The following is a 122,352-nucleotide window of genomic DNA, read 5'->3' on the forward strand; positions in this document are numbered from 1 at the left end:
CTTCAAAACAAGACTCTCTATTGAGGGTCGATTAATTAAGATCTTCCAATCGAGAAGCCGATTTTTAAACAATTTAGAAAACAGTTATCATGTCGACACTTATTTAAAATCAGTCTTGCCAAAGAACAGCTCGATGCGCCGTTAGATCTGGAAAGATACTTTCAGGAATTATTTGTTCTAATGGGTTCAGCGTAAAATTATAATCTGTGGCGACGCGAGGAAAAAAAATAATTAGAATACGGAAACGTTTCAGGGAGTTGGCATTCATGCCTTCATGCCTTTCTTTTCAAAATTATTTGAAAATTGAATTTCTTATGTAATTTACAATAAAAACTTTTCCTTTTTGTAGGTATAACCCACGATTTGAAGCTGGAGTGGTGCAGTCATTTTGCCATAATATTTGCAATATCCAAAAGGAAGCTTCAGAGAAATTTTGAATTGCTGAAGTCATGTCTATCCGTCCGTGTGTCTATGTGCTTGAAGTGAAATGTAAACTGAACGCAATCCCGCTTTTCGAAACCAAAATTTTGTGAATTTTTGCTCTTTACTCATTAATTAATAAAAGATAGAGAAGGCTGGTGATTCTCACATTTACTTACTTTACGGAAAAAATATTTATGTTCAAAAATGAAAAAAGTCGGCCATACCCATGCAAGGTTACAAGTGATTAAATTTTCTCTTCTTTTTGCTGCCTACTAATCGTAAGACAAACAAGACAGAATATTTAAGACCTTTTAGTGAAGTAAAAGATGAAAGATAAAGATAAAATGCATAAAAGTATGGGGCACTAAAGCTTTTTATTGGTGATGGATATGGATCGAGATTCGGCTCTAGCCGAATATAGTTTTCTTACTTGTTGTTATCTAAATTTAGAAAAAGCATACTATCCTTAGTGAACAAAACGTGGTTTTACGTCTTAAGAATGTCGGTAAACACGTTATTGGTAAATTGCACATACATCAAAGTACGGTCGTGCTCATGTTCTAGCCTCATATGTATGTTAAAGGGATACGCAAGCAATGAATGGAGCAGATGTGACTTTTATTTTTTTATGTAACATTCCGCTCATTAATTTTACAAAGGATTGCATGAAATTTGATTTCGTTTCTCTGCTACCCGTAAAAACCAATTGTTAGAGAGAAGACTCATGTGTTTTATCAAAAAAAAAAAAAAAAGAAGAAAATACCGAACGTATTGCTTTAAAGTACAGCTCATGTCCAACTTATGGCCCAAGACTGTCGTGTTCGTTTAGAATTATAAAAAGTGGGAAATTTAATAATAAAGAAGAAGAATATCGACATATTTACTCGTCTTAGAACGCAAGTCAGATAATGTTCACTTTCATTATCTGGGCGCTTTACACACGATTGTTGTACTTTCACATACGATATTTGAAGTTATATCGAAGCACTTCTCTCGTTTATTTTGACTTTTTTTTTCAATCTTACTAAGATCTAATATCTGAGCAAAGAGTCGTGTCGTGTTTACAAAAAGTTCAATATTAACTAACTGTACGTAAGAAAATCTCATTTTGTTATTTTTTTTAAATTCTGTGTCGGTATGATTAGAACTATAAACAGCTTCCTTTTCTTTGTTTTGCTGTTCAGATAGATCTTTCATTATGCCAAAGAATATTTTGAAATTTTTTAATTTTCCAGCCATTGCTCGACCAAATTTTTTTCTTCTTATTTCGAATCTACGGCAATAAACCGACAATCGACAATATATATATATATATATATATATATAGTATTGCGACATTTGTTTGGGACGGCAAAAAGTAGAAAAGCATATATAAGCTTAGTATGACTACTGTGCTCATTGTTGGGTGCACGATCTATAATAATAATTGAATTGTTTCAACTTTTTTTTTTACATTTGGTTTGCTTCAGTTTATACATTTTGTATGGCTAATGGAGAGTTGGTTTCTTTTTGCTATGGTTTAGTGGACGCAATAAGTTGGACAATTCTGTTATATAAAACGAGGAAAGAGCGATAGACGCATTGAAATGTTTTGCCTTACTTGTTCTGAGGAGTGCTTAGAGTAGATTATGATCTAAAGCATCCTTTGTGCACTGAAATATTAAACACAGTCTTCATGTTATTGAAATTGATTTATTTTCTTCTCAGTCACCTGAGATTTACTCTGAGTTGAAGTAATGAAGTTTCATTCATTTGTAATAATAATTTTTTAAAAAGTTTAACTGTATTAGGTTAATATGATGGGTAAGAAAAGCTTCATTATTATCCTTTTTGTTCGCTTTTTCATTATTTCTTCATTTATTTATTGATTTATAAAACCTTTTTAAAGACAATAAGCGATGAAAAGAGTTTAGGTATATTGTGGTGTTTTTAAAAATCGAGGTAAATAACGAAACCGAATCTAAGTATGCACTTCCAATGAATATCAAGCCTGATTAGGATTTCAAATATTAGCAAATTTTTTCCATGACATTTCCTTTGTCGATTATCGGGGACTTAGTGTTGTCGTTGTCGGGTGCCTATCGCAGTCGATAATAGCCTTGAGATTCGATGAATCCGAGTAGCGACAGTCAGATCACAACACCACGTAGTATGGAAGATGGACATTAAAGTCCGTCAAAGTCAGCCAGTTACCCCGGGAGTACACTTTCGGTTATTGCACTCCCCCTCATATAGCGCGTTTTTTTTTTACGATTTTTTTTTATTTTTTTGGTTCGAAATAAAATAGCGAACGTTTTAATTAAACTACGCGATATATTGTGATAAACATTTTCGATACGTATATATATATCATCCTTTAAATGCAATTTGGTGCGTTCCTATAACTTTGCCAGTTTGTGGCAGTGAAAAGGCAATTCTGAACACAACTTGCCGCGATATTGTGTATAGACTCGGCGAAATTAAACATTAAAATTTATGAAAATTAAACATAAATCTGAAAATATTAAATATATATGTTAGTTTATGTTATGTTGCCTGAGATATTTTCCCACGTGTCTTTGCACATTTATAAATTTTTATAATTAATGTCAATAACTTTTTATTAATACAACAAAAGCTGTTGTGCTTTATAAAGTTTTAATTTATAATATAAACGACAAACATGTTAATGTTAAAATGTTATGATACGACAAAGTTATTCATGAGGGTGATCCTACATTAGTTTATTTGATAAAACTCTTCACTATATCCTTTCTAGTATATCAAAAGGCCTATCTTTTATGCGAACCATTGTATGAGGGCAAGTTAGTTCAATGTAATCCCAATTTAGCCTAACATTATTCTGGGCCAATCTGCATTACAGGATATTACAAATTAGATTTTGTTGTCTTTGTTATTGCAGAAGCATTTATATGGATGGGGCGTCCGAAAATGGTCGTACCCCATTCAAACTTTCTCCATTTATCCATTATCGTATAACAATATAATATAATTTTTATTAATTTTTGTGTAGAAATATTTATATGACATTTTTTTTTTTTTTTAGTTAGTTGAACACAAAGGTACATTAATCGACATTAGAAGGACGGACAGACATACTTCAGTCGATTTAGAAAGTGATTCCAATTCCAGTGTAGGGTATAAATAATTTACGCTGTAGCATCGGCAAGTCATAACTTGTTGATCGAAGTAGTAGCTCGAACTTCAATAGGCTCTTATCATCTATTGAGTTAATATTCTTGTATGCACTAAAATTATGTTTTATCTAATGCTTAATTTTTTGATTGTTGAGAAATGTTTATTTCTAATTTTCAGATTCTCTTAATATCTCTCTTAATCTTGCCAAGCCGAATCTTTTGAGCTTTGAACTTGAATTTTTCGATCATTTTATGTTACATTTTCAAAAAACTTTCTTTGCTTTACCTCAAATTCGGAATTAACACTGAAAAAAAAATATATGTCCAAGTTCAGAGTTAGTTATGACATTAAAATTAATCCGTTTTACAAAACATATTTTATTACACCACGATGTGACTTAAAAACACATAGTCGGGTAGAAATCCCATAATTTGGACAAGAAGTATCCAATAAAAGGCAAAATTTAGGACAGAGATAACCCCAATATCAAATTTGATGGGGCGAAACCTTTCTAAGGCGTACCAAGGCTGGCATCGCAATGCCCACAAAACGCAAAAAAAAAAAAAAAACGGCTCAGCATTGATAGAAAAGTGCAGCATAACGGCAAACGAAAAGATTTATAAAATCTTCCGGTACCGCACATATGGTAGTAGAAATGAGAAGGGGCAGCCCATGCAATTGCCCACCAGCTTTTAGACGGGTCATGTCCCCTCAAATATTAGCTGAGAAACATAAGTATCTTTGATACCGTTTCTGCCAAGAGACGCGTTCTTCATATCCTGTGTGCACGCGAGGCCATTTGCAGAATCAGATGCCAAGCTTTTGGCGAATACTACATATGTTGCTCCATTCTATGGTGCCCCGAACCAAAGAAGGTGGCAGAATTCGCAAGAATCCTAAAACTGAAAGGCTAGGGCAATAGACTTTTTACTTCGCCGTAGGGATCGCCCTTACATTACTAATAATGATAAACAAATCAAATTTGGTTGCATCTCTTTATGAGCCATGACCTAAATCAAAAATTATTGCAAAACTTTCATTAATAAATAAGTTTTTTTTAATCATTTGAAAGGGTTTTTTTTTTTTTTTTTTTTTTTATATATAAATAAAAGATACGAAACCAAAAAACCTACATTCTACGTATATTATCTTATGTTTTCATATACCCCACTTAGATAAATAGATGAATTTAAATTATAAACAAGAACAAGAACATTTACATTATTCCCAGCATTCTCATGAGTACTTGGGAGTTACATCGTGATACGATTTGTTCTAAAAAAAAGAAACATTTACTACGGGTATTGTTCCGGGTATATAGCTATACGGTTTCGACTTGGCACCTTTATTAATAGGAAATTGAAAATTCCACTAAATTCCAAGAGGAACTGTTATCCTTTATATAAAGATTTGAAATATATTTATAACTTACTCTGTCTGCTGCTTAAAGTTTGCAGAGAGAATAACAAATTAAATGTATTTCGACATTCTTTGGAGGATATGAAAACGGCATTTTTAATTACATTTTTCATACGAGGCGTATTGACAACTCTCTCTCTCTCTCTCTCTCTCTCTCTTTTGATACGCAGCCATTCTTTATGTGGCTTGTCGGAATTATGTCACTTGACCGGTTATCAAATTTTTAGTTGAAACACCATAACTGCGAGACGGTGTTTCCATATCAACGCACTTATCAACATTCATTTTATTTTAAATATTAAAAAGGAAAAACAAGCCATCGTTTTATATAATAAAATGCAAAACAAAACAACTGTACGTGAGTATCATCGGCGACTACACTAACGCGTATAAATTTTTTCCTAATTTATTAACTGCAGATCTAATGTCAATGAAATGTTTACGTTTCTAACCCTTCAACAACAACAAAAACAACAACAACCTTCATTATATCAAGTACATATATTAATGTCGGGACATGTACGAAATATTTAAAAATTTATTTTTTAAAACTTTTTTTAACGGTACTTTGACTTTTTTAAACATACTTCAACATCCAAACGTATGCGACATATGTGTACAAATCGACTTTGATCTGGATTTTTTCTGAATTTTTCTCATGAAACTTTTAGACAATAGATATTTAATTTTAAAATTTTAATGGAAAAAAAAATTTTAAAAGCCCTTCTCCGACGATGAAGATTTATTAGGTTTATGCCAAATACGTATCCGAGTAGTAAACAATCGCTACTATCAAGTCTATGTTGGTGGGCTCAAAACTCGGTGCGGTCGAGCATACTTGGTCGTAGCTATGACGAACGTTCAGTCGGTAACGACTTAACACTCGCCGATAAGGTACGCATCCACTCGTTCTGGTCCTGTTCGTTCGAATATTGCAATCCGATTCTCTTCTCTCGACACACTTTATCAATCGCAAATATTTTGCTTTATACCCTTTCGCTAGTAAGTTACCATTACCTAAATTCATTGCCACATTTTTAATCGGTTAAACCGTTGATCCGGTTTTTCCGCTAAATGTCCATCAATTGTTGTTAAACTCTTCGCCAGTTGCCAGCTGCATGGCACAGATAACGCGGTATGAACGTGCACTTCGTTTTCCTTTCACTTTACAATGTTTTTTCTCAGAAAATCGACTATGACTCATGGAAACTCAAATCATCAGATATGGCATTTGCGTAAAGAACGTTCTTGCTTAGCTTAAGATTTAAAAATCATAGTTGCGTGTATTTGGTTTGATGTGCCTACGTACGCAATAATTTTTCAGATTTTTCTTAAATGTCAAAGTAAAATTATTGTTGATTGGCCAGTTGATGCTTGTATTTCATTCATTTGAAACAGTGGAACGGTGGACTACGAGTGAATGAAGAAATCAAACTCACCTTAAATATAAAAACGATTCGAAATATTTATTCAGTGCACAAAGTCGAGTTAATTCATCCGTTCTTGAGTAATCGGTTGAAGTGATAGGGCATTTGTACGCGGTTAATGGTAGTAGTATTGCTGGCTGTAGTTATGTACAGTCAATTATGCTTACAATGATAAAATGTACATCGGAATTTTCTCCACAGTTTTACTCTTTCTATCGGCCATCAGCTTTACTGACATTGTTCGAACCGGTTTTCGTGGTCACAAAACGATTGAACCTTATAATTCTCGATAAGCACTCGAGCGGTATGATGGTAGTGCTTATTGGGGTCACTATAGGTGGACGGGCGTCACGTAAATGCCTATCGATTAATACCGTTCATTATTTTAGAGTTTTCTTATATGACATTTTCAGTTCAAGTTTACTTATGAGGATACAAGGATAGTTTCGCAATGATAGGAAAGAAAAACGGGGGAGGGAGAGGAGGAGGAGGACGGTTCCTATCAAATTAAGATTATCTTTATTATCTCTTTTTCTTTTAAAAATTAAAGCTTACTTATAACTAACTGCAGAGTTGTGTAATTTAAAGCACACATATACACATAAGCTATATATATACGTAAGCTTTACTGCTAATTTCTTTATTCAAAGTCATGCATGAATTGCCTTACAATGCTGGAATCCTGCAGGTCTGCAATATTACATCCTATTGTATTGGTTTGCAAATTTTTCGATTCCCTCCCGCCTCTTCTAATCACTTTGTTAAAATGCTTTGTATAATGCCCGTAGACGATATTATTATTTACGTTATTTTTACCCTTTCAATATTCCATTGTTGTTTTATTGGTATTATCAATGGTACGTATTTAATTATTGTTTCTCAGTATTTTTCGTTTATATTCTCATCTATTCAATAGTATAAGGTGTGCATTTGTCCCTTCTTTGTCAACCATCACTGTATCGGTTCTATTGCGGATTATCATTTCTTCAGTTAGGATGGTTTCATGCCAGTATATTGTGACCATTGGGTTTTCGGGTTATATTTGAACGTTGTACTTGTCTAGAAGAGCTAAATGAATTACAAGATCATGCCTGGGCTTGCATGTTCGGTTTGTGAAATATGTGCCTGATGCACTGATGTGACATGATGCACATATGTTGTGCCGTTCGGCCTTCAATTACAAGATGAAAGATATAATCAGTTTCGTGGTTTAAAGTAAGGAGAGTGCTATCAGCTGACACTGTTTTTACTTTCGTAATAAACAAGTTAAACGTTTCAACAAACCGTTGATTGAGATTACGTTGTGCAGGTACTTTCAAGATGTGCACAAGATTGGTCATAAAATGTTTGCTGAATTGTGAGAGTTTGTCCGCAAACTGTCCGCAGTTTAAAGGAATTGCATCAACCTGAGATTATGGAATTCTCCATTTCAGAAAATTGCCTCAGAGCAAGGTGGATTGTATTTCAGGGAAATATGCAGTTTTTTTCAACTACTACTATATGACATCAGAGTAATTTTGCTGAATCAAAAATTTCTTTATAAAGCATCCTCGGCAAATTTACTAACACAAACCGATTAGGTTTATTGTACGGCCGGTTTACTCTTCACTCTTATTTTTTGACAAAATTGCAATAAAATGTGGTTTAAATATGCTTGTTTTGCTTTACTTACGTGTGTATGAGTGTGTCGCATGATTTTTTTTTGCAATAGTGCAAAGAACTGCATTGCTGCAGCTGTCTACAATTTTGTCCATTCTCCTTCACACTTTTGTCGACAATTGTCGTTGATGTTCTTCTGATGTTCTTTAACGCTTTCGTAGTCACAGTTTCCTATTGTTATTCATATCGTGGCTGATGTTCTATTATATGAAATCAGTTCAGTCGTTGATTACAAACTCGTATTTACCTGTCCGTGCGAATCGAGAAAAATATGTGGTCCTTCATCAAACTCATGCAATGAATGCAAATCAATCCTTACAAGGTTTTCATGTTTTCTTATCAGCAAATTCTTTATCGGTCTGTTTCGTTGAACCGATGGCAAAATTAGTAAAGTTCTCATCAAATTTAATTTCACATTTTAATGATCCTCTTTTTTGTTCTGGACATACATATATATATATATATATATATATACGTTTTTTTCATTTTTACACCTTTTCGTCCTTATTCAGATTTTCTGTTAACTTGTTTCCTCTTTTTTTCGCATTAGCTAACTGCAGTTGCAGTTATTTCGATGTCGGACTTGTATCAAAAAAAAAAAAACAAAAAATTGTTAAGTAATTGTAAATTGTTTTCCGCTTTTTTATTATATGACGTTGCTGGTGTTGCAACAATTCAAATTGACTACTATGTTGCACTTGAATTGTTTCTACAACATCATTTTGCATGGGCTTTATGCACTCAGTGTCCTTAGCTTAAGCGGTGCAAAGATAAATGAATAACCATAATGTATTATTGCAGCAAGAGATATAATCAAAAAACTAATAGGTTGGAGGGAAAGTTCTGTCGTATTCTAAATAGGCAGATAATTTTTCTTGTAAATAAAAACAAAACATCTGGCTAATGAGTTATTCGGATTTTTGTTGTTGTTTTTTTAAATGCTATATAATATAAAAGGAGTTTTTTTTTACCCGGTTATCATTTACTTGTGTTATTTAGAGTGAAAACCATCAGTCAGTAGATAAAGTGCATTGATGACACTGCATTTGGATGAATGCCAAAAAGGAAGCAAGGTATCGGTTGCGATATTTGGAAAAGGTATTGCAAATGTTCGCACTTGTTAAAGATGGTTTAGCAAATTTCGTTCCCGGGGACCTCAGCCTCCAACAATCTGATCAATAATGATGTCTTGCGATCCATGTTGGAAAATAATCCACATTTAACAAATCGAGAAGAGTTAGGCATTTATCATACAACTCTGGGAGATTACATTAAATCTGTTGGGTTTGTGTTAAAGCATAGTACATGAATAATATACGACAGAACTTTCCCTCCAACCTATTAAAACCGTGTTTTCACATAAATCATGTTTCATATTGCGGCAACAATAAATAGCTCGAAGATATTTAATTTTAAGTATTTTTATAAAGGAAATCTCCATGAACTTAACGAAACCATCAAGTTACGAGTTCTTCGTTTTTATCAAAGGTGAAAACATAATGCATGATGCGTTTTCATGGCATATTGTGAGTGTCGGATCGGAGGATATGGAGACTTTCTAGTTACGCAGTTACATTAATAAAACTAAGAATAAGGGGAAGGGCTTATGGATAATTGCAGTTATGCTTCTCATTCGTTTGATGGTGGAGTGGAGCGATTCAAGTTTCGAACTTTTATGCGGTCATATTACGTCACAGCAATCTTATCTATTATTGGATGTGAAAGTCAAAAGGATAATTGCTTAGTTTATGCATGCGAGCGGTGAAAACGTGAAAAAGTAAAATTTTCAATTTTTCCCTTTTTATGCTCAAACACAAAACTAATAAAACAAATTATTATTATTAAACACAATTGGCAATGGGCTTTAACCGTAATGGGTACATGTGTGTTTATATAGCAAATCATAACACGATGTGCCCTGTCGCAGGCACAGGCAGAAAGTAATCTCTATCTCTAGTTATATATAGAAATAAAAAGAATCCTCAAAAATAGAAAAAGGTAATCAAATTATATTAGCCTGCGATCTTACTTCTCTTTTACATCCGCCACTTTTATTCGGAAAAAGCAATAGAAAAACTGACTTGTCTTATTCTACAACAATAAGTGGATGCGGCTGATCACTTTCATCTTAATGAAGATATTTGGAATTTTTCACTGTGTGTGTAACGACCAAAATGTCCAAAGAGCGAAAGTGTTTTTAGTTTATTATGTTAAATGCCTAGGGAGGCGTGTCTCTTGACCAGTTAATCCTTTTCCATTTCCGACGTGCAAGAATTTTGAATGTTTTTTGCCAAATGCTTGAAGGCTATAGCTTCAGTTTTGGGCCCAAGAGAATACCTACAACAGACATTACGGTTTTTGGATAAACTTGGGTTCAATTCAAGGCTCGTAAATGGGATGCTTCGTTAATGATTGATTGAATGACTCCTTGATACATTTGTCTTCCAAATTTTTGGCTGCTTGGATGCTTCCTGGCTAATGGATACCGGATTCCTTTCCAACTCTCTTAGCCTGTGAGACTTATTGTGCACCTTCTAGGGTTAAAACGTATTTTGTTACAATCTTAATGCGATATATATATATATACAGATATATTATAGGGGCAAAATCTACTTTTTTGATAAAACTAAAGAAATGAAAATGTTCGAGATGATAAAACGTAATCATAAAAAGAAAAATAAACAAAAATAAATGAAAATAATTTATGAAGAAAAAAATGCAATGATTAGTGTGGATGCAGGATAATGAGAATAAAAAGAAAAGTAAATAGTAGTAAGTAAGAAAACATTATTCGGGCCTGAGCGAATCTTTTTTATACCTACCTACCTACCTATATTCAAAAATAACAACGAAAAAGCCAAATTTTAAAACTCTATAATATTAAATGGGCGTGGTTCATTACTCTTATGCGTGTAAATTTTGATTATTTGATTATTATAGGTTATGAATAATATGAGCAAAAAACCCCGATAGCGATGCTCTCCATTTACATTTCACTGCAGCGATTCACTTAAGCGATTCGGGCAAGAACTTCCATTGTTTTTGCTAAATTTGAACCGCGCATCCTTATTTCTGTGAAGGGGAGAATATTTCTCACCGACTTTAGTACATTTGAGTAGACGGTCGAGTGGACTGAGGAACAGACGGGCTTTGGGTTCGTTGATTTGAATTCGATTTTAGAATTCAAGATCAAGAAGATCAAGAATATACATACCTTATAGGGTCGGTTTCTGAAGCTTTTTTCGGGATATCGCAAACGCCTTAACAAAACGAATTCATTGGTCAGCGTAAAAAAGCGTAAACGAGATAGGGAAGGCAACAAATAAGAGCTTTAAGTAAAGATTAAACGTTCAGATGATTAACAGGAGAGATGATTAATAGAGGATGACGTGCGGGGGGGGGGGGGGGGGGGGTCCTCGTATGGTTTAAAAAAAAAATTAAATAAGCAGTGAAGTATAACAATCCACCATAAACTCAACATTACGTTAAAACCTAGACTCACGAGGCAGAAGACAATTAAAGAAAAAAATTTTTGCAATAAAGAGAATATCGTACAACAACTACAATTGCTAGACCAGACAAACAACATGAAATAGAGAATTATTTATACATTGTTGTTGTGTTTAATTTGTTCTTTAATGCTTTAGTGCTTATGTTGTTCTGTCAGATTAACGCTATATTTACGCTTTCATTAAATGCTAGCACACACAAACGCAGGCAAATGTCTTCATCGAACGATAGATAGCCCAACACAAATACATGAAAGTGCGGTCCAACGAAGTGAAATTATGTTTGCCCCAAATTACACGACGGGGCTGCAATAAAATATTGCTTGTAAAAGTGAAAAGTACGAACGCGTTTACGAGTGTGTAAACAGTTATAAATGTACATTAACGCCAAAGGATACATATTAGCGTAGCGGAAGGTTAGTAGGAGAGAAATTGGATTTTATTTGTTTTTTTTTTTTTGTCTTCTTTCTTCCCATTTGGCAATGTAAAGTTTAAATTTGTAGAATTGATTAGAAGCGCTTAAGACCCGTATAGGGAAAAAGGTAAGGAAAATGCAATCACTATTAGGTAAATGTTGCATACCCGCTATCCTAAGGAACTATGTGCGTATCGCTAAGTCCTATCCTGTTTTCTGAGTCCTCTCTTTGCCGAGATTATATAGAGTATTGTATGTTGAAGAACATACAATGTCCTTGTGTGTGTGTGTGTGTGTGTTATCACCATTATAAGTTTAGCATAATAGCTTGAGCATAAGAATCATTCATTGTCACATACACATTTCAAACATAATAATAAAGTAATCACTAAAAAAAACTTGCGTTCAATCAAATACATACAAGATTTATTAAAAGTTTCTTTCGCTTATTACAGATGTTTTCGCTCTGTCACACTTAATTGGTTGGCTTGATTTCAAACTATGTCCATCAAAATTCAGTTTTTCTTTTTATTTTTATCTTAAATCGGCTAAAATTTACATACTGACTAAAAATTAATTCGACATTCTTGAAAATGTTGAGGCAGACAGTTATGCAATCCTTCTTTCTCCTCCGTATATGCAATGAAAGTCGAAAAAATCAAGGTCAAAACGTTTGGAAGAATTCGCCTTGAGCATACCATTGCAACGCACAAATGAAGCCTTCAGAAATCAATTTTTCCAATTTGCGGTTGTGAACAAAATCTTACGATAAACGATATACTTTTCGAATGCTCGAAATCGTCTCGATATTGGAAGAATCGTTTTCGAAAAGTGCAATTACCCTATGAACATTTTGAAAGCATCTATCTGGAGATTATGGAATATTTAAATATATATATGCACAAGTATAGTCGAGTAGGCAAACGATCGCGGCTAACAACTCAATGGTTCAAATCCCAAGGCAGTCTCGTAAATTGATTTACAAACTATACAAACAATATTCCATTTTGTTAAACCAACCACCTACTCTATCTTTTCAAAAAAAAAGAAGAGATAGGGAGAGAGAGAGAGAGAGAGAAGAGTTGGTGAGTAGATGCTCATCCCCATTTTTAATCCTAGAATTTATGTCTCTAGTCTAAATAAATTGTAATAAAAATACAAATTTCAAGTCTTAGTGAATGAGTAGAACTACCATAATTTCGAGATATTGGAAGATATGGAAGAACTTCTTTCTAACCATAAAAAAAAAAAAACAAATATAACAATGATCATAATAATAATAAAAATCGTTTTTTGTTAAACGTTTACTGATTGCCGGCAAAAACAGATAAACATTATTTACAGCAGACAGGCGAACGCAAATGATCAGTGGTGGTCCGATGTTTTCTATCATTTAAAATTTTCGATATGCTCGTCGTATGATATTAATAGCGATGAGATTCAAGTTTTTGTATCACTTCACCTCACTTTAGTGATCTTTATTCTTACAAAAAAAAAAAAGAAAGAAAACGAAACAAGTGAAAAATAATATATCTATGGAAAAATAGTGCCTATCTATGGTTTCAACCGATAGTATGCTAATGCATTGCATTACTTCGAAGTCAAATTATTTGAAAACTAGAAAAATGATGCAATACATGTGGAAAGTTGTTGCAATTTTTTATTGAAAATTATATTAAATAAGAAGAATGAGATTGTATTGCAAGCGAATTTTTCTCATAATTGTTTTCTTATTATTTACAAATTGTTTTTGCAATTTGTGTATTTGCTTACAATTTCTATCTACCACGTTATTTGTCGATTAGTTTAAAAGTCCTTTACAGCCGACTTACGAATCGTTTTGAATTCGTTCTCGATGCTATATATTTTGAAGTATAAAGTGCCTTCTACATTGAACGGGAGGGACTTTTCAAAACAATGCACTTTCATACCATCGTCTATCGGTGAAAGCTGCATCCCTCACTGCCATTTTGAAAAGCGTACCCGTTATTCGCATATATGGAAGTCGAGTTACGTGGCGAATGCAAGAGCATGAAAAAAAGGCATGTATTATATACATGGCTACTAACTTTATTAAGGATCGGAAAGAGACTTTCGAGTTGAACTTTTTCTACAAAGCATAGTGTTCTGTGTGCACAGTGCCTCTGTCGTTGAGATGCTGAATTTTAAAAGAAGAAGAAGAAGACGAAGAAGAAGAAGAAGAAGAGAAAAGAAGAAGAAGAGAAAAGAAAAGTGAAGATAAATAAGAGAAGAAAAAGAACTTCGAAATTCAAAGACTTCACGTTTCAAGCTTTGAAAAGCTCTTACTGAAACAAATTAAGCTCGTTGCGGAGACCGCGAGCTACATATATGCGCTTCAAGAAAAGCTTTGAATAGATGAACGCTGACCAATATGATGGGCAATCAAAATATGTCTCGGCTTAAATCGATGTCAAATATATGCATGAATTTATCAAGGGTCTGCTAAAATCTTTATCAAAGTTAAGTGAAATGTTTCTAAATGAAATATCTCTAAGGCATCAGTTAATCGGATGCTGATAAAATACTTCGCTCTTCAAAAGCTTGAAAAGTATGCTCACGTTTCATTTCGAAGAAGAAACTGATTGAAAGTCGCTGCACTTGTAACTGATTTTTTAATTAAAAAAATCATCAAATAATTATCAAAGAAAAGTGTTATGTCGATTTCAAGGCCATTCATAGCGTTCGCACCGATGCACGAAGCCCTTTGCCTTTTGCTAATATAGCTACAACTCATCTTCGCGCACCTTTCAATGCTATGACAGAACATCCATTAACGACGTGCTGCTTCTCCAACGCGTACAACTCATGTATAATTGATGGTGGCGCCATCAGAATCAGTTATTTGGAATAAGCCGCGGAGGCCTTAGAACGTCATGTGTGTGTTTGTATTTAAAATTAAGCTAAATAGAGCAGAGAATTCAAATGTATTATGTTAAAATGCGTTACGTTATGTATGTGACTTTAGCTTGAACTCTCCAAGTAATGATCATAATGCATTAATATTATTATATCGTGAACATGGGTATACGGAGTGTATTTCAATTCATAAAGTAATTTGATCTTAGAGAGATCTTATGCATAACTAATTTTGACGAGATTCATCTTTTTTGTTTCTTGACGACTTGGAGAAGTACTTGGAGAATTTCTTGCACAATGTCTTTTAAACAATCTATAACGTAATAAAAATCTAGATTAATTCTTTTTGATGACTTTTGGCGAGAAATATTGCACAATCTATTCTTCTTCTACTTGCTTTAATTAATTTCCATCGTTACGTTTCGCGATTTCAGTGCAAGCACAATTAAAAGCAAGCCGACAACCAACAACAAGTAAGATTTAATTATATGTAATTGTGTTACGAATAGCAACCAAATATATTGACAGGTATTATGAAGAATATCAAGGAAATATATGTGCAAACCATACATGAATTGTCAGTGTAATGGGTGTTCGAAGAAAAGTTAAGGGGGGATGGCAATTATTAAGAATATGTTTGCTTCTTAGGTGATTTTGTCATAGAAGCTTTCTTCATGCAAAAACCTTTACGGGATAATGTTCATCGAATTTTAATAATATATTGCGAAACCCTCAGTTAATATAGAGAATTCTCAAAAAGGTTGCTCTCCACGTATGTCTCACTATCAAAAAAATTTACCATGATTTTATGGTGAAACTAACATAGAAGTGACTCTTATATTTTGCATTAAGCATCAAAAGACCTGCCGGGAAAAAGGTTTGCTCCAAAGTTCTAAAGCAACATTTTTATGTTTCTTTGACAAAGTCATTCGACAATTTAACTACTTTGGTGGGTTTCTTTTCGTAGCATGTCTTCCATATTATTTATATAGTGTGAATACTTTTAGCAAAAATAATTGTGCACTAGCAAAAGTTGAAAGAAAAAACTTCTTTATGCACACGTGACTTACTTATAAATCAAACACGAAAAAAGCGAAAGCGAAATAAGTCAAGAGTTCTCATCTTTTGAAGAAATTTTCCATTCCATTCAAATATTTTCTTTAAAAAGTCTTGAAAATATTGCAATCCATACGTACAAGTATAATAACGATATAAAGGCTATATTTGCAAATTTCTTTTTCTTTTTTTGTTGTTGTTGTTGTTGTATATATTAAATGTGAAATGTTGTTTGTGTTAGTGAAAAATACAATTTGTTATACAGATGGCTTGCATGTATTTTGATCATATTTTTCATTTGCGACACGCATTAATTGAGAAAAGTTGGTACAACTTATGTTAACCCATATATTTTCGATCAGTTTCTCAAACCTTTGAAACCGCGTGCCTGCCAAACCGTGCAGAGTCGATCCGAACGTGGTGGTAATCAGAAGACGCTATGTCTGCTGAGTACGCTGGGTGTGATACAATTTCCCATTCGACCGACAACTGTGTAGCCTAGACAACTCTGGCAAGGTGTAATTGAGCGGTGTCATGACTTTGCGTCTGTTAACCGCTATTGATGGTCTTTTGTGCAACAATACATCCTTCAATTTGTTCCATTGATGTCCGGTAGACGTTTGCAGTAACAGTTTCATTCGTTTTTAGCAACTCCTAATACACTACACTTTTCGGATCCCACCATATGCACAGCGAAGCATTATGGTGATGAATATTTCGGTTCGGTTTCGGTCTGGATGGCTTTCTTGAACTAATCCTTGACTTTTTGACCTTGGGATTGTCGTAATAGATATACTTTTTTTGCCTGGCAAGCAATAAAACCGTGACGTCGAAACGGTTTGAAATGGCATTTTCAGTCAATTCGTACGTTAGCCATTTTTCCTCGTTTCGGATTTTTCCCATCGCATCTAAACGTCGAGAAACAGTTGATTCGTCAACCGCTAAGCTGCTCGAAAGTTCTTTAAAAGTTTAAGCTGGGCTTTCACTCGGTAATCCTCCTCCGCTCACTGATCCTCCTAAGGCAGTCTTTGTCATTGACATCAACATCACCACTTTAAGGCGGTTGCATCCAAAAACAACAATCGGGATATAAGGGAACATCATCACCATAAGCTTCTAAAAATGCTTGATGGACTTCAGCAGCGGGTTTCTGCGAATCAAATAACAACAAAGGCAATGAATGGAAATGTTGAGCATTCAATGATTAGCCTCTGTATGCGCTGAGTAAGTCAATCACACTAAGCGGAAAACTATTATTTTACGCATGGATACTTTTACTTTACATTGCTACAATAGATGTTTCTGATCAAAATATATGCAAGCACTTGTTAAAAATAAAATTTGGCATGATATTGATTGAACTCTCACTCGAGCATATTAATTTCTACTCACTAGCAATCTTAATAGCAGCTCATAAACTACTTAATAAAGGCAAGATAAATAATCACAGTTTGTTTTTTGTTTAGCTTTTTTTACTTACCTAAATGTTTTTGTTGATAACGTAAGGTATCATATATCTCTTAAATGGCTGCCAGTCCATTACATCACTATTGTGAGCTCTCTTATATGCTGACAATGTTAATTATAATTTTGTGTTTTTGATGAGGCATTTTACAATTAAACTTTAACTACTTCTACAAAGTTATTTTATGACGGTTTAATCCAGGCGCACATAATATCTGGCACTTTGAATTTTATATCCAATCTCTAGTGATGCCGGTACGTAAGCTCTAATATTCTGTTTGTGATACATGCCAGTAAATAACAAAAACTGCATAGACTGCATAGAATTAAGTAGAATTTCTTTCTGTCAGAAAGTTTTTGGAAATTTTTTTATTTAATAACATTGAAATGACCGGCTGTCCTTCGCATTTGTTATAATAAAATTTTATTTAATGATTGATAGAAATTTTCTTGCTTTAAAAGATCTCTCTCTCTCTCTCTCTCTCTCCCTCTCTGAATTAATCCTAGATTAGAAAAGCGTGAAATGTAAGTGGTTGGCCAAATGATTTTTCTTCTTTGCAAGCAGTTTAACAAGGAGGCCATGCTTATTATTACGGTTAAGGTCACATCAGAAGTCAGCCATAAAGCTAATCATGCTTTACAATTCGTATGAGTAGCGATAATAGGCAAAGGATTGCGACTCACTCAACTCAATGGTCGTGGATGCAAATCTCATGTGCCATAGGGGTTTCAGTGCAAGCGAACATGTATGATTTATGTTATCTGGCAACCTTTAAATGTGACAAATATATTAGAAATGGATCGTTATTCAAGAAGTAAAGTTCTTGAGGGAAAACTGAATGATTAATAGAACTTATACAGTCATATGTTAAAATGTAATTAACTTTATCAACAACTATGGTGTTCTTTACGTTTTCTCACAGCACTTGGTAAGGAAAAGTCAAGAGTTATGAATTTACTTGTGATGAGTTCTTTCAAAAATATGGGAGATGAAAGTTTCTTAAACGAATCAATGTGGAATGTGGAAGATATATCAACTTACTATGTAGAGTTTAGGCTGAAGTCTGGGTCTAATGATTTCCAAATTTGTTCATTTTACTACTTACGTTAAGTACACGAAAGGTCTCGCAAATTTTTATTTTGAAAAATGTTTTGATCTATTAGGTTAACAGTCGCAATAGTTTTATTTTTTTTCACTTTTTGCTTTTTTATAAGAATCCTTATATGAGAAGGGCTCAAAAAAACAGACTTTATTAGTATAATTTTGCCACAGTCAATTTATATATCGAGTAAAGGTATTACCCTGTAAAGGCTTATATTATGCGGCAACGTTCACATACGGGATAGTCCAATAAACGGATTGAATGGATTTAAATTTTCCTTATTCGTTTAGCGTATCGGAATACTTTTGTTTTCGGATTTTTGTCGAAAAGTATTAACAATGGAAAATTTCTTTCCTCCCTCTATGTCTTCACGAAAACTCGCCTTAAAAGCGATCCGAGCAAATCGCTTTGTAAGAGCGTTACCCGTTCCGTACCATAGCATGTCAGAGTACCAGCTACACTTTGCACAAAATAACGTAATATATAGAGAGACAGACAAACAGACAGACGAACAGGTGCTTCATACATTCGCATACACTTAATGCAACCTTTTCACAAGCATTGCATGACGTAAAAGGTCGAATAGTTTAATAAATTTTGATAAGCAACTTATGATACGACCAAAAGCGAAAGAGACTTGTGACCGAACTGGCGGGTGCCAATAGAGCGGAGAGCGAAAGTCCCTTCCTAAAGTATTTGACAAGTCTTTTGTTAAAACCTATATATATATATATATATATATATGTATATGTAACCCAGGGCATTTTCGTTTTGCTTTCAACCCTGTTGGCAGATACTATTAAGGACTTTTCTGTTTGTCGCTCCTTTCGGTCGCGTACCGTGTCTGGTACATTTTTTAGGTATACTCTCTTAAGATGTTTGGCGAATTAGAATGATTTCAAATTGTGCATAAATCTTTGTCGGACTAAGCAGAGTCAAGCGTAGTGTGGCATCGAGCTATGGATAAAAAAAGGAAAATTTTTCGATTTTGACATGATAGTGAGTGTTTAAGGCTTGTTTAAAGCAACCTCAACCTTTTTGCTTTATTTTATTTCCGGCTTTTCATTAATGCGAAGCAAATGATTTTTACAAAAGTAAGTAAATCTCACGTATATCGAAGACCATAGTTCGAAGTTGGATGAAGGTAAAGGCGAAGCTGGCGAGGTACTATCGTAACTATCGACGCAAACATTTGCTTCCAATGTAATGTATTAGAACTAAGAAAGCGAATATAGGGGCCACGTTATTACTTTTGGCAGAAAGAAATGTGCAGAGTGGTTGCGAGATCATCGTCATGGTCATCAATGATATGTTGAATTAAAAAGTGAAGTTTTAAAGGAGCTTTGTATGTTTACCTTATTGAAATTTCTAAGATATTGCAACAACAACACACTTTTATATAAATAAATAAACGGAAGAAAATTACATCTTGTATTACCCTCCTAAGGCAACAAATTGATGCCTTGCGTCTCGCACAAAAATTAAAGAAAAAAAGAAAAAGAAAAATATAAATAACTTAAAATACAATGTTATGGTATGACGGCAGTGACGGTTAACTAAAACATCATAAAAGGATGATATACATATATCGTAGAAATACATCAAGTATTTGTCCGTCCAGCATAAGTATTTATGTAAATGTATAGATGCATATTAGATGTGCGCGACTCTTTATATTGTTCTTGATATGTATTTGTAACTTTCTGCGTTGATATCCATCAGTGTCGAAGGAGAAGAGCTAAGCATTTTATAACGTGAACCATTGAGGAAGTACATTAGGCTTTGAGTCGTCGTGAATAGCCGCGAGCAATGGCATTATTGAATTTATTATCTGATAGGCATTCGAAGCTCGCCCATATTCTCTTCAGTTACATTTTATTCCTATACTCTGTACCTTCTGTACATTTTTAATCCCCAAATTCGTATGTATGAGAAGATGCGTAGTGTTCATACACGTGCTCCTCTTTGATCGTCCGTCAATTGGTTCGTCTATATACATCCGTCCATTTGTTCAGTCAGTGCCTTTTAAATTATGCTTCGTCGTTTCTCGATTTATCCGTCCGTCTAATTGCCGTCGTGCTGGCTTTTCGTCTCTTAAGCCTACTGCTTGTACTGCTTGTATGTGCGTCTGCTTGCTCGGTTATCTAGTTTGTTCTTTCATTTACTCAACTGTCCCTTTGATTTTTTTATTCCCTACGTGCATATAGCTCTTCACCTCTTCGTCTATACATTAAGACTTCCGTCCACTCGATCGTTTGTCTACTCGTCTGCCCACATATTATTCTATTATCTGTTCCCGCTTTTTTGTTCTTGTCGAACAAGTCATTATGTTTTATTATCCGATAAATTGCTAAATCTTGACTTAATAGTTTTACCATTTCGTACATACATAAAAGTGTATTTTTGTTTTTAATTCAATGAATGAGATTAAAAAGATTTTTCCCACATATAGATCGTTTTCAGTAACTAGAAAACTTCATATCATCTTCTGCTTATGTGATTTTGTTGTTTGTGCGTTGATGATGTAAAGCAGTTAAGAAAAGATCATGTGTGCTCTTAATGTGATTTAACGAGCAAGTTGTGAGGATGTGTTATATTCAACATGTGCTTGTAAGTGCATAGGTGTTTGCTTTTGCATAGTTAATAACTAGAACTTTTCACTTCAGCCAGCAACGTCACGTTTTAAAATGATGTAAAACTCTTCGTATCATTGCACCTGAATGAATATATTTTGAAGAACATATTGCCTCTTATTATATCATCTGTTAATTTGAAGAATGCAGAAATACATAACAGAACTGTGGCAGAAATTCGTTGAATTAGGAAAATACAAAGCATCATATAAAAAGTAGTAGTTACACATTCTGGATTTACTCGAGATTCCAGGGAAACATTTCACTTGAAAAAATGTAAGATAATGTAGTTATTAAGTATTTTCTATTTAATGATTTAACGAGAAGGTACAAAGACATATAATATATAATTTAAAGCTATAAGTCCGATAGCTAGGCATCATAACTCACGATCAGATAAAAAATTCCCAAATAAATAAATCAGATTTAAAAGAGCAAAATCAGAGAGAAAGAAGTAAGAGAATTATATTCCGCCGTGATCAAATCTTTTATACCCATTGCCGTGATTCTAAAGAAGACGAAAAGGTAAAAGAACATAATTTTTATGCTTTATAACATGGAGCGGGTGCAGATAATTTTTTCTATGTTCAAAATAACAGTTTTTTTTGTATACGCATGTGGGCGTTACAGGCGTGTTCTTTGAAAAGTGTAGGTCAATTACGAATTCTTTTGCAAATTTGTAGGCGATATCGATATCATTTTCGCTAACGTGAGAATATTTACAATAGATACTACATAGATGAAAGACAGACAGACAGACAGACAGACGGTCATTCTTAAATTGATTTAGAATTTGCTGCTTGTCAAGAACATCTATATTTTGTGTCGTCTGTGAAGCTTTCTTTTGGATGTTGCAAGCGTTTTGACAAAATGAATGTACCCCTCATCCCTCGTTGATGGGTATGGGTGTATAGCAATGATATCTCAATGCTCTCTCAGAATAAATGCTTGGAGTGCGAAATCGGAATTCAAACTTACGTTCGGACTTGCCGTCCTTGTACGGAATCTGGTATTTCAACTATAGGACAAAGGGTTTTGATACGTATTGTTTTTGAATATTATAAACGCAATAATAATGAAAAATCATGAAATCGTTTCAATAGTTTTAACAGAGCGAAATATTCAAAAATCATTCAATTCAGTTCACAGTGGGCGGATGTTGTTTTTATTATTTTGAAAATTTACACTCAAGTTGAAATTGAATTGAAATCATGTTAAATTACGCGATTCAACAGTGCGCCACGATACATTAGAGCAAATAAGTTTTATATTTTTGCTTTTGCATGGCACGGCGGCCTTGTTGAGGGATTATGGTCTCACATATATGAAATCACATATAGTTTTTCGATGAGGAGGAACTATAATTAAGGCATTCAAATTTCTCGCGTTGGCTGGTTAATGGGAAAATTAATTCATAAAACCGATAATGAAAATGTTTGTTCAAAAATGAACTATAAATTCGAAATGTTTTGCTTTACACTTCACCTGAAATATGGAATCATCGGAATTATTGGCATGCATACTACTTCCAATGAAATATTCAATATATTAAAGGAAAACTTCATATGAAAGACTTAGTTATGTACAAAATAAAATTTTATTGTACCGAAAGTCATGCTGCAGTGAGATGCGTGTATGCAGGTGCGCAAGAGCTTGCTTGCACAGTTGAATAAACATAAAACTGAATAAATTCTCACATCTCTTTTCTCGCGATATTATTAGAACAGCGAGCTGGTAAGCAAATGAAACAATTCTTTTTTTTTTATTATTACATTATAACGGATGCATCCGTAGACAAAGACTATGCAATTCAAGGGATATGCGTAAGTGTGTATTCAGCTGCATAAAATTTAAAATGTTTAAGCAAAATATTTACGGATAATTTTCTAGGGTAATATAAAAAAAAAATTAGAATAATTTGTGCTGTTTAGTGTCGTTTTGTGTTTTCTCTTTCTTATGAATAAAAAAGTTGAGATTATAGTTTAAATAATTTATGTTTTTACAAATAAGTAGAGTTGAATGAATATCCGTAGCAAGTGTATAAACAAGTCTTTACTGGTCTTTTAAGAGAACACTTTCACGCACCAGATCAGCGAGAATTTGTCCAAATGTCAATTTGGACCGGTTTCGTTTGTAAGCTTTAGCCACCAGTACACAACATCGTTTTTGGCGATTGTGTTTGAGTGGAAGTGGAGAAGCATTATTTTTCCTGCCTAAGTCGAAAAAGTAAAGTCCCGCGGATTTTAACGACATGACGAGTGCGACATGGGAAATTGCGTAGTGTTCGCCGTAAAGATGAAAATTAAATTATCATCAAAAGTAGGTATTTAAGATTGGGCATACAGATCTGCTTGGTCCGGTAGGTGCAATGCCAAAGAGTGGTGCACAATATTTGCGCACTACAGCGATCATATTTTATAAGCTAGAAAGCTCTCATATAATTTGGTTATTCATTTGATGATTGGTTGCATATTTTTCCTTCTTCCTGCGTATCTGAACAAGCAGAAAATTTATTGCAACCGGGCGTTCGAAAACCGAAGAGAAATCCATCTTTTCAAGCTCAAAGGGCGACACTTAGGTGGAGTTTTTTGGGTTGGCTGTGCGATAGTGAACGTATGCGTTACCGAGTAATGCCGACTGATTGAATAGTATCGGCTTGAAGTTAATGCCAGTAATGTCGGTGAGGTTTATTTTTAACGCTTTAGCCCGTCAAATAAATAGCAAAACCAAACGATTGGTTTGCAATGTTAAGTGTTCTTGAAAGATTCAACAGAGTACAGGCAAGATTTCATAATTATTGCTGATGAAGTAATTGGACTAGATTAGACCTGTGGTAAAGAACTTTTAGAAAATATCAAGTCTCATTAAAGGCAACAATAAGTATTAAAGAATTATGCTGTCAAAATTAGGGCCTTATTGCCTAACATTGGTCAGAACAGTCAGGCCTTATCTTTTTTTGCCTCTCTAAGAGCAAAGTGATAACGCGTTGAAAGAAACACCGATCTTTAAGGGCAATTCAAGGCTTGTGTCAATTTTTGCATTCCACATAGGAACGAAAGTGAGGCTTAACCAGATAAGGATTCTGTGATCGGAATCAACGGTCATAGGAAAGAATAGTTTTTGCTTGGTACTGTCACATGTGCTCGAGAATGGTCATCTTGTATAATCATTTTATGATGTCTCGGCTGAAATTCCGGGGTCTACTCTTTTAATGCAAAGTTGCAATGCATTGGATATATTGTAGTCGCGATCGCGATCGACAATTTCGTTCGGTTGGAGTTGCTCATGATATACGATACATAACTGATCGCATCAAATACAAAGAATGAGCTCTAAAACATAACTACTTAGCACCGCCATTAATGTTGATGAGCTTACCGCTCGGTTTCTTATGTGTTGAATTCGCATAAGAACTTTACTTCTTATTGTCTCTTTGAAGCGAAAGATCATTGGCGAAGATCCTCCTATTCACTTGTATTGCTAATTCGTATGCCATCTCCGGTTTCCGGTCATTTCAATGCATTTGGAATGCAAAGAAACTGCTTTCCAAGTTAATTGCAAAGATTTTAAAAATAATTTTTGCATTCCGTATGCATTCTTTGCATAATAGTGGCAACACTTTCCAACCCTCTAAACATATGCTTAAAACTTGAAATTGATGGAGCATGCGCACCCCATAAGTTTCATACACAAAAATCAGGTACTTATTCCTTGTTAAGGAAGTAGACAAAGCATAAGAACAAAAATCGACAATTTTAATTAATGTCTCATTGGTTGGTTTTCAGCTGATAACATAAAGACTATTAGGCAATTATGTCATTATCAATACAGATATAATTTAATCTAAAAGGGTATACCGTATGACTGTTCGTATTAGCTTAATGGCTTCGTAATGAAAGGAATCGAAATTTGTCATAATATGTAAATTACTCGCTATCTGGCTGGTTAGCTAATTAATCATTAATTAATGTGAGACTTAACATTGATTTTATAATTATAACATATTTACATGTTAAGCGGAAATTTTTTTAATTTTAATAAATTGCCAATAGTCAGTAAGAGTCTCTAATGAAGATAAGATGGCGAAGCGATACTTACTTTTAGCTTCTTAATCAAATCATAAAAAGCATTGATTTTGTGCCATGGAAACTCGTCAAATTGATGTATTCTTTCCGTTCATATCGTATTACTTACTGTCTATGATATGCTTATAGAGTGATTAGAGCGAGCACATAATGGATGTTCCATTAACCTGTCATAAAGAGAATAAGTAATTTTCAGGCATCCCAACAAGCCATACTTTGAAATCATTATTTTGGCTTAACCATACATACATATTGAAGACGGCAAGTACATACTAATTCCAATTGCATAGAGATTAGTTTATGATCTTTTGCTATTAGTTGATTAGCAATATTTTGGCCAATTTGCTTTAAAAAATCACTTATCACTAAGTCTGCTTGAAGTAGATTTCAGCCGTAAGGAAGGATGAGTTTCTTTGATCATTCTTTTTTTTTTTTTTTTTTCTGGAATAGAAGGAAAGGTAATAGAATGACAATATTCAAGAACATTATTATGTCTATGTTTAAGTTTTTAAATAAAATTATTTTTGGAACATATAGTAGACGCCCCTACAATCCAGTCGACTTGTTCCGTGGTTATATAAGACACATGACCCAATTGCAAGATGCAGTTTAAAGCGATTAACTTATTTATTCTGCAATAATCAGAGTTAAAATGCTAAGCCGTTGAGTGATAAATGTTTTTTGCACATGGATATCTAAAGCAATATAATGGTCATTATACCTGTCTAGCAATAATTCAAGCGGTATAAATTAATGTATATTTTACTTACTTCTTTTCTACACTATGTAGAGTTTGCTATCTATCATCGAACATTGTTCGACAAAATGTTTGCTTGTATTCTTGAACACTATCATATTCTGAATCCGTCTATGTATATTTTTATAGCCGTCTGCGTATGGTGAACATTCTTCGGGATGCAAATTTTTTTAAAAACAATCCAAAATTTATCCTTGCAGGTTTGGTCTAAATAGGTCGTAGAACACTGAAAGTGTCGCTGTTTTCAAAGAGAAAAATAAATTTAATTCTTTGGCCAACAACAGACGCAATAATAACAAGTAAAAACATATATTGTTCCAACAAGGACCATAGGCGACTATTAATGTATCACTTAATACTGTTATTCATATAACGACCATTCAAAATAAGGCTTTATATGGGAATTGTCCGAAAAATTGGTCCGAGCCGAAACCACAGCATAGACAAGCGTACGTTCGAAAACATTTAATATACTTTTGTGTAGGGTATAGTATCCGTACCAAAATGAACAGAATCGCCCACGCCCATGCCCACTTAATATTATAGAGTCTCATTTGATTTCATTTATTTGATTTGTTTTATTGATTTTATCTCTTTTTTTTTTTAAGATGAAGATCGTAGTTGTAGAGGATTTGGTCACGTTCGAATTTAATTCTGTCTGACTTGAAAGATGTTCTAATATTTGATGGTTGCTGGGGAAACGAAAAAACGCTATTGTGTAAGCGTTATACATAGCTATCAATATGCCTTGTTTATTATTATTATATTTTGCTTGGATAGTTACTTATTCATTGATTAAAAGTTCATAATATTTAAACATGACTTTCCATCATATACATTAAGCAAGGAAACATTTAAAATTTTATTTCTATCGAAGAGAAAATTATTATATATATCCTTTCAAAACTTTTAATTATGAAACGTTACGACGCATGAGGCTGTTAACAACTTTTCTATGTAATTATCTTAATTTTCCACTGTTGACAAATTACGATAAACATTTGCAGTGGTAAACTTTTCCTATTTGTCTTAAACTCATATATTTTACTTATATATCATTCACAAAAGGCTTATAGAGTTATGTTCACATGCAAATATATGTACATATATATATATATATGTGTATATATGTATAAATATATGTGCATATGCTTTGACACCTCTTTGTACAGATTATTAAAAAGTTTTATTTCACTTCACAAAGATTAATATTCAACAGTCAACAGTCAATTTTGCGCATACACGCATCATTCTGCTCTTTTAGGCTTGTAAGCAAATAATAATAATATCGTCATCAGACATGCAGTTAAGCAAGATAGCATAGAACAGGAGATTGGTATTAAGTTCCTTATGAAGTGTATTTTTTTTTTTTTTTTTTTTTTTTGTGAGGTGGAAGACCATCAAAAGGCGCCCTTTAGGGCAGTGCGAGACTTTAACCCGCTAAAAACCACCTCTCCTAATCCCTACGTTGTGGCACGACCGTTTAGGTATATCTTCACAGGGAGGGTAGCCGTTTAGGCACTACTTAAAAGCCTACGATGACGCTCTTCGTGTCTTTATTTACGCATAATGTTTGCGGCGAACATTTCTAACGCCTTCCATATTTTCAGGTCGTGCAATATATTTGTCACGAGATTGTCGGGGAGAGGTAACACTCCAATGTCCGTCTGTAGTCTCTGTCGTTCGTTATGATATTTGGACAGATAAAGAAAACATGTTCAGCGCCTTCGATGCACTCGCAGAAACTACAGAATCGATCCTACTCTGTATATGTGTGTTTGTGTGTGTAGATGTGGGGGGTGAATTTCCTTTATTTTTTTATTTATTTATTTTTTTAATCTAAGTAATGCAGTTAATTTTGATAATAGTATTGAATAAAGTCATGAGTTTCTGTTACCTCCGTAATTCGTATAAATTTTAATTACTTTTTCTAAATCATTAAATATTTTAAAAATGGTAATAATAGTAATAATAATAGTAAAAGTATTTTCCCATAATCCTAAAAAATTATGCATAGTTGGTTGCATTTATGTAAATTTTCACTATTACTTGTGGTCATATATATTTAATGCTTATAATATTGATGTTCAAATAAGTTAATTAAAAATTTATTTATTTTACATGCTTTGTTCTCTCTGATGTTATCAACGAACCAAACCCTCGCTTTTCATAATCATAACTAATTATTGCTCTATTTTGCGATATTTAACAGAATATGTTTTCATATCATTTGTTGTAAAAACAGACAAATTACATTTTACCCTTATGTACGACATCTACCAGCGATTAAATATATTAATTTTATCATTCTTTTTGTCATTAAATCAAAATAAAATATTGCGTATAACTCCGATTTCCTCGGTACAGGCATTTTTGCAATTTACATTTATATTTCTCATTCAACATTTTTTTTTGAACAGATACGTACGTACGCACAAAGAGAAGAATGCGACGACATTGCTTGAAGAGCTTATGTTGATGAAAACAACATCAGATAAGTTGTAGTGAATTTAACATAGGCTCGACAGGTTTTACACAAGTGTGCACAGATTTTACGAAATGTTCAGCTAATGTTATTGATTATATTTTCTCTCCACTCTCTCCCTTTCATTCACCCAATTTCTCTCAGTCGCTTAAGCTGTTTCCAGCTCTTCCTTACTTGACACAAAATTTTTATTTTGTTTACTTATTAGATTATTAACTGCAGTTCAACAGGGCGTGTGATTAATTGAAGAGGGAAAATGCAAAGAGAAAGATAAGAAAATATTTACATATAATATGTGAGTGATATGACGATTATAATACGCAGTGTGGTCACCTGGAAACTTTCATTTTAGATTTAATGTATAACTAACTAACGTAGTTGAAGACAATGGATATAATGAGTGACTTAGTGCATATTATAGTTGGAAATTTTACAAAATTGCGTATATGTATATATGATATACATAATTAGTTATCGTTCTATTTACATTAGATGATCGAAAAATTATTGAGAATTAAATAAATTAAATGAATGTTATTAATATTGATTGCTTAAAGGCTCCACGCTTCTCTCTTTCATGCACTTTTCCCCTTCCAATCCAGATGAAATACAAAAGCATAAAATTCTCCTTTCCGGTAGTTTTTTCACATCTTGTGAATATTTAATAAAGCGAATCTCTTGTATTTTCTAGCTATTGTTTGCTTACACATATGCAATTTTATGGGTGTTAAGCTAAGCTCTTATTTATGCTCTGGAGTATGTATGCATATTAATATTACAGATTACATAAAAGCTTCTAAAGACATTTGATGCGTCTAAGAATTTATGTTTATTACTCTTTACTGAAATTATATGGTCACTAATGCTATCACATATTTACCGTCACTCACGTCTATTAGAATATTTTCCTATTGAAAAAGTACTGGGAATTCTCAAAAGGATAAAAATCCCTTGCAGTCATTCTTTCTAAAAGTAGTGTAGCTTTTGAATTTGAGTAAAACTCTAAGCTATGTCCTTGAATTAAATCGCACCTGAACCCTTTTTTCCTTTTTCTTCCCTTCTCTTTTCGTAATTTTTTTAGAAGAAGCACTGCCAACGAACTGATAATTCTCTTTAAATTTTGTTCGTCAGAATTCGGAAATCACTTTGAAAATTTGAAAGGATTCTGTCAAACTGGTGTTTCATCAAAGACGAAATCAAAGCTCCTCCATGGACCAATTGAAAAATGCTTTCGTTCGATCTGTCCAATAGTTACAGTTAAATAGGAAATACCAATAGATAATAATAATAGAAAAGTATTAATTTACTGAACAACGCGAATATGAATACATCGCATTATCACTGAGTTTGAAAGCGATTTGTAATTCTGGTCAGGTCAAAACTGAATAAAAATGGAGCATCATATTGACTGCTCGATTTGATTTTCGCAATGTCTTAATATCAGAGTTCCTCTTGATAGGTTAATCAGCAAATAAAACATAAGTTTGGTTTTGTGAAGCATTGCTCTCCTAAAATGATCGGATTTCTTCATCATTTACTTACCAGTTCAGTGCTGCAAAGAATGTTTTCCTGTCAGGATTCCCATTAATGTCATCGACCAAACAATTATGGCTATGTGAGAAACTGCTATAAATAAAGCAAAGAATGCTCAAACAATTTGAAAAAAGTAAATAACAAAAGTCATGATGCAAGGGCATAAGCAAGCATAGATAGTTTTGAGTTCATTTTATTAGTTCGGTAAAATTAAAAATTCTAAAAGCATTTCATCAGTGAACAGTACACTAGAGCGAAAATAAGGGAATACTATCAATATTTCCTTATTATTAAATTGGAATTTTTTGTCTCTTGTCAACGTTGCTGAGAACCGTGCACAAGCATATTTAACTTGATCTATAACCATCAAATAAGGAAAATATTATTTGTATACATATGCAATGTTAACAATGTTCTATTTTAAATTTTACGACTCTAAGCTTTCCAACAACAGACGACATTTAGACAAAAAATAAGGAAGGAAAGATAAGGCAATAAACGCGGATGATTAACGATATGATTTTACTTACATCTTAGGCTAATCTAGAATATACATTTTATTAGATTTCTAGTGCGCATCTGTACACGATGTAGATGGAAAGAGTAATCTGTTTATTAGCTTCTGGCAAAAAAAAAAAAAGCCGTGACCATTTCCATCATCCTCGGCGTGCCAAATTTTATCAAAATATCTCAAAAACTGAGATCTGTAGCATAACCATAAGAAAGCAAGACGGACACACTGACAGACCGACAGGGGGACAAATGAACAGATTGACAGGCGGACAGACGTACAGACAGTCTTAGGTATCGTAAAAGCTGAGTCTGCCCCAAGTTCTTTTGTGGCGTTGTATACATTCGCATAAACTTAATATTCTCTGCTACTACAAGTGGTGTAGAATATAACGCAAAAAAAAAAAAAAAACGAGAAACAAAATATGAAATGTGAAACATGTAATGAAATAAAATGATAACTTTATTTCAATTGCAAAAAAAGTTTACTTGAAATTGAAGAATATTGTAGATGAATAGTTTTCTTTTTTTGATAAGTAAATTGCAAACAAGTTTCGAAATTATCAAAACGAAATGCGAACCTTTAGATTTTGCAAAAACAAAAGAATATGATTTTCATTTATGATTTCGAAAGGATCTCTTAACCTAATACGAGATGAAGTTGTTCTTTAACAAAGACTTTTTGCGGCAGGTCTTTAAAAAAGCATTTCTAGCGATGTGCAGTATTTAGGGTAAAGAACAAATTTTAACTCACCACTTGAGATCTTCGAAAAATGTTAACTATATTATAAACGCAGTAGCAATTGATCGACTTGCGCTTGGACAATCGAAGATAGTTCAAACTAGGATAATATTAATAATAAAGTATGAGCTGCATGTCTGTAGAGTTATATCAGAAAGAGTGAATTTTTTTTTTTTTTTTTACACGTAGGCATAGAGAAGACTTTTTGCTGTGACTTATATTGAAAGTCAATCGCTTGCTTTTTCCTTTTTTCAAGTTTTCTTAAAAATGTCTTCCCAAAAACTTCTTCTAGTACTACGAGGAGAAAGAGAAAAATTTATGCTAAAGAATGTATAGCAAGCTTCAAGCAAATAACAATGACTCCAAACAGTCTTAGCTCAAGTGTTAATCGATTCGCGTGTATGTATGCAATATGTCGCTGTATCTGAGAATGCAAGCGTAAACTGTTCCAATAGCGACCCATTGTCATAACAAAAGCCCTTTCAGAGACTGGCTTATGGATTGTAAATTTGAGGATTTCATAGGAAATGCAAGAATCTGATTTTGTCAACTAGCAGAGAAGGAAAGCTCTCTCTTACCCTATTATGAAATGTCATTAAACTGCGAAATTTAACATAGCAACTAATGGTACACTTAAGAAAGCTTTGAACAAAAGTTGAGATTAGATTCCTACGCTTGACGTAATGCATAAACTTAACAATCATTGTTGCTACACTTTGCAATCTATTCACAATGATTTCAGCAGAGGAAGATGATATAACCTCTAGGGAACATAAAATATATGGCATAAGAAGAGCATGAGCCAGTTTCTCTCCAATGCGGTGATGAGGTAAATACATATTGTGATAGCATTTTTAACTATTATAGTTTGTGGGGACTTTTTTAGGCATCTTCATGGTTAAAAATTTTTTTGGTTTTATTGGCAAATTACCTTTTATTTGGAAAAATGATGGTCAGATAACATAGCACGAAATTCTATGCTTGCGTAAATCAAGCCGAGCTCTAAGAAATAAATAATATTTGTAGACTGTTATTCTTTTAGGCGAAGCCATGGCAGTGCTATGATCAAATTTTTGCAGTAAATGAATAGAAAGATGTTCATGCGAAAATATCAAATGTGTGTTTTTGTTAGCATAAGACCAAGTTTTAGTCGATGCGCTTTCAATGCGATCATGTGGTTGCGTAAGGGAAACTTTACCTTCATATTACACTGACGTATGTACATACAATTTTTATTTGTAATGGTTTGGCGGCGAATATTTAATGCTTATCGCGGAGAGAATAGTTAGATTTTTCTTTTTTTTTTCCGGTTTTATCACTGATAATATTTACCTTAAAGAGTTGCACTAACTTTAACAATTTTATACGGATTTTTTCTGTTTTACTTTATTTCTTTTTCTATGTCTTTTCAAAACACTCATACATAATTGATTTGAACTGGAACGCAAGTACCGTAAGCATGAAACTGTATTATTATAGGTGTGTATGTGCGAACACGAGCTTAGCAATTTCTCTTTACTTCTTTCCATTTCTATACAAATCAACGGAGATATGTCAAGTTTATTAGATGAGTAGATATGTTATATACATTCGTATTCAAGGCGACAAAATCGCTACTTAGATGAACTAAATCATATGATCACGAATTGAGTTTTACCATTCGTTTGCCTATAAATCTGATATGCAATCTTGAATATTCTTCGGTTTTCTCAGTTTTATTAGCTCAAAAAAAAAAAAAAAAAAAAAAACCATCCGATAAATCGGTTCGTACGTTTTTTTCATAACATTCCAAAATATCGGAAAGTCCGTTGGTTCTTTTCAATTAAATTTTATCTAATCTTAAATATAATATATCGCTTATTTTTGTACGAGCAGTGGTTGTGGTAGCATAGAGTCCTTTCTCTTTCATAGCATGTTACGTTTACCATAGTTTCATATATACATATGTATATACATTTTATGTCCCTCGATTTTGTAATATATTCATGCCAAAAGGAAGCAAGTGATGGGTTCGTCTTAGATCGACCGTTTGTTTTCATTCTTGTTCTTTTTATTTTGTATACTTTTTTCTTTTTTTTTTTTTGTTACATAAAAAGAAAAAAAGAAGAGTATGTAACAGTATTAAAGCAAGAAGAGGAAAACCTTCAGATAGGGTCGCAGTTAAGAAAACTATTGAGTGCAGGGGAAGGGAAGGAGTCAGAATTCTAAAGAAGTATGAAACAAAACAATTCCATCATTAAACACGTGACTCAAATATTTATGAAATGTTTTTATTTAAACGTTAGAATCTTGTTTAAATTATATGAGCGAAAAAGCAAAACCTATCCAATAAAATTCAGACTCGAATTGTAAAACACTTACTATATATATTGCGTATAATAAATTATATTCATAACTATCACACCTTAAACTAACAATATATCTATTTATTTAAACTTTATACATATATATCTATGCTACGCTATGTTATGCTATGCTATACTTTGCTTATACATTCAATATTGCTTTTGTTTGTTGCAGTGAACTTTTTACTTCATAATAATTCATAAAACATATAACTATGATGTGAAGAGGATGAGAAAGGGAGAGATAGCGTGATAGCGGAGAGGAATGAGGCAGAAATATGCATCAACACTAGAGTCTATTAGAAGTCAATTTTAATCCTTTGTAAAGGAAATGAAATCAATTATCTTGAATAATATGATTCTTTAGCAACCACAGCAAGTTTCTAAGAAATCAAACTCGGCTAATCTGCTGAATGAATGAAAAACTATGCTTGCGATTGTGTTAAATAGCCCCAAAGATTTTGCAATGTTTAAATAATTGAAAAATGTTGTAAAATTATTATTGAGTTACTTCTACCAAACTGCAATTTTATTCGATTTCCTTTTACATTGGCCTTGTCGTAGTTAGTTAGCTTTACCGCATGAAAGAATCATCGATAATAAGATCGCAAAGGAAAACCTTATCACATTAAGAGGAGAATACTTAGTAACCATAAACGTCACTGTAGCGTTGCCTTATCATTTGAGGCAGAAGCAAATATATATCAGAAATGCATAAAAACACTCTGCTCACCGCACCAGCACAACCTTTACCCAGATGAAATTTTATCTTCTCAAGATTCATTTTCGAACGCTTTCTCACTTATCATTTGGTATTAATTAAAGGTTTTCTTTCGCTTCACCGTTTTTTGAAGTATTTTCACGAGATACATTCCTTATTGTGAGGTATATTTATGTGTGTATGTGGAAATACATTCATTTTGTCAAAGCGTGTGCAATTTTCAGTACGGAGCTTAAGAGACCCTAATAGGTATATATATATACATATTCTTGATCGTTGCATAAAGTTCTGAATGGAGCTAGACGTGATAAAGAAGAGAGGATTTAGGAAAGGGAGAAGTGTTTGTGAACGTTCCACTGGAAAATGAAGACATCAGGTACGGCGGGCGAGATCATCGCTGGTGGACTGTCCCAAAGGCGCGGGCAATACCGTTAAAGGACGGAAAGTCTCGGCAGTGTATTGTGCGCTATGCAGGTAACTCCAGCTCGAATGGCTGAGAACTCTGAAAGAGTGGTGTAGCCTTGCGAAAGGACTTAGTTGGTGGAAAAGTAGCTGTGTTTTCTTTAGAGCACTTCTCCTGCATTAATTGAAGATTACTGAAGATTCATTATTATCTGAGGATGCTATTAAAAGTAATAGCAATAGTAAAACAATTCTACACAAATTCATCGCGCAATTGTTAGATAACAATATGGAACATCGAAGATAAGCCTATGATATATGTATATATATATATATGTAACTTGTTTGTATTCCGCAACAAGGAAAGTTATTTAAAAAAATTCTATTTAGTAGGAAAAAAGCAGTACTTCCAACGCGTTGGACAAGATTTTGCTAATAATTATTTCATGCCAGTAAGCGCCACCGCTGCAAAGTTAACGATCGAATTTTAAAGTTCACTAAGTGCACTTAGTTACAGCGTATGCAGATGGTGATCTACAAATAAATGTGTAGAAGAATATAATTTCCCATTAAGCAAGGCTCTTGGAGAAACTACTCTATGATCAAAAAGTGAGCCTTGCAGCACTAAAATCCCAAAAAGTGCGCAACACTACATGAAAATGTTGTATAAGATACGAAAGCGTGAAAAGGAATCCATCTTTGAATTGTTTAAAGTCTGGCAAGATTTACGGCAGTCGAGATTAGGGTAGTTCCAGAAATCGACGACAAAGTAATTACAATTTAGGCTAGATCGAAACAAGATTTATTTTTTTTGAATAAGAAAAAGGAAATACGAGATTCATACTGACGGCAAATGTTAGTTTCTAATACCTTCGAATGGATACATAAGTTAAAGGACACAGTAAAACGTTCTAAGATGGAAGATGCTATAGTAAATGTAATGGAAGTTAACTGTCGACACAATAACAATGCAGAACATTGGAAACCCGCTAAACAACTGTTACGTTACCTTAAGTAAACTTTCAATTACGATTTATTCTACATAAAGAGGAATCGTTATTTATATAAGGCGCGGGTGATGCTAAATGAACGATCAAATAACTGATAGGCGATCATATTTCGGTCTCGCGCCTGTATTGCTGCTGATGCAGCTGTTAGTTGGGAAGCAAAATAGCAACGAACAATTCTCCTCTTTAGCACTACCTCTGAATGTTAAGCGATGTTAGAAGCTATGGAAGGATCAACATATTTGCTTGGTATGTTAAATGAAAGTGGAGTGGATTGCGATACCGTAAAGGTAAGTAATGATAGCTAGCAAAAGTGTATAGAAAACTTGACGCATGTACGAGATATGATTCACAAACTTCATGCGTGAAAAATATCGAAATTGAGAGATGGATTATGTAGCATCAAGAACTATGTCAACCGATGTACTTATGAAGGCATTAAACATTTATAAACACTAATAATGTAAACGGATGGCTGTTAGATGCCTATACCCTTTATTACTTGTGGTACAGGGTACATTAGCTTAGTGCGGTCGTATGTAACACGCAAAAGGCCTCAACCTTTTATTATATCGATCGATCTAGCATCATTATCTTAGTTGATCTAAGGCTGTCTGGCCACCTGTCCGCCTGACGTCTGTCCATGTCAATTGCGTTCAAGCTACAGACCGCAATTTTTGAAAGATTTTGATAAAATTTGGTACACAGATATACCTTGGTCCAAGGACGAACACTATTGAATATGGTTTGGATCGAATCATACTTTTCACGCACTTCCCATATGACACCTTATTTTGAAAGCTCGTTCTATTAATAATTGCTAGGTGTAGGCGGTGATGATGGGGGCGTGTTTTTTTTTACTTTTTTTTTCATTATAAAATTTTTGTTATTATTATTATTGCTATTACTTTTTTTCGATACAGTTTCTCAAGGCAAGTTTCGCTGTTTAACTTACCTAAAAGCCTACAGATTAGGATCGTATGAAAGTATACTGCAAGAGAATGTTTTATTAACCCGATAAAATCTTGGCTAATCTGTGCTACGGCAAAGAAAGTCCCTTGTTTTTCTTCTACACAACAAAAACACCTATCTACATATATGTATATATATATGTTAGCCTCGCCTTAATACGCATTATTTTGTTATTTCGTTTGCTTATATGTGTAGGTGTTTTTTTTTTTAATTCTTAATGACTAAATCTTTACATTCTTTTTTTAGAAATGCATTACTTTGTTATATAGATTTATATATATGTTTACTTTTTGCTAAATAGGTTTTCATCTTTGTCCTTAGGTAGACATTCACTGATCCACTTCACTACTTTTCATTGATAAACATTCTACATATGTCTGTACACTCACATAGATATTTGTTATTCTTATGATGGATCAAAAAACTCGCACACAAATACTCACCAATTTATTGTAAATACACGTAGTACGTATAATCAGAAATGATCCATACATAACCATAAGACAACTAATAAGGGAACATAGTCATAATGCACATATCGTAACCGTACAGTGATGGCGATAGCAGCTAAAAAATCGCGATGCACAACACAGAATTTTTGCTTAATGCTGCCACAGTCAAGGAAGCAAGTTCGTTGCATTAACAGAACGGAAAATGATTCAACGATACGAATGACGTCGCTTAGTTATTGTCCTCGAATAGGTAAAAGGACTGTTGGTTATTTTAGCCAATGCAATTAGCACTATACGGATGAGGGTTCGCTGCTATCGTTGAATAACTGTTAGGCCTAGATGGCATCAAGTGGTTGGCCGGCTGAGGCTGCTCTTTCGACCGCACGGATAGAGAATAGTTGACTTAGCTTTATCTCTACCCCTTAATAAGTCAGTATATCTCTGAACATTTAGGTATAATAATAAAGTCAACCGAATAGAGACATGTGGATCGCTGACCGGTTCCATTAGTTTATCGTCGTGACATGAGACGGTTGTTCTCAGAACCGTGAAACATGAAGCGTGCAATCAGAATTAGAAATTTGAAAGGCGAAAACTTAAAGGATATCAAGAGAAATAGTTCGGGATTTTATCACATCATTGCGCTGATTTTTCAACCTTATCGCTGAAAATAATAATCATATTTCGTAATGTTATAACAAATATTTCTAAAGCAAATAAAAATATTTGGCGAAAGAAAAACAAAGTTGCAAGCATTTTTAATTGGAAAATCTTGAATTATGATGCTGTACAATGCTGTGCAGATAGTAAAAACGTAAAGAAACCGTTCATGATCGGGATAACGAATCTATGTTTGTGTCTTATCATTATGAGACGTGCATATAATTCAACGGAGAGATACGCTAAACAATTTACTCTCGGAATTTTCCATCGTTGTAGAACTCCATCGCTTTGTCAACGTTCTGTGATAGATAGATATCGGAGTTTTACACTCGAAAAAACACAATTTTGTATAGACTAATACTCAGCTGTTGTTTCCATTTACTTTGTTTTTTTCTGTTACTTTCTGTCACTCAAGCGCCCCGTTAACTGCTCTAACTAATATCGAAAATGGGAAAGGTAAGCAGTGTTAAAAAATAGTCTTTAGATGAGTTTCGAACAGTGATGACATTGATAATGTTTAAAAATAATACGACGAAAAATTTAAATAAATAGGGTTTTGGCGGTAAAAGTTGAACCCCAAACGTTTATACATATTACCGGTTAGCACAAAATATCTTTGTTAGAAGGCAAACAAAACTAAACGAAAAATCATATAAATAATGAAATGTAAACAATGCCGCCTTCTATGAAAGCCATTGAGAGAAATAGAGAGACGTAGAAACAGAGGAATATGGGAATCAGACCAACAAAGCTTTTAAAAATATGCAAAAAAAAAAAGCTCTAAAGCATTTGTCGTCGAGCAATTTGGTATAAAATGCGTAGTAATAATAAAACATGATTTAGTTGCGTTTGAACGCGTTATTCAAAACATTGAAAATTAAGAAATATTACCACTTGATCGGATACATTAACACTATAAAAATTTAAATAAAAAAAAACAAAAATACAATCTTAAGTAGGTGTTCAGGTGTTAAGCAAATATTAGTTCCTAAATAAGTGCATATGTTTTTATTTATATAAAAAAAATATGAAATGAAATAAATGCATGAACAAATTATTATTTCAAAAGGAAAATAAAACTAACTAATCAAGTGAGAAAGATATAAAAAGAAAAATACATTTTATCAATTTAAAAAAAAAAAAAAAAAAAAAAAAGAGAAGAGATAACGAACAAATTTCGTAGTATAAACTACAGACACTTGTGGATATTATAGCTGTCAGCTTAATATTTAATACTCATGTAAGCATAGTTTTTGCGCTCGCTTTGGTCACTTTAATTGCAAAGGGAAAACTGTAAAACTCAATAGCATTTCCTGTTTCCGGTTAGTTTTAAGTTTTTACTGCCTTCACTTATCATAAATATATTTTTACAAATCGTTGATTACTTACTCAACTGTTTAGACCGTGAGTGAAACTCTCGATATATTTTTGTAATTGATGAAAGAAATTCAATAAAAATAAAGACTATTCAACTATTATGCAGCCAATTTATTCATTTATAAAATTGTTATAATAATAATAGTTTTTTTTTTTTTTTTTTTTTTTTTTTTTTGTACACTTATGAATGAGATTAAGATTACGAATTAAGTTTTTAATAATTCGGGCGTAATATGAGTAAAGCGCAAGTTACAGCACTCAGTACGCTTAAAAAAGTGCCTTTCCTTTCTCCTCTCCTCCAATATTACCAATAATTGACATTTGACTTTTACGAGTGAAAAAAGAATCGCCGTTCAATAGGCAGATATAAGCAAATTAACAAGAAAGGCTTGTATTTGTTTGTTCCACTGAGTAAAAGAAAACCTCTTCTTATGATGTTTATGCCTTTTGTTCATCAAAGCTTTTTCTCATCTTTTTATTTTAAAGCATTTCCTAAAAATATTATTTACGTGATATTATTATTACATACTAATTTAATCACAAAAATAAATTCTAACAATCATTTTTCTTAGTCATAGGCAAAATATATGTAAGTAGGAAGTTCACTTTGAAGCGAATGTTTTTTTTTTCATATTTCTTATCGCAAATTAGCTTTTCTTGCATTCGTAAAGCATTTTAATAATGTTTGGCTTATGAGTTAACCGAGCGCGATGGTTTTTACATTGATCTCCTAGATAGCACACACGTATTATATATCAATTATTGTATCGTATAGTATTAGCTATAATTTCTAATACTTTTTTACCTTGTATGAACATAAAACAAAAAATAAATAAATTTAGCTTTACACTTGAATCTGTAGTGGCTTTACAACAAGTATTTTTACTAAATTTTAAATCAGTGCCTTAACGTACAATAGTTACAATATTGTGTTAATTATTGTGTTTGCGTTGTTATTCCAGCGATGTGTGAATGAACCCTAGTGACTACCTACCTAACTATATATATTTTTGAAAAAACCTGTTTTTTTCCTTTTTTTGTTTGCCTAATAGATGCTTTGAGTTTTTTGGAATAACTAAAAAAAAAAAAAGTCGTTACCCGTAAAAAATGGTTTTCCCTGAAATGCATAAGCAAAATATCTTGGACATAGGTACTGACATTGGTATGTGCAGTTTTAATGACGGTATGACTAACCTTCTAACCATCATTATAATTTTGAAGATGAACAATCATACAACGAAGTCGACGCGAAGCGGATCAATAAAACTGAACTGAACTGTTTTCGGCAGCTGCTGAAAAAAACACGTCGTTCGTAGCGTAAAATATTCGACTGAAAAGAAAGAAAATGAACATGGTCCTGGTATCGCAGGCTAAAAGAAAAAATTAAGAAAAAGTTTATTGTGATGACATATTCTAAAATTTGAATTTTTTACTACATCTTCAAGACAAAATTTGGATTTATTGGGTAAATGAATTTAAACACGTTTTATTAATAAAAGAGTGTCTCTTGTTTTTGATCAAAAATTGCACTTTTTCACGGAGACATCAGCCACTTAGCTGGAATGTTGACTGAACAATTTGTTTTGTTTTTTTTTTTTTTTTAATTCAACTTTGGAGCAGTTATGCTATTCATCATAGAGACCCTTGAGCTGAAGATGTCTGCAGGGAATGGCTGCAGTGTTGCCATTATTTAATATTTTTCAAAAATAGTTTTTTTTTTCTAAGACTTTAAGCCCTGTTTAATAGTCCCTTCAAACTACTTTTCGTTTCATTCAGAAAAAATTTCCAAAGAAACTTTTTTTTTTCGAATTGTTACCGTGATCTACCTACCCCCTTAAGAATATATACGATTCATGGAATCTGTGTTGCGTATTTATACGCATTATAAATGGCAGGACAAATGTACGACATCACCAGAAGTTGGTGATCGGTATATACTTTTTTATGATCCCGGTTTCGAATTGAATTTTAAGAAAAAAAAAGTAAAATATTGGTAAAAATTTTAAGAAACTTATATAAGAATATTCACAAAATAACAAAAGCGAAGTTTTCAAAACCGTATCTATTGTCTTATGTACGTTTGTCCTATGTTTAAAAAGCGTACCTTTCACTTAACAATGAGATTCTTTTAAATGAAAAACACTTCTTCAATTTCTTCTTGTTGACAAGTTGCAGGTTGTTGACTAATTTGTCATCGTCAGAAGAAGAAAGTTACCTAAAGTAAAGCTATCGGTGATTTCATGTTTTCAAAGCTTATGTGTTAGCAATCCTTCTGGTGTTTTGCGGAGTCTAATTCAATGTGATCTTCTTTTCTTGCTAGCGATCACCGTTAACAATTCTAACTGTCTTCAGGGAAGATATCTGTCCGCTGTCTTAAGCACTTCAGACATGCGATCGACGCTGCCAGTTTGCCTCATTAGAATAATTTAATATCCACTACGTTCAAGTCTCGTCGCCTTTTCGGGTTTTGAGCTAGTCTTTCTTTCGCTTGATATGAATTGTTTGACGATTTATATTCTCATGCAACATAACTAAGAAGAGGAGCGATCTACATCAGAAAAGCTACAAAAGGAAGGAATTCTTGATTAACTTAATATGCTGGCTGAGTCGACTTATGTCTAATTCTGTATCTATTTTATGTCGTAGTCAAAATTAAAATAAACCCTATTGTCAAATATTTAAAATAGAATTTTGTCTTAAATATATTCGCGATAAATGAAACCTTAAGGCAACCTTGAAAATATATTTTTGAAAAAATGAGAATAGATTTTTAAAACTATAATATGATCGGGATAAGAGATTTGGTTGTAAGATGTTAACTTAACTTTTCGTTTATCCGCCTGAGTAGCCAAAGGCGAGGAATCTCGACTAGCAAGTCAATGGTCGTGGGTTCGAATCTCAAGTGCGGTAGAGTTTTTGATAAAAGCCGATAGCCTTAGATGCTAGTGCTTTTGAGAGTTTAGTCTTAGAATTTATTTCTCTGGTGAAATTGATAATAATAATAATAATAATAACTTTTCGAACTTTTCCACTGAGAATGTAGCGCACAGGGTCGAAAAGAACGAAACAACTCAACTCAAATTCGAATATCTTTGAAACAAAAAATAACATTTTGTGGTCAAATGACAAAATGGTCCTGATTGGTCAACTGACACGTTCATACGTTGAGAACAATTGGTGCGTCTTCCAATGATTTCGTTTCGGCGTTGATTTTCTTTGAGACGAACAGAATTTTCATATTTGTTTTTGTTGTACAGTTTACGCCATTTTTTTTTTTTTCTCTTTTTGTTTTTTAAGCGTTAAGAAAAAATCTGATTTTGTATTACTCATCTTGTTGTCTGTATAATGAAAAACTCAGTTATCGCTTTTATTATGATTTTCATAGACGATATAGAAAATATTGAAACAAATGGCCAGAACATATATTAATATCAAATTCTAAAAGTGAAATAATCAGCAATTTTATCTGCTTGCATGTGCGGTTAAGTGCGTTATCTATTGACAGAATGGGATTAATTTATGTCATGACTACCGTCCAGCGGTTGAAATATCCTAATGTTGTCTTTTTGCTTAGTCTACATGAAATCTGTATACTATAGGTAAGCTTTAAATTTTAATTTACCTGAGGCGAGAGTGGACGTGTGGTTCGTCGCTAGTTTTCAACAAGCGCACAGTTACAAAAATTAAGATGTAATAAAGTAAAGCATAATGCATAATACTGTGACCAAACACCAATTAGTAAATAATTAATAGTTAGCTGGTGGCAGTTAGGGTGCTGCCAACCCAACAAATGAGAAATAATTCCCCATTTAGATGAGCCGTACGATATAAATGAAGAAGACTTACTATCGTATGATTTGTGACAATATTCAAAATGAATCTCATTGGTCTAGAGATCGAAATCGAACGCACCTCAACCTCAAAACGAATCGAAAATCTTAAAACCTTATTATCAATAAAATATAGTTTATATATATTTGACACTTGATTTGACATTTAATAAGACAGACGTATATCAACGTACTCCGCAAACGAATTGATGGACATCTCAAGATATGAAAACAACTTTACTATTATTCTTCATTTTTTAGATGAAAAATCCCGCAGAAGATGTCACCGACACGTGCAAGAAGATGGCAGTCAGAAATAATTAAGGAAGGAGAAAGGAATAAGCACTGGCCGCAGCCAAGAGTTATATATTCAAGATTCTCGTACATTGAAAAAGAAACGAAGGCGCAATCTTCTCTTTTATTAGCAATCCATCACTGGCTACAAGTGATCAGACATATCCTATGATATGGTATTGTGTACTAAGTTATCGTATTAACTAAAGCTTAAAAATTTTCTCGACTTCTTGTTGTGTGTGGCCCACTGCAGTCACGAAATTTGCTTCCCCCTATGTCTCTACGTCCTTCGATTCGGCCTTTCAGTTCATATTTTTCTCGACGCCCACGGTCAGAGTTCATACATCCCCACACCTCCGCATTGGACGGATATGCGATCTGCCGACGATATTTTCAAAGTGTAATACGATTTCTAATATACAACATACGAATAAAGATCAGTTATATTGCCCATCTGAATGATCGGATATTCGCGGTTCCCCTCACATATAAGCGTTGTTTCTTTTTAAAAATGATATACGAATCTTTTAAATGATTCTCGCATTTTCTTATTATATTAGGTGTTTGCAAAAATTTTGATCAGCGATTTCCGAAGATAAAAATGATAAAGATATGGCCATACCGTTGAACATAACGGTTGAATTCAACCATTTTGACCTTCCTCTACATAAAATAATAGTATGGTGCCGACGCTAATCATGAAGCACTCAGAGGATTATGATGATGCTGCTCCATCATGTCCCAATTGCTGGTTTAAAAGTGGTGATGCGAACTGACTGGAAATGTCATTTTTTCGCCACTTGTTGCAAGAGTTGTCCAGGTTGCACTGTTGCAGCTCGAGAGGTAAGTTAAGCCGCACCCAACATACTCGCCAGATATGGCGCCTCTTGATTATTACATGTTCAGATCCGTGCAGCATGCCTAGGCCAGCACGTGGATCCGCAAACTTGAAGAAGTACGAAACTCGGTTAATGGATGGATCGCTGTCAAACCAATATAAATTCTTTCGATATGATAACGCCATGTTGCCTAAATGATGGAAACTATTTTGTTTAATATATATATTGCACCGATTCTTCACAATAAATGACTTTTTTAAGTGAAAAAATGATCAAAATTTTTGCAAACATCTAATGATATATTTAGGTAAATTTAAACATTATTCAATATGGCAGTGAAAGCGGGTACATAGGCGTAGGTCGTTAATCTTTTAAATTTCCTAAATTATTCAAACGGATTGTCATATCTATAAACCTCAGTCTATTTGCACTGCGTAGGGCTTGTAAAAGGCTAAAGTGGACACTGGTATCATTTTGACGATTCTGATCTGCCCTATCATGAATGTTCATTTGTCAGAGAGTTTGTATGTATGTATGTATGTATGTTTGTATGCGTGTGCGTGTGTGTGTGTGTGTGTGTGTGTGTGTGATTTTTCGGCTGATCCTATTTCAGGAGTAGATATGGTTGCAAAAAATTGTTGAAGGGAAAAAATACAAAAAAAAAAAAAGGAAGAAATTTTATCAAAAATATCCTAAATATAGTTTTTATTAGGATCTAAAAAAGCTATGCGTGTTATTGCGAAACTTTTTTTATTATTGGAACACTACAAGAAAATGAAATTTGTTGTTTTTCGAGAAGTCCAATCATGGTGTTTCTTGTTTTTTTTTTTTTATTATTTATTTTGCATTCCTTTTGCCAGTGAGAACTGATAAACCAAACTTTTTATGAGACGCGTTTTTACGATGTTATGGGATTACGTTCGTTGGATGTAAATTAAAGGCGACATCAAACACAAGCAACCGTTACGGACTTTTGGTTTTTGCTTTATGCGTTGTTTTGCTATGAACTATAAAGAATTTTAAAATCAATCACACACACACACACACACACACACACACACACAACAGAATTTAAAATATTTATTGTGAAACTTTTCTCTCTCTCTCTCTCTCTCTCTCTCTCTCTCTCTCTCTCTCTCTCTTTCTCTTTCATTCTTCCTACTGTAATAATATTTCTAAGTGCAAATGAGTGTAAATAAGTGTAATAATAATAATAATAATAATAATTTATCGCTCTAGTTCTTTTAAAAAAATGCGTAAAAAAAAATAAAGTAATCCGTATAATATACAAAACATGGTAGATGACGAGATATATAAAATCGGTGGTCAACAAAAGGCCACATATAGTAGCGAACGAAAGAAAACAGGGCACTTTGTTAAGTGTCCATAGAAAATGATTTCAAGTATTTATATATATAAAAGAAAGGAAAAATTTCCTTAATGTTGAGATTTTTGAATGGAACCTTTCAACTAATAAAGGAAAGAGAAACTAATTTAATTTGATTTAATCATGTACATAGATGGAAGGTACCTTTGGTAATAAATTGTTACGATAGCATTTAAACGATGCAGGAGACAGAGGCTCTTACCAAAACAACGCCATATTCGATCATTTGTAGCTATAAAATTTTTTATGTTGCTATTACTTATTCCCCACTTAATGCTCAGAGAGAAATCAACTTTTCTATGGCATATTAAGTCTCAATCAATAAGACAATCAGGAGTGTTGTTGTTCTTTTGTTCACTCAGGCAACTGTAGCAAGTGATTTTTTTTTCTTAAGCAATTACAAGATTCCAAATAAATCCAAAAAAGTTTTTTACTTTGCTTTTTAATGTTTTGTTTTTTTTTTTTTTTTTTTTTTGTTTAAATTGAAGGGAAACAAAAGATATTTTCTTATATTTAAGCTTAAGTCGAAAATTTTGCTGAAAATCTTGGATTTGAGAGGCATGTCTAAGGAAGACATTTCTAATTTATAGGGACCGTGGATCCATATGCCATCAGTTCGTTTCATGTTGATCTCAGTCAAGTACAAAAATGATAAAATATTTCAAACGTTAATTTTAAATGTTAAATTAAAAATTTTCCATTTCGTGCCCTTACGATTGCGCATCAATTAGGTCGAACCAGGAACATTCGATGTATTAATAATGTGGCCAAGCGTAGAGCAATGAAGGAAAAATGATAATTGGCACGATGCCTATTCACCCATCTATAGATGACTGCATTATATGAGGACAAGGAAATTAAAATCGTGTGCATGTGTAATGAGTGTAACCGATACGTATGTATATAAAATATCATACAATGTTTTGTTTAAGATTTATATGAGAATGAAATGAGAAGAGAAATAATTTATTCAATTCGCAATGAATCTTTTTCTACCTATTACCTACTACAGCCATTTACATTATTTTAATCACTAATAAAATTAAATTAAAATTCACTTTTAATATCATGAATATATATATATAAGTAAGTATATATAATAAACTCAATATTGGAAGGAGAAAAATATATTCGAAAATGTTTGAAAGACTATTTTTTTTTTTTTTTAATATTGTAGCAAATAAATAATATATATCTGGCATAGGGCTTAATCTCTCGGTTCTTAATGTACATTTATGTTATGCAATGAGGATGACAAGTTTCAATTTTCAACCTACAAACTAAATTAAGAAGATCGTTTGCAGAAAATCAGGCTGACCGAATGCGTGAACGTTAGCTTACATTAAATATAAATTTATATATATATATATATATTTCCTGATTTCAATATATATATCGGTTAGGGCTTACTCGTTATCACATATACGTGTTTTGCGGTGTGTAGTGGTGGATGAGAAACATCTCGCTTTTTCATCAGAGATTATGATGAAATTAACATTTCTATCGAGAATAGCTCCGCAAATAATAATTGATGTGATGTGATGTGTACATTTATTAAAGGTATACTCATATACGGATTATTTATCCTTGATTTTTGTTGTTGTTGTTGTTGTTATCGTTGTTCGTTTCATATTGTTTTTAGTTGAGTTAATATTAAATAAATCATAAAGTATACCTTTACCTAGAAGCACAAGCACAAGAACAAGCGCAAGTTCAGGGTTATGAGATTACGATTAAGATTTTATGAGGTTACGGAGAAAAACATTTTAATAAAGAATTTAAATTAATTAATATTTCAAAGGATTATGAAAGTTTACCTCACACAGTAACATAAGTTGTCAACATAGTCGCTTAATGAAATTTCTTTCCCCGCCCAGCTATTCCTTTTTATTTTCTCTATGTTAAGCCTTCCGGTCGCCGCAATACAAATAGAATATACTAATATTCAGAATATGAATATATTGGTGAAGGTTAACTTTGCAATTTCGCAATCTAAGTGAAAAGGGAACGAGTTAGTTAGTTAGGCCCTTATATGCCGAAAAGGCCTAAATGTCAATATTTTATAATGAGTCTTTCTTCATGATAGTAATTTGACATAGATATCAAATGCATCAAATTTGAACCGCATAGGTCTATTTCCTGGAACCCACTCCATGTAAAATTTTTCATGAATAGCAAATTAGCAAAAAACTTTAATTTTTATTATTTTATTATGAAAATAGGTACATATTAGCAATTTAGCAAAACAAATAAATGGTAGAGAATATTTCGATCCTAACATATATAGGGGTTATCAGCAAAAGTAAACCCTTGTAAGAAGAGAAAGTCTGATTTCGAGTTTATTATGACCGAAGCTGAAAAATAATAAAATTTTTGAAAGTAAAATGTCTCTGCTAAATTGGGATCACGTCGTATGATATTTTGGCGATCCTTCAATATGCGTGTCTTTACGGAAGGTACGCCTATTTGATATATCTGATGTATTTGATGTATTATTACCAAAACGAGTGAATAACTATGCTAGGCGAAATCGTGTAGCGTATCTAATACATAGTCCTGCTCGACTATAATGTGCTTACTCGTGTTTGAATTTAATTTGAGAAAGTTAACTAAATACAAATATGAAAAGATTGATCATAAGTTCGGAGAGATAGATATTTGTGTTTACAGGGATTTAGGACTTTGGACAGATCAAAACGATATCGGGCGTTCTGAATCTTTTCTTTGCGAATTAAAATCGAAAAAAATAAGACACAGAATAAGACACTTAAACATTTTTAGGAGATTCAATTAAACCATAACTAAACTAAACACTTGCTTTAACTTAGGCAGCAATGGTGTTTAATTCTGTGCTGTTGTTAATAGAAAGAGTTTTCATGAGTTTTCTGAGAGTTTTTCTTATCTATCATTATATAATTGAAATTTGTATTCACAACTGGCTACATTCATATAGCTATCGTGGAGGAAGTCAAAATTCAAATATCTATCCAGTTGAACTATAAAGCATTGTAATTGACCTGTTTCGAAATAATTGCTATGAAAATGCGATAATCATTGTTGAATAGATTTAAAATGTCACCCAAGTAATATTAAATGCAGTTAATTATGTTATGTATGAGTGGTATAAATGAAATTCTACGCTAATCATCATCATCATCATCCCTAAACTAAGTGCTTTTAATAAATGTGTTATTTATTTGATTCCCTTTTGATTATAAGTACGCTAAATATACTTTACAAAGCATAATTTGACATTTTTAGAGACATGTATGTATTTAACGCATTCGATTCAATATATCTTGTAATCTGTTACGTAAGGGACATTGTTTTCAAATCCTGACAGGAGTAATAACAAGTAAAAAAGTTATATTCGGCGGAGTACGAACCTCGCATAACAACCATCACTAGATTTTTCGGATTCTAGTCTCCAAGCTCTTTTATTTGATACCCATATTGCTAATGTTATTAAGAACAAAGTAATCACCGTGTTTACCATATTCATTTCACAATTAACTCACGTTTAGGCAGACAGATAATATATATATTCCTTTAAGGGGATGGGCAAAATAGTTTTAAACATTCGGTCTTACTGGCCTTAAGATAAATATGGATAAAACCTCAAAAATGTGAATAAAGTAAAATTTAATTACGCGTAACTTTGTGTGTGCATAGACCGATAATTGCCATTTTTGGATCTAAAGAGTAGAGTGTTTCATAACATAAATGTGAAAATTGTCAGGCTTCTAAATTTAATAATTTCGGAGTAAGGAGCAAAAATCAAAAAATTAAAAAAAAAAAAAACCAAAAAAAAACGGATATGCGTTCAGTTTACGCTCCACTGTGCGCTTCCGCTCCGAGCGATTTGGCCCATTTTCAATACCAACTAGCGTGTAGAAATTTCCAATGTTTCTACCCAATTTGAAGTCGATATGTTTATTTATGCGACCAAGAAGGTGCCAACAACACACATCATACAACTCAGAATTTATGCTTTATAGGGTCACTGGGGTTGATACATTATGGGAAAAATCAAAATGAGTATACCTCCATCTTATAGTGGTGAGTGAGTATAAGAATATTGAAAAAAAAAAAAGTTGAAAATTCATACCTATAAGTTTTTCTTGCATGCTTTTAACGTTTTCCAAAAATCTGAAAATTCATTTTATAAACGAAATTCAAAATTCGGTAATTTTTCAAATATAATTCAAAATTGCATAAAGATATCCCATTAAAGTCTATTAATTTTTTTTTTTATTACACTCGGCCACGTAGAAAATTGATTACCACACGTTTTATAATACCGTTTGCAGCATTCAAGAACAAGGAAACAGACATCTAAGATTTGTTTCTCTTATGTATTTTTATAAATATATATATATATATATATATCTTGAGCTATGTTTTACCTGTTACTCGTTTTTTTTTTTTTGTCCCGTCTGTATATCTGTTCTCTTATTCATTTTTTGACGTCGTCGTTCGAGCATCCAACCATCCATACGATTGTCCATCGTTTCGCACTTTGTTCGTCCAGGTTGCCTGCCATTATTTGAAGTTCTCAAAGTACTCTGGCACTTGGTATGCAATCCAATACAATTTTATTTCAATTCTGCTAATCGGCATGGTTAGCCGATTAGATGAGTATTGCGACTATCAAGACAGTTTGCGTGGAAATCAAATCGCGAGTAGGGTAGATTTTCCCTTGAACACAATGTGTGCATACCTGTGTGTATATGCCATCAATATTTAAATATCCGAAATAGTTACGAAAAAAAAAAAACCGAAAAATTTTCAATATTTTCTTCAGCAATCTACAAGTAAGTATTTCTCGGGCATGTACAAAAATACGATGCATGTATTCTATGAGAGTTCTCTTGGTTACGGTATTGTTCATGTTCGTAAGTGATAAAAATTTGCGAACGAAGATCCAATATTTTGTAAGTTTACGGTATCATTTCCATCATACCCATTGGCTGTATAGGATATTAAATAGTTCGATGCGACTCGTTTTTCATTTTTCCTTTAATATAAATTTCTAGTTGTTTTTATTAAAGTATAAAATTTTCCTTACTTTATACGTAGATAAGTTTATACGCAAACGATTCTTTATATCGCTACGTTGCTCAAATTAATGTAAACAATTTTTATTAATAAAATTTTTACGTAAAAATAATTTTGCATGATATTCATGGTTTCATGAAAGGGAACAAAAAAACCAAAGTATATCTGCACAATGGATTGAGATACACACACACACACACACATACAATCATATCTTTCCGTACATATACCTACACGTTTCGATTTTGTGCAGGCCGGCATCGATCGTCAAGCTACAAACACATGGCTGCGTTAAAATGGTTCAAAAGAACAGTGGTCATGGTCGAGTCCATTGCAAAATGTTGTGGACCAACTTGAATCGATTTCCACACCTAACATGCAAAATAATCTTCTTCTTTTTCTGCCTATCCGTTATCGGATGTGCGTGTATTGAAAATGATTTGCGTAATAAATTGTTAAAAATTCATAATCGTGTACAAGAGTAGGTGTAAATAACCATTTCTATCTCTTGCAGGTGTTGGCAAATGTCCTACACTGCTTATGCCCGTCCATTGGCGTGTATTGCGAACCCAAGATGCTTCCTTTCTATCTATACCACGACTTCTTTCGATTTTTCCTTCCAATATGAGCTGCAGCAAGCCGTATTTTTGCTTTCGCACTATGCGACGCAAATACGATGCTTTCCTGTGTTTTGTTGGCGAATCGTTGTTGACCGATTTCGCCGAAGTGATTCTGTATTTCTTACTCGTTCAGTTCAGAGTAAATTTAGTAATCTACGATATACTTACATTTCGAAAACTCTACATCCACCGTACATCCAGTGCGTAGAATAAAATAGGCCAAACGTAATATTTTACAGACTGAAGTTTAAGCTTAGCACTGAGATCACGATTTGTAAGAACTTTCTTTGGTTTGCAAAATGCAGATCGCGGCGCTTCTATACTACTCTTGATTTCCCAAGTTCGTTAATCCAGCAGCCAACTTATTTACATTTTTGTACACCTTCTATTTTGGCACATTCTCGCCTGGTTGTCATGCATACACGTTCAGTTTTCTGCGATTGTAAACCATCTAAACTATCTGCCAAACGTGTAGCGTCATTGGCATACCTTATAGTCTTAATATTATGACCATTTACTATTTTATTATTATTATTATTTTTTAATTTACATTTTCTTTTCTCCCGTTGCCATGTAAACAATAAATTAATAAAAGTTCATTGTTGGGTATCGTGTAAATATTTCCTAATGTAGGTAATAAGATGGCTAAGAAAGTACTTTTCTTTAACTATTTACCCCAGCATTCATCGTTTGGCACACTATCGTTATTTCGTTAGGCTAATTGAAATTATTTTTCTCACACATATATATGCGTGAGTATTAGGATAAATCGATTAAACAATGAGTTTACTTTTCAACCTTTCCTCACTTACAATATTCGAGATTTTACGTGGGCCGAAGAAAGATTCATGTCGATACATAGGTATTTTCTATCAAACGGAGTAATGAACAAATCAAACAAAAGCGGAATGGAACAGAACCGCTCGATGAAGATATATGAGCGGAGCGGCAAAGCCAAGGATCGGTTGATGGTTCTCGATATCGAGCAAACGAGAGAGTTTACTGTCTTTCCATGACTATCGAATGAAAATATCTTTTGATGGTAAAATTGTTGTCGCGTAACAGATTTAAATTACGATCGAATTTACTCGATATCAAGAACAATAAACTGGCTGCAGCCAAGTTTAGATTGTAATGATGATTTGCATAGCAATCGATGATTCATTTAAACAAAACTCGATGTTTAACCATTGATTCAGGTGCCTGACACCTGTAAAGGCGGTTCGAGATAAACTTTCTCTAGCTTTAAAGTTTCCAAAGAATAATAATAATTATTGTTGTTGTTAGGATAGCTGCCTTCCTAATTATCATTTAAGAACTCAGAGTCAAAGAAATGCTTGAATATCTATCTGATAACCGATATTTTGTGCCATTTTACGTGCAAGAAACAAAAATAGAAAGGGAATTTAATATTAAATAATTGTAGTGATAGCATATTACTTACTGTCAGGAATAAATGATACAAATTGTTTCTCCTTTAATTCATAGTCGTTTAAAAATGTTTTCGTATCGAGTCATATAAAATTTTTATTAAAATTTCTTCAATAATATACGAAATAATATCATGCACTATATTATATATTATTTCTTTTTATCAGCAGGTGTTGATTATCATCGTTAATAAACATGCAAATAATACAAAAAAAAAAAAAAAATAGCTAACGAAACTTGTATTCGTCTTAAAACGAATCTTGAGTACCCTTCGTTTTGAACAAATACATAATTTAATGATAAAGAACTTCTCGCTAATTGGGGAGAACGACGATTGGCCGATCGAAATTAAATATGAATTAATTTTACTTAGCGTAGTAAATACTTTTGCCAAATTTCATACCAATATCTCATAACGGCTGGCTATAAGCTTACTACGGATCAAAGATCTCTTTGCTAAGCCCCTTTCGGAAATCTTTGCATGCCAAATGCACGTTTGTGGATCGAGTGTTTTTTTTTTTTTTTTTTTTTTTGTCTAACTTTTACATTTGTATTTTTGGCGCCATGTGAGAGTTTCAATCGGCAGGCAAGATGCGAGATGCAATGATTAATTAACATTATCTTTAACGATCTTTGACATTTGCATTCATTTGGATATTGTGAAAAATATATATCCGGCGCAAAAGATATATATATCCTCTGCTTTAATAGTGCCGTACGAGAGTAAAAATAACGAAATTCGCTAAAAAGAATAAAAATAAATATACAAATAAACAATTATAGTTCATGGAGTAATGCAGTCTGACCTAAAAATTGCGATACGAAAAAGTATTCTATTTAGTGGCACTCGAACACAGTTAACTAATGGCAATGACACGACAACAATAACAATAATAATAATAATAACAACAAGAAAAATAGCAACAAAACATAGACACGACACAATGCTCGAGATAATTTTATAGTAACTGTCACAACATGAAAGTATACTACGCTTGTCATTGAGTTCAAAAAATTACAAATATCCTTAAATCACGCGAGACATTGATTCGTTCGTTCGTCCGAGATGCGTCCATCTCTTTATTGCGTTTGATTGCTGCAATCTATCATGCTATTCGATATTTGAATGGCATTTTATTCAAACTATTCGATGCGCATATGTATGCAAGTAGTTGTTGAGGACTCAAAAGAGGGACCTAATGATACAATCGGTATATTGCAGATGATTTTTAAATAATAAAGTACACTAAGCATATTTAGCATACCTTAGGGAATATATACATATGTATATATATATATATGCATATGTATATATATATATATATATATATATATATATGTGTGTGTGTGTATAGAAGAGACGTAGAAAATTCGTTGCAAATTTACTGAAATAAGGTCTCATTCTTTTTAATATGACGAGTTTTGTTGTTGTTATAAATTTTGCGATAAATACTTTACCGCATGCTACCAGGAAAATGAAACAGTTTAGCAGTTAAAAACTAAAAGAATTTCTATACAATAGCAGCAATGTATACAAATATGCATAGCACCTCTACATAGAAAATATGTATGTGAATTGACTTTGTCGCAGTTAGCAATAAAGATCCCGAGAGGTGACGTTTGCGGTCACAGAAATTCAAAAAAAATAAATAAAAAAATCGGAAATTAAAACTTTATGTAAAAAGCACTATCAATGGACTAATCTGCGCTCTGCTCAATGAGTAAAGAGTCCAATAAACGCTTCACATTAGCATTATGTGTAAGACTATTTATCTCTTTCTATCCTAATAGATTAGGAGGCATAATAAATTGAATGAGATCGAATGAAGATCGGTTGTGTATATTTTGAAAAGTTGATGCTGAAGTCTCGCTCGGAATTTTGATATAAAAAAAAAAAAAAAAAAGAACTTTTTTCCAAATTTTCTATTAACCACGAATCTACTTACACTTGACGAGTTCTCCAATACCTAATTGTATTACGCGTCCTATGCCGAGTATGTAGTTAGTTAGTCTCTTGTTAGTCTTCAATTTCAAGATAATAACAGAGGAATGCGAAACGGTTATAAAGGCATAATTTATAATTTTCACATTGACATGTATACACCGTATATACACGTAAATAATGCATAAGTTTCACATAAGTGCGAACCAAAAAAAAAAACAAAAACTAAAAAAAAGGCTGACTAATTGAAATAAAAACAAGTAAAAATATGATGCTTGGGTAAGGCCGGGCGCTTTACTGCTAGAATTCTTTATCTCTTTTCTTAATAAAATACTAAAAATTGTGCTTTGTTTCCATGTTTTGGGCGTCGGATCGGACAAACAGTTCTGCGTGATAATAACCGATGTACTGCGCTGCGTTTCGTGGTCATATCACTAAAAGCTATTAAATATTAAATTTTTTTTTTTTTTCATATATAAGAGTTTACCTTATGGAGCGGCGATTATATGGATAGAGGCCTAGTTTTGTCGCGAAATTTTAAAAATTCCAACATCTTTTTTGTATGGCAAATATTTCTAAAGAAGGCATCAGATAGTTAATAGCCACGAAAGCGCTCCCATCATTACCGTTTTCGATAGTCAACGATCATCTTACATCTTATGTCAAACCAGCCTATGCACATTTTATTAGATTTCTGATGCGTTCCTCTAAGCGCTATAAACGAAAGAAGTAATGCATTATATACGCAGCCTTCGGTGTTAGTTAAACACCCTGCAGTTATTCGCATAACGACTTTTCAAGGTGATTAAGATGTTTTGTGGAGAATGATGGAGAAAGTGGATCGACCCGAATAATTTTCATTAGCTTTCATCCTTGGATCAAATCGCCTTGGTGCATCGAATTTCATCAAAATATTTCAAAAAGTACGACCTGTCGATTGAATAAAAGACGAAGTCATACAAATGCCCAAGCAACGTATGTTTATCTCACGTCATTTTGCGTCTAGCATAATATAATTTGCTATCCGAAGTGTTGTAGGCTGTAAAATGTCAATTGATGTCAAATTTCGTTAAAATATCTTAGAAATTTCAACCTGTAAATTGAATGGACAACAAGACATTGTACAAACAGACAGAGAAGCTTGAATCGAGTCAGAGAATCATTCTGAATCGATGTATCCATATATCCGCACGCGCGTCGTATCGCTGCGGCACGTGTCGTATAGAGTATAAAAGTTATTGGCAGTTTAGAGAACGAGTACCTGCCATGAGTGGAAGCCTTTCGCTCTATTCCCCCGTAGTAACAGAAGTGCAGTATATATATTTCTTTTTTTAGTTTGGGTGGCGAACAAAGGAGCAAATATTTTTTTGACGGAAGCAGGCAGTATACTTAGGCTTTTCCAGGTAAACTTCAGTCAATTTGCTATTTCGGGGATTAACTTTGAAATTTCGCATATGCCAAAAGGGTCCTTTTCTTTTTCTTTTTTTGTTTTTGTTTTTGCTTAATTTTAGTTGAAATCACGTAATTGTTCGAAGTCACTAAAATAACTCTCAGTATCAATGCATACATGATTAAACAATGCGAATAGTGTTGTGCCATCAGATATGTTACAATCGTACATTAAAGTGCTTTCCCATATAAAGCGGATTGCATATTGCATTTGCAATGTCGTCACATATGCATGTTATATGTTATTTGAAAGAACATACCCATCTGGGATTTTGTAAAATATAGTTGTTGTTGACTAATGTATAAACGGTCTATTTGTTTATTCGTCTGATGTGCGCAATCACGATTAAAATCTCAAACTTTTACATAAAAGAAACGAATTGATCTCAGAAGTTTTCAGTTGAGCGCAAAATTGAATTTCGAATTTGAAGTTAATGCTTAAGTTTGTTTTTAAAGAACATGTCCACTTCAGTTTGGGTTTTCTGGCAAATCGGACTAAGTTTTCGTAAGTCCATAATTACGAAAAAGTCTTGCATAATCTATATAAAAACGCTATTGTGAATTATGTTCTATCATTAAATACTTAAAACACCCTACTGTTATTCATATATTGACTTTTCAAAATAAGGCTTTATATGAAAAGTGATCGAAAATTACTTCCGATCCAAATCATTTTGAATAGCGTTTGTTCCTGGGCCAGAATATGCCGCAGGTGTAGCAAATTTCATCAATATATCTCAAAAATTAAGCACTTAGGTTGAACACAAAAATGCAAGACGGACATCAAATGGGCAGATGGACACAAAGGCACCAAGCTTTTTTAATGAAAGGAGGGATTATTCTCGATGCTGCATACATTCACACAAACTTAACAAAGCCTTGTGTCAAAAAAATGGTGATAGGTTACAGGCATATATGATAGGTAAGGGCCAGTTTGTATAATTATTTATGAACCGTTGGCAGTACGATATGTACCATGTTATAAATTTGTACAATACGAAATGCGATAGATAGATCATGTGCATGGTTTTGCACTTTTTCTGGTAATTAAATGTCGCATTTAAGGACTCCACCTAAAGGGCATGTCACTTTGCTCCCTTTCCAATTTCGTAATAAATTGGTAGCAATGGCAGTGGAAGTAGTAAGCAAGCAAGTATTGAATATGAAAAGACTCGTTTCAATCGGTTTATAATCAACAATTTTTTAAAATATTACCGTTGGCTACTATCATAAGGACACTGCTTTACTGTAAAAAGACTTGAATGAAGCGATAAAATCCCTTTTAATTTCTGTTTGAAACAAATCCAAGGTATTATATATTCGAAGCAGAGAATCAACCGAAAAATTATACAAATAAAAATTTATATACATATACACATATGTATGTAAATGTACGTAGATATGTGGGGCATATTTCAAAAAGCCCCAACACACCAATGCACTTAAACCGATTTTTTTTTTTTTTTTACTCTGATTACAACAAAACCTCAAATATTGTATGTAGAAAACATTTTCGACTGTACGTTGAAATGACGTCAAATGTAAAAGGATAACCATCACTTTCATATATTTGATGTCACGGACATCTAAAGTAAGCGTAAGCTTAAAACAAAACTTTAATACAAATTTTGTAATTAAAGTATTTTATATTCTTCTTAGTTGATAAAATTGTGTGTGACGCCAATATAGTGAAAATGTTCGTTTAGAAAATTTACCGTTATCCCTTAATTTCTTCTCTTTTTTCTTTTTGGCTTAATATTCCTCCGGAGTTGAGCGCAATTTTTGAATAAGTTATTTGCTTTTGCATGTTTTGCGTACGCAATTAGTTAACTAAAGACGTAAACGGATAGGAGATTTCATTACTCAGTTAAAAAAAGACGAACGAATGCCAATTTGCATCAAGAAAGAAAAAAGCCGGCTGAGATATTGTGAAAACGTTACAAGCTTGACTTACCTTAAATGAAGCACAACACAGAAATCGAAACTAAGCCAACTTATCATTTTCATATTCTTTACTAAAACAAGTAAGAACATTACGGTCCATTAGTACACTTATTCACTCGTTTTGATAATAATACATCAAAAATTACACATTACACTTATCATGAGAGCCCGCATCTTGAAGGATTCCCAAAATGTCATATGGCGTGATCCAAATTTTGCAAACACAATTTACTTTCAAAATTTTATCATTTTTCAGTTTTGATTATAAAAAACTCGAAATTAGACTTTTTAGACTCTTTATAAAGATTCCAAAATATAGATATGTTAATTATCTACCGTTAATTATTTTGTAACATTGCTGCTATAGACCCACTTCCATCATTAAATATTAAAAATTACACCTTCTTCCGAAAGGCTTACTAGTGCTAAGAAAAATTAAATGGTCGAAAGGGGTTCAAGAAATAGAACCATGTACTGTGATGAAAAAATTTTCATCACAAAACATAAAAAAATGGGGTTTTTTTTGTATATACATATATAAATATGTATGGCTTTACATTTCCTGAGAGTCTTTAAAATGGGATGGTATCCAAAATATAGATCTACGTGGACCAAGATCTGTAAGTTTGAATTTTTCGTCAATTTACTGTTACGAAACAATTTTCACCATAAAATATTGAAAATTATATCCTTTTACCATATAAAGATTCAATTTTCGCATGAACGGTTATATGGGAGCGAGTTCAAAAAATTGCCCCGGCCGAACTAAATTTTTCATACCAATCTAGAATGTCCAAATAACACTGGTGTTCAATACTATTCGTCCTTGCGTCAAAGCAGGTCATTGTTACAAATTTCATCAAAACATCTCAAATATTGCTACCTGTAGGTTGAACACAAAAATACATGGATAGTCGTCGGACGGACAGATAAGCTTAGATCGGTTTAGAAATGATTCCGAGTCGATGAGTATAATAAAAGATGAGCCCACCTTATGTTCTTCTGGGTGTTACGTACGTTCGCACAAACTTAATATACCCCAAGTGGTATGAGGTGTAAATGCAGATGTGCCTCTCACAATGTTGTTAGTCTATAGACGATGCTAATATTAATGATTAATACATTTATTCATAACGGTTGTTATTGCTATATTTCATATATTAAATCTTTTTCCCCCTTTTTTTTTTTTTTTTTTTTTTTAAATAGACTAAGCTATAGGGAAATATGAGCAAAATGTCAGCAAAGAATTCAAGTGCAAATAAACAAATCATTCGTTCGCTCTCATCTGAAAGTCAAAAGAAAGATTGGTCCAAACGTTTGTCATTGCGTGGCATACGGCATTACGGTGTCGGTGGCATTGGTGGCGGTGGGTCTGCCGCTGCTGCCAGTGGTAGCACAAATTCCAGCAAAGAGGTAAGATAGACTGTTCAATTGATAATTGGAATCAATTATTCATTATCTGAAGGCAATTTTTGAAAAATTAAAATAAAATTTTCTCATTTTCTTGTCTCTCTTTATTAATCAATCCATCCAGGAATCTAGAAAACATAAATTCTTTAATCGTTCATCATCTTTAAAGCAATCTACCAACTCGCAGTTGCAGCAACCTTCGGCATTAGATTCAAATGTTCAAAGTTCAACAGGCACCTTATCGCAGATGCAGGCCCCATCAACACCCAAAAAATCAAATTGGGAAGTTATCGAACACTTTAATACTAGTTCGAAAGGTGGTAAAGCCGTCGTTAGCAGTAGTTTGATAGCGGTAAGTCTTAAGGCATTTTCTCTTACTCTCTTAGCTAATCTCCAATAATTCCAACGACGACGATAAGATTTAAATTAAGAGGCTTAGATATCTATCTGCATTCAAATTATCAAAGGATTTATTGAAATTAATTACATTTAATGGGTAATTTTCTCGGACAAGTCTGTGTGTGTGTGAAAAAAATTCGTAAAAAAAACTACTACATTTTATGAATACCGAGATGTGGTTGTTGGTGTTGGTGTTTTATATATATACATATATATCTATATATGTATATATCTATATATGTATATATTCCAAGTGGCAGTACTTAATCATTATGAAGTTGAATTCAAAATATTATAAAAATGTTTGCTGAAAAGGAGAGGAAGGAAAACCGATAAAATGGCCAGATGGCTATTGGATGGACAACACAACTACTAGTAATAAATATGGTGTTCGCCTCAAATAGATAAAAAAAAAAAAAGAAAAAAATGTAGTAAATTATTAAAGTACACAAGTGCATGTATATTTAAGTACTCAGGTGCTGCAATTGACGATTTGTGGCAAGTACCAGAAATAAAAATAGAAACTGAAAAGCACTTGAAAGGGTTTGGTTCGAATTGGTTTGGTTCTTTTTAAATTTTCATAAAATTTATTTTATGCCGGATGTTTTTTGAAAAACAAAATTTCATTTTATAGGCCGGCATAACACGATGCAATATCGATGAATCCTTGGACTCTACAAATTCTAGTTCAACGTGCCAAAGTCCAATGGTCTATCAACGTGACGAAGCTCATCTACTGCAACAAAGTAAGTATTAGTTGTAATTAACTTGCGAAAGTAAAGAGGAAAACCAGAGACATGCCATTACCTAATGCAATGGAATGGCAATTAAATAGTAACAGAATTCATTCATTCTTTGACAATTGAAAGCATTCTTTTGCGCTTTCTCAATTGTCAATTACTTCAATTAATTCGATTATGAGTTTTATTCGATTCGGGTTACATTTCGATTTCCTTTATAATAATATAATAGAAGTATGAATAAAAATTATTTTATTTACGCCTATGTCCTACACCACTACCGAAGGATGGAACATATACAAGGACCTAAGAGATACTAATTCTGAATCGATTTAAGCTTCTCGGTCCGTTTGGTATTCCTGTGGTCTACAGCCTATAGGCCCATATAAATAATTTTCGAGACACTTTGACGTGCCCTTACACGTGCCCCAACGAATCCTATTGAAAATGATGTTCGTATTGCGTCATTTTTTTCATCAGTATCTCAATATTTGTAGAGTGGTGTAGGGCATTTAATGATGGGCGATGCCCAACTATAATGTTTTCATTTGAAATTTTCATATCAAATTTCTTTAATAAATTGTTACATTATTTTATCTTATGATAGATTCGGATGCCTCGGATACAGCTCGTAATACGGAAGCAAATACGAATACGACTACTGTTATAAGTCCAAGCATTTCATTTTGGTTTCGCTTAAATCGCGTCGTATTACGCTTGTGTAGCGCGCATCAGTTTAAAAATTTACAGGTAAACATAAGGAAAGATATAAAGACATCATGGAGAAGATAAGCATTTCTAATAATTAATTTTTAAAGAAATTTTTCTATATCTACTACTTATCTGCATTTTCAAGATGACAAAATAAACAGAAAAATTTATGTTTCATTTAAAGATTTGAAAAATTGTGTATGCGAAAGTTTTCATTGTAATTCCGATTAATTAAATCTAAATTGGTTTATGGGGATAGGTGGTGGTGTTGCACTTACGAAACAAAAAAAAGAAGAAACTTTCAAATTATTCTCGAAAATACGATGATTTGAAACTTTTCAGAGTTCTTGTACAACTCAACTCAATAAAGAACAAACTATTTTGTTGTATGACCTTAATAATAGAGTTTAGTGTTCATTCAACTATTTTTCTTTTTCATGTAAGTAAGTTTATGTAAGTCTGTGTTTGTTTCTGTGTGTGCGTGTGTGTGTGTGTGTGTATGTGTGTGTGTGTGTGTGTATGACAGGCGGAAGTGAAAGCGCCAAAACATTTTTCGGCCAAAAACTTGCAAAATACTGCTAACAGACACGAATACTAGTTAAATTAAAACGAAAAGAACGGAAAGGCAAGCATTTGTTTTGAGTAGAAAAAAAAAAGAAGAAAACTACCTTAGAAAATGTAAATTCGAAAACAACTTTTAAATTCATTGTTAGTGAAAATCCGATTTTCAAATCCATTAGTAATATGTGCATATTATATGCACATACTGTATAATACTGTAATGCATGTACATATACAGACATAGGTATATACTCTATTTTCATTGTTATTTGTTGTTTCGTTTCGTACGGTATTCATTAATTTTTCAGGTGGAAATGCTCTATCAACGCTATTTTTTGCGCATGAATCAAAGTACCACCACACACGTATTATTATTATTACTGGCTTTAATTGTGGCGCTCACTAGCGCTCATATTCTATTTTGCACCGTGCAAATGAAACGTTATTTGACAACAAACGTAACTGAATTTCAAAGTCAGCCGACTGATAATTTGCATACTTCCGTTGTTTCGGCGGAGGCAGCATTATATCAGTTGCCATTACCACCGACACCCGACATACCTCAGCAAGCAGCCATAAATTACACAAACCACCAAAAAAACGAAAATCTCCATGAGAATTATCAGCAGCGTCAAGTTGCAGATAACTTAAGTTCAACTATGAAAACTTCACAGTCACAACGTTTAAGAAATGTTAATTTAATACATGAGTTACCGAGCGGTGCGAATAGTTTTTTACATTCTGCCCAACGACAACAATATCAACAATACCGCGAATTATATTCGCCATTGCTTTCGCGTGGCGATTCATGGGAACGTCGAAAACGTAATAAACAATTACATGGACCTTCTCGCAAACATCGCTGTAAACGTTTAAGGTAATTTACTTCTCCTGCAACATTTCTACATAAAATTCAAATTTTTTTTTTCGCTGTCATTTTTATGTTAATGTCAGCTTTAGGGCGAAAATTTGAAAAGTAAAACGAAAGAATTATTTTAATGAAAAAGAAAACAAAAAAAAAAAAAAAAAATATAGGATAAATATAGAAATTGACGTGTTTTTGTAAAGTTAAACAGAAAAGAGAGCTAAACTGATGGAAAAAATTCCAGATGTAAAGGCCGATTTAAACCGAATCCTTGCCAAAGACGATTCCAAAAAAGAAAAATTAATTACTAGGTCAGGCAATGACTGAAATAATGAAACAAGGCCAAACGATCTTTATGAACCGACTCCCCAGCTAAGCTTTTCCTAATGCATGACTGTTGTTTGTCTTCTCCAAAATGTCCTTCTTCTTGGCCAATTTTGTATCATCAGACTGATCACACTGGAAAGATTAGAGTGATACTCTTTTCTTATTGTTTTACTGCTTTGCAAGCAATCATTTAAAGAAATGTCAGTCACATCTCAGAAAGACTCGAGACCAGAAGTATTTTAGTCGACTAGCACTACCTTAGGCACTACTAGGCACCGATAAAATCGCTCACGTTTCATTTCCAAATTTATTGTTGAAATGATAAATGCAAGTTTCGTTCACTGTCGCCAATCGATAAGCAAAATCCGATTTATTTCTTGTTAAATGGCTAAGGTGCTGTACAAATGTCATTATAGCGCCCCATCTGATTAATATCTCTCTCGCACCTACCATAGCTATCTTGGCTACCATCTTATATAGTAATTCATCTGAGATGTCTACGATATGCGAAAGTGTTCTTTTTTAGCTTATTAACGATTGCCTTATTTGCACACTATGGTGATTAAATGGCTGCTTTATCTGAAACGGATATACGATCGAATTTAAAGCCAGTTTTAGAAATCCCTCGCCATGATACAATTCAATTGATCCAATTGAACGATTTCTTGTTGAAAAAGAAAAACCAGCAACTGCGGTTAACAGGCACCAAGCTATCCTCCTGCATGACAACGCTCGGCCACAAATTGCAACAGTTGTCAAAGAGATACGCTGTTGCAGTTTGAATGACAAGTTCCGTCGCACCCAGTGTGCTCAGCAGACAAGGCGACTTCTGTTTCACTTATCACTTACTCAGATCGATAGATTAGAGGGCTTGACTGGCACGCGATTTCGAAATGCCGAAGAAGTACGAAAATGGGTCGATGCGGCACCGCCATCTTGTCAGAAAGATGGGCAGTTATAAAAAATGATCAAAATACTTTCAAGCATCTAAAATATGTATAATTTTTTCATACAGCGGCGATCATACATATCTTATTAGTGAGTTAACTTTTTGACTTTTAACATTTTGAGCTCATTTATGTCAGTCTTAATCTCGACTTGAGAGTTGCATTAAAGAAAAAATTTCGAAAATTTGAAATATGCTTGGAATCTATAATCTGAGAATAATATAAAACCTTCGGTGAAGTAAGTTGGCACATTTTAATTTATGCATAAGCGCTTGAAAAAAGTCCTATAATAACCTGTGATTCCTCCTCTCTCTCTCTCTCTCTCTTTCTGTAGATAATTTGTTCTACGGTTTTTCTTCATACAAACGCTAAGAATTGAGGAATATACGGAGAAAAAGCTAAAAAGTGACGTTATATAATATAATAATTGTGAATTCCTTTTGTCTTCAGCTTTTGAGGTTTTCAATTCCCTGGACAGCTGTCTTAAGCAATATTTTTAGTAATAAATTTATCATTATCCCCTTTTTATGTGGCGCAAATAAAATTTCGTATTTATTTGCTGTCATTTTGTACTGTCACGGTTGTAAGTAATGCATACAATTTGTTTTGTTTAGTCGATTTATATTCACTCCGTTTGCTCGTTTACATCTTCGATTAATTGAATTTATTTTTTAAACAGATTTTAATGACGGCTTCTGTTCAATCTCGCTAAATATATATGTAGCCTTTAATTTACAAAATATTCCCTTAAGTGGAAGATTAACCAAAATAACTATAAAAGACCTAATTGATTGTTATGTTATGGTGTATGTATGTATGTCTGGGTACTTGACAAAGGCAAGTAAAAACGGCAGGCGTTCAACAGTAATTACTCTTAAATCGCTGTCGCAGTGAGATTTCTAAGAATGCGTCACATACGAGACGTATGCATTCACTTTATCATTCCATTATGTGAAATACAATTATAGCCATACATATTGACAATTTGACAGGTTAATTCATCTTGACTACGTCACTGAGTGACATTTTTTTTTTTTTTTTCAAACTTTTCAATATATATACAATATATATATATATATATATTTGAAAGCAATTGGATTAGTTGGATCTGTCTGATAGGCGACAAGTCAGATAAACGGCCATCTAAAATGTACATTATTCCTAATGAAAAGCCATTTAACTGATTCCCTCATATATGTATGTAGTAAATGTGTATATAAGACAAGGCGCGGTTGTAGATTGTTTTTACATGTTTGTGAAGTGCTGATGTAAATTAAAATGAAATGAATTCTAGATTGATCCTGTTTTTATTTTATTTTATTTAATTTTATTTTATTTTATTTTATATAATATTTTTTTATCTAACGGTTTATTATTTTCTTCTCTACTATGCATTTTTTATAGCATACAAATAACTAAGCCATACACAACGTCAATGATGTATCACAGTAGGTTGTTTAAAGAGAGTTATCATACTATTGCTCCTACTACTCCTTCCAGTTTGAACAGCCAATCAAATATAGAGCTTGAAGGAGCATATAGGCAACGGGAAGTGCAGCAGCAGACTGCAACTGGTAACCATAACAATAGATTAGCGGTAACAGAAGAAGAACTTCCCGCCAGGATAGATAAAGATAAAGATAACAGGCAATCATTGGCTGAGAGAAAAATTCATAAAAAAATTATGAAGAGTATCCCAATACCATTCATATCGCGCCAACAAGAAATGAAATTCAAACGTTGGTTAACTGAAATGCATCAGCAATCATCAAAGAGACGCTACAAGCGTTACATTCCCATGAAAGTTAAAAAGCATTCAATGAACACATTCCAGGAATTTTTGCAACCAACAACAAACTTTTATACGTTGTCGTCAGATAGGATGATGCATAACAAAGTAGTTAATCAACGCAATAATTTACTCTCAAAACATGTTAATCAGCAACAACAGCATGGAGAAGATCTACAAAAAAAACAACAACAACAACAACAACAACAACAACAACAACAAGAGCACAACAACCGTAACGAAGAGTTTCCCATCATTTCAATGGCTTTGACAGGCAGTAGTGGCAGGATAAGTAGCAGTTTGAGTGATAAGATTGCACTTAACAAACTTATCGTCAGCTCGTCAAACAACAATCCTTCAATCACCACATCAACAAATCCTGATAACATTTTTTCAAGTCCTGTACATTCTTCAGCTGAGGCTACATTCATTTACGTTCCAAACACAAGCGATAATAATGATAACGATAATAATGATAATCACAACAATGATGATAATAATGATAAAAATGCTGAGGATAGAAAACAAATCGATTACTTTTGGGCCATAATTGCGAACATTGATGAGAAATTGTTAGTTTTCTTCATAGTGATGGCCGTCTGCATATCCATTTATTCGTGTAAGTCAAAATAGGCAAAATTTCAAACACATGTGATATATATCTGATCATTAAACATACAGCATATATTTACAATAAAATAATTGGATTTATTCCATTTTTGCATATAATCCAATCGATTCAGAAATTTGTTTTTTTTTTTTTTTTTTTTTTGGTTTCAGTCCTGCTATGCATCCTCTCTAAGCCAGCGGTGAACGAAATATTTTTAGTTTTGGTATCGTATGTCATTGTTGGAACATTTGTCGCCATTGAAATTGTGGTGGGGTACGCTACACTGCCAAGGTAAGAAATTTTATTTACACATACTGCAGTAAAATAGAAATTTCTTTTTTGTTTTTGTAAATGCGTGCCTTCTAAACAATCAAGGAAGCATTGATCTGTGATTACTTATCGTATTTGAATTTTTTTTTTTTTTTTGAAAATACAAAAAAAGGATTTTTACCGAAACTCTACAATTTTGCGTTTATATGTTAAATTAATTTTAACAAACTAAGTGTAGACATATATGTCTCCGACATTTTGGTCGATAATCTTTTGAAATATTTCTGATGGATCTACAACATCAATCATACCAAATTTCTAGGATAGTTATCAGAAACTTGAACTAAGAGCTGCTACCCTATTAAGAGAGTTCGGTACGACATTGTCGGACGGACAGATAGTTGCTAGATACTTTTAATTTTATATTTATAACGATTAAAGATTGCATCTTGCCTATTAGTCAACTCTAGACGTTCTACCTGAGATGCGCGACTTAACCGCATCACTTGTTGACGGTAGAGAATAAAGTCAATCATTTGGGCGGGCTGGAGCAAATTCACATTTATTTGCGCGATTGAGTTTAAATCCTTCCAAGCATAAAACATTGTCTCACATGGTGGAAGTCTGGTCTTTGCTAATGTTCCGAATTGGACCTCGGTTTTTTTTTACATTATTGTCGAATGTCGTTCACCTATCATCATCCCTTGTTCATTTCGCTTGAATTTTAGAGGGATTCGCGGATGGAAATTTGTGAGTCATCACAGTTCTTACAGTTAAGTCCTGTGATACTGTGTCAAATAACGGACACCTTCTTGTATACAAATGCCTTATGAAAATGCTTCAAAATTGTTTGTTCGCTTAATGTTTAGTTCCACAGCGATGGTGAATGAAATGTGCTCGTCTTTTTTAGGTTTGAAGCGTTCTATCAATTTTTTTAAAGATTGACTGGTCAAACCGCTGCACGTCGCTAACATTGAAATTTTACGGTTGAAAACGAGCAAAACATCCTCTGCGTTTTCCTAAATTCAGAAGCTAATTCCCTCAAGAGTTTTTCCATAAGCCTGCGATGCGCTATTATCTTTATTATTATTATTTAAAATTACTTTTTTCAGAATTTCAATTCATTTCCAAAACTCAATTAGTTTCAATTGGATTAATTATCTCGCAGCGCCCCAGGTCACCCCAGGCCCACACAATACAATGTTACTTAACGGATCTAATATATATATATATAGTCAAAGTTAGAGGACTTTTAAGTCAGCTATTGGGAGAAAAGCCATAAATTCTTTCGTTGATCTATTAGGACGCAAACGCTCATTGTTTATATCTACTCATTATATTTGAGGATGCGTGTAATGTAACGTGTGTAATATACAACCGGTGCAGTGCGAGTTTAAAGACGAAATTTTCAATACATTTCCACTGCACTGTACTTGAACCGACAGAATCAGAGATTTTATGCAATAAATGTTTTCTTGATTTAGTTGGGACTTTCAGTAGTTCTATGTTGGGATATGCGTCCATCCGCCTATTGGATATTTGAAAGTTGAACGTAATCTTTTCATAAATTTCATAAATACATTAATTGTGAAACTAAACCAATAGAATCGATTGAATGAAAGGAACAAATATATATGTATGAGTTTATATCTGTAAAAGTATTAGTTACTCGATAATATAATGCTTGATTAATTGAACTTAACATCTGTATATGACATCGATGTTTATCGTTAACTATTTCTTCAAAATTTTCGCATGAAAATGATCGTGAATTACAGTTAACGAAATGCTTCTAAAAAGAATCAAGGAACATCGTCTTCAAGTTGCGAATATGAAAGTCAATGCGTAATTTCTTGTTTTTTAATTTTCTCAAGCAGTCGTGAGAAATTTTTGAATATTTTTAACATTCATTTCACAACTAGTTGTTCGAATTATCGTTAGTGTTATTAAGCAGATATTCGTACGCTTATTCATTCATATGTATGTGTATATATGTATATAATACAATTGCAAATCTATTAATTATTTATTATTATATTTGTATATGAAAGTGTATCTATTTACCTAATTCTTCTTATGCTATATTTGTGTTTCTCTTTCCATTATCATGTTGCTCCTTTGGAATACACACCCGTTATATATATATATACAAATAAACAAAACAACAAACATTTTAAACGTATACTGACTTGTATGTATGTACGTACGCCCTGACAGTAAATCTTTTAATGGCAGTGTTTGTTGTGCCATTTTTATCTACATGACATATACAATGTTACCGTTACGTTTGCGAGAATCGTTGGTCGGTGGTTTTATATTATCGAGCATACACATCTATACAAGCTTACGTTACGCTGATGGTATATTTTACTGGCAAGAGGTAAGTACCCTGCACTACAGGAATAAGATAGCGGAAAAATGTAACGAAACTAGAGAGTGAAAGAGAGAAGCGGGGATGAATACACTGTAATACGCATTGATATTTAACTTCTCTCCTCTTTCACAAACCCTCCCATATACTCTACTTATACGGGGTGTTGAGCTATGCGAAAACGTATGAAAATAGAGCAGAGAATGAGTGATTGACATCTAGAGACACAACAAGAACAGTAACACTGGCAGCTTCTGCTACTGTCGATTTTTAAGGTATACAGTGTCAATGTAAAATTAAAGATTGATGTGCAAGCAAAATTTAATGGCGAATGACTAAAAGTCAAATGGAAATGTTGCGGTTAGGAAAAGTGAAAGCAGCTGATGAAATATACTCGATGTGCACTTATATACCTGTAGCTGTGTAAATAAATACATAAACATTTGTTTTTTTTTTTTTTTTTTCTTTTCCTGAATATGATTTATACTTGAAGGTAGTGAAAAGCTTCCTACAGCGAAGCGCGGTTGAAAAAAAAAAAAAGGAATAGGATTGAAAGCTAGATGCTTTCCTTTTAAGTAATCAGTTATGAGTTTTCTGAGAAAATCCTTTATATTTAGACTTTAAAGTTAATCTTGATTCATGAACGGATAGTTAGAACAATAGATATATACAGTGTTTTTTTTTTCTTTTTTTTTTTTTTTAGCAAGAATGCGCCACTTGGACTCAGTTCTTTTGAACTGATATCACGACGTGGTGCATAGTTTGTTGATGTTACGCTTCATAAATGCCTGCGAATTGTAATACGAAAGTTTAGCTTTACGCGGGCTAACAAGCAATAAAACACGAAAGTGCACATGATGAGGAACGTATAGGACCGTACGGTGCAGTGCAGTGAGCTGCGATCAGCTTTTAGCTTAATTTTGTCAAATGTCTTAAATCTAAAAAGCTGAAAGATCGTGGACTCGCAGCTATATCGACAAGACTGGAGACTTTCAATCCGAAACTATTCCCAACGGTGACGGCTATTTGTAACTTAGTAGCATATATTGTTAAGAGGGTTATCGTACAGTTTACGGGTCATATGATGATGATTATTTTCGCTAAAATATTGAGAGCTTGGAACTTTTTCTTCGCCAATAAAACCAGATTGTAGCAGATAGGAGCGATCACCGCGCTTACTGCCAAGTCAAATTGAAACAGTGTAAAAAAAAAGAAGAAAAGTAGTTCGATTTGTTATAAACTAATCGACGTGATTCAGTTATCCAAAACAAAGTTTGCTGATCGTAGTCCGCCATAAGCTTTTTGCAACAAAAAAAATAAAAAATACTAGGTCTTCAATATATCATCTCACGTGTATCTCACGTTTTTATGAAAAACAAACACATTCGTGGAAAGCAAAAAAAAAAAAAAGAAGAGATTTATTTAGTTTGAAAATGGTCTGGATGTGGAATGAAATTTGTATTAGAAATTAAATTAATTCATTTACATAATTATTTAATCGTTCTAGTTACTCATGAATCGTTTAACTTTCTTTCTTGTCGATATTCTGCAGTTATTTTGTACGCTAATGGCTCTGTTTTTATCAAACCTAACTGGAATTTATACACACTGGCCAAAGGAAAAAGCGCAGCGTAAAGCCTTCATTGAAACTCGACAGTGCATTGAGGCTCGTTTACGTACACAACGCGAAAATCAACAGCAGGTATTTATTTTATCCCTTATATATTCGTTTGTACATGTGTTTACGAAAAAGTTCATATCTAAAAAAATTCCGACATTTTTCTGTGTGATTGTGTTTACACAAGTCATTGTAAACAATAGCGTCGATTTCGGCACGAAACGTTGCAGCATATTTGCATCGCTAACATCCATCAGCGAATTGCCTAAAATTTGTAGTCTTGTTCATGTTTAGCTGTCCATCTGTTAACTTTGGAACAGTTAAAGCTGATGTCATAGAAGAGATGCCAGTTAACTGATAACTGATATTGAAAACCACACCACAAGCATATATCAAAAATATCAAAGATGTAATCACATTCATTTATATCCTCCTATAGAGAAAATGTATCAACTGATAGAAGGAGAGGGACGATCGATACCTAGTGGTTGAAAGCGTAGTAATAGGGAATCGTAAAATTTCAATGAAAGTAGTATGCTGTTTACTTTATTTAATGCCTTTTGCCGCAGCAATGCGAAGGCAGCAAAGAAGAAAAAGAGCGAATAAATAAACGAATGAACGAATGAATGAATGAATGAACGAATGAATAAATAAATAGCTATAAGCATAAATAAAAGTTGCTATTGTTCTGCTCCTTGTTATCGTTTTGGTATTATTGTCAGTCATTGAATATTATACCACTATTGTGTATTCGTTTCGCTTCCGTTTTACATCTAAAGTCGCTTCATATAACGCGTTCATATCCAAGGCGTCGTTTATTAACACTCGTACACGCGTGCATTTGTATTGTACAATGTCGTAAAGAAAAACAGAAGATAATGAAAGCATTTTATGATATACTTTATGTATATGTAGGTGTGCATGCACGCATCGGTAAATATTTATATATGCAACAGTGTAGGTATGTGCGGTTTATGCTTCATTTCAAGTGTAGTTCCTTAAATGGCTTTACAAAGTGCGAACATTTGCCAAGCGGCTGCTTAAAAACAATCGACTTTCATTGTACTTAAAAGGAGCAAATAATGAAATGTACATACATTCACTTTATATATTATATATAGCAAAACCTGAAGACACATTAAGTGACTGCGAAATATTTAACTTTCAATAGATTGCATGGACGTACATCTAAAGCGCGATTGTATTGCTATGAATAAAGTGAAAGCATTTGATCTTTAAAGAGATCGGTGTTTAAAAATCCATCCCCACGCATCAGAGTTCTTAATCTCTACCTTTCGCCGCCTCTTTGTCATATACGCAAATTTCTAAACTCCTAAAACTGGCGATACGAAGCCAAGACCATGCGTTCATAGGTCTAATTGCGATACTGTACATAAACAACCCACTAATGTATCCATAGGATCTGAAAAACAAAAGCTTGACCATATCCTCTTATATATAAGAGGCTATATTAACTTATTGTCATGCTAAGTTCGAAGAAGACTTTTTAAAGAAAGTTTTTAATGTATTGTGCAGATTACCATTTTAACCGTTATCTTGTCGATTAATTTTTTGTCAAGGCTTTCACATATCACATACTTCAGAATGTCTTGCAAAAGATGCGTCAATTAGAAGAGCTATCGCTAAAGAAGTCGCTAACAAAACTACTTCGTCGCTGCAAATAGATAACTTAATCGCTTATTGGTGCCGGTTATCGTTTGCACTTTACCAACATACACTCTTCATAAGCATGCAGTTCCTCCTATTTAATTATGTTATTCTAATGCATATAAAGTATTCTTTTCTATATGTATAGATTTGCCAATACATACTAGCACAACTTTTCTCTTCTTTTTTTTTCTTTTACCTTTTCCATTTGAAAATATGCAAGAAAAATTTTCGAAATAAGAATAAGAAGAAACGAACCCGAATTTTGTGATAACCATATACCGTACGTCCGAGAGAAATGAAATTTCAATCGTTGTCCTCAATTGTTGCCAAGGCACTCGCAGTCGGGAAATTGATACGTGTACTCATACGTGTAATAAGGTTTTCACACTTTTAGGTTCAGGAAGGCTGTACAAATAACTTTAACTCGGCATGAGATTCTAAATCGTCCAAATCGCCCATCTATGGAAATCACGACATTATTACCGCAATATCAAGCAAAGAAACTAGTGGGAAAGAAGCTAGTGGCTCAGTATTATTATTTATTTATTGCTGTATGAAATGAGAAAGCTTGAGATACAAACACATTTGAATTGAAAAAATATATAAAATCGCTTATACAAGGATGTGTAAAGAAACGTATACAGAACAGAGACGTATGAAGTCAAAATTTAGTCCACCTTTCACTTACAACATCTAGCAGCGAAAATCATTTACTTTAAAACACAATCAAATATTTTATATATAACGTTTCTATTATACCCTACGTCACTTTTGATATAAGGATATATTAAATTTGCCCGGATGCATGCGACATCCAGAAGGAAATAAGATAAATCCAGCTCTTATTATGTCAATCTATTCAGCTCTCATTATGTCTATCCGTCTGTCCGCATTTATTTTTTTGTGTTCAACCTCCAACCGGAAATTTTTGAGATATTTTATGAAGATCAATTTTAATACTCCGACAGGCATTGAAAGCCTTTAGAAATGATTCGGATCGCACTTCTGATATTACATCTTATTTTGAATGAATAACTGCATTAAGCAAAGTAGTGTAGAGTATTTATTGATGGGCCGTGTCAAACTATCGCGTCTTACTTGTTTTATTGTGCATTTGTAAGAATTCATTTATCTTAGTGCGTCTTCTAGCATTCACCTTTCGAAAGGTACAAAAAAAACAAAACTAAAATTCAACTTTAACTTAATATCTTGCACTCACTTATGCATGTATATACAATATTGAATGAAAGCTTTGCCAATTTCTTTATCGATCAAGGGAAAATGGGATGAATCTATAGCATCCAGAGCACGTTATAATTTATATTGATACGGGCACTGGCGAAAATAGAAACATAGAGTTGACCTCAATGCGAATGCAAATTACTCAGTCCATTGGCGATAAAATAGCTATCATTCGTCATAAATTTCCTATGGTGTGAAGATTCATTCTTACCGAACGTTCACAATAGTAAACAGGTAAACAGGTTTGATTATTATCCTACACCACTTTACCGTTTTTCATATAATGATTTTTCTAAATAAGACGTTATATGGGAAGCGGTCGAACAATTTTCATTACCATCCGTCCTGGGTGAAAACCTGTTTGGCTATCGAATGTCATCAAAATATCACAAAATTTGCAACATTAAAATTGAAAACAAGACAACAAAATGACAGACGGACATCTTAGATCGATTCAGAATCCATATAATAAAAGATGAGCCTATCCCAAGTTGTTCTGGCTGAATAGTATCCCTTCGGTTAACGATTACAATAATTCATTTTATTTTGAAAGTGAACCAAGTCCATTTAGATATAAAGAAAAACCTGAATTTTTCCACCCATCACTATCAACACTATCGGATAATTAATTTATGTTACGTAATACTCAAAATATACAAAAACTATGTCTATTAGTGCTTGGCAATATTTTAAAATTTATTGAAATGCAAATCTTTAAATAACAAACAATGCACTTATCCCACTTAGTAAATTACCGGCTCATCTTAACAGGTCTCCCCATATATGTCTCAGAATATCGTTTCAGAATCGTTTACTGTAAATATTTTCGATTAAATTAAATCGGAAATTAATTGTCTTACTTTGTCCACGCTTTCCTCGGCCTGTTTGTTAACTCTTTCATCCGGCTTTATCATCTGGCCGTCTACTCTGCCTTTCTATTTTTTACCCTACTACGGAGATTGTCGACTAGCAAAGTTTGTAAATAGCTAAACTGAGCTTGAAGTTAGAAACTTCTTGGTGTAGATATCCTCTACTTTGAACGATTTCTTCCAGTCATTTTGAGAATTGGTCGTAATCGGTCGTTTAAAAAAAAAAAAAAAAAAAAAAAAAAACTTCAAACAATTTTAACCAATGGGCTAAAAATATTAGCCGAAATTAATTTAAAATACGATATTGTCGAAATGATTAATGATAAATATTGTCGCGCACTCGTTATGGTATCGGATATTGAAGATTCGCTCTAAGCCTAGCTTACCCTAGCCTTTCGATTTGCTCACTTTTACATATTGTGGACATAAAAGTATTTAACATGTCTTGCACTATTGCTATTTGCGGCAAGAAAGTGATTTATATTTGACTTGTTTGTATAATTGTGTATATGTGCGTATATCTTGTATTGTATTGAAATTTAATCTGAAAAATTTTTCTTGAAAATTTTTAGCATAAAGCTTTCTATAACAGTTCTTCCCCCCACCCGCCCCTTTAGTAACTGTTATTTATTTTTATTGTTGTGCAGGAACGTCTCTTATTGTCAGTGTTGCCGCGACATGTTGCGATGGAAATGAAAGACGATATAGCCGGACAACCGCGTGACACACAATTTCACAAAATTTATATACAACGACATGACAATGTCAGGTAAGTGTGAAGAATGAGAAGGAAATTTGAAATTGTTAACAGCCTTGAATAGCAACAAGTACATACGCTTACCTCCCCTCCTAAACACACACATACACACACATACACACATATACATACACGCACACACATACACAGATACAAAATGCGAAGAATTGAGTTATATATATTGAAATGCGAGGAATTTATTCATGTGAATGTAAAAGTGTTTGAGTAGGAAACCCTTTTTTTTTTTTCTCTTCTCGTATAAAATTACAATCATTAATTTATTATGAGATTGAAACACATTCCACTTATCACGGTAAAGGTGTATTCAATGTGCCGTTACGGTTGTAATCTTGATATCTGCTAAATGTCGCTTTCCCTTTCGCATGACATTCTCGCCATTATGCGAGACAATTTGCGGCTGGATGAAGTGGCGAGATGAAAAGTTCTGCTAATTAACATTTTGTGACTATCAAGCACTTCCATGATTTCTTTACACTTTGTGGTGTTTTAAGCAGTCGAGTAAATTTAATAACAAGATTCGTTTATAAAAATTTCATGTATATTCTGTGTAAAATATTCCCGAACAATTAAAGAAAATAATTCTATTCATTAAAGTATTAGTTCGGCTTGGCCTTCCCTTTATCTATATTTTTCGTAAGTTCGGTGAAGTATATAGCCTTCAATTACTTGAGCTTTCAGTCAATAGTTCTTGCAGAAAATGATCGAGATTATGTTAATTAGATGCTAGTTATGCGATTGACAAATTTCGATCGTCATATCATGACAGTACTTACAAATTATGTTCAAGCATTTATCTAATGTTCGACGATTTATACAACGATTTTCGAACACCAGCCCTTTGCTTATGCGAAGACTTTTGCTGTTTTTTGCTATGGAAACTCGACAAGACCAATGCAAACTAATTAATGGAATTCTTTTAATGTTTTATACCGTTTTTAAATGATTTCTATCTCAGGCATACGTGACACGCTCCAGGATGATTATCACTTTTGCAGCGCGTAAGCTCACGACAACTTTTTTTTTTTTTTTAATACAAAACTTAGGGCACACAATTGTTCAACACATGTTTCCATTGTGAAAACTGCACAGCTCTTAAGTAACACCAAAAAAAAAATTTAAACATATATTTTTTTTATATGTATATAAAATAGGCTTGGCCTAAGGCCCTTGGATGGAAAATTGTTGAATAATTAAAGAAGAGAAAGCTTATTAGATCTTCGAATTAGTTACCGTGTTTTGATTCTTATTTTTATTAAAAACTAGCGACCAAACCTTCATCGTTACCCTAAAGGAGATTGAAAGAAAGGAAAAGAACTACATTTTATCGGGTGGGCCCCGCCGATTTTCTCTATTTTCAGAGTTTAGGTGGAAGCTTACATGGTATATGTGTGACACTTTATGAAAATGGGGAGAACAAAAGTGTTTCATAGTTTTTGTTCCATAGACATGTAGGCGTAATAGGCGTGTCCTTTGAGCATTTTTGGTAATTTTCAAATTTTTTTGCAAGCTTTTAGGCGTTACCTTCATTTTTGCGAGCGGGGGAATATTCACCGTAGATACTACTATACCGTTTGCGCGGACCATCAGATGGACAGATCAACGGACGGACATGCTTAAATCCATTGCGAATTTGAAATTGGCCAAGAATTCCCATATATATCTTACGAGATTTTGACGTGTGCTTCGGTGAGTTATAAAAATTTTGAAAAAAATGCAATTAGAGCACATTATAAAATTAAGTAGACGTGGCCGATTTTTTCGATTTTTGTACAAATTCTATAGCATTGACCCCAAAATATAAGTTTGAATTCTTATCGATTTATCGATTGCAGTTTATAAGTTATGAGGAAAAAACTAAGGAGAGGTGTTCTCAATTTACACGGTGCCGTGGACGTGTCATTCGAGCGATCTGCCCCATTTTCGAATACCAATCTGCATGGAAAAAGTTGCAATGTTTTTGCAAATTTGATGTCGATGGCTTCAGCTTTGCGGCCAAGAGAATGGTTACGATAAACGGACAGATGGACATTCTTAAATCAATTCAGAATTAAGTGCTGATCAAGAATGAATATACTTTTTGAGGTCGCTGAAGTCTCGTTCTAGTCATGAGATTGGAGAGACAAACACGTCCGAACAGAATGAAAGGTTTAAATTTTTAGTTGCAAGTTAGAAGTTCGAGTACATTGTCCCCGCATGAAATTCACTTACTGGTTTTCAATCAAATTTCGAATATTAATAATTTTTTCTCTTGACAAAGTGCTTACTATTACTATGTATGAAACTAGGTAGAGTAGAGTATTGTGATGATACGGTGCCAGTATAACCTTGCGCAGAACTATTAATATAAATATTTCATGCAGATCGCGGAAACGCAATGATAAACACAGTATTATTCAGTGATGAACTTGAAATAAGTGAAAGTTTCGTAAAGCGGCAGTGAAAATATTACGTACTTAATAGCGTACAATCCGAATTCAATGATGAGTTTCCTAATAAATTTGATAAAGAGTTGATCTAGATTTGCACTTGAATGCATACCTTTCTAAGGCAGGTCGAAAAAAACTTGATAAATTTAATTGTGGGTTAAGGTGTGAGATCACGTAACCATCAACTTAAAAAAAGAGGGCTTTTTGATCATTTCCATGGATGGAAGGAAAGGCAATGCAATAATAACATATTCCAAGGTTACTAGGAGTAATACAATAGCAGGTATTACAAAACCCAAAAATATTAAAAAATGGTTTTCGTGAGTTATTTGTAATTTAAAGGCTCTACCGTAAGTAGGGTAACTAAAACCAAAAGCAAAAAAGCAGGAATGAAAAATCATTTAATATACGTTTCTATGTCTCGAGAAATACTGAAATATTGATTTTTTCTTTGTGATTCGTGTCTCAATGAAAATGTTCAACTTTTGACAGAGCAAAGGGTATTTTGTTTTAATAAAAATAAAGTGAACTCACATATCGACAATATGCTGCGTATTTCCGTGTGAAAAAATTCTGGAAAGAGTTCGCATAAAAAAAAAATATAAATTGCTCGAGTTAAGTCACAAACGCCCGTTTGAAGAATTGTGTCTCGAGAATAACGCGTTTCATCGTAATCCGTGCACATCGAACCTTTGGGACTCATTTGCACATTGAACTTCAATTTTTTTGCATTATTTCATATTGCATTTCTAAAAAACATTCTCTTTTTTTTTTTTTTGCTTTACTTTAAATTTACAATTAAGACAAAAAAAAAAGAAAAAAATATTTACAAATTTAACGTTAGTCAACTTTACATTTGTTTACGAATCTCTCCGCGATGAGCATTACAGTTCTCACAGTTACAAAGGAAAGGATCTAAACGATTGAAAATTTGAGAAGCTTCGAGATGCGTTGACGAACCGTGCCTCTTAGAATGCAGTACGACATTTAGTAATTTCTTAACAAGCGATGAGATAAGCCAAGCTTATGCTACGATCTTCAAGTTCAGCATAAACAAACACTCGCATTTCATACCTGCGAGCAAAAGGATATAGACTAAATCGATCAAGGAGCATGCCTACAGAGCATTACATAAACTTAGAATTCGCCCGCTTTCTCTGGTTTGTGCTCGTTATTTATCAATTACAAATATTTATTATACTAGAACGAATACAATCGGCCACGCCCAAACCCATATTGTAAGGAATGAAGATTTACTTTTTCTCTTACATCTTTAGTTCTTTCGAGGATAAAGGTGGTGGATATAACAGATTCAGCTGCAAGCGAACATAATTTTCTTCCTTTCTTGCCCTGCATAGCTTTTTTGACTAATTAAAATTATGTCGTGTCCAAAATTGTCTTCTCTTTGCCATTCCTGACTATTTAATCGATCGTTTATAAAAAAAAAAAAACGGATATAAATTTTTCAGGAAAAACTTACAATGGTTTCATTAATTATTTGCACAATTTATTTTAGTTCGACGCTCGCTTTAATATAGTATTCGACTTAAAGCTCTTTATTTGAAAAATTGTATCATTTTTCCTTTTAACTTTCCTTTGCAGCATATTGTTTGCTGATATTTGCGGTTTTACTAGCCTCTCCGATCAATGTACCGCTGAGGAATTAGTACGCTTGCTGAATGAATTATTCGCCAGGTAATTATCATTTGTCAAGTTTACAAAATTAATTAGAAAGATTTAATGCTTCTATGTTTATGTGTATCCGCCTGAATGGCCGTAGACAAAGAAGCTCCATGTTCGTGGGTTCGAATCTCAAGTGCGGCAGAGTTTCGACTAAAGCCTTTAGCCTTAGATGCACACTAGTGCTTTGAGACTTTAATCGTAGAATTTATTTCTCTGCCTGAATTAAAAATAATAATAATAATAATAATAATAATAATAATGTATTTATGTGACTTGATTTTGATACCCTACAGCATTTGTGCTATAACTGTACAAGAAGTACGCACGAATTTATGCAACACACACAAGCCTACCTTTTATTACACCGATCATGAATCGATCTAAGTCTGCCTGTCCGTCGGTCTGTCTATCCATTTCGTTTCCTTCTGTTCAACACACAATTTGCAAGTTTGGATATATTTTCATAAAATTGAAATTTCACATTCCACTTCTTTTTACCGAGGGACGAACGCTATCCACGCATTAATAATTCGAATCAAATCGTTTTTTCGATCACTTCGCACATAGCTCTTTATTTGAAATAGTCGTTATATTAATAACCGTACTGTGATGTAGGGTATTTGAGGATGGACCACTAGCCCACTAGAGTGTTTTTAATAATAAAAAACCTCTTTCCAAAATCATTGATGAATACTTTTACATTTAAAACGGAGTACTTTTGTTACAAAATTTAATTCATTCGCTTATTTACTTTCAAAGTGAATATCGTTAATGAAATGGTATCGAATTCTCATCGTCTATGCGAAGTAAAAAATGTAATAGTGAGAATTCAGGACTAATTAGAGTACAAGGTGATGCTAGTACTTTTGTTTAGGCAGAAAAATGTAACGGTTGGGGAAAAATGCGTAGCTAGTTAATAGGCGTTAATTTTTTAGAAAGCATTTGGAAATTTTTAATTAATATAATATTTATATAATAAATAATTATTTTATACATATTAATTTCATTTTATTTTTTTTTTAAACAACACATTTTAGATTTGATCGTTTGGCATCTGAACACCATTGTTTACGCATTAAATTATTAGGAGATTGTTATTACTGCGTTTCGGGTTTACCTGAACCTCGACCTGATCATGCTCATTGTGCCGTTGAAATGGGTTTAGATATGATCGATGCAATAGCGTAAGTTAAAAACAACTAAAAACCACGTAACGCAACAAAATTTTATGCTTTCAAAAAACATAGAACTAATATGAAATATATTTATGGTATTTCTTTATGTTTTGGAAGAGGAATAATTAAAAGGTCCATATAATCTATATAATAAAATATTTTCACTTTCCTGACAACGTTTTTCCTAATGTTTTAATGATTTTTGCAATTAGCCGTAGCCATGCAAAACATTAATAAGTCGACTTAATTTGTATCTAATAGTAAATTAAAATTCATAAATTTATATGAGTATACGGATCATGTTTCTGAGCTGTTAGACATACAATGCATAATATATGTCGTATGGCCTATGCATGTGGAAAATTATGTAAAATATTTTGTTTTTTTAATCCATTGCAAACTGTCAGACATGAAGAGAATCACCGTCAATGATAAACTGAAGGGAAGTGAAATGGACCCCGGTGGTATAAAGGTCACAATTAGTTAGGCCAAGCAGGCTTTGCACATTTCAAGTCGATCTTCAAAAGCTAGTAAATGTGAAATGATAAATAATTATAGTGTACCTTAAGCCTTATAAATATTTTATATATATATATATATATGTATACCTTATATATATATATATATATATATATATATGTATGTATATAAAATATCATCATGAAATATTTCATATTGCGCGTTCATTGCGCGTAAAAATAAAATAAAAAACAAAAAGAAAATAATGATATAAAAATTTTGTGGCACACTGTACAGTAAATATTTAAGTAACATTATCTAAATAGCATTAGACGTACAAGAGTGTATATGTTGATGTTTTATGTACTTGCAGTTTGGTACGTGAGGTAATGGCGGTAAATGTGAATATGCGCGTTGGCATACATACGGGTCGTGTTCATTGTGGTGTTTTGGGTCTCGTCAAGTGGCAATTTGATGTGTGGTCAAATGATGTAACTCTAGCAAATCATATGGAAAGTGGTGGTATACCAGGGTAAGTTGCTTCTAATACATACTGTCACTATGCTTCTTCTTATGAGGAGGTATGAACAATATCATTTGTGAATTCGGCTTAAGTAAATGAACGCACACCGTTTGCAATAACCAGACCAGAGGCTGTCTAAGCTCATAAATACCACACACACAAAATCCGACCGTTCGGTTGTCTCCTTCATACGTTTATGAATTCGCAAAACATAGAAACTCGCATATTTCATACTTTCATACTTAATGCTAGAAATGTGATTTGAAAATAATTATATTTTATCCATGAATATCTAATATGGGAAATAATCTTTACATCTTTTGCATAAAATGATTTAAAATAATGCGTTAAAATTTTCCTCATTCTTCCAAATGACATCCTAATCAAGCAGGTCTTTACCTAATTCGCACTTTTATCACCAAACTAATTCAAATTATCGTTGAATCAACTTATTCCACAGTATTGGGTTGGCAACTAAGTAATTGCCGATTTCAGCTATAGTCGTGTCTCACTCCCATTTTTATGATATCCGTATATGTTATAATCATTTTCTTCTTCTTCTTATATATGTTAGCTGTCATCCTTACCCAGCTTTACAAGTTCATTGCAGAGATATTTTCTTAAGGTTTTTTTTTTTTACCTCAATATTAATATGCGGAGTTGCGTTATTATTTCCATAAAGGAAAGAACGCAGTGCAAGCCGCCAAAAAGTTACGTGATGTATATGGCAATAAAGCACTTAAAGAAAGGCAATGCCGAAATTGGCTTGAAAAATTCCTTTCTGTAGTTTTTTTTCCTAACGATGACCAACATTCAGGTCGATCAGTTGAGTTTAATGAGGTTGAAATCAAAACCATCATCGAAGCGAATTGTCACGTACCTACACAGGAGATTGCGGAGAAGTTAAATGTTTCACATATAGCCATCGAGAAGCATTTAAAACGAGTCGGTCCCGTTAAGAAGCTGGTTCCGAACGATTTGAAAGGAATTCATCTGACATAGCGCACCAGCGCTTGTGAATTATTGCTTAAGCGCAATGAAATCGATCCGCTTTTAAAACGAATTATCACTGGAGACGAAGAGTGGATCGTGTACAACGACGATGTCAATCGAAAACGATCGTGGTGCGCACCTAATGAGTCATCGCAAACCACTTCAAAGGCACATATTCAACAAAAGAAGTTTTTTCTGTCAATTTGGTGGGATAAGAAAGAACCGGCGTATTTTGAGCTGCTTCAAAGGAACTAAACCATGGATTGGGACGTATACTGTCCACAACTGGACAAACTGAATGCAGCGGTCAAGGAAAAGCGACTAGAATTGGTTAATCGTAGAGGCGTCATTTTTCATCAGGATAATGCTAAGGCCACACATGTCTTTGGCCACTTGGCATAAATTGATGGATATTGGTTGCGAATTGATGTTACTCCCCCCATATAGCCTTGATGTCGCGCCATCGGATTACCTCTTATTTCGACCCCTGGACAACTCGCTTCGTGGTAAAATTTTCAATGATTATGACGCTATAAAATTTCACTTAACCCAGTTTTTAGCCGGAAAGGATCGGACTTTCCAAGAGTGTGTAATTTTTAAGTTGTGAGCGAGATGGCAAAAGGTCATCGAGCAAATACATTATAGATTCAACTTCATTCCAAGTAAAAAAAAAGCTTTTATTTCATTGAACAAATCGGCAATTACTTAGCAAACCCAATAAATAATAAATCAAGTGAGAAGGGTTTTTAATGAAGATTGATAACAACATTTCCTATTAATACAAAATAATTCGGTCCACAACGGAGATAAAAAGGGTTTTGATAGAATTAAAAGGCCGTTTCGAAAATCGAAGCGTATTTCGAGGGCCTTGAAAAATCTTTCTATAAAAAGTTATCGGAATTTCCCTTTCAGGAGATTATGTTCAATAAAGTTGAGTTTAGCCAAAAAAAATTGATTCTACTTAGTCTTGCAACCTTTTGCCCGATGTCTGGACACATGACTGTTCTAAGTGGAAAGCATTTAATTTTACTTTAACCTTTTGCTGAGGATTATGTAAACGAGAATGAATTTCTGCGCAATGTTTAAGTGTTAGTAACTTTTTTATTATTTCAGACCTTTAAGTCCGGTGTTTGAAAATAAATATACTGCGGGCGTTTACCTTGACTGATTTCTCCGATTTTGAATACCAAACTATATGTAAGAGAATATTGGGTGTGTCTACCAAATTTGAACCCGATAGCTTCGTTTTTACAGGCAGGAGAATTATTATCACAGATATTATTATTATAGAGATGCGGAGAGAAGGAGGTGCTTTCATCCTAATTATATATTTAGTAAGGCTTCTAAAGCTTTCAGTCAAAATGAATATACACCTCATCCCCTTTCTTTTTCTATTTAAACTTTTGCCTCAGGAAATGTAAAATTTTTAAGCATTTCCTCCTAAACAGTAAAAACTTTCTATGTGATTACAAAATTGATGGAACAACTATCCAATAATGTTTTCATGTTTTAACTGAGGCGTATTCGTTTTTCGTTCCTTCGTTTAGAAATTTATACAATTTCGATGTAGACTTTTAGTAATAAAATGGAGAAATTTTCCTGTGACGAGTGAAAAACTTTTGTAAAATATCTAAAAAGTTCACTTTTCCTATACGCCAAACCACTTGTGGTAGAAGAGTACATTAAGTTTGTGTAGATGCACTCAATAACCAGAAGAACTTGATAACAACATCGATAGTGATTCGCAATCGATCTAGGCTTGTCCGTCCTTCTGTTCATCTGTTCAACATGTCACGATTTTAGAGATATTTTGATGAAATTTGATACACGGCGGCATGTTTTGCCCCAAGGACAAACGCCGTTGAAAGTGATATGGATCGGACAACATTTTTGGTCATTTTCTGAGCAAGGCCGTATTTTGAAAAGTCATTATATACATAATCGCAGGCCATTGATGGATCGTGTCCCACCACAGTGTTTTCACTTGTTTTTTTTTTTTTTAACCTTAGCGTAGTGAAAGTTATTGGTTCCTTGAATCAAAGGTGAACGAGATACTGTAACTCAATTATTATATCATAACGGATAGTTATGTGTTATCTAATTCAGTGCGTAAATGCAATTGTCAAAAAGAGAAAATGAGAAAACAAGAAAACCTTCTTGGCGTGAGGTGAGGTTCGGACAAGTGTCCCCGGTGACACTCGCAACACTCAGCAAAAACTTCATCAATAAAGTGGACACACGTTCGACAGCAGCGACAAACGAAATGAATGAAATGAAGAAACCCTTTATGCTTTCATCGAACGAACAAATTGAGATAAGAATGCACACATACGCAATCCAGTTATAGATGAAGTGTCCACGAACTATGCTGTGCTGACTTAGATGAAAGCCTTGTTTACATTTTCATTAATCAGCCGTGCACTCATTTTAAAACAACTACACGCGCAATCGTCCTTACAAAATAATGGATAATCAACCGCAAATGCGAACTAAAATCATGTTTGCCCTAAATTACCGCGAGGCCATAATCAAACAATATACGCGAAAGATAAATGCGTGCCTGTGCATGCATTTATAGATTTACATGAATGCCAAAGGATACTCATTATGTATGCATGTATTGTACATACGAAAACATACATATGTATGCATGTAATTGTGAAATTATATCAAATCTCGATTTGAATCGATTTTTACAAAACTTGCTTTTGTTACGTTTTTTCATTTAATGAGAACAACGCAACTTAATTGAAGATAGTTGGCCCTGATACTGGTACACACTTGGCAAATTTTAATAATTAGTTTTCGCAATTGTTTCTCTTATATGGATAAGTACCTATTGTTATTTGTTATTCTTAACTCTTGCAGCAGACGCTTCTTAACTATTTTGTTTCGAACAGTATTTTCTGTATGCCTGCCTGCCTTATACGTTCGTTGTGTTGTTCAAAATTCTTTAGTATTTCACTTTTTAGTTGCGCTATATTTGTTGTTTTATGCTATGAATGAAAAATGTTATTGTTGCTATTATTGTATTCGGTGTCGATTTTATAGGTCATATACTTGTTGTTCTGGTTGCAGGTTACAGGTTATTCATCTTTCTATGAATTTAAGATTTTGCTTTAAACGTTTACGAATTTCTGCAATAATTTCATTTCGAAGCAGGCCGACGCTTAAGCAATTTATTTAATAAAGTGCGAAACCTCGTATGCCTTTTCAAACTCATTTAAACACTTAAATTGAAAGAAATTTCGACACAAAATGAAGAGCGAGCAACAGTTATTTCAAAAATTATACCAAAACTATTATGTAATGTGTAAAAACGGACACGGAATATTGAAGTAATTAATATTTGCTGCTTTAACTCCGGATCAAAGACTTTATCAACTACACTGGCATGCCGATTGATAACACGATTAGGCACGAATCAAAAATTTTTCTTGCTTTTAATCATACCAGATGTAAATATGATTTAAAGAAATAATTTTTTTAAAAATCATTCGTTCTTTTTTTTTTTATTTGTTTAGCTAAATAGATGCACTGAACTGGCAAAAATATATTCAAGAGATTAATTTTATAAAAAGAGGATTCAAATTTTCCACAAGTGCTTTCCTCTCATTTTTATTTTTACCTATACGATCGATCATCAATCGGAAGATGTGCCCTATACGTGCAATATGGTGACGATCGGAACAAAGTGAACAAAGAGAAAGAGATAGGGAAGTTGTCGCAGCTTGCATTGAGTTGCTAATCGAGACTCTTGCCCACTCGGTCACTCAAGCGGATATGTTTATTTAACAAGATTCATTTCATTGAGATGATCGATGTGAATAGGTATGAAAGTAAGAACGCTTCGAACATAGTCGGTATCTGTGCAAAGAAGTTGAGAATGTGAGATAAAGATTTCGATGTTAATTATGAACGATATATATGCATATAGGTTTATAAATGTTCTTTGTATTTCCTTTGCCACATCGTTACACCTGAGGTATTACGTCTTCGACAGATTTAGTAAGAGCGGCATGTTCTAGCGTAAGCTTTTCAACGAATTTTTTACATTTTTGCCTAATCCCTTCCTCGATTATTACTGTTCTATTTGCCTTCTTTTGATCGGGAAAAAATTTTGAAACAGATTCTTTTTCATAGATTGCTAGCTTGTGGCTTTTGGTTTTGGATGCATTTTTGGATATTGAGAAAAGCATGATACGACTTCTGCGTTTATGTCTTTTATATTTTTTGGAGTTGGATAACAATCGAAAGAGACTATTAAATTACTAAATATATTATTATTAAACATAAATACGCTAAATATTTTAGCGCTAACAGAATAACGTAGGACAGTTTAAGAAAGAGCTGTTAAAAGAAGAAAAAATATTATGGTCGAGTAAGATCAGCCTACAATATCTTGCCTAACATAATCATTATTCATTCATTCTCGTAACGGTAAATCCAAAATAATATCTTCTTTTTATGTAAATACAGGGCTTTGAAGATAGCCGCCATACTGCAGGATATCAAAAATCTGAATTGACATAGTTCAAATTCAAAAAATTTAATTTTTCTCTTAAAAATTTTATTACTCTTCATTTTTTGTTTTTGTCATAAAAAACTACAAGTTATGCCCTTTTGTCATATGGATATTACGCTTATATAGGATGAGATTCACAAAATGAACTTATGTGTTATAAGATTACCCCAAGTTAATTTTTGTGTCAAATTGCCGTAACGGGTTTACTTTCATCATAAAAAATTGAAAATGAGAAGATTTATTTTGTGTACGCTTATATGGAAGGCCCTTAAAAAAATCACGCCGTCCGAACCATGTATTTTCATAAAAATATCGCATGCGAGAAAATTAATACTTGGCGTTTTTGCCGAGAATTCATATCATATAATATTGAGTTTTTCAAAATAAAGTGTCACGAGACAAGTAGTCATAGATACGCTTCGGTGTAATCTACTTTCAATATTTCGGCCAAATATTATATTGAATCTCGTCGAAATATCTAAAAAATTATTGCAGCTATAGTGAACGCTCAGGCAAACATTGCCCACTTTTTTCTGATCGTCTCCGCGTTACGCGAATATGAGATATGCCCTGACACCAAACAGCCACAGATGAACAAGCTTAATTAGATTCGGAAACTGATCGATCGGTTTATCGTCCGGTTCCTTTTGGTTATCATATTCTTGATATAGCCTGTGCCATAAATTGTGTAGAATATAAAAATAAATTTGTTACTATTACTTATGCATTATAATTTTCAGACGTGTTCATATAACCAAAGAAACTCTAACATGCCTGGATGGTGATTACGAAGTGGAGGTAGGGAAAGGTGCCGAACGTAATTCATATTTAAAAGATCATCAAATTGAAACCTATCTTATAATACCGGGTGATATTTACAGACCGGTATGTAATAGTTCTTAAATAACATTGTTATATTTGTTGCCATAAAATGTTCAATAAAAGTTTCATTCAATTTTCTTTCCTTTTTCTTCTATATAATCCTTAATTGTTTAAATTTTTTTTCATTCTTCATTTTTCTCTTTAGCATAAAAAGTCACGGAATCGTTTACAAGTTAATGGCAATATATCGAAGGAATTACGCATGATGGGACATGGCAGTATGCAGAAAAACACTTCCAAGTAAGTAAAGTGAATGAAAAATAAATAAAAAAAGCTTTTCTTGTTCGTTCGAGTTAATACAAAAAAAAAAAAAAAAAAAAAAAAAAACACCAAATAAATAAAAAATAAAAACTCCGTAACCATAATAATAAAATAAAAACATTAAAAAATTATCGAAACTTTTGCCCTCAATTAAGGCAATATATTGTTGCACTGTTTCTCTTCTCTGGGGAACATACGTAATTGAAGCTTGTATCAGTTGTAAGGATAAAGTGATTAATTACTTTCGTTATATTCAAGGCATTTCTACTTGTCAATCGATTTATTGATGTCGCTTTCGAGTAAGTCAATGGAACTAAAGTCCAACAAGTTAAAGGGATAGTTTTCGACGAATTAATTAAACGTTACATAGTGTTACCAATGCAAATTAATATTCTTAACCATTCATTGATGCAGGAATTAGCGAAGATCATAGATGCGTGCCTGTCCTGCTCTTCGATAAAATATTTTAAAATGTTCGCGCTTAGAAAGGTGTGACCTGAACTTTTTAATTCGATGAAGAGGCTTCTTTTAAAAAGCCTATGTCCGGTTTTTTCTGGTTTGTGCTATACTTTCGCGGCCGTGAAAATTCTGTTAACCCAAATCTTATTATGTTTTTGTTTTCTTTTATAAGGAATCAAACCACGAGGTAACTATCAGTGACTTTTTCTGAATAATTCTGAGAATAATTGAAGCATTACTGTCTTTTACGTATCCATACAGGCATACACTGCAAATATATTTTTCGGAAATGCCCTCTACCTCTGCCTAATCAAAAGATTCATATTCAAAGGTGATATCCCATTGCCAGATTAAATTTAAATATTCATAGAAAGTTTTCCTAAATGATTCATAGGAGCTTATCTCCTTCTAGATCGTACCCATATGTTTCGAGAGGACACTATTTTATATTTTCCATAAGGAATCTATGGAAGAGAAGCTGCTTTGCTCCATACAAGACCGGCTTCCACGTCAACTGAACGTTCTTCTTTAGCTCTTGTTGCCATATTCTATAGAAATTTAACGCTCGTTTGCTGATTGAAATTTTACAAATAAGCTTTGAGAAGACCTTCATCGAACTGGACAGTCCACTACCACAAATGTCCCTACATAAGAATGCTCAATTTCAGCTTATCCAAGGACATACCAAAGATTATAATATATTTTCCATGGGGCAGGGCGGGAAGACCTACCTTTGCCTTTCTATGGTCTGATTAAGCACGAGTGTCAAGGTAATCTTGTTACTTCCACGTGTGCTTCTTCCATTAAGTACAACCATAGCACGACGACACTCCGCGAACCGTCATTCCCAAATATCCGGCGGGCATTTAAAGCATCCAATTACAATATTGACATAAGTGCCATCAAAAAATCTCTCTCAAGGCAATTGTCATAGGTTTTCCACTCATTGAACTGAGGGCCATCCTACCCTGTTTTAATGTCCAGCAACTATCACACTTTCTTAGTAGTAGCTTCACTTCACTTCATGGTAGTAGCGACAGTAAAGAAAAGGTTTAACATCTTTTAGCAGATCGACCTTTCCAGAAAATGTCATTAGCTTAAAAAATCATATGCGAACTGTAAATTAATGAATGAAAGTTTCTACGTTCCACTTGCCTTCGCCAGATTTCTCAGAGAGAAGAAGTATCGCGATATTAAAAATACCGAATTTTCGCCTTTAAGGATTTCCAGGTCCGGGGCTACCTACGGTTGAGACAAATGAGTTTATAGAACAAAGCAAGAATACACGTATTTGAAGGAGACACTATTGTTAGTACATTTTTTTCAAAACGTAAAAAAACCAGATAAAAAAGGACGAAAGCAATGAATTTTGTGTTTTTCAAAACCCCTCCTTTTATACTTTGTTTTTCAGATTTGGTTTTAACGATAATACAGAATTGACTAAGGATCCTGAAGACGAAGTCAATGAATATTTAATGAGAGCCATAGACGCTCGAAGTATCGATCATTTAAGAGCTGAGCACTGCAAATCGATTCTATTATCATTCAAAGACAAAAATCTGGAGAAAAAGGTATTAAGAAAAAGTATTGGAAATGTTTATAAATATACTAAAGAAATAAATGTATATTTAAATGTCTGTCTATCTATCTATCTATCTTGACTATAGTATGCCACCGAACCAGATCGCCTGTTAAGTGTTTACTTCTATTGCAGTCTTATTGTGCTTTTGGGCACCAGTGCTATGCGTTTAACGATCTTTCAAATGTAAGTTATATTGCAAATGTAAGTTATATACGCTTCAAGGCGAATTTTCGATATCTGACACGTTAAACTTCTGTTGCTGCTTTTACTAAATATCGGAAAGAAAATGATTTTAATTACGAATCTAGATTCAAATGTAGATTTATCGGAAAACGTTTCTCATTTAAGCCGATTTATTTTAGACGCTGTAACTGAATGGCCACGATAATATAATTCTTTGGTTCTTTGGAACTGAGTGTGTAGTGTGGGTGAGAGAAAGAGATTTTTCTTGCATATTTTTAAGAAAACTCACAAAAGTTTCATAAAACGAGTAAAGTTCCATCGCTGTACATATATATCTACGGCTGATCAAGAGTATATATGTATATATATATACTTAATCGGGATATCGGGATGTAATGTTAGCATTTTCACTTTTAATGCAATCTTTTCACTTTCATTTTTCGTTTCTTCTTCTCGTACTTTTTATTCAGCAACATTTATACTGTCGTTACAACGTGTGTGGTTATCGCTTTATTGTTTATCCTAACATTGTTGGTGGCGTGCCGCGATTTCACTGACGAAGTAAGTAAAATTTATTATGAGGATATCCTGAATTACGACGTCAGACGAACTTTCCATCAGAGAGATTTCCTTTTTAAGTGCAATAAACCAATAAAATAATAATAATAATAATAATAATAATAAGAAAAATTCTTATATGTTATCTTTTTGATATTGTTGTCATATTTTATTGTTGTTGTTGCTGTTGTTGTTGCCGTTGTTACAAATGTTATTTTATTTTTTTTTTGTTTTTTTTTTTTTTTTGCTTTCTGTTCAATTTCAATCTCATTTTCAATTCTATATATTTTTCTTAACAGTTCCCCAGTAGCATCAAACGATTTTCATTAAAAATTCATAGCAATCGTATGCTATCACAATGTTTTGCATTTTTAACAGTTGCATTGATTGCTCTTACAACCGGACTATCGATGGTAAGTACAATAAAAATGCATTCATACATATATACGTGTATGCATATATCTATCAGAAATTCATAGAGTTGAAAATTATCCGACCCGAGAACAATAAATAAACATAACGTTTTTTTTTTTTTCTTTTTTTTGTTTCCTATATCGTCAGTTAGTTGGTTTTAAATCGTTTTGGAATGAAATTTTCGTGTTGGGCAACGACACAACCATTGATGAAATCTCAATGCTTTTTGCAATTTACTAGAATTTACCAACCCTTATACATATGTATGTATATATATGGAGTGTTAAGGAAAAAGTTCAGAGCGTTTTTCAAATACATTTTCCTTTGCTCTTTAAGTAAAGTTACAGATCGATAAGCTTTCGCCATATATAGCTGATGATATCAGCATGTCATCATTTTGTGCGAACAAATGAATGACATTGTTTTTACAGACTATTTTGAATTCAACTCCATGCGTTTGCTCCGGCATTGTTTCAACGAAAAACGGTGGCTTTCCTCTTGATCAATCAGTTTTATCTCAATTGCTCGCATTTACTCAGGCGTTGTTGGTCGTTGACAATAAGTAGTAGATCGAAGTTCTCGGGTGGCCAAGTTGGAGCTGCTCACGACGCATTATTTGCTTCCACTCCCGCAAAATATAAAGCAACGCCTCACATAGTGTCCACCAGGGATTTGCCGTCATTTGTTCAGCTTTATTTTTTCGGGATTACGATCTTTGTTGTACGTTATTCACCGTCCCACTAACAATCTCTGCAAAAATCCCACGATTCCATTTCGGTCTCGTTTCTTTTTTGTGCACCTTGATGCAAAAACTTCGAAGTTGCTTTCTGGCCTTGATTCAATGACTCCAGATTAAAAATAAGGAAAACATTCGCTTGTTGCTGATCTTGACAAAGCATTTCCATCACAAAATCTCACGATTGTTGTTGCAAAGCATAATCGCCGTAGTCGAAATGAAAGAAAGGAATTTTTTTTCAGAATTTTAATTTATCTTTAAAACGTAATTATTTTTGCGATTGAATTAACCAATGTCACATTGTTTGTACCCTCCACAGTTCGCGGTATGAAGTACAATAATCGCATATAACGTCCCTTGTTATATTGATTAATACATTCATTTTCATATTTTCATTTTTTTAATCTATCTGACTATCTATCTGGAGTCCGCTTATGTATTTCTATGTTCAACGAAATATGGTTCGTGTCCGACGTATTTTGATCCAATGACGAAGACTATCATATTATTCTAAATTATTTTCTGAATCGATTTGAACTTATTCTGTATCCATTCCTTTGCTGCACGTGGCAATATTTGAGATATTCTGACGAAATTTAGTATCTTGTATTGGACCCAAGACGAAGCCTATTGAAAATGAATTGGATCCGAGCAGATTAGCGACAAATTCCCACACAAAGCCATATTTTAAAAAAGGTCGTTATGTAAAAAAAAAAAAATCTATATACCAAATTTCTCGGTAAAAATCGTTACTATTTAAATTGGATAGATCAATTTTTTTGATCGCCTCCCACGAATGAATTCTCAGGAAACAATATACTTTATATGGCAGTAGCATTTTATTATGGAAATATATAGGATCTTTACTGGGAAAATAAATTTTTGCTAATTTTCGACCAAGTCACTTCCCCATACAAAGACGTACTTTTCATGGCAGCCTATAATTTTTGGTATTTTGACGCATAAATAAATGTAATTTTTTTAATAATCCGTGAATCGTCACCGTTCACGCGCACTATGCTATGACTTGCTAGTAGAGCTAATAAAAGTAGTTTGTAAAAGCACGTTATTGAGGACAATGCTGCGAACTTTTTTCTTTACCAATTGCGTATAGCTACATATGTCGAAAACCATATATATATATATACATGTAAATATATATATATATACATATGTATATATATTTATATATATATATATATATATATATATATACTTCACTAAATTAAACCACCTATACCTATCAAATTCTTTAAGAAATTTTTCTAATTAAATTTTGTTTTGTTACCATCTTGTTAGACTGACTACAACTGTGATTATAATAAATTATGAATTTGAAAAGTATTTTCGATAAAATAGTTTTTTTTTTTCTGCAAAACAAATCCAAGTTTAAATGCTGTAGGTGCAATAGAACTTTTGAACATGTTTGAAGCGTGGCCACAGTTGGTGATAACGTTATTTGTGATCGCTATTTAAAGGAAAGTACTTCTGCTATTTTTTATATTTTTTATATTTTGAATGATTAAATAGTGGCGATCGGATTATAATGTTCATTTTATAAAATAATGAATACGAAATAATTGGAAATTAGTTGAAAGCATACAATCGCCTTACATGAATGTAAGGATCCATTCTCTGCCCACGTGCGAATACAGTTTTCATTAAATAAAAGTTTAATATTTCTCGCCGAACGAAATGATTATTGGCATGGCCAAGTTCGATATATATAATCAAAAAATAATATTAAAGATTTGATTGTTTGTATAAAGCCATGCGAGTTATATAAATTATCAAATTTGTATTTTGGGCAAGCTTACGAAGACTTACTTATTATCGAAACGTGCACTTGGTCGAAAATATTGATGCTGTTAGTGAAAGTGTCGAGGAAGATCTAAATTTATTCATTACACGACACGTTATGGCATATTTACATTTGAGTTGACATCTCCTTGCTTACAAAATCCAGCTAACATAAGAACTGAAGCCAACTGATCATGCAATGCTAGATAGAAGATACTCAGCAATAATGATTAATGGATGATTTTTTTTTTTTTACCGAATTTTCTTGAGCGATTACGCCCATTTTTCGCTTGGTGGACGTGTCAGCAAGTAAAATTTTCGCATCTCGGGCAGGGGGAAATTCTACAAGTAAATTTCGAATAACAATTGCATACCCAAAAAAAAATATTGTATGGCATGGCCTTTGCACCCATGCTTTTTTGAAAATGACGAGGGCGTGAGACGCACCGCCAATGCCGTCAAATTGAAGATATCGATGTTGAAGATATTTGCTTTCAATAGAACGCTGCAAGCAGCTGCAAGAAACGCCCCGTTTCGCGATTGTTACGTGACAAATTTCCCAGACCGGTAATTCCACGTCTTTTTGATGCGACCACCAACATTCCTCAAACTCTTTAAACGAACATCCATCAAGATCTGATCGAGTTATTGCTCGCTATGTGCGGAAAAGTTATAGAAGATTGTCTTGAAACGAGACGCAGTCCTGTAAGGTGTACCGGTGTACGTGGAACACATATTAATGATCTTGTACTTCACAAATAATGGCAAAGTCTGCAAAATGTAGTGAAAACAAAAATAAACGAATAAATAAGTAATTGATTGAAATCCCAATAAGAAGCATGTTTTATTTACATGTACTTTCGGAATCACAATATGGATGACTCTCAAAAAAAAATTTTATTTAAGCGAATTCAAAGGTGAAACATAGATTTTGCACCCAGTTTGAGACATTTAGAGAAAATCAAATTTCTTGCTCGTTAAACTCTTTAAGGTATCCAGCTTTTACGTGTAATTACATAAAAGCAACTAAGACCAAATTTATTTTCCACCTTTCATTTCAATTTCCTTCCACGAAATCCCACTTTAAAAGAAAATTTTTCATATGATTGATTTCTTCTCTTTTAGTCATTAACAATGCGAATCCTTTCATTTCATGTTCATATTAAAGGGATTATTAAGAAAAAGATAAACCACCAGTTAGTGGCGGTCGTCATATTTCACACAGGCATGCAGCACTTACGTAGTTTGTCGCATTCTATTATAATACTTTCGAAACTTTTTCATTTGGCACCGATGTCAAATAAAGACAAATTTATATGTATTATATATATTGCACTATAATCGGAACGAAAGGTGCATGTAAAATTGAATATACGTGGAAATGCTCGAAATATCGATTGGCACTTGACATGTTGGCAGGGAGGCAAACTAAATTAAAGCTTATTACAAGTACGAAGAATGAATTCAATGAATTTTGCTAAACTGTTTTTAAAAATAGTAAATAACTCGCGATAATAGGAAGACCGGTCAGATAGGATAGGAGGATAGCATTTCATAATTAAATAAACGTGAAATCTCAACCACTTGTCGCATATATGAATATAACATCGATTTTCGCATGTTATAAATAGCGTGAGATATAATAATTGCTTCTCCTTTTTTGCGAAAGTCAGTATAAAAGGAAGGAAATAGGTTTTTATAATCGTTACTATCCATTCATACAATTGCGTTTCTATATTTTTTACTACAGCTTGTGAGTTGTTTTTCAAATTCGTTTTAATTGCCTTCACCACTTATCCACCCGTAGAAGGAGTATGTAGCGTTTCACGTTTGTCATTGCATTCTATTATGTGATATTAGATAATTATGAGGAAGAGATATATGATTAAAACATAAAAGCTATTAAATTGACTCGCGAGTCGCGACGCGTGACTTTCGTTAAAGTTGAAAGCTATTCTAGTAACAAATGAATAAATAATTAATATTTTTACAATTTAAGGATATTAGTTGAGCTTCTTAGATCAAACTTTTTTTTTTTTTTTTGAAAAAGTATTACTCTACGTTTATCAAGATTTTGTATTATTAATAACTTCGTAAGTTTGCTGCATTCAAAGGTAGTATTGTATCCTTTTATTTATACATGGAAGCATAATGAGAAAGGAAAATTTTTCAACGCATTTTCGTGGAATGGAATATTATTAATACATTAATTATCTCGCTAGCAATAACATCAACGAGATACGCATCATAAGTCTGAAATTACACTTAGTTGCACTCATATACGACGGGGGTAAAGCGATATTAAGCTGTATACGAAATTCGACCATGAAACCAATTTCACGCCTGAACTGGATCTGAACTGTACCGTAGCGGTAACAGTATGAAATTTCTTGAAGGAAATGATAAATCATAATCAAATATTAATATGAAATTTTGCGAAGTTATATATGTTATATATATATATATATATATATAAAACTTTTTTTTCCTTTTTTAAACGATGCAATAATCTGAGTAAAATGATTGACAGTTCATGGAAGAAAACTATTGGTTACTTGGGAACTTAATCACAAGATAACGTTTCTAAATCGTTTAACAGATAATTTTTATTATCTATGTCATGTCAAAAAATTCTAAAACATGATCTTATTCACGTTTCAATCAGCCAGTCCAACGCATAAGTAAATGTAATATCATAGAACACTTGTCATCTATATGTAAAATATTATATTAATATTTTTAAAAAATCCGCATAATTTGAAATCTTTTTATCATGAACAGAGATGCGCCCTTACACACACATGCATCTATGTCTGAAGTTTTATTTGAATATATATGTATATTCTTTAAAATCATACATGGCAACGTTTCCGTTAGTGTGCGATTTACTTTTGTATGCTTTTTAAGTAACGGGTGTCAAAGTTTCGGTCAAAGTTGAATATAGTTTCCTTACTTGTTTACTCTATTGCTTATGCACATAACTTTATTTGAAATTTACATATCAAACAAAATTAAAAGCGAGAGAAAATGCAATTTGAAAAGTTTCCATTTCTAAAGAAGAGAAAGTTCTTAACACGATTACTTTGAAAAGGATTATTTTCAGAAATGTTTAAGATATTAAAAGAATTCCTTTAACAAAAGATACATGGGAGCGTATATATGCTCTCATGTATATGATAAAGACTCTATTATTTGTATTGTTGTCGCGTAAAGTTCACAATGACACAAATTCATAACATTGCAATTCTTTTATTATAACAGAAAAGGAAATAAATATTTTCAAAGAAAATTTGTGAGAAAAGGTGAGAATAGAAATGATAAGATTGCGAACTGATTTTTAAATTGAATATGACGAGAATGAACAAAATGTCCAATTAAATATGATATTTGATATTTATTGTGCAAATATCGTTTATTTGAAAATTTTAATCGTTTACTTCTACGATCTATAAGATGCGCGTTAATTTTAATTTGTATGAATAGAATTATTTACGTTGAATTTCACATCTCTAACAAAGAGAAGTGAGATGTATTGTAAGCAAAAAGCGTATCAAATTTGATATGAGGATTCAATCGTTAACTTCAAGTGAATATATTTGTTTGCAAAAATCTTTTCGTCGTAGATTCGGTGTGTGACGTGAATAGTTGCGAACGTGCGTCTTCTCTCGTCTCGTTTGTTATCATTATTTTGTGTTCTTTTTGTTTTCATCTCTTTCTTTACAGATACAAGAGATTTTTTTAAATAACGCCAACCAACTAATTGCAAGTTCTGCTAAGGTATACACAATAGTTGAACAAGAGGAAAACGATAGCATGAACATAACTACTCTGCCCGAGGTAAATTATATCGGAGAACAACTGCAGCAGTCGGCAGTGAAAAAGATTTTAACATTCTTCGACGAACCGCTTATGGAATCAAGCGCAAAACTAACATTGTCATCATCATCATCATCATCATCATCATCATCATCGTCGTCATCATCGTTATCATCCAATTTACTATTAAACACACCCACCGACGACGATGAACCGAACAAAAGCTATTTCTGTGATTATTATTTAGCTTTAAATGTAAGAGCGAATAAATCTTTCGATAAACCATTAAATAATAAATAGTTTTATATTTAATTGAAATTTTTTTTATATTTTTCTTTAGTTTTAATTAATTTTTTAATTTTTTCTTTTTTGTTTCCGCTTTTTGTTCTAAATGGATTTCACTAGGTCTCATTTCACTTTCTTTGTATTTGTTCAAATGTTATATTTTCTGTTGAAGTTTTATTTTTTTTTTTTTTTGCTTTTCAATATGACCAATCATTCAGGGGATTAGCCTCTATATGCAACACGGTGACGATCAGAAAGAAGTGAGGAACAAGACAGGGGGTAGAGTGACCCTAGTACGGTCAACCGCGTTGAGATTTGAACTCACCTGACTTAGTAGTCTATACGGTCATGCTACAGCCGCTTTTCAATGAATATAATAACTCAGACGCAGGCGCAGTCGCCCAGATGTGCGAAGATAACATGAGTAGTCTTAACTAAATCAAATTCTTAATGGGAAATTGTCACAGAAACTCTCACTCTCCTTTTCCACTGCCTCTTCTTCGGAACGTTTCTTTTCTCTTCCCTTCTGTTTTCTAATTCCTTTCATTTTCTTTTATTTTCTTCTTTTATTTTCTATTGCATTATCTTCCTTTCTTTTCTTTTCTTTTCTTTACTTTGCTTTGCTTTTCTTTTCTTCTTTTCCTTGCGGTTGATTCTCTTTTTCTTCTTTCTTTTCTTTCCTTTTCTATTCTTTTCTTTTTTTTTCTTTTCCTTTCTTTTCTTTTCTTGTCTTTTCTTTTCTATTCTTTTCATTTTTTTCTTTTCTTTTCTTTTCTTTTCTTTGCTTTTCGTCTGTTCTTTTTTATCATCTTCTTGTCTTTCCTTTCTTTTTTCTCTTCACCTTTACTAAACTATCTTCTTTCTTCTTCCCTTATTTTTGCTTCTCCATTTTTCAACGCTCTTCTCTTACGTAGCAGCCAATAGTTAAAACAAATAATATATTGGAGCGATAGACCGTGGCGTCTGCAAGTTGAAGAATTTTGCCTTTTTAAAGGATTTATGATGATGAAGAGTTATTGCCAGAGCTACTCCATTATAGTTCGATATTATGATTTTGATAATTTTGATGAGAGTTTCATGTTTATGTTGCAATACTCTTACGCTTACAGATTACTATGTGAGCTCCCATTATTCCTTTGTTTTTCTGGGGTTCTTATAAACAAAACTTATCCACGTTTAGATTATTATCGTTTAAAAAATCGATATTGAACTAAAGGTTTTCATTATAAACGAAGAAAAATTAGTTGCCATTACTTTGCTAAGTAACGTTAAAATTTACAGTGATAAACTAACATCCTCTCAGCTATTTTATTAAACTCAATGAATGTGTGTGTACTAAAGTAGATTTTTAATTGAGTTTGAATTTTGCGCTAAGGCGTGTAGGAAGTATTCTATGTACATCATAAAAGATTTTCCATAAAAATTTTCCTTACTAGAAATTTCTGCTCTCGGCAAGAGATTGAATAATGTTTCACTTTCAGTCGAGACTTGGAATACTACTCTTATAGGTTAGTTTTTTAACTCTAAAGAAAATGGTTTTTATTATTTTAAGTTTCGAAGATTTCGAAAATTTTATTTTATTCATTAATTTTTTTTTTTTTTTTTTGCTCGGCACTGTTTACTTTTTCCCAAGTACAAACTTTTTATATAGATTTTTCTTTTACCCATATTTTAAACGGTTTTTTTAACTTCTTTCAAACAGACATTCTTGCTGTTAACCCTATTGTCGATGATGACCTGTGCAACTTATCAAGTTTTGCGTATATTATTAAAGTTAATTTTACTTGTGTTGGCCGCAGCATTCTATATAAGTTCCTCAATGTATTTACTTGCGCGCAAAGAAATTCGATTAACGTTGCTGTAAGTATCTCCTTATTATTAACAATCAATCGTTCATATGCAAATTATAATAATTGTAAAGATAATATGAGAGCATAATTAAGTAACGGAGGAAGAAGAACCGGATCAGAAATTGAGAAATTTAATAAAAAGGAAAACAATCATGATAAGGAAAGTTAATTATTTATACGAAAATCGAGATGCCAAGAGCTTATATCATGATAATGAAAGAGGAAAAAATTTAAAAAAAAAAAATAACTTTTTATGTAAAAGTCATGAAGAAAATTTAAGTTATTAACGAGCTAAAGAAGAGAGCATAAGATAGTAATCGTTAAGATATATCGAATGAGCCGTGAATAGCGAGCTAGTTTGAACGAGTGAATGACCGGACTTTATAATGAGAAAATCTTTTGAGAAAGAAGGTTTAGGAAGGAAGAAGGAAGTCATGTGACATGAAAGCTATCTTCTAAACTTTACTAAAGATTCTTCACCAGTTTGGTCGCATTAATCAGCACAGCTGTGATAAGATTTCCCATCGTAATGAGATATATTGGAAGTTTAGCATTTTTCAGTGAAATTTTTTCGTTCTTCAAGCTATTTGGAGCGCAAGCTATCTAAGCTTGATCACTTGAATGCCAAGATAGTATATTTTATATGTCTTTCGATTATAGATATTCGCACTTTTAATCGGTTACTCGCAGCGAAAAAAAGCAATCTACAATGGATAAACGGAGACGGAGGGACGTACTCTGCAAAATTTTGTACGTTTATCTATCGGAATCTAACCTTAAGTTTGAGTTCAAGCTGCAGGTGTAGGGTGCATGTTCATTAACTCATTATTAACCTTTGCCCCGTCCATTACTATTTAAAGGGTTGTTTTCAAGTCAAATTTCTTCAATCAAGCAATTTTCCCTGCAATTATACATTTTCTGTAATATAGGTATGAGTACACGTACAGTCTACAGCATAGAGCGCAAAGAAAATAAGCAAAGGAAAATAAGTGTAATTTTAATATGATTTAATGTTGTGCATAAAAAATCTAAATAAATAATAATTTCATTTTGTTTTTTTTTTTTTCTTTTTTTCTTTCAATTCTTTTCAATTAATTCGTTTAATTGTTGAACATGAATGGCACTCTTAACGAACATGAACACGAACTACTTAACCAATGCAATACTTTGGCGAATGAATGGCGATGGCGTACTAAATAATTGGTCGATGCAAATAACCATAACTAACTAATCATTTCAAATAAAACGATTTGGTTACGTTTTACTTTCACATTCCGCCGACCTTTACCGAACTCAGCAACGAAGAGGCACTGCTGCGTTACATAATTGACTCAATATTTCTTTTTGCATTTATGTTGACATTGATTTTTCATAGCCACCAGACTGAGGCCACCTATCGCTTAGACTTTATATGGAAGTTACAAGCAACTGGTAAGTCAATGTCAGCGGGCGAAGTCACTAAAAGATTGTAAAAAAAAAAAGAAAAAAAACTCAAATCGAAGCCAACAAAATATTATTTATGAGTTAAGCCGAAACATGCGCTATCCTTTAGCTTGGCCTTGCACAAAAACCATAGTAAGATCCGACAAATCAATTCAAAAATTTATAATCCACTTGAACTTGTCATATTCACGTTCATTTTTTTTCTTGAGCATTCATTCATTCACTCATTCATTCACCCATTCACATCATTAATTATAAAAATGTAAAGTTCATTAAGAAAAATTCCAAAATTTTTCTACTTAACAGTAAGACATTCCGAATCGTTGGGTAATTCGTGCGAATGCAAAAATGCAAACATTTTTTCAATGTAACCTTAAAATGTTCGGGCTCCTCAGTATTTCGAATTGTGATCAATATTAAAAGTACAGCATAGCTAGCTGTAGCATCGATAAACAATATGTTAAGCGAACATTATTTCATTTAAAATGAAAATATTATGTTTAAAGTTTCTGTATATGACTGAAGTGATATGACATGAAATCCGAAATACTATTCGTTAGAATGTATGGAAGGAGCTTTGACAAGACTTTGTTATAACAAAAACATTTCATATGATTTTTTCCCTGTTTAATAACATTTATATAAAAAATTTTTTTTTTTAATATATTTGGCTTACGTAAGTGCTTTTGAAGTTTGACAAGTAAAAGTAAACTTTAGTTATATGACAGCTCTTTAAAAGGTTTTACCTAACAGTAATCGTTTTATATCCATTGCAGCAATTATTTGGTAGCGTGTGTATCAAGTTTATGCAGGCGTATGTAACATTTAAAAAAGGACTTGAGATAGGCCCATCTTTTTTTATACCAAAGCTAAGCTAAGTATGTATGTCAATCTGTCCCCCCAGTCATCTGATGTTTATTATACACGACTGAATACCATTCGTATCGGACCACTTTTCCAACCCATATCTATACAACGTCTTATATTAGTAAGCCGTCATGTAGTGTGATTTTTGGAATCGCTTAGTAATATTCTTTCGCTATTCTAAATTGGTGTGAAAACTTTGGATCGAAAGGGGCAATTTTTTGCCACGCCTTTTGCCACGCAACAAGAAACTAAATTTTTATATATAGTAAAAAGAAGTAACTTTCAATACTACTTGATGAAGATTCGTTCATAGAAACAATTTATCATAAAAACTAACCTTACAGAATTGGGGCCGCGTAGGTCTATTTTTTTGGTGCCATCTCGCATAAGGATTCTAATGAGAAATAAGCCATAACAGTAAAACCCTTTAAGTGCAGAAGAGCAATAAAAATTAATTGTTCAACGTACGTGCCAGAGCTCCCGGTCCATTTTTGGGAACAATGCCAGTAAAACTTGTCTTATTCTAATCCTCTGTGAGCGAACAATCGGAAGGATTGATGATCGGAAGGATTTCAGTCTGCTGAGTAACCCATATGGACTAACAGTTTCAATGTGTGTGTATCGTGCACCCATTTTGCCGCATGAACGCATGGATGGGTGAATAGATGCCGTGTTTTAAGAAACAACCCTTTGTGAAGTTGGGGTTTTTTTGATATTTTTGGTAATTTTTTGAACAGCGAGCGATTCAATTCGATCGACTTTTGTTGGTAGCATTTCGTAATCACAGTTTAACAGTTCATAATAAACGCCTAAATTTCGTCTCCAATAAACACAGTGTGTTATTTATTTATTTATTTATTTATTCCACTTATACACGAAACTCAACTAAAACAAATTGGCAGTCGAGTTCAATTGACTCTTAAAGTAAATTTTATGTTAATTAATATTAAAGCTTAGTATAAGTGCAATAAAACAAATAAGAAGGAAAAAACTGAAAAAAAGCATGTACATAACTAGCGCAGAGCCACACCCACAACCGGTACAGGACCAAATTGCAAGTGAACACCTAAGTTATCGCAAACATGCATACGCTTGGCTACCGATAATAGTTAACAATAATTCATTTTCGACTCATAATGACTTTTAAATTTTAAAAGTTAGTTCAAGTACGACATAGGCAAATCGGGCGTATTAAGCAATGTTGCTTTAATGGACTTTAAAGTGTCCGTTAATGAGAATAAGCGTTAGACGTCATCAAGGTTCTTGCAAACAACTCTGAGCGGGTTAAACAGTTCGTAATTATATTTGGATTGACTAAGCTTTATCAAGATAAAGTGCCTAGAGAAGCGGTTAGGGACATTAAAGCCTATCTCACGAAGTAATGCGGGCGAGTCAATTGTACCATTTATTAATTTGATTACGAAGGAATTTTCATAGGGTGGAAGAGGGGCAATTTGGCCCCAACCCAAATTTCTAAGGGCAAACATCAAGAATTGCTTTTGAACAGATTCAATTGAATCTACATAGCACCTATATGAAGGAGACCACACAACAGAGGCATCCTCAAGTATAGGTCTAAGCAAACACATGTAAAGCCTTTTCGTAATATAAGGATCATCAAGCTCTTTGGACCACTTCTTTATAAAACCAAGCGCGGCCCTAGCTTTGCTTAACGAGATCTCAATATACAAATTGAAACGTAACCTATAACCAAATAGAACGCCTAAATCTGTGAACGAGTCGACGTCCCCCAACGTGTGCGAATCAATGAAATACTGAGTAATGAACGACCTCCTTCTTGAGAAAGAAAGATATAATACCCATTTTAGTTTTATTTATTTTTCTTATTTATTTATTTACCTACACACGGCTGACTCAACTAAAATAAGTCAACAGCCAAATTCAATTGACTGAAGTAAATCTAATTATTATTAAAATCTAGTATAAAGTATATGACGAAAAGTAAAGAAAAAAAGCAATTAATCTATAAATAAATAAGAGTGAAGTAAAAAAAAACAAAACAAGCTTGTACACAGCTAGCAGAGTCGGACACCCACACAACCAATGTAGATCTAACTTGCAAGTGAAACCCCAAGTCTTTGGAAAATTGCGAAAGCTTGGCAACCGATAGCAGTAGACAACGCAAGTCAATTTTTGAATCATAGTCACATGGTTCGCGCATGTTAGGCATAGTTGTTTTGATAGACTTTGAAGAGCCCGATGTTGAGATTAAATGATAGGCATCGGTTATGTTTCTGCAAATCACTCTGAACGGATTGAACAGCTCATAATTATATTTACATTGATTCATCTCAGATAAACTTCCTAGAAAAACAGTTAGAGACATTAAAGTTTATCCCGCCAATATGAGCGAATCGAGAATATCATGTATTACTTTAATTAAGAAGTAATGAAGAATAAATCCAAGTTTTTCAAGTAATTCTAAGGGATCAGGAAGCAATCTATTTTCATAAGGAGGCAGATATGCAAGGGTTTCTTAATCCAAATTTCTAAGGGCTTTTGAACGGATTCAATTGAACCTACATAACACCTATAAGAGACTATATAATAGAGACTTACTCAAGTATTGTTCTAATTAAGCACATGTATACCCTAATGTAAGTATCCTTAAGCCTTTGGTCTAGAATTTAATGAAACATAGCGCGGACCTAGCTTGACTTAAAGAGAGTTCAATGTGCAATTTGAACCGTAATCTTTAATCGATTAGAATCTAAATCGATGAACGAATCTACTTTTTCTAACTTGTGTGAGTCAATGAAATAATTAGCATTGAATGACTTCCTTGAGAAAGAAAGCTTCACTTTTTTTAGATTTTATTTCACAAAATTTAACGAGCACAATTTAACCAAATTATTTAAGTCAACTTGAAGGTGAAACAATTGCGATTTCAAGGAAAAGGAAGAAAACAGTTTCACATCATCAGCGTACATTAAGATCCGCCTGGATTTAATGCGCCTGGATTAAATGGGACCTAAGTGGCTACCTTGAGGTACGCCAGACGTCACAGGGAATTCATTCGAGGTAATGAGGTTAAACCAAACCCTGAATGATCTACCATGCAGATAATAGCTTAATCATTCCACTAAAAAGATAGGTAAGCCAGAGACTTGAAGCTTAAAGATAAGTAGTCTATGGTTAACCAAATGAAACGCTTTGCCACTAGAAAAAGCCTTGAAAACATGAGAAGTAAACTCTAACAGATTGGTGACCGTAGATCTTCCCTTTCGAAAACCATGTTGGAGAGAAGAGGTATGCGATTTCATGGAAAAGCCTATATGCTGCGCCGCAATTTGCTCGAATAGTTTAGACAAGAGATTCAACTTGGCAATGCCTCTGCAGTTCTCTGCAAGTTGTCTACTACCACTTTTGTGAATAGGAATAAGGATACAAGTCTTCCAACACAAAGCGAAAACACCCAAAATTCAAGGACTTGTTAAAAATCTTTGAGATAACACCACATAGCTCGCCAGCACGAGATATAAGTACACATGAGGGGATTCCATCAGGTCCAGGCGAACAATTATATATTAGAGAGCTCAATCCTTCAAAAACATCATTTTCAGATATAACAAAGTAGGAATTGAAATCAAATTAGAAATCGGATATGGATAGTTTGCTGATAAATCAAAAGTAGCAGTTGAAAAGTTCTGTCGGAAGTATTCCGCAAAGAGATTTGAGATTTCAAAATCTTCTGCCAAACTGATTCGCTTTGGCAATCGATGTATATGCTACGCCTTGGTTTAACCATGAATTTTTGCCTGTGACCTATACCTGGTTGTACTAATGCATGGGGGTCATCTTATTAAAACTCATGCACTATATTACAACGTTTGGAAAAGGCCAAGACTTACGACAGGCAAAAAGGGTATAGGGGATCAATTTAGGCTTAATATGCTGCTTATATATTAAAAATGCAGATCTTTCCGATTTAATAATGTAAACATTATAGCGCCTCTTGCTTTTTTCATACAGATTCGACAGCACTCTAGGAAAATACGACAGAATTTAATTTCCTTTTTGCGAGTGAAGAAGTGAAGATCTTGCGGCAAATCTTGAATTTGAATCGGTTCATGCAGGCATCTGCATCTGCATCTATCGGCCTTATTAAAGCCTTTATCGCACTTGGGGTTTGAAACCACGACATTTGAAACCACGAGATCCTTTGTCTACTCGGCTACTCAGATTCCTTTTTTTTTTTGTTTTTTTTTATTCTATTTTCTTTTATATTTTAGCAAAAGCGATAAAGCTTGCAATTGTTTGCAATTATGTAAAATAATTCTGCTCTGATTCGAAAGATTGTTTAGGATGTCCCAAAATTTACGCCCGATTGGGATTAAATAGAAAACAGTTTTTTTTTTTTGCTTAATTGCAAGTTGTTTATTTAATCATAATACATACAAAATAAAGTTATGTGTGGCAAACGGTCTCTACCGCTTTCCTGACATACATGCACGTCAAGACTCTTTTACGTAAATGTGGATGAATTTCGTTGACGCAGTGTCGTTTCCCCTCCCTTAATAGTCGGGTTGATTTCAAATAACCCTATAGAAAGAAAGAAATCCAGTGGTACTAAATCACATCATTTAGGGGGCCAACTCTGGCCACCGAAACGGGAGACCAGTGCCCGACCGACTCGAATGTCTCGTTCACTCACTACTTGAATTGTTTTACGGGATGCACGGCAGGCGGCGCCGTATGGTTAAAACCCGATATGCTTCACGTCAATCTCAGGTAATTTAGGCGGAAATAACCGGATTATCGTGCATTGTCGAGCAGCAATCGCCGTCGCTTGGTCAGTCTCATTTTCAAAGAACTACGATGCAATGATAGTTTCAGCCTAAAATCCACACCAAACAGTGACATATTGGGGATGCATTCGTTTTTCGACAATCACAAGCCGTCAAGGTGACCATACTTTTTGCATGAAATGTCATTATTTTTTAAACAATTTTCAGCAATGAAAAAGCGTTGCTCTGCCCTATAATGCTCTCGCGTTTTACTAGCCCTAAACTGTCATCTGTTAACATTTTTTTTTATAACACTCTCCCGCATAACTGGCGGCCGATTCATTCATCGTGCGTGCATTTTGGGACTCCCTATATTTTGTGGAATCCATGTCAAGAGGCAGATACACGATTTCGTAATTCGACGCGATCAAGATATTTTAAAATGAGCAAAAAAAGAACGATACTCGTTTTTAACAAAACAAAATTAAATGATGTTAATTAACGAACAATCATACGATCGTATGGTTAAATGAATTAAAAGGTTTAATGGAATTGCAATAAGGAAGTCGGAGCAAGCACACTCTCAATTCGGCTTAAATTCGACAATTATCACATTGTATGTGGGGAAGGTAGCAGACTCGAACGCAGCCATGTTTCGTCCTATGCTTGGGTGTTTATGTTAACAGAATAAATTCTTTTTTTTTTTTTGCTTTTGTTTTTGTTTTTTTTCTTGCGGCGATTCAGAGGAGAAAGAAGATATGGAACACTTGCAGGCTTATAATCGCAAACTATTAGAGAACATCTTGCCAGTGCATGTAGCTGAACATTTTCTTAGTCGCGACAAAAATATTGATGTAAGTATACAAGCCAACGTAACCAAATTTATTATAAAATTTGATAAATTTCTTATTAAGGATTGTGTCTCTGTTCTAAAAACTCTTCATTCTTGCCCTCATAGAACTAATACGATTCTCTAAAGGGAAATTGAAAAAGTATTCAAAATTAATTGAATTCTTTTAACTTACATTTGCACTAGATGCACTACTAAGTTTCCGGATTTCATATGTGGGCGGGCAACTTTATGTAATATAGGGCCAAGATGTAATACAGAAGTGAAATTAGAGCACAGTGAAGTTATTGAGTTCTAGCTTGTCGGCATCGTCGCCGGGGTGGTTTTCAAAATAATCCGATTTTCCTTCCTTTACTACTAACATTACAGGCACAATTTATAGAGTGTGCATCGATTAAAATGGACGGACAATATACTTTAATTAATTTGGAATAATTAAGAGAAAAGAAAATAAATAAATAAATATGGAAACCGTGAGAAAAGCAACTTATTCTTTTTATACTTGTTCCATTCTACGGTTAACCTTATGGATGGTGTCGAGGTCTTGAGGGAATATGTTTTACTAAATTAAATCATTTTTTCAATCAATTTTTTTTTTTTTTTTATCTTTATACGGTATTCATATTCAGCATTTGAATTTATTAATATTAGGTAGGTTGGAAATTTCTTGCGGTTTTTTCCCGACATCAGGATAAAATTGGTCTTTTCAGGTAGTTAGACAGATAATTACGATTAGCAGGCTTATATATATTCTGAAAGCGATTGACTTTTATGTTGTAGTAATGGGATGTAAGTAAGACGTGAAAGATCCATGTGAGCGCATAAGCAGTGACGGCTTTATCGCGTTACCGTTGACAGGCGAAATACCATCGATGATAAGCAACCAACTGAAGTTGATAATTGAAGCTGGTGGCCATATAACAATGTGTGAGATTGTAGAAAACTTGATTCATGGAAAGCAGCAAATTTGTTTCTTATATAAGGAAAAGTGAAAAAAGCAAGAAATTTCCAGACAAACTAATACACAATTGAATGTAGTTCATTTAAGGAAGCAAAAAAATAAATAAAAAACGTTAAAATTTAAGCTGATTACAAATTTTCCCAATAATATATAATTAATGAATGTAATCGAAACGTGGGCGAAGTAAAAAAGAAGAAAAAAACATGCCAGGCTTACTTACCGAAATGCGTGTTCGTGCACCTGTGCCTGTAATGTGCACGAAAGATAAACATTAACAATAGTTATTGAATACTAAATTTGCCCATGAAACTATCTGTTTCCAGTTTGAATTTGAGCAAATTCGAATAAAATTCCATACCTCTCCCTGTCTCTCTTCTCGTCATATGTGAAATAGAAGTTTTTTTGCTAAGTGCACCACAGTTCGTATCATTAGGCATGAGAATGTCATTTCCACGAATGTTACAGCCTTTGTGTTGTTTGTCGCACACTTTAGACCGAATTTGTGTCATTGTTGATGTAATTTACGTATAAGCAACGGCAATCATTGAATCATGAAATTTTCAAAATTCAATTTCAATCTCGCACTAGTTGTTCTTATGGTCAATTCGAAACTTTTGTGTCGCTTTCGGTAAATTTTGCTCTTTTTTCTTACCCATAGGAGAATTTCACAAGAACAACAAAAACAAACGGATATAATGTTGCAACTAAATGGTCCTAATTGCATATCCAAATTTTCAATCCAAAAAAAAAAAAAACAATTTTTTTTTTTCTTCTCACATTCGGAAACAAAAGAAAAACATACAATAATTAGGAAAAAAGACGATTTTCTTTTCTTATCCAAAATTTTTACGTTTATTTGATGAAAAAGGAAAATGAAATATGTGCGTTACTAAGTGATCTACGGGTGTCATCATTATTTTTAAATTATTGAGGAATGCCACATGACCTACCAAGTTATTCCTAAGCATTTATTCATATGCTATGGGAAAACTGAAAGGGAAAGGAAATGAATCCTGCACGCTTTTACTGAGGAAGGGGTTTGCGCGCGCGAGAGAGAGAGAGAGAGAGAAAGAAAGAAAGAGAGAGAGAGAGAGAGAGAGAGAGAGAGAGAGAGGGAAAGATACGAGAAAATAAGACAGGGAAAGAAGAGTGACAGAGAGCCTGAGTGAGAGAGAGGGAAAGAGAGAGAGGTGGGAGGGGTGATGGAAAATTGAAAAACAATTTCCGAAATTCTTAGATTTGTGCCATGAACAAAAGTTTTTAATGCGTCGAATTATCACTGGCGATGGGAAATGGATCTCTTACGAGCATTCAAAATGTAATAAGTCATGGATTTGCCGTGAAAATTGACGATAACGATCGACGGCACGAAGACAGAGAACGTTCTGCATTTAGAGTGACAAGGAAGAGTTCGGGCACTATGAACCGCTGAACATGAGGAGAAAACATGAAACGGCATCGCTACTGACAAAAACTGACACACGATCTGAATGGGACACGAGGTTCAAAAGCGTAATATTGGCGCATAACGATGCGCCACGCCGGTGCACTTTCCTCGTCTAGGACAATCTATTGCTAACCGTCGTCGTCCTCACCACACTTGTCAAATATGTTGAACGAATGGTCTCGGAGAAAGGGCAACAACTTGCAGCTGCTGAAGGACAACACTTTCAATAAATAATTTTTTGTATTCTGTAGCGAGCTTTATTGGTGAAAACCGAAAATTAGATACTTGGTTGCTCCTTGCTCAATATCGTTGACACGTTTAGTTGTTGATATTTTTGACTAACGCACACATATCCTCAATATACAATAATTCTCGACTTTGTTAGAGCATTACTCACATTATATGCTTTATCTTTTTAAGCGTTCACTGTTGCATTAAAATCATTTTACGTGAAGCGAACAATGTCTGTACATTTATACGGTTCGCTAAATTAAGTTTCCTGTCTTGATAGTGATGGCGACTTTCTTGAAACGATTAACAAAGTAAATTGGATAAATCTACATCTAAGTTATCTAACATAGGGTGCCGAAGTTGAATTTTTTTTTTTTTTTTTTTTTCTTTTTTCACGTAAAAATCCTCTTCGACTTTGCCTAAATGTTTATAATTTGTTTTAATGGAAGCATCGATTAGAGGACGTCGTTTTTGATAATTGAATAATTGTATAGTTGAGTGGGCGGATGGGTTTCTTGTGTTCTTTGTCGTAATCAAAACGATGTACACATATTCAGATTGATGATGATTTCGGGTTTTTACAATGACTTACGTACACACTCTCAATCAATTCTGCTTGCGTTTTTATACGTATCCGTTACTGTTCTTTTTTTTTAACGAACTTTTCAATATCTTGTTAAATATTGGATGCGATGTAAAATTCTTGTAACTGAATGTGAATTTTGATAAAACTTTATAATGACTTTTGTGAACGTTTGACGGGTCAACGATTGATTCGAGCAAATTGCAACATAGTAGAACATGTACTCTACCGGAAGATTGCAACCATTTTAAACGAGTAATCAATACGTGAGAACCAACTTGATTCAGTTAAATGGCAATACGTACATGTACATACTTACATACACTTTATTTATATTACATTCCATGTATCAAATAAAAAATGATATGAAGGATGGATATGAAAACTTAGTTTTGACGTTATGAGCTTATAATGAATGCCTTCATGTGACATATAAAAGAAAACAAAGAATAACAAGTAAAATAATTATATTCGTCTTTCTCTCTGTCTCTCTCTCTGATCGAATCTTTTATATCCGCCGTACTTTTCTTTAAAACGAAAGTATACATAAAAAACTGAAATTTCGATACTCTATAAAATTGAGAGGGCGTAGCCGTTTTTTATGAAATACACAAGGAAATTTTTGATTATATTTCTCGCTGACTTTTTATCCAACTTAGGTTGCACGTAACGGGCTAAAAATCCCATTATTATTATGCTTGCGAAAGCGGAGATTTTTTCATTTTATTTTATACAGTGAGTGTGACTCTCCCGAGGCATTTTGTCCAATGTTTCCAATGTTTGGCGGATATTTGACACAAAAATCCACATAGACAGGCAAGCAAAGAGATAGACATGCTTAAAATGGCTCTGTAATTGATGTTGGTCAAAAACGCATATACTTGTAGAACGTTTGAAGCTTTTTTTTACGCATATTACAGATGATCTGACAAAAGAATTATATTAATTAATGTTGGCTGAGCATAGTCGATTTTTCTCAATTTTTTTTTTTTTTTTGTGGTCTATGTAGGATCACCGGTTACTTTGACTGTGTGTTGGTCAGGCGCAGTCTGCGTGCGGGAATTTCCAAAGTTTCTGCTAAATTTGAAGACGATAGCTTCATTGTTGCGACCAGAAGGCGAAGGGACAGATGGACGAATAGACAGACATAGTGAAATCGCTTCAAAATTGGATGCCGAGCAAGAATATGTATGTATTTTAAGAGTTCTCCAAGCTTCCAGTAGGTTGATGCATTCATTTTTTACCAGACTTCGATGGCGGGCGTAAAAAACATATGCAACATTAACAACAAGGGGGGGAGACGGATTCGCTTAGAAGTGGATCCATGAACATTTCTCGAGATCATGATAGTTTTCAAATTTATTGGGAAACTTAAACAAACCTAAACGTTAACTATATACATATATACATGGATCAAACTAAAATATACGTATTATGTAACATACAGAGATAACGACTTCGTTCAACTGAAACAGTGTGCATCGTACCGCCCCGCTCTATTATTCAAGCCATAATTATATGACTACTGTGGTCCTGCCAGCACAGGTCAAGAAGAGGCGACCGCTTCATGAACAAATGTTGCAGAAAGTAGAAAGTTGATAAAGCCGGCAAGCGTGGCAATCGACTGAAATAGGAAAATAAGTTAGAATAAAATTTAGACAGAATTATCATTAAACTGAATAACTTGTCAAGATAGTAAAACGTGACTTGCCCATTACAGCTGACGTCACTTGTAGCACGGACGTATTATATGTGCAGCGCTCAGAAGACAGAACATGGGACAGATCGATTTTTAATTTAATTTTCTCAAGCGATTTAAGCATGTTGCTCTGTCCATGTACTGGGCTTTTTGGCCGCGGGTAATATTCTTAATTAACACCGGCAGATTCGAAGGCAACTATTTTGCAATCGAAATTCGAAGTATTGCTTATTGCTCTTATAAGAGGAAAAGCCGAGAGACAAGTTATGTAAAGCTTTTTTACCAGCTTCAATAAAATGTGTTAAAGCAAATCATTATAAAATTATCGCAAGTTCTTGTAAATTATTATTATTTATTTTTATTTACTTATTGACGCATATGTAACCTCGAAGCCATTAAGACCTTTTACAATGGATTACAATGTCTGCCATAGGTACAATAATAAAGTAAAATAATGTAAAATGTTCTTAAACAATCTAAAGAATAGAAAATTAAAGATAAAGAGAACAAGAACAACAACAAATAAAAAATAAATAGAAATCAAAAAGTTAACTAACTATCCCAGTATAACAAGACGTCAACTAATTTTCTTACGCTTATCTATGCCAAGATATAAAGCATTTTATAACATTCTTGGTCATTTTTCCTTTCGCCTCCCTATATGTTCGCACACGCACGGGGCTATTCTGTTCGATTCTCTGGCGCTACTTTCCCAACAGGATTTATATCATGAACAATGCGAAAGCGTCTGCATATTGTTCGCTTCGATACCTAATTTTAGCGAATTTTATGTAGAACTTGAAGCAAATAACGAAGGCGTCGAATGTTTACGTTTGCTAAACGAAATCATTGCCGACTTTGATGAATTATTAAGTGAGGATCGCTTTCGGTAAGTGATAAAAATATTGTAAAATTTACTTATTTTCTTTTTTTATCATCATATATCTTTTTGTAAGTTTTCATATTTTTATTTGGCTTTGTTTTTATATTTTCTTTTTTTAATTCCTATTTGAAGGTACATTGAAAAAATTAAAAGCACTGGAGCCACTTATATGGCCGCTTCGGGTCTCACCGCACAAACTTGCGATCAAATTAATTATCGTCATGTTACGGCTATGGCCGATTACGGTCTCCAGTTATTCGATAAAATCGAAGAAGTCAATATGCATTCATTCAATAACTTTAGATTGAGAATCGGCAAGTTTCCATCTGATGATATGATGACCTAATCAATATTTAAATGATTAGGGAAATTAAATTTTTTTGTTCTTTGATTTACTTGGTATTACAGGTATAAATATTGGAGCAGTGGTGGCGGGGGTTATTGGTGCTCGAAAACCCCAATATGATATATGGGGTAATGCCGTAAATGTTGCATCACGCATGGATTCAACTGGGTTAGTGGATCATATACAGGTAAGTTGACTGAATTTACAGTAGGGCCATTAAAATGGTTGTTCATAAAAGGAAAATAAGTTCAGCGATTTAAATTTCTCATCAGGTTCAAGTTGAAGGGTTAAAAAAAAAATATCTTATTTATTTACTATTTAATTTTCAAACTTTTTTACGCGATTTAATTTTTTTTACACGGTTTTCAGTATAACCTAAGTTACATGTGAATGACGAAAGACGATATTATTCATATGAAAAAAAAACTATATGAGTTTGACATGAGTACACTTAGTAGGTCGGAACAAACGAATAACGGACATGGTTAAAACAGTTTAGACATTCAGGCCGATCAGAATTTTCGTTTTCTACAGATAGATCAAAAAAATAAGTGAACAACAATCTTTCCTATCAAATATTCAAATTGATTTTTAACGACAAACGTGTCAATTGACCAATCGGAAGTAGTTTTGTGTTAAGTTTTGTGATATTCTTGGTGAGTCTGTATAATTATGCATTAGTTTCTACCATCAGCTAATAATTAGATTCCTTCGCCTGGCTTGTGGCGAAAGGAGTTATTTTTAATTTTGATTTGTAGTCATCAGCTCTATATATATATGTATATATATATCATTGTATCCATCTTCTGTTCAGTTCAGTTCGCGATCTTGAACAGTTCAACAATAGATGACAGATAGACAGGTTAACTGAATAAATCACAAGGAATTTACAAACCGATGGACCAATATAACTAGTCTCCGGCTCCGTATCTCCAAAGCACTTACAAAAATATGCCTTCTCTGACCCGAAGTATATAAAAACAGTGAAGAAACGCACTCAGTTCAGAGTGAGAGATTGCATTTTCTTCGCTGCGAAGTATGTCTGAGGACTCAGATACACCAGTTCAAGCGGCTTTAATAAATATTTATTACATTATCTAGCAGTAGATAGAATTATGGAATTGTTTATAGATATATATTTTAAGTGGTCTTTGCTGTTACAAGTTACTCTCATTTGCTTGTTTTGAGGTTATGTCGTTACATTTTGTTCGTAATTTTCCCGGCTTACCTTTATGACTTAACAGGCGATTGTTGTGACCGCACGTAAGTGCGTTGGTGAGATTTGCAATTTAAACTTTATGCGACTAGTTGAAGATTACGAACGACTTTGAAAAAGCATAAATTACTAAAATTGAACTTCCCAGCGATGTATACGATGACAGAACTGGAATGGCGTGAGTAACGCTTGTGAAATGAATTTTAGTTAACTGATAAAAAGCCTGGACATACTTAAAACGAGGTCAACTTAGTTTTTTGATTGCTTTCAAGTTTCGTTTTCATTTAAAATGACTAAAAAAAAAAAAATTCCATTTTATAGTTTGCACCGCTAGTCGGATTAAAAGGATTCACTGAAAATCACTCGACAGTTTGTTTTTTTGGTTGAGTGTACTACTACGCACTAAATAATGTTCCGATTATTGTTATTTCTCGTTTTTATGCCAATGGAGAAAACTTTATTGGTTTCTCCTTTCTTGGCTACTTTTCATATGTTTTTTTTATTACGGGCGTAAAATCTGTTTTTATTTACTGATTATTTTTAATTTTAAGGATCGCTTAAGAAAACATTGAAAGGAACTGTAATCAAATTTCTACCATAAGAATTTATTTTGCTAATATAGGTGCATGATTGAAAGTTTTGAAGCAATGCTTTAAGTGCTTTAAGAAGCAAGCGGTAAAACTTATGAATATATGGATATATAGATATATATATATATATATATATATATATATATATATATATATATATGTATATATATATATACATATATGCAAACATATGTGAGAATGGTAAAGAATGTGCGAAAAGAGAAGAAAAAAATTGGTTTTTTCAAGTTAGCAATCAAGCGTTTTTATCGTTAGTCTCTATAAATGTTATTATTATTATTATTTTAGTATGCAAAATATTTTTATGATTCGATTTAAAATGTTTTCGTTTTGCTATTTCTACGTCTTCTGGAAAAGGTTACTGAGGAAATTTATCAAATACTAAAACCACGTGGCTACGACTTGACATGCCGCGGCAGTATTAATGTAAAAGGCAAAGGCACGATGATAACATATTTTCTTAAGGGGCAGTCAGCGGTGAATCAAGTTAAGGAGTCCATTGTCATAGCCGACTCGCAATCCGAAAAGGAAAAAACTTTAAAGATTGAAGTTACTCAAGAAGAAAATGTAAGATTTGATGAGTCTAAAGCTAAAAATTTACTTGACGATAGACAGCAAAATGCCGAACCGGAATTAACTATGTCCAATCAGGTTAGCAGTACATTTACGGAATCCGAGGATCTATCACCCGACATCGATGTTAATCCAAATATGAATAGTGTGACGGCTGAACGACGTAAATCTTTGTGCCGGCAGCATAATATATCTTCATCGTTTGGAACTACGGTGAGTTCTTCTGGTATTTCTGTGACACCCTGTATATCCAACAGTTCCAGTGTAGTGACCGTAGGCACCCTACCCACCTTTGCAAAAAACAATTCCACCTCTGTGGATAATACCTCTTCCGAAGGAGCAAGTGTTTTCAGTAAAGTTAACTTTGTACCTCGTACAGCTTTAGATGACATACGAGATAACGTCGACAGCGACAAGGCAACGCAATTACGCGATTCCATTGAGAATTTGGAAATTCTACTTAAAAATAATATCAGTTTATCGGACTTGAATAGTAAGCAACAATTGAATTTGCGCTCATCAGAAACCAGTAAAAGTTTCAACAAGAAAGATACAATAGTCAATTACAAATTGGAAGAGCATATAAGGCGACAACATAAGTCAGATGCCAATAATATCGTTACAACTATCAATAGTAGTATGAGTGCAACCATTACCGAAGATCATACTATCGTCAGTTTGCCCTCACCGTTAAATAATAATCTCCTCTTAGATGGTCAACGATTATTGGCTTACAGTGCTAGAGGCAACGATTGCACTAAATGGCTTAAGGTAAGCCGAAAAAGACGTTTTAAAACTTCTCAAAGTCTTAGTCCTTTAGAAGTCAACAACAAACTATACCCTTTGCCCAATAGCCGTAGTATGATTATTATAACTAACAATTCATCGCAAAATTCTATACAATCATCGCCCACTGCACAAATTAATTCAATATTCTGTACAAAAGAGTGAAGTGAGGTGAGTACTTAAATCAAATAATCTACATTTCTAAGCCATAGTATAAGAATTTATGAGATATATATATATATATATATATATAAAATATTTTTATTATACATTTCAATAATTTTGTAAATAATTTTGCGAATAGAAAATAAATTCCAAAAAATATAAAAAGAAACACATTGCAAGGGGATAAGTGCAGGTATTTTATGTAATTTTTAAGTAAAAGAAAATATATATGTTATGAACAAAACTAATACCAAACACATATTATTATAGCATGTACATGCGTATATGTCATATAGATATAAACATAAAAACATACATATGAATATATATATATATATATGAATATATATATATATGAATATATATATATATATATAGATTAAAAATTGAATTTATTCAATATGTCGTTCTTATCCTTGTTATATGATTACGATATGATTATACAAGAGAGAAGAATTTCGATGCATTTTAAATCTTTTAATATCTATCCCCCCACCTAAGTACATACGTTTAACGTTAATTTGAATTGTTGATCTTCTTTGCTTTCCCAAACGTAATTTCATTAAGCGCAACGAGTGATTCATTTTTTTTAATAGGTTTCAGCTAAGGTAAGTCTGATTTAAGTAAAGTCGCTAGGGACCGATTGGTATTGTGATCGCTTGATTTCTCATTAGAGATGATTTAGATTTAATTCATTTGCTAAGGTTTACTTACGAGCGAGAGAGAACTCTAAGATTTTTTCAATATTGAGCATTTCATCGATTCACAACAGTTCAAAAGCGTAGATTCGTTCATCGATTTTGCGAATTCTATTCGATCAAAGTAAAGCCAGGTTGGCGTTAGGTTTCAATAAGCGGTAGCGCAAAGGACCTAATGATTCTTCACATTACAAAAAGCCTATACATGCCATGGGCATGTCCGGTCAGACCTATACTTGAGTATGCGTCTATTGTGTAGTCTCGTTCTTACACGTGTTCTGTAGAATCAATAAAATGTTTGCCCTTAAGAATTTGCGTTGGATCCCCCCTTGTCTCTCTGCCTGCTTATGAGCATAGACTGCTTGTGTTAGCCTTACCGTCGTTTGAGAAACTTAGATTTACGCTTGGTGTTTCTTTCCTAATTAAGTTAGTAAATGCGACTATCGCTTATCACCCGCTGCACTTGCTGCGATAAATTTTAATGTCCCAACTCGCTTCTCGCTACGAAGTTTAACTTCATAAAGCTTAGTCAATGTATATATAATTACGAACTTTTCAATGAGTTCAGAGTCATTTGCAAAAAGCTAAATGCTATCTATCACTTAATATCAGTGTAGGACCCTTTAAGCTCTATCAACACAACTGAACTTAATACGTGCGATATATCTATGCCGTATTTAAACTAACTTGCAACCTTAAAATAGCTTACTTAGCAGGCGTTGTTTACTGTTATTGATTGCCAAGCTTTTCCATGTTTGCAATGGCCTAGGGGTGCATTTGCTACTTGAGTCGGTATCGGCCGGCTGTGGTTGTGCCTCTGTGTGCTAGGTGTGTACACATTTTTTTTTTTTTCGCTTTAATTTATTTATACGTGAATTTTAGTCTTCTCTTTTTATACTTTCGTCATGATTTTTTAAATTTTGCTTTGTTTTTTCCTTACTACTCTTTATATACTTTTTATTAATTTCTGATAATAATTAGCATAGGATTTACTTTAAATTTATTTTAGCTGAGTTTCATGGGTAAATAAATAAAAGATAATTAAAAAAAATAATAATTTTATGAACTCTTTCCGTCATAGAAACGATCAATAATATTAGAATATTCCCTACATTGGATAGAAAATTAACAAGTAAGAAAGCCATATTCGGCGGGCGCGGAATCTCGCATGCACACCACTATATTTTTTGCATTCCACTCTCCAAGTCCTTTTATTTGATACCCATATCGCTAATATTATTAAGAAAACAGTAATCGCGATGTTTATCATATTCATTTTCGAATTAACCCACTTCTAGTCGAATAATATATATCTTTACTTGAGGGGTGTGCAAAACAGTTTTAAATATTCGGTCTTGCTTGGCTTGCCTTATGATAAATGAGCATAAAACCTCAAAAAAGTGAAAAAAACAAAATTCAATCACTTCTAACTCAGGGTGGGCATGGCGGATGTTTTCCATTTTTGCATGCAAGGAGTAGAGTGCTTCGTAAAGTAAATGTGGAAACCTTCAGCTTCCTAACTTTAATAATTTCCGAGTAACGAGCACAAATCCGAAAATTTTTGTTAAAGAAAGCGGAGATGCGTTGAGTTTACGCTCCACTGCACACTTCCGCTCCCACCGATTTGGCCCATTTTCAATACTAATCTGCGTGCAAAAACTTCCAATATGTCTTTGAAGTCGATATTTTCATTCTTGCGTCCAGGAGAGTGGCAACAACACACACCATACAGACGGACAGACATGGCTAAATCAACTCAGAATTTCACACTGATCAAGAGTATATATACACTATAGGGTCTGGGAAGCTTCCTCTTGGGTGTTTCAGACATTGTGGAAAAAAACAAAATGAGTGTAGCCCCATCTTACAGTGGTGGGTATAAAAAGGGGGAAAACGGTAGCTACAAACATTACAAACTTTCGCGAAGCTGTCAAATTTCTTCACTAATAAATGGACAAAAAACAGCAACTTTGCTAGCAAATGCAATATTTTTGGGGGAAAGTGACGCAACTGAAACGATGATATCTAACGGTGCATCGTTATAAAGAGTTTCCTTAGGCTCAATTAATTTAATAAACTCTTATTCTAATCAATTATTTCGAACATGTTGTGGAGAATGACAGGAAAAGTTTCAATTAGATTCAAACATTGGTTTATAGAAATATATTGAGGGAGTACAACATATGAATTCACATTGACTCTCATGAGAAATTTGGTTTTTCTTGGGCGTAATGACGTATGTGACACCTAGAAGGACTTAAGATAAGTCCACATTTTATTACACCGATCAATTCAAAATCTGAATACATCAATGCTTGTCTGTGCTTAGGTTCGTCTGTTCGCGTGTCCATGTTCAAGTCAAAGGTTGCAACTTTTGAAATATTTTGATAAAATTCTTATACCGACGTGTTTTGGTACGGAACGAACTATATTGAAAATGATTCCGATCGGACCACTTTTCACTCCACTCCCCATACCATATCTGCCTTATTTTGGAAAGTCGTTATATGAAAAAAAAAAAAACTGAAAATTTTAAAATTCCTCCACCGAAGCCGCTAAGTAATACTATCTACTTATGATAAATTGTTGGGACAATTTTTAGTCTCTATTCGGTTCCCACGGAATCTTCATATGGTAAAAATGTTTAATTTTCAATATTTCATGTTGATAATGCGTTCATGATAATAATTTAACATACAAAGTAGTTTCAACAAATTTTGACCGTCTAGGTGTATTTCTTGGACTTCATCCACACACTCACACACACACACACCCACATAAGGTTTCTTATGAAAAATAAGCCTTTATATGGCATAAAGGTTTAATTTTTGATATAATATGGTAAAAATTAATTCATAATAATAATTTGATATAAAACTTAATTGTATCAAATTCGGATCAAGTTGATCTATATTTGAAGACCACACTATAAAGAAGCTTTCATGAAAAATAAACCCTTTTATCGCGGCAAAGTCTGAACTAAACTAAATGAAAAATAATAAAATCTTACGAGAAGTACACAAAGTTTGTTTGGCTCACATCAGTCGATGCTTCCGTCAACCTTCGATATGTAAGGGTTTACATGAAAATAAAATATTAATTAATTTTTGGTGTATTATCACGAAAATTAATGAGTAAGTGTTTTAGACGAATTGGTGTAAGGCACTTAATGCTCGGTCTTGCAATGCATCTAAAGGAACGACCTTCAAAGCAAAGTGTCATGACATTTCCATGTCTTTCGTATACGTAAATGTGCTTTCTGTTAAAAATGTTTTATGAATCACATATATTCATAAATTTTGCTACATTGACCCGTTAAGACAGTTAATGGTGTTTCTTAGCGCAATGTTTTTCAATTATATTCGCTGCAAAATGATTGAAATAAGTAAAAGATGTCAAAACAAAAAAAAAAAAAAAAAAACGGAATATGTGTTTCCTTAAAACTACATGAAAGACAGAACACATTCAAAATGCGTTCATGGAAGTATTCTTATTATTATTATTATTATTATTATTATAAATTCAGCCAAATAAATTCTAAGACTAAAGTCCTAAAGCACTAGTATCAAAGGCCTTCGGCTTTATTAAAAACTCTGCCGCACTTGAGATTTGAACCCACGACCCTTGAGTTGCTAGTCGAGACTCTTGCCTACTCGGCCACTCAACCGGATGTCCATGAAAGTATGAAGGATTTGTTGTATTCGTTTCGAAAACTCGTGTAATGGCAGAGAGACGATAAAGTTATCAAAAATTAAACCTTAATATGTCTCGCGGCATTTTGTTTAGCATTTCAAGCATAAAACTGTGCTAGAGCTAGAGCTGTGATGGGTACATACAAGACAAACCCAAATTACTTCGAGAGAACTGGCCCTTTCTTGTTGACGCAATCCTTGTTGGTCGTTTTCATCTCTGTGCCTGTAAGCGCTATAAGTGTTTCATTTGCTCCGATTATAGTTTGGGAAATCAAAGAGGATCACATCCAAATTAGATATCGTGTAAGAATGTCTTTTCGAAATCCTTATAGAGATACTGGATCTCGTAGAATGGACCAATTTTAAATATAGTCTATCTCTCTCTCTCTCTCTCTCTCTCTCTCTCTCTCTCTCTCTTTTTTTTTTTCTTTCTCACTCTCCATCTATCTTTGTCTTTGCTTCATTATATGCATGAAATAATTTTGATTTTATTCGTTCAAATTCATTGGAATAAAAGATAAGGTTTCAAACAGAATGATTTTACTAGAGTTTCTAGAAAAATCAACAAATCATTATTACAAGAAAAAAAAATTTTCAAATTTTCAATACGTTAAGTATATTGAAAGTCTATCATTGGCGTTAGTATTAGTAATAGAAGTAGTTCTTTCTGCTGTTCATTTATATCTTTTCTCCTTTCAGTTTTTTTTTTTTTTTTTTTTTTTTTTTTAAATAAAAAATTTTTTTTTAAAAAAAATTTTTTTTTTTTTAAAATAAATTAAAAAATTAATTAAATATATTTT

At 33.2% G+C, this 122,352-nt stretch overlaps 1 protein-coding gene across 2 annotated transcripts; it reads left to right on the forward strand.

Annotated features, from left to right (window-relative positions):
• Nucleotides 1-38,922: 38,922 nt before the first annotated feature.
• LOC119632699 lies at nucleotides 38,923-117,180 on the forward strand. Of its 2 annotated transcripts, XM_038025741.1 has the most exons (28): nucleotides 46,284-46,419; nucleotides 59,175-59,381; nucleotides 59,503-59,730; nucleotides 60,412-60,523; nucleotides 61,125-61,267; nucleotides 62,098-62,666; nucleotides 65,333-66,336; nucleotides 66,498-66,618; nucleotides 68,815-68,977; nucleotides 70,521-70,670; nucleotides 75,016-75,137; nucleotides 79,175-79,267; nucleotides 80,293-80,439; nucleotides 81,263-81,421; nucleotides 87,671-87,815; nucleotides 87,958-88,052; nucleotides 89,944-90,103; nucleotides 90,200-90,297; nucleotides 90,768-90,858; nucleotides 91,155-91,268; nucleotides 97,529-97,642; nucleotides 99,609-99,766; nucleotides 101,054-101,187; nucleotides 107,559-107,668; nucleotides 113,305-113,474; nucleotides 113,601-113,782; nucleotides 113,877-114,001; nucleotides 115,996-117,180. In XM_038025741.1, exons 2-28 carry the CDS (start codon nucleotides 59,193-59,195, stop codon nucleotides 117,160-117,162), a joined length of 6,063 nt encoding a protein of 2,020 aa, XP_037881669.1. In that variant the 5' UTR covers nucleotides 46,284-46,419; nucleotides 59,175-59,192; the 3' UTR covers nucleotides 117,163-117,180. The 2 variants fall into 2 exon arrangements, with proteins under 2 accessions (XP_037881670.1, XP_037881669.1); XM_038025742.1 differs by lacking the exons at nucleotides 46,284-46,419; nucleotides 91,155-91,268; nucleotides 97,529-97,642 and adding an exon at nucleotides 38,923-39,037.
• Nucleotides 117,181-122,352: the final 5,172 nt, after the last annotated feature.

Source organism: Glossina fuscipes, unplaced genomic scaffold (assembly GCF_014805625.2).
Source record: "Glossina fuscipes isolate IAEA_lab_2018 unplaced genomic scaffold, Yale_Gfus_2 1, whole genome shotgun sequence".
Lineage (NCBI taxonomy): Eukaryota > Metazoa > Arthropoda > Insecta > Diptera > Glossinidae > Glossina > Glossina fuscipes.

Excerpts from the sequence above, each read along its gene's own strand:
- LOC119632699 (XM_038025741.1), top strand. The coding sequence starts at position 59,193 with ATGAGCAAAATGTCAGCAAAGAATTCAAGTGCAAATAAACAAATCATT. Across the intron at positions 91,269-97,528 it reads TTACAACCGGACTATCGATG|ATACAAGAGATTTTTTTAAA; the intron begins GTAAGTACAATA and ends CTTTCTTTACAG. Across the intron at positions 113,475-113,600 it reads TTAAGTGAGGATCGCTTTCG|GTACATTGAAAAAATTAAAA; the intron begins GTAAGTGATAAA and ends TCCTATTTGAAG.